The sequence below is a fragment of the Peromyscus californicus genome, unplaced genomic scaffold (assembly GCF_007827085.1).
Source record: "Peromyscus californicus insignis strain IS unplaced genomic scaffold, ASM782708v3 Scaffold_4__1_contigs__length_199733344, whole genome shotgun sequence".
Lineage (NCBI taxonomy): Eukaryota > Metazoa > Chordata > Mammalia > Rodentia > Cricetidae > Peromyscus > Peromyscus californicus.
Genome location: NW_026294562.1, coordinates 121,559,979 through 121,666,271, shown reverse-complemented (window position 1 = coordinate 121,666,271; position 106,293 = coordinate 121,559,979). Strand labels below are relative to the sequence as shown.

Here is a 106,293-nt window from a genome sequence, read left to right as displayed (position 1 = left end):
TATTGTCTGGCACTTGTGCATGCACACACCTGTAGGTGGAAGTGTCTCTCCTGCCTGCCTGTTCCCAAATTCCTGACAGCTGCTTCCTAAATAATTGACTCTGAGGCTTAATATTACGTATAAATGCTTAGCTGGTAGCTCAGGCTTATTACTAACTAGCTCTTATACTTAAATTAACCCATAATTCTTATCTATGTTTAGTCACATGGCTTGGTACCTTTTCTCAAAACAACATCCTCATCTTGCTTCCTCTGTGCCTGGCTGTCGACCCCTTCTCTCTGCCCTTCCTTCTCCCAGCATTCTCAGTTTGGCTTTCCCGCCTAACTTCCTGCCCAGCTACCGGCCAATCACTGTTTTTTTTTTTTTAATTTCTTTTTTTTTGGTTTGATTTGGGTTTTTTTTTAAGATTTATTTATTTATTATGTATATGGAAGAGGGTGCCAGATCTCATTACAGATGGTTGTGAGCCACCATATGGGTGCTGGGAATTGAACTCAGGACCTCTGGAAGAGCAGTTGGTGCTCTTAACCTCTGAGCCATCTCTCCAGCCCAATCACTGTTTTATTAAACCAATTCAAGTGACAAATCTTTATATAATATCTTAGATAGAACATATTAAGTATTAGATTCAGGTTCTTTAGGATAGGACACCTTTTGGAATGATCTTTGTAACATGCCATTTACCTATGCTCTATACTTCTCTGGACTTTAGTATGTGTTTCTTGCTTGATATTGTTCGCATTGGTTGTAGTTCCATCTTATCTAGGTCATTATCCCTCATTATTCCTGGACAATATTTGATAACCATTCCTTTGTATATAGTCTTGTATTAGGTTAGAACCTTCTTACTTAGACAAAAAGGGGGAGATGTAGTGGGTAGCCATTCCAGCTTTGATCTGGCAGTTCCAACCCCCATTGAGGCTTCGGCAACTGTCATGCCTACAGGGCGGGGCCAAGGGAGGCGCCGAGAGACCCGAGATCTGGATGAGCCAGTGCTCTCTCTGTTCCGGGACCATGGACGGTGGAGGTGGACCGAGCAGAGCTCCAGAGAACACCACTGGACTGTGATACACTTTCCCCAGACCCTGCGACCTACCTATCCCTTCATTTGTAAGTTACCCACTAAATAAATCTTCCTTTTAACTACGTGGAGTGGCCTTAATAATTTCGCCAATAAATTGGTCAATTTTGTCATTAGTCATTAGTTAGCTTCTTTACTGACTCTAATTAATAAATTAAACTTTATTCTAGCTATGCATGCATAGGACAAATTCCAGTATATAGAGGATTCTGTAGGAGTTTGAGAATGAGAACCCTTCGGTAAGGGGCACCCTGCACATGCTTCCTGTGTACACATGGGGATTGAATGGGATGGTATGGCTGAGGCCTTTACCAAAGGCTGCTTACTGAGGTCATAACTAATATCTAGCCAGGAAATCAAATGTGCTGAAGAGTGATTTTGTTTAGAGAAGTGTTTCTTTCTTTATTTTTTAGTTTTTCGAGACAAGGTTTCTCTGTGTAACAGTCCTAGCTGTCCTGGAACTCACTCTGTAGACCAGATTGTCCTTGAACTCAGAGATCTGCCTGCCTCTGCCTCCTGAGTACTGGGATTAAAGGTGTGCGCCACTATGCTAGGCTAGAGAAGTGTTTCTTAATTTTTCCCACTCATGACTCTTTCACCTGAGACATTTTAATATGTCTCAATTATTTAGGTCTCTGGCATGTGTTATGTAACATAGACAGCACATGCTGGCTCCAGAGAAAGGTCTTACACCCATATACATACAGAAGGCACTAACTGAACTCAGGGAATTATAAAAGAAAAAAATTTAAAAAGACATGAAGTTGGGAGAGGGACAAGGTAGGAGGGTCTAAGAGGAGCTGGGGGGCGTGGTGTCTAGAAATGATCACAATACACTGCATGGCGCTGGAGAGAAGGTTACTCTCGAAGAGGATGCAGGTTGGGTACTCAGAACCATATGGTGGCTCAGAACCAACCAAAACTCCAGTTCTAGGGAATTAATGCCCTCTTCCTACCTCCACAGGCACATGCATGATGCGCACACAGGTACAGGCAAAACACTCATACACACATATACACATATATTAAATATACATGTATTTGCACACACAGATAAGGCAAAACACTCATACACACATATACATATATATTAAATATACATGTATTTGCACACACAGATACAGGCAAAACACTCATACACACATATACATATATATTAAATATGCGTGTATTTGTTTTTTGTAATAACACATTATTTTTCTATAAGAGCAGAAAACTTTCCATGCACTGTAAAAATACCACAAATCACATCACACAATAATCTTCAATCTGAGCCGGCGTGTTTCAAGAGTTTGTAAGTTCAGAACCAAGGCTCTAGTGAAGTCACATGATGCTACAGGTGTAAGTGAGCCATCAGAAACAGCTCAGACTCATGACATGGCAGAATTTGAGTTAAGTTTGTTGTTGTTTAAGAGGAACCATTGATACACACACACACACACACACACACACACACACACACACACACATCTCCCTGGCTGTCCTGGAACTCACTATAGACCAGGCTGGCCTCTAACTCAGAGATTCCCCTGCCTCTGCTTCTGAAGTTTAACCCCCCCCCCACTGGGTGAGAATAAGACCACCACCACAATTTTTGAGACAAATTTGAAGCAAGCTTTATTAAATATTGACCAGGATGATGGACACTGGCCAGGTCCATACCCAGGATTCTCAGAGAACAGCAGTGAATTACATTAGTCAGGTGCTTATAAAGGCAAAATCCATAATGCTTTGTACTTCTCATCTTCGCCCAGTCAGGGGCAAGCATACATCCTGACATACTTCCTGCCTACGTACCTCCTGCCTGTGTGTGATCAAGCACATCCTGTGCAGTTGGGGCAACCAAGCTTGTTTACAGACGTGAAAACACGTGGCTTGTTATCTTACATGAGCAACAGGCCCCAGCATTCCAGGAAGTTATCTGTCCTTGGGCAAGTGGGGCTTATACATTAGAGGCATTTTTGTTTTTATAGATCTCTTAAGCACAGTAATTTAAATGTAAAACATAACTTTAGCCATTACATTGCCTTGCCCAAAGTCACATGCCACACAAACCGGGTCCCAGGCTCCCAGTCTTTCAGGTCCTGTCGCCTCTGAGAGCAGAGTCTCTTAAGCTTTGATAGAAAATAGTACCTGAATCCCAGCAGTCAGGGGGCAGAGGTGGTTGGATCTCTGTGAGTTCTAGGCCAGTCTCGTTAACATAGTGGGCTGCAGGCCAGCCAGGACTACATAGTGAGACCCTGCCTCAAAACAAAAACAAAAAAGGAAAGGAAGTAACTTAAGACAAAGGACAAGTGAAGCAGACTTTGTTTTTGTTACTTATCACGTGCACTACAAAAACCTAAAAACTAAGAAACTGTGGAAAGCGCCGGAATAGAATCTATCTTCCCAACGGGCGGTGGTGGCCCACGCCTTAATCCCAGCACTCGAGAGGCAGAGGCAGAGGCAGGTGGATCTCTGTAGTTCCAGGCCAGCCTGGTCTACAGAGGGAGTTCCAGGACAGCCAGGACTACACAGAGAAACCTTGTCTCAAAAAACAAAACAGAGGAAACTAAAGATGTCTGTTAGTTCGCTTTCTCTGCGGCAGGGTTTCTCTAACAGCAGATGACCCGGGACTCCTCCTGGCCCTCCTGTCTTCACCTCTGGGACACTGAGACCACAGGTAAGGTGGTTGGGTCTTTGTTTTGTTTTTCTTCTTTTGCATGTGTGGGGAGATGGGGACGGAGAATCAAACCCAGGGACAATGTACTCTATTTCTGAGCTATGCCCCAGAGCCCACCTCCTCTTCTTTTCAAAGTCCACACTTAGGTACTTTTAAGAGCAATGAGTCAGAAAACACAAATGCTTTCACAAATGCTTTTTACATTTCTGTTTAATGCTTTCAGCAGATTTGCATGCTTTCGTGTTTCTCTGTAGTTAGATAAATAATTGTTTGGTCCTCTAAAGCCGAACATTTTGCTCGAGGTGGACAAGATGGCTCAGCGGGGAAAGGTGCTTTCCACAGGAGCTGGGTTCCATTCTGGAGGAAACCTTGGGAAAGGGGAGAGCTGATTCCTACAAGCTGTGCTCTGACCTCACTCACGCAGACCAGTGGAAACGGCCCATTGCCCCCCAGAATCCCACAGTCCTTTGTTCTAGGCTGGATTTGGAGCTGGGCTTGCATACTCTGGGTCCGGATTTTTCTGCAGGCGGCAGAGCCACCCCACTCTGAGCCTCATCTTTAAAATGACAACCCCAGAGTACAGTCCCTTCCAGCTGAAAACGTTCAGGGTCTACAAGAAGTTGCCACCCCCAGGATTCCCAGGCTCAGAGAGCTGTGTGTGCCCTGTTTGTGGGGTTCCAGCCTTGCCTGGGCTGAAACTTAGAAAACTGCAGTCTGGCTGTCAGGAGGGTGAGGGTGGTGGGTTGCTCTTGTCCTGGCATCTGGCCTGGTGTCTGCCGAACCAGGCAAAGGCTGCCCACGAGGGCTGGCTGGGTGCCGGGAACTCGTCATCTTTCTATGTAAACAGACACAGGCTGTCTGTTGAGGTCCTGGAAACATCTGACCTTTTACAGAACATCTCTAGAGCTCTCAAGTGTGGAGGGAGCCTCCTGCCTTCTGTAAATGATTTAACCCTTTCCAGGGAAACCCTGAGCAAGGTTGAGAGGGGTAGGGGAAGAGAGGGGGTGAGGAACCTGTTTTTCCACGAGCTACACAAGTTCCTTTGACCTTTTTGGTTAGCAGGCAGCAAGGCAGCAACATTCTACCCAGGGACGTCTAGGTAATCTCCTCAGCTCCCCTTCTTAGGGCAGGGGGCTCCAGGAGAGCAGATAGGAGGCTCAGAGCAGGGTGGCTGTGAGGAGTATCGGGGGAACAGGGGAGGACAGGAGAGTCGGCCACACACAGAAGCAGGGGCCACCCCTCCCACTGAAGGAGTAACACACAGAACTCCTTCACCCTGGGATGTTTGCTTGTTTTGTCATTATGTTTCGACTCGAGACAGGCACCGATCTTGGCGCGTTGCCCAAGCTGACCTGCAAACCATTAACCTTTTGCCTCCTGAGTCGCATCTTGCAAGTATTTACTGGGCACCTCCCATATTCCAAGCACTGTGCATGACGTTGAGGGTCGGTGCTGAGCAAACGCAGAGAGATATGACTGGTTCCTTCCGGTATGGGAGAGTGGACCGGGGTAGAGTCACAGAAAGGAAAAGGATCGTCTCAGGACCCCCAGGACCACGTTCTCAGCACAAAGGAGGTTTATTGGACTCAGAGGGCAGGGAATAAGAGACAAAGACAGGAGATGAAGGACAAGGGAGAAGGGGAAGGGAAGAAGGGAAAGAGGAAAGGGTACTGGGGGGCAAAGGACAGCTGCTGGACAGGGAGGAGACAGACGTGGATCGTAGGCAAATGGCGGCTTATAAAGATAAAGGGGGAAACAGCATGTCAGGATGAGGTGTTTAATTTTAATTGGGCGTGTTTATTAGATGAGCCAAAGGGGGCTTTTGATTTCTAGACTTCAATACTTCAATAGCTGGACCTTGGTGGTCAGCCTCAGAAGGAGGAAGTGGCCAAATAAGGGAATAAACCTTGGTGCCTAGCTGTAGGAATGTAATCTAACGTTTTTTAGCAAGGCAGAGGGAACCTGGAAGAAGGGCGAGACCTGCCAGAACCATGCCACCATGCTCGAGCTGGTCCGAGTCCTTCATTCTGACCTTTTTCTTTTATTATTGGGTCGTTGAGTGTTGGGTGAGTGGGCATCGTTCTGTGTCTGCTTCCGGCTGATGCTGAGGGGTCCTTATTAAGGGACGGTCCTTATTAGGGGACGGTCCTTATTAGGGGACCCAAGGAAGCCGGGTTGTTGGTCAAGGTTGGGAAGAGCAGGCTGTGTCAGTCGAAGTTCAGGTTCTGTGGGACCATCTGAGGTTAGGGAATTGAGGTCTGTGAGGCCGGACCAGGGTGCAGATTTCAAGGAGCTGGAGCAGTCTATAGTTGATTTGAAATCTGTTGGAACAGATAAACTAGGGACAGAGGAAAAAAAATTTTTTTTCTTGGATATACATTTGAAACTTTTAGGTCCATGGTCCTGGTAGCTGGGAAGAGGAGTCTCAAGACAGGGAAGGGGAGCAATCCCAGGGAGAGATCCCATGGAGAGATCCCAGGGAACGGGGAGAGATCCCACCCTTAGGAATAGGCAGTGGGCAGGAAAACAGACTGTTGGTCGGCAGGAGTACTTACCTGGAGTCTGCTTGAGAGTTCTTGAGAAGAACCAGGAAATCTTAGATTGGCGACTTAAGGTTAATTGGGGAGCAACTGCAGGTTGGTCTATCTGAAAGCAGGGTCTTGCTGTGTTGGGAGAATACAATTGGAAAGGCTTCTGTTATATCAGAATTGTCTTTCCTGGGGTGTTCAGGTGGGTTCTGAAATTGAAATATTTTAGGAACATGGATGACTGGGGAGGCTTTGACAAATGGTGAGAGGGACAGCCTGTAACAAGGTTTCGGGTTGGTGTGGAAAGGTTGAGAGAACTCGGCTTTGGTTCCCAAAGGGGCACTGGGATGGTCAAGGGGACAAGTGGTCAGTAGTGGGGGTGAGGCACTGGCCCCTGGGTATGGGCAGCAAGAGGGATTGTGACTAACAGAGGACATGGAATAGCGGCGCCAAGAAAGCAGTAGGAGGTGTTGAAGGAGGTATTCTGGACAGTTCATGAATTTAGGGGAGTCGGTGGTGGTGGGTGTTTGGCGATCATTCGGGCAGAAGAAAAGTAGGAGCGCGAGAAGAGAGAGGAGCTATGTGGAGAATGGGTGATTCTCCACAGGGAGGGAATGAGGGAGGAGGAACCGGAGGTGAGCATGAATATGCCGAGGAGGGACCTAGGAGAGCCTGCAAACGTAATAGCAAATGATCATATGCAGGGGAGCAAAAATGGCTCCCCTCCACCCTTGTAGGGTGACTGAGCTTTAAATTAAATCATATGACCCATATGTTCAAAGAGGTGCAAGGGTAGCTCAGGGGAGCACCCTTGTTATCATGACCAAGGGCCCTGGGTTCGGTTCCCAGCACAACAGGCAAATAGGTGAGGGGTGGCAGTGTAGTTTAGTGATAGAGTGCTTACCTCCAAAGCACTGAGCCCTGGGTTGTACCCCCAGTATTTGGGGACAGTACGAGGAACCCTTCTTTTTTTCTTTTTCTTTCTTTCTTTCTTTCTTTCTTTCTTTCTTTCTTTCTTTCTTTCTTTCTTTCTTTCTTTCTTTCTTTTTTTTTTTTTGATATGTGGTTATGCTATGTAGCCGTAGCTGGCCTAGAATTCATTATGTAGCCCATTCTCAGCAATTCTCCTGCCTCCGTCATCCAAGTTCCAGGATTGCAGGTGTAAGCCACCATGCAAAACTTTAAAACCATATCTAACTCGCAGTGTGTGCACAAGAATTCTACAGAATGAACTGGTCAGGGTTGGGTTATTGAAGCTTCTATAGCATCCTGAGCTACACATAGGAAGGAACAAGGCTTGGAGCTTTGGAAGTCAGTGGGGACCTGGTTAGAGAGCGTGGAGGAGAGCGTACAAGACTGTAAAGTAAGGAAAGCTTTCCGGGTAATGTGTTTAAGAGAGAAGCCCACGACAGGGCATCGTGGCGCACGCCTTTAATCCCAGCACTCCAGAGACAGGCAGAGACAGGCAGGTCTTTGGGAGTTTCGAGGCCAGCCTGGTCTACAGAAGGAGTTCCAGGACAGCCAGGGCTACACAGAGAAACCCTGTGTCGAAAAACAGAGAGAGAGAGAGAGAGAGAACCTCAGCAGAACAGGGTATGGACTACCTGGTTGTTGTCTGGGTGTGGTGTCCACTAAGTCTTCCTGGTTGATATGATGTCTGGGAGAGCTAGGTGTGGTAGTGGTGGTAGTGTACACCCATAGTTGCATCATGTGGGAGGTTGAGACAGGGGGATTACAGTGAGTTTGAGGTTAGCCTCGGCTGCATCACAATCCTTGGCTCAGAAAGATCAAAGTCATTTTTAAAATGAAATAATCACTTCTTGGCCTTTTGACTATAATCTAGTATAAAAGGAAATAAATAAAAACCCTGGGATGGGGGCAGCGGGATGCTCTTCCTCCTGTAAGCAGGAGTTATGGGTTTGCTATCTGCAGACAGAACTCTGTGCAGTGACTAGATCTGAAGTCAGTTCAAATGCAGCCTTCAACCTCACCCCAAGCCTACAGTATCTACATCTAAATTTACGTGTGCGTGTGTGTGTGTGTGTGTGTGTGTGTGGGTAACTGCACACTATATTCCCAGCATTCAAGAAGCAGAAGCAGCCAGCGGAGCTCTGTGAGGCCAGCATGATCTACAGAGTGAGTTCCAGGACAGCCAGAGCTGTCAGAGAGACCCTGTCCCGAAAACAAACAAAAACAAAGCACGAAGAAAGTGAGGAAGGAAGGAGCAAATGAAAGGAAGAGAGACAGGAAGAACCCTGACATTAGACAGAAGGAAAGACACATTTATTACACACGTGGAAACATTGTGAGAAAGCAAGTGCTCAACAGCCCAGTGGAGACTGGCTGCTCATATCCTACTCTCTGGGTAGTGCAGAGAAGAGGGGATCCAGGCAGTTTAGGGGAGAGTGGTCTTGGGGAGAGAATGAACAGACCGGAACAGTCTGTGACAACATCCAGTCTCCCCCAGGGATGAGTAAGCTGTCAGCTTTTTGTTGCTGTGACTAGTGCCTCAGAGAAACCATTTCATGAAAGAAAAGGTTTCTTTTGGCTCCTGTTTTAATGTGTTTTGTTTTGTTGTTGTTTTGAGATGTGCCTGCCTCTGCCTCCCGAGTGCTGGTATTAAAGGAGTGTGCCACTCTGCCTGACTGTTTTATTGGTTTTGCTAAGGTATAGTAGAAACAGACGGAGGTACTTCTATATCCTATATTATAAGGACACATTTGTACTCCATATTGCAGAAAGGAATCAGTATTGAAGTGTAACAATTACATACAGTAAATGGCTTGTTTATTCTGAGTCAACCTCCACCCAGCCCAGGTGTTCCTGGAAGTTAGTACTGCCGGATAGTAACTATACTCAAAAGTGCCTGACCTTGACCTCACTTCAAAATATTGTCCAGTTAAGCATGTACATGTTTGGGTTTTCAAGATAGTGTTTCTCTGTGTAGCCCTGGCAGTCCCAGAACTTGCTCTATAGACCAGGCTGGCCTCGAACCCAGAGATCGGCCTGCCTCTGCCTCCTAAGTGCTGGTATTAAAGGTGTGCACCACCACATGTGTACGTATTTTTGTTTGTTTTTTAAAGATTATTTATTATGTATACAATGTTCTGTCTGCATGTACGTCTGCACACCAGAAGAGGTCACCAGATCTCATTACAGATGGTTGTGAGCCATCATGTGAGTGCTGGGAATTGAACTCAGGACCTCTGGAAGAGCAGCCAGTGCTCTTAACCTCTGAGCCATCTCTTCAGACTGCATGTACATGTTTTAAGTAAAAATAAAATAGTTTGATATGTCAGGAGGAGGAGGAGGAGGAGGAGCCTGAGCCTAGACACTCCGACAATGAAGAGCTAGCCCAAGAGATACTAATGAGAGAGAAACAGGCGAGAGTAAAGGCTGAAGTGATTGATTCCCGTTGTTCCCTTCCCACCCCCTTAAAGCCTGCTGGCTGGAAATGAGACGGGAAGTGGGGTGCACCAGGGACGGTCAGGGGACACTTGTTATTGTTTGGTTGGTTTTTCAGGTATTAATTTGCTGTCATTTTGTCTGCCAACTCTTGAATAAATGACAACTTAGGCTTTGGGTCCTGTCTTTGAGCATTGGTGTTTCTGGAGGCAGGCTGGCTGTTGCACAGGCTTAGCATTCTGTTGCTTCTTTGTTTTTGGAGACAGGGTCTTACTATGTAGCCCAGGCTGGCCTCAAACTAATAGAGATCTGCTGTCTCTTCCTCTGCCTCTGGAGTGCTGGGATTAAAGGCTGTGCCACCGTGTCCAACCTTCGTGGTTGGCTGGCTCCATTTGCTTTGCTTTGTTTTAATAACTGATTAAGTCAACTTATTAAAACAGCTGACTTAGGCTTCTGCAATAGTGACGTCCACCTCCTGGCCTGGCTCAATATTGATGCAAGTAATGTATTTATCAATCTCAGCAGGATCACCTAAGCCATTCAGTAGCCTGTGGCTTCTTATTAGGAATCCCGTGTTTTGGAATCTTTACCAGGTAATTTTCTTTCACGGTTCTCAGTGTCTTGGTAGCTTGTGAACTGGTCAGATTCCCTTTCTCTGCACCTCGGATCAAGTCAGCACACACACTCTACAGAGACCTCACATAGCTGCTGATGAGGGTAATTTAAAGTCAGCGAACCCCGCCTCTGGTTCCACGGTGGTCTTTCCAGTATCTTTTTTTTTTTTTTTTTTTTTTTTTGGTTTTTCGAGACAGGGTTTCTCTGTGTAGCTTTGCACTTGGCAGTCCAGGCTGGCCTCGAACTCACAGAGATCCACCTGCCTCTGCCTCCCGAGTGCTGGGATTAAAGGCGTGCGCCACCACCGCCCGGCTCTTTCCAGTATCTTTAAAAGTCACTGTGACTGGAAGACGACCTGTAGAACCAGAGGTTCTGAGCGACTTTCTCTTTGGAAGAAGCAGAGGTGTGAGTGAAGACAGCAACAAACAGAACAGAGCTCGTCAGCACCCACAGCAAACAGAACAGCTCGTCAGCTCCCACAACGGCACTGAGAGGGCCCTTGCTGTTAGGCCTGTGGTAAGACAGAAACATGGAAGAAAGCTGCTCATCTCACACCCGTCAGGAAAAAGAGAAAGAGGCCTAAGACTGGAGATAGCCCCCAAGAACACACCCCCAGTGGCTGTTTCCTCCAATTTGCCCCCTCCCCGCCCCGCCCCACCCCGGGAGTTTCCACCATCTGCTAATAATGCTAACAAATTATGAATCCCTATCTAGATTGATCCGTTGACTCAGGCAGAGCCATTAGGATCCAATCATCTCTCAATGATTAATGCATCCATCAAGGACTGAGCCTTCAGCACAAGAGCCTGGGGCGGGGTGAGGTAATGAGATTTGGGGGAAGGGACCCAGAACAACTGGATTCTTTCTGAGAAGCCAATCACAAGACAGATAAGGGAAGTTCAGAAAATGCCTCTCCCTGCCCTTTGAGAGAGAAACAGAGGGGACAGACAGGGAAAGACTCTCCTTCAGTCCCAAGCACTTAGCGAGCGAACGTGACATGCTTTGCGGTATCCCTCTCTATGTGTGTGCAAATGAGTAGCAGCTCGAGCATTGCATTTGCTGTGTTAATGTTCATAAAGGGTTCTGGTTTGCAGCTAACGCGTACCTTGGCAACAGAGCACATGCTTAGTGCACACAGGGTAGTCAGACTTTCTCTGGACCACCAGCTCCCAAATAATGGCACAGAGACTTCTTATTAAGTATGAAAGCTCAGCCTTAGTTTAGGCTTGTTCCTAAGTAGCTCTTATATCTTAAATTAACCCATTTATATTAATTTACACTCTGCCATTTGGCTCATTATCTCTCCTCAGTACCGTACACCCGACTTGCTCCATGTCTCACTGGTGAATTCCGCCTCTCTTCTTCCCAGAGTTCCTGTCCCTGCCCGGAAGTCCCACCTATCCTCTCCTGCCTAGCTATTGGCCTTTCAGTTCTTTATTAAACCAATCAGAAGGTGCCTTGGCAGAGACACATCTTCACAGTATACATAAAGATTATCCCACAACACACAAGGCCCTGGGTTCGGTTCCCCCCACCACTCCCCTGCCCACACACAAAGCACTAAACGGGGTGTTGTGTGTAGAGAGGTCAAATAACTACATTTGGGTTTTTGTTTGTGTTTGTCGAGGCAGGGTCTCATTCTATAACCTTAGCTGGCCTGGAACTCGATCTATCTGCCTCTGTCCCCTGAGTGCTGGGACATGGCCACCATGCCAGGCCTACATTTGTTTTGTAACCTGCGACAGTTAATCCACATAGCCTAAGACAACCTGCCTGTTCCTGATAACCTTAGTGCAAGCAGGAAAACCGAAGAGGACCCTTCTCCCCCTTCCCCACACAATGACTTTTTCATGGAATGTGAGGTAAAGGGAGGTCATAGGACACTTGGGCAGGGGGAGAAGGTTGAAAAGAGTTTTGTGAGGCCTGGAAAGATAGCACAGTGGTTAAGAGCACTGGCTGTTCTTCCAGGGGACTCAGGTTCGATTCCCAGTACCCATATGGCAGCTCACATCATCAGTCTATGACCCAATTTCTATGGTATCCAATGCTCTTTTCTGGCTCCCACAGACATCAGGCATCACACATGGTACATAAACATACATGCAGGCCAAACATTCGTACACATAAAATACTAAAGAAAGAAAGCGGGTGTCCAGAAAGTGAAGAAGTGGCCATGAAGAGGACAGCCCAGTGCTGTCCACGGCGTCCCAGCCCCACTCAGTGTTTGCCAAGCAGTGGTGGCAGTGGCATGGGAGTGAGGGAATGAGGGCCCAGGGGTTGTGGGGAGAGTGACTCTCCATTGAGTTGGGAAGAAAATGACTAATGTGGCCAGGAAATCTGTTGCTTACACCATCTTTCTGATAAATATCCAAATTTGAGAATTGTTGGAATATTACTACCAGAAAAGGTGGTTCATCTCATTAAAAAAAAAAAAAAAAAAAAAAAAAAAAAACCTGAATGCCACATGGGAAATGGACTTCATACAGAATTGAAATCTAAATGTGTCAGAAAACTATGATGATAATAGTATAATAGTATAAGATTTTGCAACCTCTGGCCAGAGATGGGCTTCTTGTGTTTATTCTGTGTTCGGTTTTGTTTTTTGACGCAGAGTCCTGCATTATAGTCCAGGAAGTTTCCACCATCTGCTAATAATGCCAACCGATCATGTGGGTTCAGACCTACCATGTAACCAATACAGCCTCAAGCTCACGTCCATCCTATTTCTTGAGCCTCCCAAGTGCTGGGATTGTGGCAGGGATGGATTTCTTAAACACATTTCAAAGCAGAAACTGTAAAAAAAAAACAAAACACATCAACGTTTGATTCCTCGGGACTGAAGATCTCTGCTCAACCTCATGTATTTGGGACATCTAAGTCCAGCAAGGTGCTGGTACAGGAGGTAAGGAAGCCTTTGGGACATGGGTCTCAGTGGCAGACATGGGCCACTGTGGATGGGCCTTTGAGGGTTTAACCTGGTGTCTAAAACAGCACAGGCTACTACCTCTGTTCTTGGTTGCCCACCAGAACTTGATGGTAATGGCTAATCATGCAGACACCATACACTTTGATCATAGGACCTATGAAAATCAAGCTGGTTCTAACTGGAAGCTTCCTCCCCAATGGTTAGTTAGGTTTCCTAGTACCAGAAGGTGGTATAAAGGCTGTTGAGGGAAAAAAAAGTCACCAACAGTATTACCCAGCTATGAACCCTAAAATTACAATAATGACCAGCTTGACAATATATGCCCATCTGTATAACAGTGGCATGGATGTTTTGGGGTAACCAATGGCTTTCTCATTGAAGACCCGCTTCATAGGATTGGGACCATGACTTGGTAGGTCCTATTACTGTTATTATCTTGTCTGTCATATTCCAAGCTGCCCCAGACACCATGCCTTCCATGACATGATGGATCCGTATCTCCCTAGAATGTGAACCCAAATAAACCCTTCCTCCCTTTATGTGTTTATATGAGGTATAGTGCCGCAGCAATGGGACAGTAAGGAATGCAGTTTACTTCCTTGTTTCCAAAGGGCTTCTGAGTATGTATGCCATACACTGAAGATAGAATACAGACTAAAGGTGTGACCTAAGACAATTAAGCAGCCACCAGTTCCTCCCCTGGGTCAGTCCTGCCACCACACCTGGCTTATTGGGGGCAGCGGCCGGGGGGGGGGCGGGGGGGGGGGGCCGGGGCGTGGTATGTTGTCATGGTCTCATTCTGTGGCCCAGGAATTTACGTCACTCAGATGGCAATCCTACTGCCTCAGCTTCTTAAATGCTGGGATTATAAGCATGAGCCACCATACTTGGCAGATTTATCTATTTATTTATTTATTGAAATTTTGTGAGATGTAAGGGTCCTATCAGGGCCTCATGAACGCTGAGCAAGCATTCTATTACCACTGATCTCAGCTTTTGTTGGATTAGGTTTATTTCCACGTGTAAAGCTTATTTACTGTGGAATGTATCTTACTCAATAGCAGATGCTACAGGCCATGGGTCTGGCCCTGGGAAGGCCTTAACCTGGCCTTGGTGTCAGGGTCACTGTTAGTCCCTGTGCTGACGAATTTCCTGGTTCCTCTGGGCAAAATGAGTCAGCCTTATGCTGAGCTAGGACTAACTCCATGATCACTCCCGTTTAGGACTGAGTCTCTCGTGTGTACTCTCTAAAGAGGGGCTGGGATATGTAGCAGGTTTTCTTGGACAATCAGCCCCATTTTTAATTATGAATGCTTAGCCTTAGCTTGTTTCTAGCTAGCTTTTTTTTTTTTTTTAACTTAAGTTAACCCATTTTTATTAATCTACGTGTGGCCCCGAGGCTTGTTTACCTCATCTAAGTACTGTCCACCGCTTTCCTGCTTCCTCTGCATCTGGCTGACTGGTCACCAGCCGGCTGGCCCCTGGCTCTGGCTAGCCCCTGGCTCTGGCTGGCCCCCTTTTCTCTCAGCCTGCCAACCCCTCCCAGCCTTCTTCTGCCTCGCTATTGACCATTTAGCTTTTTATTAGACCAATCAGGTGCCTTAGGCAGGCAAGGTGAAACAGCAACACATCTTTACATAGTTAAACAAATGCAGCATAAACAAAAGCAACACATCTTTACATAGTTAAACAAATATTCTATTCCACAACAGGGATGTACCCCATAGGCACTGGCAGGAAGGCAGGCAGCTCCAACCGTTAGCTGCAGACTCTAAGACAAGCTGTCAACCCTGATAGTGATGTCACTTTGCAGAAACAAGGACCCTGTCTCATGATGTGTTTACTAGCTGAGGTGTCAGATGCCGCCGAGGATGAGTTGTGGGTGAGCTGGGGACATGGCAACACCCACCTGGCTGTCAAGAGGGATCACTCAGAGTTAAGAGCTGCCATCGTGCCAACCTCAACCAGGCCTCCTAGAGGCAGGACATGTCTACCAATGTGCAAACTGCTGCAAGGGGCACTGGAGGCTCATGAGTTTTCTTGGGTCATAGTTAGTCTGCCTGTGTGGTCTTCTTCTCCATCCTCACTGTATGACATACAGTCTCGTAAGCCTTCCAAGCCCCTTTGAAACAAGGAGGTAGACAAAAACAAAAACAAAACAAAACAACAACAACAAGAAAGGCAAACATCTGATGGTGGGATCTACAGTCTAACAGAATTGAACCAATGTCATTTTCTTGATTCTGCAACATCTTATATAATGTCATCATTGGAAGAATTTGTCGATGAGCTTTTAGGGTAAATTTGTTCTGATTTTACAACCTCTTGGGAGTCTGTAATTATTTCAAAATAAAATAGTTAACAGAAGGGTTGGGGATGTATTTCAGTGGTGGAGGCTTGTCTAATGTGCCAAGATCCATTATATATATTAAAAAGAACAGTGATATGCATGATTCTACAATATATATTTTATAGGAACACATAAGAATATAAGCATGGCCTGGTATGGTGGTGCACATCTGGTCTACATAGAGAGTTTGAGGCCACCCAAAGCTATATAGTGAGATCCTGTCTCAAAAAGAAAAGATTAAAAAGAAGAAGAAGAAGAAGAAGAAGAAGAAGAAGAAGAAGAAGAAGAAGAAGAAGAAGAAGAAGAAGGAGAAGAAGAGGAAGAAGAAGAGGAAGAGAAAAGCATGTATGCAAGTATCCTGACTAGTTTTATGTCAATTTGACACAACCTAGAATCCTCAGAGAAGAGGGAGCCTCAATTGAGAAAATGCCTCCATAAGATCAGGCTGTAGGCAAGCCTGTAGGGCGTTTTCTTAGTGACTGATGGGTAAGGACCCAGCCCATTGTGGGTGGGGCCATCCCTGGGCTGGTGATCCTGGGTTCCATAAGAAAGCAGGCTGAGCAAGCCATGGGGAGCAAGCCAGTAAGCAGCTCGCTCCTGTGGCCTCTGCATCAGCTCCTTCCTCCAGGATTCTGCCCTGTTTGAGTTCCTGTCCTGACTTCCTTCAATGATGGGCTAAGATGTGGAAGTGTAAGCCAAATAAACCCTTTCCTCTCCAACTTGCTTTTGGTCATGGTGTTTCATCACAGCAATGGTAACCCCTAACTAAGACAGCATATTAAACCCCTTAAAATGGGAGTCTGTGGGGGAAGGGAGAAGGAAAGAATGAAGGATCCACAGTGCTCCATCAGTGAAGGAGTGTTTGCAGTCCAGCCAATGGGGATTATATGTGGCGAACTGAAATGACATTAACTCCAACCTCCTCACACCTGAGGTCATGTAGTAGAAAGGGTGGGTATTGACAGAATGTTGTGTGTGTGTGTGGGGGGGATCAGTAATGGTAAAGACCCGGCCCTTTCTAATGGAGCCTTGTCCAATGATGTGAAATAATTTCCTCTTTACCCAACAAAAAGAAGGTTGGAAGAGAAGCAGGAGAAAGGATGATGGAGAGCAAAGAGGCTGTGGAGGAAGTTTTAAGGGTACATTCTCTTGAGGGCCGTGGGTTAATGAAGGAACCAAGGGCCACACAGAAACCAGATGAGTCCACAGGCCTGGAAGGGGCCTGGATTCCTGGTGTTTTTCCGAGCAGCTGGTGCTCACAGGGTGCTCAGGAAATTGAAAGTAGTAATTCTTTTGCATAGCCTCCAGGGCCACGATGACCTTTGATGGACCTCTAATTTAGCTGGGCTTGCAGCCTCCTTTCCGACTTCTCCGGCAGTGCCGGGAAGTCAGTGATAACGGAAAGGGTGGGACGATTTCCAAAGCTATTTGCCTAAGTGCGCTCACTACCTGGGCTAGAAGCACAGTCTGTTTTATTTTACTGTGAAGTTGCCTGCTCACGAGGAGGAAGCAAAAGGAAATAATTGAGGAAGTATCTAAAGGTTTATTGACAAGGATGCTAATCTCAACATTTCTCAAGAACCTTAATGTTTCATAGTAGAGACTTAGTTAAAAATTTATGTTGCAGCCGCCGTGTGGGGTTGTATACATGCTTAACCTCCAGAGGCAGGGGGATCCCAAGGAGCTCCAGGCTCCTTGGCCAGCAGGACCTCCATAGCAGACCCTGCCTCAAACAAACAAACAAAAAACCCCCAAAACAAACAAACAAAAACCCCCGAACAAGTGTATATATATATATGTGTGTGTGTGTGTGTGTGTATCTCAGTTGGTAGAGTGATTGTCTATCGTGCATAAAACCTTGGTTTCCACCTTCAGTATCCTATAATTCAGTTGTGATTTTCTGCCATCCCCTTATCCCAGGGATTGGAGGCAGGGGAATCAGAAATTCAAGGTCCTTTTCTCTTTTCCTCCTTCAAAATTCACACTAGTATCCCCCACCCCCGGGTGGCATTACTTTCCACGCTTCCTGCGGTAAACATTTGTTAAGTAACACGTTTTGTAGCTGTGTCAAAATAACCACTGTGTTCTTTTTCTGCTGGAGCTCTTCCTGAGAAGGTAGAAGGACCATGTACTTAGGACTCATCTGGCCCCGGAAGCGCTGGCCCTTGGCCCGTTAGCGTCTCCAGCCTCTTAACCAGCCAGCTCTGGCCAGCTCAGCCACTTACATGCCCAGAACTGGTTATTTCAGGAACGGTCCAGAAAGCTGCTGTCCCTTTCTGGAAGATAGGAGAACCCGGACTCAAGGGCTGAAGAGAGCCGGGCCAAGGTCACTTGATAAGCGCTGTTTATATTTATACTCCTATCTCTTCGCTTACCTCTCCCAACGCTGTGGGTCGCAGGTTATGGGCGGGGCCGTGAGTGGTTTCAGAGGCCACTCTGCATTATGCTCTCTTCCCTTGCCTCCACTGTAAACAATACTTCCATTATTGAGAGTTGACCAAGTGCCAGGTGTGTGCTTCTCACCACGACGCTGAGGCCTCTTTGGTTTCACGCCCACTTTGCAGGTGGACGAAGGCTCAGAGGGGTTAAGACACTGGCCCTAGCTAACACAGCCAGTTAAGTGTTAGTGGATCTGGGTTCCAGTTCTATAGACAGGAGCACATTCCAGCTGGGAAGACCACCAGCGAGGCCGAGCAAGCCAAGGTCAGAGAGAGGGTGCAACCCAGTGGACTTGGGCCTATGTGGGCGGCACAGCCATGGTGGGGGGCTCTGGCCCGACGTGGGTAGCATCGTGTCCAGAACAGCTGGATCAGGCTAGGGGACCGCCGTGCAGCGGCAGCGGAGCCAAGCAGGGCGCCTCCGGACAATTCCCGAAAACGCGAGCGGGCGGGCGGGGCGGGGTGGGGGCGGGGCTTGGCTGCAGTCCAGCATTTCCGGGGACACCGCGCAGGACGCAGGGTTTTCACGATACACTCCGGGTCCCCAGGGACGGCGACCGGACGGCCTGGCAGTGGGAGTGCGTCAGTGGAACTTCGCGGCCACGCGGAAGTAGCCTTGTCGTGGGAGGTAACTCCTTCCAGGTAAGGGGACCGGACGAGGTGGGAACCGAGATCTGGGGGTGACAGGACAAGCCCAGGCCTTCGTCGTCGCCCCCCACCTTCCTCCCGCCCCTCTCTCCCAAGAGGGCGCCACCTGCGCGCTCTGATGGGCACCAGCCGGGGCCAGTGGGGGAGCCTGTTGCCATGGCAGCGCAGGAGGTTGGGCCCACGTTCCCATGGCCACCGGGGGCCTCTGCGCGAATCCTTTAACAGTGTCTTTCAACACCGCCCCCTACTCCTGAGCCCCGAGGAAAATCACTAGGAAAAAGGCCTTGGGCTCCTCCTCCGAACGTTTGTGGTTGTGACCTCTGAGTTAGGGCCTTTGTCATGGCTTCTTTCTTCTTTGAACAACAAGGTGGATTAAGAGGGAGGAAGATGGGGTCCTGGGAATGAGGCCTTCGCCTCTTCTTAGCTGTTCTAGTCTCGCACAGAGGCTCAGGGGGCCTGGGTCACGTCGGGAAGGTCGTCAAACCTCTGTTCACATCCCCTCACCTGTCATGTGAATATGTTATTTAAGAATCACAGGAAGGGCTGGTGAGATGGCTCAGCAAGATCGGCGCTTGCTGCCAAGCCCAAGGACCGGAGTTCTGTTTCCAGGACACACACAGTAGAAAGAGAGCACCTCGTCCTCTGACCACCCGTGCCGTGCAGCTTGGCACGTGCTATGGCCATCACACACGCAAACACACGTAAAGTAAGGTAGTAAATAATTTGAAAGAAAGAAAAAAGAGTCTGGAAGCATTCTAAGGGTCGACTGCAGTAAGAACTGGATGCTTTGGAACTGGAGATTTAGGAATCACCCTTTCCCTTCCCTTCATTTTCACAGGGGAAACTGGGACCAGAAAACTGAGATACTCAGTTATCCCCAGGTGACTCAGTAAATTGATGGAAAGGTCAGGATTTGAACTCAGTCTCTTGATTCCTAGGCTGTGGCTGAGAGTGATTTTTTTTTTTCTGAAGTTCATAGAAATAAGAGTTACATCTTTTTGCACTTAAGGTCTTGAGCTCTTAATGACAGGTGATCTGAAAATGGCGTGGGGTGTGTGTGGTGGAAAGGCTGGTAAGATAAAGGTGCCTGACCTCAAGCCTGATGACCTGAATCTGACCCCAGCTCACGCCTGGTGGAAGGAGAGCGTGGCCTCCTGAAAGTGCCCTCCGACCTCTGCATACATGATACACATGCTCCTCCCTCCTATATAAATAAATAATGCCATTTAAACAATGATGGCGGGCTGGAGAGAGGGCTCAGCGGTTAAGAACACTGACTGCTCTTCCAGAGGACCCAGGTTCAATTTCCAGCACCCACATGGCAGCTCACAACTGTCATAACTCCAAGATCTGACACTCTCACACAGACAGACAGACAGACATGCAGGCAAAACACCAATGTACATAAAACAAGAATAAATTATTATTTTTTAAAAAAGAGAGAGAAATGGTGGAGATGGGGCCAGTGAAGCTTCGTGGTAGAGCACAATGTTTAGTAGCTTGTGTGGGGCCCTAGATTTAATCCACGGGATGAAAGTGAAATGATGGAGAGGGTGATAACAGGTGAGGGCTGGGGATGGTGGTACACGTCTTTCCTAGCACTTGAGAGGTGGAGGCAAGAAGATTAAGAGTTCAACGTTATCCTCAGACACATGAAGTTGGAGGCCAGCCTGGGATACATGAGATCCTGTCTCAAACAAAAACCAAGCAACCAAATGAAAAAAACCCGAGAACCCCAGAGCACAAGACCTATGCACCAGGAAGACTTTCAGCTCTGCCTGGGGCAAAACCCACCATGTCCTGCCATTTTCCGGTCATCTGCAATGTCCCCATCGTAGTTTATTGTATATGTCTTATTATGTACATTGTAAACCGTGACATCCATTTTGGTATCATGTAATCCAGGCTGGCCTTGAACTCTATGTCACCAAGGGTGACCTTAAACTTCTGGCTCTCCTGCCTCCACTTCCTGGGTGCTGGGATTGCAGGCGTGCTCTACCTGTTCCATGCAGTGCTGGGACTCCAGCCTGAGCTTTGTGCATGTCAAGCAAGCATTCTACCAAGCGAGCTACATCCCCAGGCTCTGGGACCCTCAGTTTACTGTGGTATCTGACAGGAGCCAAACGTTCAACCACCCTCCAGCCTAGCATCTCTTGTGAAGCCACCAGAGCTGATGAGAAGCAGAGCAAGAAAACCCTGGGCTGCCCTAAGGCAAGGAAATGGAGCCATGGCCTCCCTTCCCCCCCTCCCCTCCCCCTTGGGGTGGTGCCTTTTCTTATTCACACTCTTTGAGAAGAATAAGAGAAAGGTAGGTAAAAAGGGATCCGGGGAATGAATAGAATGAATCACTTGGAAATGATTTGAGACAGTCACTGAGAGCAGAAAATGCGTTTGTTCCTTTAGTCAACATTTACTGGCTGCCTGCTAGTTCCAAGCTCTGCCCTGAGGCTGGACATTTAAAAACCCAAGGTAGGCTGGTCTGCTGTCTGCACTCAAGGAGCTTGTGGAAAGGATGGGAAGAGAGGGATGAGGTGTGTAAATGAGTGCTTTACTGCAGCATAATGAGTGCCTTGATGGAAACCTGAGCCCAGGGCAGAAGGAGCCCAGAGGAGCGGAGCTCCGGAAGTCCGTTGAAAACAGCAGGACCTAGTCTGTGCTGCCTGGGAGTCCTTCTGGAGCTCACCAGGCTTGCCCTGGCGACTGCCCTTGTCAGAGACAAAGGAATGAGTGAGTGAAAGTGTCTAAAGATATGGAGTCCAGGATGGGCAGGCAGTCTCTTCAAAGAAGCATTTAATGAATGGTGATGAATTATGAAGTCCTTGCCTGCAGCAACTCTGGTCATTTCATCAGTTTGAGCCATGCGTAGAAGGCAGCCAGCCAATGAGAAACAGTGTTGGATGAATGGAAGGAGGGAGGGAGGGAGGGAGGGACAAAAGACAGCTGCTTGTATCATCACAAGCAGGAATGGTTTGCGAGTGGAGACAAAACCAGGTTGAAACTTTGTTTCTAGGTATAGTGTCCACGTGAGTTCTGGAGACCGCAGATCCCTGGCCCCAAGTCTTCACCTGGCACACGTGTGGCCCTAGCAAGCCCCCGCAGCTTGTCATCTGTGTAGTGGGAACATAACACAATAACTCTGATTTCCCTCTGCTTTGAGGATTAAAAATTAATAAGTGTGGAAAGACCCGCAGAATGTCTCACAGTCAGTGCGCAGGAAGATACTACCTGTATAACTGTCACGTGTGATTTAGGTGGGGGGAGTTTGCCAAGTACTTCCTGTGGAGGTCACATAGCTATTCCAAAAGAAGGGAGAGTTCTCTTTTTACCGGATAAAGGCTGATTTCGTAAATTCCCTGTTTCTGCAGATGAACGCACTTTAAAGAAGTGGTTACAGCTGGGTGTGGTGCTACACACCTGTAATTCCAGCACTTAGGAGCCTGAGGCAGGCGGGTAGTAAAGTTTGTGGTCTGTCTGGGTCAAGTTCAAGGTCAGTCTAGGCTTTATAGTAAGACCCTGTCTCAAAACCAAAACCAAGCCAGGTGGTGGCACACTCCTGTAATCCCAGCAGAGGCAGGTGGATCTCTGCGAGTTCAAGACCAGCCTGGTCTACAAAGCAAGTTCCAGGACAGCCAAAGCTGTTTCATAGAGAAACCCTGTCTGGAAAAACAAAAAACAAAACAGACAACAAAACTCCAAAAACCCAGACCGACAACAACAGAAAGAAAAAAAAGAGAGAGAGAAAAAACAAGGCTCCTCACCGTGTCCTAGAGGAGGGTGCCTATCTGGGGCACATCAGGCAAGCGTTCTAACAGCTAAGCTGTATCCCCAGGCCTTGACAAGGATTTTTTTTAATTGTATGTTGTATGTGTGTGTCGCCACATGTATGTGAACCACATTTGTGCCTTCTGCCTGTGGAGTTCAGAAAGTATTGGACCCCCTGGAAGTGGAGTTAGGGGTTGCTGTGAGCCTCTGCATGGGTGCTGGGAACAGAACCTGGATCCTCTGCAAGAGCAGCAAGTGCTCTTAACCAGCGAGCGCTCTCTCCAGCCTTGACGAGGATCTTTTTGAAAGTAGAAGAAAGCTCTGCTTCCTGTTCCCCCGGCAGCAGCACATCATCCTTAGGGATCCCAGCGCCCGGAATCCCACTGTGGAGGAAGGGCCTCTGCTCTGCCGCACTGGCTGCAGGCTGTGGTGAAAGGCTTACGGTAGGTGAGGTGCCGCCGCATCGTGATGGAAATCTGTGGTTGCTCTTTCAGGGGGTTCTGAAAGCCACGGAGAGTGGCACATAGCCTACTAAGAGCTCCTTCTTCTGGGGTGTCTCATGGTATACATCTGGCAATAAGAATCCCTGGGGTTTTCTAGTATTGCCAGAGGACCCATCCAGGTAGGAGTCTACCTCATACCATCTCTGAGTGTGTCACCTGATATCACTTCTTTTTTTTTTTTGGGGGGGGGGTTTCAAGACAGGGTTTCCTCTGTGTAGCACTGGCTGTCCTAGAACTCACTCTGTAGACCAGGCTGGCCTCAAACTCAGAGACTTGTCCACCTCTGCCTTCCAAGTGCTGAGATTAAAGGCATGTACCACCACCACCACCGGGCCTGATACCATTTCTTTAGGGTGGCAAATTTGCATATTGCCATGGTGGAACATTCCTAGAAATGGCCACCCTGTCAAGACACTGTTGGAGTTGAAGGAGATCAGGGGCAAAACTCATCTTCCAGCTCCACCACTCTCCTAAGACACACTTGTCCCTGTTGACTCTCTCAGTTCAGTATGACAGCCAAGAGCAAGACTGTGGGAGATGTGTCAGCCAGGGCGATTTAAGATGACAGAAACTTGGGAGCTAAAGAGCTCCTCCTCTGGGAAGGAAGACGGAAGGGAGAGACCCTGGGATAGAAGCTTGGTTTCCCGAGGTTAGAGGCATGGCCTTCAAAAGGTGTCTCAGGGCTTGGAGTAGATTGAAGAGGGAAGGAACTTGACGGCAAATTGGGAGATAGGTTTTTAAAATCTTTGAAACCTAGCAGGGTGGTAGTGACGCACGCCTTTATTCCCAGCACTCAAGAGGCAGAAGCAGGCGGACTTCTGTGAGTTCGAGGCCAGCCTGGGCTAGAGAGTAAGTGCAGAGCTATACAAAGAAATCCTCTCTCCAAAAACAAAAAGTTTAAATTTTTTACTCTTTTGAGACAGGGTCTTTCTAAGCAGCCCTGGTTGGCTTTGAACTCAATCTGTGACTTAGGCTGGCCTTGGAATTTACAGTGATCCTCCTGCCTCAGCCTCTCAAGGATTACAAGTGTGATCCTATCCCCGGCTTCTTGACTTGAGATCTTGAGAAGAGAACAAGGTTGCATAAGCTGGACTGGAAGCTGAGACTCTGCTATGAGGCCCTTACCTTCTGACCCCAGCCTGTCCTGGCCCAGGATACCTGCCTTCCACCTGTTAGTGGCTGTAGTTGGAGAGCAGCAGAGTCAATGATCAGTCACCACTTCAGGAGCAACCAGGCTAGTCCCCCTGACTGGGCAGCCCTGTAGGCTCAGATGGCACCTCTTGAACTTCTGTAGGGGAGCAAAGGAGTGACAGGGTAACTTCATGTTCCACCCTGCCTGGGCAGGGACAGGCTGAGCCCTGCTGCTTACACCACAGCCCTGTAGGGTGGGGGATCCCCTCCCAGGGAGTGGCCAGCTCAGGCCCTAACAGGCCCAGTGGGGGCGGTGCCCTGTGGTGGGCTGCTTGCCACAGTAGGCACACCCAAGGCTTCGGCTGGGCAGGCTTTTTCCTTCTGCCCAGAAGAGCTGCAGCCTCAGCACAGTTTGCAGGAGGCAGCTGAACCCGAGGGAGCGCTAGGAAGGGGCTTCTATGATTCGACACTTGGCTGAGGCCATGGGGCAACTTTCAGATAGGGAGGCGATAACAATCAGGGACATAGGGCATTCACTGTGTGCCATGTTGCTGGTGGCTTTATAGGTGCTATCTCATCATGTCCCCTAGTCATGCCATAAAGTACTGTAGTATTTCTACCACGGGAGAAGCGGCTGACAGCTAGAGGGTCCTCTTAAGGCCCATACATAATGGGTCCTGATGAATTCTCTACTCTACGCTCAACCGCTGAACTCTTCCACTTAAACGGGGTATGTGGGGGCGGGAAGCGCAGCAAAGGGCCGGTGGAGGGACGCTGGTCTGGGTAGGAGATGAGGCTGTTTGATTATATTTGTTTCCAGACTCTGTGGAAAGCTACCCGAGAGAACCGAAGGCCGTGTCAGTGCCGACCCCGGGGGTAGATGCCCTCTGCTGTAGAGGGTGCTGCCTGCCCCAGGGAAGTGCCCAGCTCCCGGGATCTGGCAGTCATTGGACGATTTAAAAGCACACACACGGACTGGGTCAGCGGCTCTGACTTCCTCATCCAAATGTATGGCTGCTGCAGCTGAGTTGCTGCCCAGCCCCGGGGGAGGAGACACAGCCTCGTGCCTAACCAGGGCAGGGTGCGGAGCTGCAGCTGCAGGTTGGCATAAGAGGAGAGCTTGGGGCTACGAGGGGATGGTGGCACGGAGCCAGGTCCTAGGGAGCTGGGCCACAGCCAGTTCGTCTGCGAGACCTTGCTAGGCAGCCTGCCAGTCAGCACCCAGGGGTGGGGGGAGGGGGTGGGAGGAGCCTGAATGCTGCCCAAGGAGGGGTGGGTGGGACCTTTGGGTTCAAGCTCCACTGGGCTTGGCAGGAGGCCCCTCCCCCGCAAGCCAACAACCTCCAACTCCAGAGTAGAACTGTAGGAGTATGGAGCCCTGCTCCCCTGGGTGGGAGTCAGAGGGGGCAGACCTGGCAAGAGCCCTTTGGCATGTTTCATGCATGCCCAAGGACATCCTCCTGCCTGCACCTGGGCAGAGGCTGCACCAGAGGCGGAAGGATGAGTGTGTGTGATAGGCTGGCTGTGAGGAGCAGAGAAGCTAGGCCGCAGGCAGATGTGTCTGCTCCTTTTCTGTTCCCGTTCTTCCTTCCCTTCTTTCCTCTCCTCAGTCCCTCTCTCCTGTCGTTCTGTCAGTTTGTCCTTCTTCCATTTGGTTCTACATTCCCCACTCCCTCATCTCTTTTCTCCCTTTGCTAATGGATATAAAATATAAGCTTATAACAGGGCACAGGGGCACACTCCTGCATTCCCAGCACTGGGAAGGGAGAGGCAGGAGATCAGAGTACAAGGCCAGTGTGGGCTACAGAGCAAGTTTTAGGCCACCTTGGGCTATGTAAGTGAGACGCTATCTAAAAACAAAAGGCTTAAATATAGCCAAAGACATAGATCTTAAGATCGTAAAGCTCAGTACATTCTAACATTTGTACACACTTGAAAATTCAACACCAGATCAAGATATAGAATCTGTCCGTCATCTCTAAAGTTTCTTCATCTGCCTAGGAGGCATGTGCCCACTGGTCTCTGACATCTCTGACCACACGGCAAGTCTGTCTGGGCAGCAGCTCCTTCTTTTAGTTTTTCGAAACAGGGTTCTCTCTGTAGCCCGGGCTGTCCTGGAACTCTCTCTGTAGACCAGGCTGGCCTCAAACTCAAGAGATTCTCCTGCCTCTGCCCCCAAGTACTGGGATCAAAGGTGTGCGCCTCCACCACCTAGCTTGTCTGGTGTCTTTTTTTTTTTTTCTTCGAGACAGAGTTTCTGTGTGTAGCTTTGGAGCCTGTCCTGGAACTCACTCTGTAGCTCAGGCTGGCCTCGAACTCACAGAGATCCCCCTGCCTCTGCCTCCCGAGTGCTGGGATCAAAGGTGTCATCCTTGCACTGGTGAGCTTGTGCGTGGCAGTGGGGAGGGGAAAGACAGACAGACAGACAGGATGGGAGGAAGAATGAAGGTCGACAGTGGACCAGACTTAACAACTTGTGGATGACTTCATCTAGCAGCCCGGGGCATGGAGGAAGCGTTGCTTTTTTCCTTGTTCTGTTTTTTTTTTTTTTTTTTTTTTTGTACTCTCTTTCCAAGCTACCCCCCTGAGTTCTTTGTAAACACTGACATCTGGCTGAAAAACACTTGCCTACATCCAAGAGTGGCAGAGGGGAACAGGAGACACATCGTTGGCTTGGGAACCACTCTTTAGCCTACAGGAAGTTAATTCAAAGGCAGTTCTCTGTCAGTCACCCTTCTGTTCTTTGCAGTCTGGGAGAGCGCATCAGAAACCACATTAGCACACTAACAGAAGACAGTGGAGCCCACCAGGAACAAGGCTGCCATGTACATGGATTGGAGGGCACGCGCTTCCCCAGGCCAAGAGTCAGGGACCCTCCCGTAGATAGCGCTGTGTGGTTCCTACTGGAGTGCCTTGCTAGGCATGGGGGAGGGGTCAGAAGACAGAAGACCTGTCACTGTTCTCTAGGGGCTTGCTGCCCAGTTGGCGGAAGACATACTTTCAAAGCACATGAGCAGGATATAATTAACAGCCATGAGAGGCTGCATCAGCTCCTGCCTCCTCAGGGATGAGCACAGCCGTCAGACAAGGCTTTGTTGCCAAGACACGAGAGCAGACCAATCCCTGCAGCTTTAGGAGCTACTGAGGCCCAGATTCAGGCGCTCAATAAATGCTAATGGAGGAGGTAGCCATAGATCAGGCCCTGCTATAGAGCGGGGTGGGAAGCAGGTGCGTAGCTAGCAAAAAAAGGTTTTTGATGAGGCTTTTGTGTGCAAGTGTATGTACATGTATGGATATGTATGTGCACATAATGAGATTCAGATGCATGGGTATGTGTATGCACATATGAGACTCAGATGCACATGTGTATGGAGGCCAGAGGAGCCTTTTTTTTTTTTTTTTGCAACAGGGTCTCTCACTGGCCTCGAACTTGCCAAGTAAGTTAGGCTGGCCAATAGGGAGCGGCAGGGATCTGCATGCTCCCACCTCAGTGTTGGGATTGCAAATGTGTTTTTACCAAGCTTGGCTTTTTCTTTTCTCTCTCTCTCTCTCTCTCTCTCTCTCTCTCTCTCTCTCTCTCACACACACACACACACACACACACACACAGTTCTGAGCTCAAACTCAGGTATTCATGCTTGCATGACAAGCATTTTTTTAAATTTATTTTTATTTTATATTTATTGGTGTTTTGCCTGAATGCATGTCTGTGTGAGGGTGTCAGATCCCCTGGAACTGGAGTTACAGACAGGTGTGAGTCATCATGTGGTTGCTGGAAATTGAACCCAGGAAGAGCAGCCTGTGCTCTTAACCGCTGAGCCATCTCTCCAGCCTACATGACAAGCATTTTATCTACTGAACTATCTCCTCAGTCCTAGTGAAGGTTTTTAAATTTTTTTTCTGTAATATTACTATGGATATGGTGAAAACTGTGGGTGGAACTATGTAGTGAGGAGGACAAATAGTCAATTGCTCAACCTACAAGGAGTACTCAGGAGGCAGAGGCAGGCGGATCTCTGTGAGTTCAAGGCCAGCCTGGTCTACAGAGCGAGTTCTAGACAGGCTCCAAAGCTACAGAGAAACCCTGTCTCAAAAAAACAAAAAAAAAAAAAAAAACAAAAAAAAGAATATTGGTCACTATAACCTTTGTGGAAGTTTCTTCTGGCCTGTCATTGGACACTGTTTTGACGAGTCTTATTTTTTTCTTTCCCTAAATGAACTAAAAGATTGGCCCAAGACATCCACAAATCTTTACATTGTTTAACCAAATTTTTGCCAACTATGCTCATACACACACACACACACACACACACACACACACACACACGTTTTGCTGGATTGTTGAAAGATAGTTTCTGACATCATAGTGCATCACCTCTGAAAACAACAATGTATCTCCCAAATCTGAGACTTTGTCATACCCAAGAAATGTCATGCTCTTAAGTAACAAAATCAACATTAAAATAGCCGTTAAATAGTATGTTTTCATCCTAGCACGGGACTTCAACATTATCTCTAATGTACGATGCACATTAAAAATGGTCTAGTTGCTCCAACACTTTTTTCCCTCTAAAACTGAGCCAAAGTTCACATATCTTTATCTTTCGTCTTTTAACCACAAGCTGCCCCTATTTTTACTATTTATTATTTATTTATTTATTTATTTATTTTACTTTCACCTGATTGACCTTTTTGACGAGCCCAGACTCGTCATTGTAGAATGCTTTCCACGCTGGATGTATCCGCTTTCATTCTCATTGTTAGCTGTGGGTTAAACCCTTTGGTAGGAACATAGCAGAGATTGAGAATGTGAATCTCTCGTGGCCCCGGAGGGGAGGGGGCCATAGATTACACTCCTATTGCAGATGATGTTTTCTCCTGACCCCTTGGCTAAGATGGTGACCGCCAGATCTCTTTGGCTGAGATACATTTCCCTTTGCAGACTTTCGACATTGTTTCCTCACAGTCTTTACAAATCCAGCCACGATCTTTACTAAATTTGCTTCCATCTCTACTCTCACCAGGCAGCGTTTTTCCGTGAAGAAAAGTTTCCTTCCCTACCTTTCTCTTTCCCTTTCTCTCTGAGTCACACGATGAACTAGTGGGTTATATTTTAATTTGATGCATTAGAAGCCATTACTTATTATGCCATTGACGACCAAAGTGTCATCCAGCTGGCTTCTATCGAAGGTCACCAAGCTGTCTCTGCATCCTTTAGGCACAGCCGCGTCGTTGGTCAGCCCAACAAAACGTCCTCTTTGCCTTGTACTTTCCCTTTCTCCCTCCACGGAGACCACTTTCCTCCTTCTCCAGGGGAGTGGTATGCAGAAACCGAGATCTGGAGGCTAAGTCTGCACACCCATTATTTTTATCAGTGACTTGATTAAAGGTCTAAGGAATACTTAGCCAAATTTACGATGACTCAAAAAGAGGGAGGCACCAAATGTGTGATAATAGAATCGATATTCAAAATGACCCGTGGGATGAAATCTGGGCCAAAACCAATAGATTCAAGAGAGATAATTTTGAAGTCTTCTGTTCAGCTGAAAAAGCTTATTGCATAATTTCAGGTTTGGGGCACTCTTCACTAGGTAGAAATTGGTGTCAAGAGATTGTTCTGGGTTGTTGATATGACCGAGTAGTATTCTGTGGCTCTTGTATGTTCATTCACTTGGTCACTCCCTTCAACCAGTGTCCATTGAAGGCCTGCCTACATGAAATATGGGTGCCGCTCCAGGTGTGGGGGCGGGGTTTGAGCAGAGGAAAGCTGTGCCCTGGCTTCTTTCATTTTATCTATTTATTTAAGGTTTCATTCATTCATTCGTTCATTCATTTGTTCATTTATTGAGCCTCATGTAGCACTGGTTGGCCTCCAACTTGTTTTGTATCCAAGGTTGCCCTCAAATTCCTGGTCCGCCTGTCTCCACCTGCCAACTGCTAGAATTATAGGCATATACCACCATTTCTAGCTGACTTTAAAAAATTATTTTTAGAGCGGTGGTGGTGCATGCCTTTAATCCCAGACTCAGGAGGCAGAGCCAGGTGGATCTCTGTGAGTTCGAGGCCAGCCTGGGCTACAGAGTGAGTTCCAGGAAAGGCGCAAAACTACACAGAGAAACCCTGTCTTGAAACCCCCCCCAACAAAAAAATTATTTTTAAGCCAGGCCTGTGGCATGTGCCTTTAATTCCAGCACCTGGGAGGCAGAGGCAGGCCGATCTCTGTTTTACAGAGCCAGTTCCAGGACAGCCAGAGCTACACAGAGAAACCCTGTCTCAAAACAAACAAACAAAAAAATGTGTTTACCTGCATCTATTTTGTGTGTCTCAGGTACATACAGCTCAGAGGATACTACTCGTGGGAGTGCATTCTCTCCTACCATATGAATTCTGGGATCGAATTTAGGCCATCAAGTTTGGCAGCAAGAATCTACCCACTGAACCATGTCACTAGCCCCTGACTTTCATTTTCAAGAACTCTGGCTACCGTGTTGAGAAGAGATTATAGGAGTAAGGGAAGAAGCAAGAAGAGGACCCTTAGTGTAGCCAGGAGAGCAATGGTGGGATGTAGGGAAGCAGTAACTTTAAGATTTGGGGTTTGCTAGTGGGTTCGGACATGAGGAATACGAGAAAAGACATGAGACTATAAAAGGATGTCAGGGTGGTGATGGTACAGACATTGTGGGACATGAAGAAATCTGGAACCAACAAGCTGTTGTGTACCCTGACTGTCCTCTACCTGTTGGAGAGAGGGTGGGGAACGCTGAGGGTGGGCATGGGAGGACAAAGGCGTTGCTTTGAGACTGCTGATATTGGCAGCAGGTGCAGAGTGACTGTTCGACAATTGCAGAAAATTCTGCGTGAAATGGTCTCATTGCCACAAGAACAATGATCACAGATTTTCAAGTTTTTAATCCTATTCATGCACCCAGGAAAAGCTTAACCGGGTTCCCAAATCCTTGCTCTCTCTTTGTTGATTTTCCTTCCTGTCTCCCACCTCCTTATTTCCCTTTCTCCCTCTCTTAAGATCCACCAAATTGACCTCAGGTCGGGGTACCTGCGGGTATGAATACCTCTGGCGTCTTATTCCATCCTTAGGGAATCCTTTCCTATGCTCAGCCACGTGCTGGTTGTGGGGAAGGTCTAGCCTCTTTGGCAGCGCAGCCCATGAAATCCTATTATCCCACTTGAACTATTTCTGCGCCGCCCCCGGGGTTCGCGTGGACAGAATTCTAAGCATGGACAACCCAGCAGAGTATCTAGATTCTAGACCATGCATAGACCTCCCGCGGAACTAAGACTGGAAAGCCACCAGTCCCAGTGTATGCACAGCTCCGGGAGCAGGGGGTGGGGATGTGTAGGCAGCGAGTCGGGCAGGGTCCCCGGGAGCCGGAAGGAGGGCGGGTCCGAGTGGCCCCGAGCGGCCTTGCGCGCCCCTCAGTCTCCGAGCTCAGTTCCCAAGGCTCTGCTCCGCCCCATGCGCCCCAGCTCGGTGACCCGATCCGGCGCCCCTTGTACTCCAGCGCCCAGGAAGGAGGAAGGGGGAAGAGCTGGGTGAGAAGCAGCCAGGAGGCTGGCCTAGCTGCCGACTTCCTGCTCCGCGCCCTCCTCCCTGCGGCGGGGCGCGGGACTCCCACTCCGCAGCAATCTGGGCAGAGGATCCTGCGGTGCAGCCGCCCACGTGACCGTCTTCTCTGCTGCCCCCCTAGGTCCGGAGGCGGAGGCCGAGGGAAGGACTCGGGGGCCGAGCCGCGGGGCGGGGCTGCAGCTAGCGACTTCAGTTAAGCAACCTGAGCCTCAGCCGAAGGACGCTGCTGGCTGCCGCGGTCCGAGCTCCACGCGCCGGGATGGGCCGGGCGAGCTGCTCCGCCACCCTGCTGTGCGCGCGGCTGCTGCTGCTGCCACTGCTGCTGCTGCTGCGGACGACGAGGACGCGGGCGCTTGGCCCCCGGATCAGTGTGCCGCTGGGTGAGTGCTGTGGGGCGCAGCCGAGGGAGGGGAGCTCGGGCCGCGAGGTGGATGGTGCGGGTGGCCACGACAAAGGAGGGATCCAGTAGGACTCCTTCCCTTTTCAAAACGCTGTGGTCAAGTGGGAGAGGGAAAGGAAGCTAGGGAGCCGAGCGCCCCTTTCTTCCATTTTCTACGTGGACCTGGAGAGGGCCACTCGCTCGCTCTGTTGCTGCTGCTCGTCTCCTAGGAGGGGGCACGCTCGGCACTGTCTGGGGGCCTCAGGTGCTGGCCCTCCCGCCTACTCATCTACTTGTCTTTGAGGCTGACCAGAGCCAACCACAGAGTCACCCACGGCACAGGGCTGAGGGTACTGCTGCTGACCGTGCTATAAACTCTCTGCTTCTGGTATTCTCAGACGGTCACTGCAGAGCCTGAAGCGGGGCGGGTGGGCGCCAGGTCTTTCTCCTCCCTGCCATCTCTGACTGACGGACCTGGAGAGCACCCCCCTCCCCTCAAACACCCGGACTTGGAAACTGACATTCCAAAGACCCTAACTAGAGGGACCTGAGAGTACCATCCTGGTTGGCCGGATTCCTTTCCTGTCGCTTTACAGTGGCCTCTTGGCTGCCTGTGTTTCCAGCCCTCCGCTCTTTCTCTTTTTACTTTCCTGTAATCTTCTGATTGTCCCAGAACCTTCTCCTAGGGCCCTCAAGTTTTGGAATTCTAGGGACTTGGGTCTTTCTTTTGGTTTTTTGAGACTTTGAGACAGGGTTTCTCTGCATAACTTTGGCTGTCCTGGAGCACACTCTGTAGACCAGGCTGGCCTCCAACTTGCAGAGATCTACCTGCCTCTGTCTCCTGAGTGCTGGGATTAAAAGGTGTGCGCCACCACCTCCTGGCTGGGCTTGGGTCTTAAGCCCATCAAGTACCTCCTATTCGCTGCACTCCAGTTTACTTCTCTTGGAAGGTGGCTCAGGCCACCTTGCAATGCCATCTTGGGAAATTAATGAAACTTGGTGCATTAGGTGGGCATCAGGCACATAGGTGCCAACAGACTGTTTGGCCAAACCCCACTAAACTTGCAAGTTGTCACGTGTGAGTTAGAACAGAATGTGCATAAATTAGAGGTTACAGACTGAAACTCTACCAGACTTCTTTCTCCTTATAGCATCCCCACCCCTAAAAACATCCCATTTGCAAAAGGGTAGAACCAGCTCTTCAATTAAGGCTCCTAACAGGATCTGAATTTCTTATCGGAAACATTACTGGTGGTCCAAGTTCAAGTTCTGCCGCTGCCATTTAGTTCCCCTGTGACCTTGAGTAAACAACTTCTCTGTGCCTTGATTTCCTCATCTGTAAAATAGGGATATTAGCACCTTGCTCAAGGCTCAACCCATTAGCCTTGCAAAGTCCTTAGGATAGGGCTTGGTACAGAAACCTCTCAGCAGGTGTTTGCTGTCATGCTTGTTATGTTAAACTTGGACCACTCCTGCATGGAACTGGGTGGTTCTCCTGGGGTGGAGATGGTTCCAGAGTGTTAGTTTGACTGCCGCTCCTTGGGAGTTCTGTTCTTGAGGTAAGGACTGAGATCTGAAACCAAGGAGTGTTGCTCTGCTACTTTTAAGTTTTCATTTAGCTTGTGTGTGGGTGTGTGGGCACGCGCAACCCATGTGGAGGTCAGCGAGGTCAGAGGGCAGCTGGCAAAGTTCCCCTTCAGCCATGTGGAGCTCAGCTGTTCAACTCAGGCCATCAGGCTTGGTGGTGAATGCCTTTCCCTGAGGAGCCCTCTGGCCATACCCCTCTGTCCCCTGCTTCCCTCTGAGCTAGGCACGGAACCCAGCTTGCCTTAGACAAGTTACCTCTGAGCCATACCAATTGCTGCTGCTGTCGTTATGTGTCTCCCTAGAGCGGGGGTTCTCAACCTTCCTAATGCTGCAGCCCTTAATACAGGTCCTTATGGTGTGCTGACCCCCAACCATACAGTTATTTTCCTTGCCATTTCATAACTGTAATTTTGCTACTGTTATGAATCATGATATATGTATTTTCTGATGGTCTTAGATGACCTTGAGAACCATTGCCCTAGACCCTTAGACTCTCTCAGCTTTAGGGAAAAAATGCAGGGCCTGCAAGGTGGGGAGAGACGCACCTATGGACTCCACTTACACCCTGGGACGGCAGTACTGCTTTTACATATAGCTGGCTTTGTGTCTGGGGAGTGGTGGGAAGACTTGAAAGGGTAGGAAAGAGGCCCTGCTTCCTGGGAGAACATCACTCCTTGGTTCACTGTACAGTTCCAGGACCTGGCCAGCTTCCACAATTTTGTGACCATTTAGGGCTGCCGCAGGTGGGCAAGGGGTGTCTTGTGCACTTACGAAGATCCAGCTGAAGGGTTGAAAGGGCCTGCAGGCCAAGAATATAATTCTGCTGTGTTTTGGGGGCTGATCCTGCCAGGGGAGCGGGGACCTTTTCTAAGTAATCCTCACCACGGTGTGCAATGTTTCAGCCACACCCAGCCTCCTGAACCCCATATGTGCATCCACATTTGATGGGGCCACCATGCTACCCCGGTGCTTCATCTTCCTGGGCTTCCACAGGATCCTTCATACCTCTTCCGCTCCCTTTCCTCCGTGTACAGGCAGGTCCTGTGGCTGGAGTCCCCAAGGGGGAATGCCCTGGTGACTGAACAGGCTCACCCTTTGAGTCTGGCCTAAGACAGTTTCCTGTCTCATCCCTGGGGGCTCGTTAGATGTTCCTGGCACTGTGCCCATTCTTGGCAGGCTCATGGTGACCACGGGTGCCTGGCCCAGGGCCCTTCAGCCTTCTGACACAGGCCTGGAAGGGACGACACAGAACTGAGACCACACCCCTCTTCCCACCACCTGAACTGAATTCACACCCAAGTATCCCCCAAGGGCCTGACACTTAGGGATATGGGCTCTGTCTGTGATCAAAAAGTCCCTTGAAGTGGAAAGTTCAGTTTATTCTCTGTCTAGGGTCTCCCATAGAGAATTCCCATCCCTGTTGATGGTTCTTGGGAGTCCTCAGGTTGGAGGGGGTACTTAAGACCTCACCTGATGGTTACTGAGGGAGGGAAGACCCAGAACATTTTAAGTGGGAGTGGGGAGCGTTCATGTGGATTCCTGAAATCAGCTGGAAGTCTGTGAAAGCGTGTTTCAGAGAAGAGCATGAAATCTGGGTTCTTTTGCCCTGAAAACTCCAGGGCCATATTGTGGGCCAAAAGCAGGAGTTAGGCCTTGCAGTCTGGCCTGTTTGAAGAAACAAAACAAAACTGCTCCCACAGCCTACTGAAGTCAGGCAGAGCCCCGTTGTTTGGGCCAATTAAAAGAGCTATTAATGCCCCCCACCCCCAGAAGCATCCTGCTAAAAAGCTCTGGAAACAGTGTATGAACCAGATTGCAATTAAATCTGTAGGCCTGCAAAATGCAGTCAACAAAACCCCATTGAATGCAGAGAACAAGGCCCTTGGCACGAATCAGCTGCCCGTCCTCCGACCTGAAGCAGGCATTCAGAGTCAAGGCTGCCTGAGTGGCCCCTGTGCTGGCCGCTGCTTTGGGTCCCTCTTGTCGGCCTATTGACCTCCCTTCTTGATGTGACCTCAGCCCAGCATGAGACTTTGTAGTTCTGTCCCGTAGGCTGGTCTATTCATGATTCTTCAGAGGCAGTTGAGAGCCCTAAGGATGGGTGCTGAGAGCCAGGCTGGGAAAACTGGCTTGCTACCCTTATCAAGGACACATCAGAGGGCAAGCTATGGCCTTCTTAAGCCTGTATCCATGTCTACACGGCAGGAAGAATAACGGGCCCATCTCCAAGACTCCAGAGAGGATTATTGAAATAATGTGTGTAAAGTGCTTGGCACGGGTCCTGCCCCGTGCAGCCTGCCCCGTGGAAGGTCGCAGCTTCTGCTGCATGCTCCTCTGCTCGAACCTCCTACAGGCCTCACTCCAGGAGGTGCGTGCTGAGCACTGCCAGTGTCCCAGACGCTGGGAGATGCACGCTAAACACTGCATCTGCCATGGGAGTTGAGCCGAGTGGTGTGGCCCTGCTCTGCTCTGGGGGGGAGATGAGGCCAGACCCCCAGGGTTGATGGGAAGGTTTGCCACATCAGGAATGTAGACAACTCCCACAGGGGACAGCATCTTGGCACAGGGACCTCTCCTCTTGCTGTTCTGAAGACCACACTCATCTCCTCTGCTGCTCACTTGTCCTCTGGGATCTCCCTGGTCACATGTTAGCTGGTTCTTGTGTGTCTCTGTCACGGGGCTGCCTTCAGCCCTCCAGGTGTTCCAGCCTTGGGAACCTAGAAGAAGATAGCTGGTGAGGGGACGGATGAGGCTGAGGGTCATAGAGGGGAGTGATTTATCCACGTCAGGGTCCTCCCAAGCCTGTGGGTCCATCTCTTCTTGGGCCCATCTGAAAATCCTTCCTCTAGCCTGGAAGGCTAGCAGAGATGCTTCGGGAAGGGCTTGTGGTAGGTGTGAGAGGTGGGAGACAGCCCTCGTTCCTTCTTTCTCCTGAAGAGTGTCCTCGATGCTAGAGTGGAACCCAGGAACACAGGACCTCGTGGCTGCTAAGGAAACCCTCTCCGATTGAGCTACATCCCAGCCCTGGCTCCTTGTTACTCACCCTCCGTGAGCGGCTACCTGCCCACAGAGGAGGAAGAACACCATCCACATGCAGTTACCCACTGGGCGAGGCTCCCTCTTGCCTGTGGAACTGTATCGTTTCATCCAGTGTAGAAAAGAATGCTGAACCCCAGCAGAGCCACCTGAGCCTCTCAGGGTCATGCCTCAGTAAAGATAAGAGCCTGCGTGGGTCAGTTTCTTCCCTGACTCAGGAGCCTCATTCTTTCCCAGAGAGAGGCTGCCTCTCCCTTCACCTGCCAGTTCCACAAAAGCAGCAGAGTGGTCCAGCTCAGCCCTGTCGTAACTGGTCAGCTGTGCGATTCTGTCTGGTAAAAGCCAGCTGAGGCCCCCAGGGCACTGTCAAATTGGATGTCGGTGGTCTTGCCCAGGAAAATAGGGGTGCATATATCAGGTTTGCACATGGGGGGGGGGTGGCCAAAGCCAGTCTGGGGATGTATTTTGCTTGGCTTTCAAGAGACTTAAAAATTTTTAATTAGTGGCTGATATTTAAAACTTAGGAAATTTTATATAAAAGTCCAGATTTCCGGCTGCAGGGGTATCTGGCAAGGCAGGGCCCCCTTCCCATTTAGCTGTAAGCAACTCGGCGTAAGCAGCCACCTCCTATTTCGAGGGCCTCCTGCCTCCAGATGGTTCCTCTCATCCCAATTCTGTCTCTCTTGCCTGGCACCAGGGTGCCAGATGTTACACAGAGAAGACTGTCTGGTGTGTGAAAAGGTGAGAGGAGGGGGGGGAGGGCGGTAGGCAGGAAGGGAGCACTGCGCGCTGCATTCTGTTAGTCATCCGAGCCCTTCTGCAGGCCTTCCACGGAGGAGGCCGGTGACTTGTCCACGGTTCCACAGTGATGAAGTCAGGATGCATGGGGACTTTAGGACTTCCTTCCCATCCCCCACATCTCTGTGGCCCATTTCCTATTTCCTGCAGCATTTTTAGCTGCCACATGTCTCTTTGTGGCCTTTGGGATGCTACGACTGACTGAGCTGCCCGTGTGCTAGAAGGGTTCAGACACTGTGTGGAGCGGGAGGCTTCAGGACCCCCTGCTGTCCCCTTTCAATCTAGGGCTTCTTTCTGGACTATAGTACTTCAAAATGAGGGACTCTGACCTTCGTTCAGTCAACAAACATTCATAACACACTTCCTTGGCAGTCACCTGACCAGGTGATAGGTGCATGGGTGATAGGTGATAGGTGCATGGGTTTGGAAAAGACAAACCCAGAAACCTCATCCTAAAACAGGGTTACTCAAGCCTGTGACAGGTGTGAAGAGTATGGCAAGCCCTTATCTGGCTGGAGATTCTGGAAGGTCCATAGAAGAGCTGATAAGTTTAGTCACAGGGAGAATTGTACCACAGAGCTGGCTGTGACCAAAGCACCCTTGAACTGAACTTCTGTGTCACTCACGAAACGGGTGGGGAGCCTGGAGATCGGGTGATGTTTCACCACGCAGGCTTTGTGAGGTGTGGTGACAGTTCTTGGAGAACCTTCCAGCTGTAGCACGGGGCCTCTAGGAGGCTACAGTAGCCTGGGTAGGAGCAGGTAGTAACCTGGCTCAGGACTGTGGTCGGTCGTGGAATAGTGAGGTGGGGCAGAGTCGGAAAGAACAGCGGAGGGAAAATTGGCAGAATCTGATGGTAGATTGCATGTGCGTGGCTGAGGGAAGAAGAGCTGGGTGGTAGAAAGACACCGGACATCAAGGAGTGAGAGGTGGAGGGGGGCCCATGAGGGTATCCTTAGATAGAGTAAATCATTGTGCTTGTGTGGGCCACCAGAATCTATATCATTGACGTGGTAGGTGTGGACACATGACCCCTCACAGAGTGAGAAGAGCAAGAGCAACCAACACAGGAGAAACTGCTTGAGGGGCCGAAGAGCAACTCACACCAGAGCAGGACAGCACGAGTTCACATCCCACCTCCTCCTCATATCCTGAACGGAGATCAGTCCTACCCACGGCCACCTGGAGGGGATTGTGGGACTGAATCTACAGGGGCCAGGGTGTGTGAGGAAGACACGAGCTGGCCCTTGAGAGCTTTGGGGCCCAACACCTGGAGGACAAGCAGTGTGACGGGGTCTGGGGCTATCAGTGAGACACTCCCTGGGCCTTGGAGGTCTTACCCACCAAGTGTTGGGCTGGGTGAGGCCAGTTCCCTGGAAGTGGGAGTGGGAGACAAAAGGAAGGTGAAAGTGGGCTAGAGCTCTCTTCGGGAGTTTGCCCGTGTTTCTAGACAAAAGTGCCGTCTGAAGGGGAGAGCCTGTGTGTGATGAAGCGAAAAGCAGGGGTCATTCATATTCAATGGCCCATGTTTCTTCAGAGAAAAACTTGGAGATATCTGTGAGGAAGAAGGTGGGTAGGAGGGCAGAGTCCATAGGAGATGGAGGGTTAGAGTGGCCGGCCACTGAGCAGGGGACACAGGAGCTGACCATGGTCCCGGGTGGGCCTTAGAGGGGGTGAGCAGAGGTCAGGCTCTGAAGGTGTTGGAACAGCTTGCGGAGAAGAGGCACAGGTCCCGTGGCTTTGGGGTTCTAATAGGAGCAGGCCAGCTCACACAGGGACAGTTGGGAGGGAGGTTTTCCAGAGTCAACCTACCCACGAACATACATGCTGTCTTCTTTTATTTATTTTATTTTATTTCTTGTTTTTTTTTTTGTTTTTTTTTTTTGTTTTTTTTTTTTGTTTTTTTTTTTTGTTTTTCGAGACAGGGTTTCTCTGTGTAGCTTTGCGCCTTTCCTGGGACTCACTTGGTAGCCCAGGCTGGCCTCGAACTCACAGAGATCCTCCTGGCTCTGCCTCCCGAGTGCTGGGATTAAAGGCGTGCGCCACCACCGCCCGGCTATTTCTTGTTTTTTTTAAGACAGGGTTTCTCTGTGTAATAGTCCTGGCTGTCCTGGAACTCACTTTGTAGACCAGGCTGGCTTCGAACTCACTGAGATCCACCTGCCTCTGCCTCCCAAGTGCCGGGATTAAAAGATGTATACCACTACTGCCCGGCATTGATGTATTGTTATCATTATTATTATTGGTTTTGTTTTTGAGTCAGGGTCTTGCTGTATAATCTAGACTTTCCTTGAACTTCCAGTAAATTCTTCCTCAGTCTCCCAAATGCTGTAAATACTTTACTTTTTGTAGGGTGAAAGGGTGAGTTGAAACAAAGTCTTGTGTGGTCCAGGCTGGGTCCAAACTTGCTTGAGAGCCGAGGATGTCCTCGAACTTCTGAGCCTTCATACTTTTACCCAATCCCAAGTGCTAGGATTACTGACCACCATACGTAGCTGACAAATGGATTCTTGACCACTTGAGCCCAGGGGAGGCTTTGGCACATAGTCCTTGACAGTGGGACTCTGCTCTGGCCTTAGTCCAATGATGTTGACCTTGGTCCCCTGCTCATGTAGCCTGAGGACAAGGTGGCTGCTTCCTGCCCAGCTCTGGGGGGTGTGGAGAGAGGAAGTACATCCAGGCCAGTTTGCTGCTGACTGTAGCGAGTGGGTTCAAGGTTCTGGTGACTTGGCATGACGTCCTTGAGACATAGCCGTCCAGGAGGCCTTTCACACCCCTGCAGAAGGCCCTTTCTGTGCTCTGACTTTGCAGGGAGGCTGGTGTTTCCTGGCTGCATCCTGCTGGGACCTGTGGAGGGCAAGAAGTTAGAGCCAGGTCAGCATCTCCCTGTGGTGGCTCAGGAGTCATAGATTAGAGGAAAGTGGGGTGGGACTCTTGAGTCAGCACTACTACCCAGGGTGGGGCTAAGCCCTATTCCTGTCTTAACCCAGAAAGCTCCACACTTCCGGCTGAGTCACAGGGAAGGGAGAATCTTGGTGAGGCTGGGGGCTGAGGAGTTCCCACATCACTTCCTGCTAGGATGGGGTGTGGGGCCCTGAAGGTGGCAGCCCTGGGGTTAAAAAACTATCTTTTTGAAGGATGGAGCACTCTTGGGGAGCATAGACTATTGGGCAGCCACTGGCTCAAGTTGCCCAGGACCCATGGAAAAGTTCCATCCTGATTGAGACAGCAGCCAGAGCCTCTAGTTAGGGGCTAAACCCCAGGCAAGGGGACAGGGAGGGTATGTGAACCATACTTACAGCCAGGAGACTAGGTGGGACGTGGTCTTTGGCACAAGAGGTACAACAAAACAACACACACACACACACACACACACACACACACACACCTACACCTCTCTAGTCACCTCTGCACACACACACAGCACCAGGAACTCATGCACAAGCCTGGACAAGCCCCAGGTTTCCGTGCACATCGGCACACAGACGTGGGCAGGCTCAGGCAGGGCCTTTTGCACAGACGTCCACACAGCCGCTCTGTCACTCTGGAGGTGGTCCCAGACACATGGGAACTTGGGCAGTCACAGCGCTTGTGACTTGTAACACACATCCTGTTTCTGAGTTGATCTGACCATGAGACCCTTGTGGACCACGCTCAAGCTCAGGTGGAATGGGCAGGCACTGTAGCCTCCCGGGAGGGAAGCCACACCCCCTCTCCTGCCCTCTGTGGCTTGCTGGGCTGGATTTTCCTGCAGGGCTTTTGGATTTTGTTTTTGAGCCACTCGAGTGTTGATCGTGTGCCAGGCACCATGCCAGCACAGGGAAAACGTGTGCAAAGTTGTTTTGAGTAAAGCTCTCAGTAAGTGTGGGTCATTATGTACATTATTATTTACATACGTAATCTCGTTTCTTCTCATAACAACTCCGTAAGGCAGAGGGCTATTATTGTTCCTACTTTACAGATAAGGAAAGTGGGGGCTCTGAAAGGTTAAGTGGCTTGTCCTTATTGAGTGGTAGAGGCTGGATTTGAACCTGGTCTTTGATGCTAGTATATGCTCTCAATCTGTCCTGTGAGATAACCAGTGGGGAAGACCTAGCGAAGTCCATCCACAGGGCTGGAAGGATCATTGGTAGCCAGGTTCATCAGCACACCATGCATGACTCTTAAGTTTGAGGAACAGGGGAAGGGAGGAGGGAGGGGGGCAAGCTTGGAGAGCGGCCCCAGCATGAGAAAGCGTGTTGTGAAGGCACTGTGCTCACTTTCCAGCCCTTGGTCATTTTGTTCCGTGTGTTTCCAGCAGCCGGGAGGAGTCTGGACCACTGGCACCCAGGCTTCCCCTCCAAGCTTGCTGGCCTTTGTCTGAGGGACCCTGGGCAGCTTGCCATCCACCAGGCTAGAGTGGAGGGGGTGTTGAGCTGCCACCTGGAACTTGTGCTTATCTCGGACTCCTGGCATTTCTGTATCTGGACAGAATCCAAGGGTGGCTTCCCGCTTAGGTCCCACCCAGGTGGAAATGCCCTCCGGTGCAGGCAGATAAGCCTTGGCAAAGCAGAGGTAGCCTGTCCTTCCAGAAAACTTTGAGGGGTGCAAGAGATAAAGGGGTACAGGAGCTGTGTGCCTTGATCTCGCTGAATCTCATGAGGCTCCTGTGAGCTGTACTTTTTGTTAACCGTGGAGTGAGCGGGTGTCATAGGGAAGGGCCTACTTGGTGCTCCTCAGAGTGTTGTTCTTGGGCCACCTCCTCCCGAGTCGCCGGAGCTGGTCCAGTGGCTGTCTTTCAGACCAGCAGTTTCAGAAGTTCTAGGGGAGGCCTGGAGTCCAGGTGCTGCTGTTTAGGGATGTCGGGGTTGGTGCTGGATCTTGCCTTGGCCTCCCAGTGTGTAGAAGCTCTAAGGGTTGGAGTCTCGGATGCTAAGGAGTTAAGAGTTGGAGAAGAGGATCTTGGTAGTTTGAAGAGAGGACATCTTTGGGCTGTGACTGCCTCTGGTGTCAGTGGCAGAATTCAAGCGCTGGCCTCAAGCAGGACCTTTCCTTATGAATTCTAGTGCAGCCCTGTGTCTAACTCTGGGTTATGGGTGTGTGACAGAAGCGGAGCTACAGAGCTCATATTTCCCTCAAACTCCGGGTTGCTCTCTGTACTACCTTCCTCCCTGGAGACCGTCTGGGAAGCAGCTATGGGCTCCTGTCCGTCATCCTATTGAGTGGAGATGTTACCCATCCCACGTGTCTCAGCAGGCTTTTTGGAAAGCCCCACCTGAGAGCTTCCCATGCCATGTGGTAAAAGGCTGAGCTTCCGTCAAAGGACTGGTGTGTTTTCCTGTTCTTGAACAGAGAGAACCGAGTTACCGCATTTCCCTTTTCTCCGTGGCCACCAGGAGTCTTGTGAAGATCCTACTACCTGCTCGTGAGATAGATCTCTTTCCTCTCTAGTTGAGACGTTTTCAGATCGGCTTTTCTCTGCTCCTGATTTTAATGCTTCTCTTTTGCCACTTTCTTGTCTTTGTGTTTCCTTACCTCTTTCTGGAACCAGGCTGAGGGTATGTAAAAACATCGGACATACAAACACACATGAAGTCATCCTCACATTGCTCGGCTGGCATGCTGCCGCATGGCTTCCCGGCTCTGTGAGTCTGTTTGTTTGCATGGTCCCGACCCACTGGTCAGTTGGGACATGCCTGAGGCTGCTCCCTGCTTGTCTTTGTGTCCTGTCTTCAGCTGTTTAGAATTTTTTAAATAATTTCTCTCTGAACCCATTAGTTATTCAAAGCATAAACAGCACACTGATGGGTCAGTGGGCGTTGACTTGTTTCTTTTTCTTCTCTTAAATTTATATCTTTTTTGTTTTTTTTTTCGAGACAGGGTTTCTCTGTGTTGTTTTGATGCCTTTCCTGGAACTCACTCTGTAGCCCAGGCTGGCCTCGAACTCACAGAGATCAGCCTGGCTCTGCCTCCCAAGTGCTGGGATTAAAGGCGTGCGCCACCACCACCCCGGGCAATGTTATATATCTTTTACATTATGCAAGTATGAGTTGCTTACTGTAAAACCCCCAAATCATAAGTTTAAGGAGAAAGCACCTGTGGCCCTTCTAGTGATCACTCAGTATTTTGTGCTTCATTTTTTTCTTCGGTCTGGATTTTTTTCTCGTTTATATTTTTTCCCACAAAGTGCAATAATCTGGCCAGACATATTTTATAGCCTTCATTTTTACTTAGTGATAGATAATTAGTATCTCCCAATTATTACATCTTCTGCAACAATGAATAGGTCCTAAAATTTTCTCAGCGGTACTATGTATTTGTATGTATGTATGTATGTATGTATGTATGTATGTGTGTATGTATATAAATGCATGAGAGCTGGCCAGATGGCTCAGTGGGTAAAGACACTGTTGTTGCCAGGTTTGACAATCTAAGTTCAACGTGGTGGAAGAGAGAACCAATTCCCAGAATTGCCCTCTGATACACGCACACACATACACCCCCACACATCCCCACCCCATTTTAAATGTTAAACAGGAAAGGCTTTGCTGTAAGACCAGCACTATCTCAGTCTTTGCGCTCTGTGCCTGATTCACAGGGCCACCTCTGAGTTTTTGAGAGTTCCCACGCTACTGAGGTTCCCTCTGGATGCTGACATGAAATGCTCACACCATTTCTCTTCCATTGCTAACCTTTTGGTGTGCTGCTGAGAAAAATGAGGCTTTCCGTCATCATCCTCGCCCCTCCCTACATGCTCTGCACCTTCCCACCTGCACTGTGTGATTGCCTTAAAGGCGTGCGCCGCCACCGCCCGGCTAACATGCATGTGTGCTGTATGTGGGATCAAACCCAGGCCCTTACACTTAGACAAGCGTGTACTGAGCCACACCCTGAGCCCTGTCAGCCTAGCACGGCATATTGTGACCCTCTTTGCTCCTGAGAGGGACAGCAGAGTCTCATTCCCCCGACCCCTAGTCATGCTGTCTGTCTGTGGCACATTCATGTTTCTGAGCTCAAGGCTAAGAACATTCATACTCTGTCTAGTAACTCTGAGTCTCCGAATGCTGAGGACTCTGGCTTGAGACAGAGGGTTAAATCATATCCCTGCAGGGCCAGGGAAGGAGAGGGCTACCCTTGCCTTTCCTTCTCTTTTGGTCAGATGCTAAGATGATGTTGATGCAGAGGAGGATGTTAAATGGACCAGCGTTTCTTCTCTTTATTACAGTTATTTATTTGTGTGTGTGTGTGTGTGTGCGTGCACACTACCATAGCATTCACGAGGGCCTCAGAAGACAGCTTATGGAAGTTCACTCTCTCCTCCTACCATGTGGGTCCCGGGTACTGAACTCAGGTAGTCAGGCTTGGCGGAAGTTACCATTACCCACCAAGTCACCTGCTGTCCTTTCTTATATTCTATTATGTAAAGACACCCCATGACTTTAAATTGTAATTTGCTTCATATTTTGACCCTTTCTCTCTCTCTCTCTTAAAATGGGGTCCCACTTAAGTAAACTCAGATTGTCCTCCAACTTCTAATTCTTCTGCCTCCCTCCCGTGTGCTGGGATTACAGGCATGTACCATCACACCTAGCTAGATTATGTATTTCTTTTCTTTTTTTTTTTTTTTTTTTTTTGGTTTTTCGAGACAGGGTTTCTCTGTGTAGCTTTGCGCCTTTCCTGGAACTCACTTGGTAGCCCAGGCTGGCCTCGAACTCACAGAGATCCGCCGGCCTCTGCCTCCCGAGTGCTGGGATTAAAGGCGTGCACCACCACCGCCCGGCGATTATGTATTTCTTACACAGCTTCATTTGCTTATTTTCTGGAGTTTCTGATTGGTGTTTTGCCAGCTGTATAATATTCCACTGGATGGAGTTTCATAATGATTTTTGTCCAGTTGCTGTCTTTGGACTCTTAGGTTTCCGCTTTCTCAGTGCCATGAATGGAGCTGTAATTAATGTTCTTCTCCATGTATCTCAGTGCATTCCCTTCGTGCGTTTGCGTGTCCGACATGCTACTCTTCTTTATGACTGGCCTGTTGTCCCAGGGTCTTGCCACTGACTGCCCTGCAGACCTGCCTTTTACTAAATTTATCTTTCTTGAGATGAATGGAAAAGGCGATTCTCAGGCAATGCCCGACTTCCTCCCCCTAGGCTCTGAAGAAAGGCTGATCCGAAAATTTGAAGCGGAAAACATCTCCAACTACACAGCCCTTCTGCTAAGCCAAGACGGCAAGACGCTGTACGTGGGGGCCCAAGAGGCACTCTTTGCACTTAATAGCAACATCAGCTTCCTGCCAGGCGGGGAGTACCAACAGGTGAGAGGGTCCGAGGGTGGTCAAGTGGGTGGAGAGGGTGGCCAGGTGGGTGGAGAGGGTGGTCAGGTGGGTGGAGAGTGTGGTCAGGTGGGTAGAGAGTGTGGCCAGGTGGGTGGAGAGGGTGGTCAGGTGGGTGGAGAGGGTGGCCAGGTGGGTGGAGAGGGTGGCCAGGTGGGTGGAGAGGGTGGCCAGGTAGGTGGAGAGGGTGGTCAGGTGGGTGGAGAGGGGTGGTCTGGAAGAACGTCCTGCTGGTCAGAGGATGCTTTGGACAGGAGAGGAGCATGGCTCTGCACTCCTCCATACTCTCACACCTATTTCCCTTCTTCCTTAGCTGCTTTGGCGTGCAGATGCTGACAGGAAGCAGCAGTGCAGCTTTAAGGGCAAGGACCTTAAGGTGAGACTGAAGTAGAGGAGGGGTCTGGGCAGAACACTGAGCAGATACAGCCAAGTGTTAGGGACAGAGCGTAGCCTAGAGATAGCCAGCACTGGGCTTGAATCCCAACCCCAGCCCCAGCCTCTCTGTGATCTTGAACAAGCAGATTCATCTAGCCTTCCTTACTGTTCCCATCTGTAAAATGGGGATCCTGTGTCCCTGGATAAACCAGTGGGTCCAGGGTCCCTGACACATAAACAATGCCAAATTAGCCTTAGCACCAGCAGGAGCTGAGTGAGATGGTGACTGTGTCTGTAACGTGTCTCTAGTGGAGAGACAAGTCCGGCACATTCTAGTTTGATTTTTGGCAAAGCCATTAGATGGGGGCCAGCCCAATACAGGATTCTCCTGCAGGGCTTCTCGCCATTCCCAGAGGCTCCAGGTCCCACATGGATCGAGTGGCATCCAAGGCAGCCTTCAGGTCAAGTCCTGGCTGCCCCCACCCAGTCATGCTTCATTCTGCAAACAGTTAGCAAGTACTCGTTGGCAGTGTGGGGGTAAAACGAAGCGCCTCCCACGCCAGACGGGTGTGCTGGCCGTGAGCCGCGCCTCAGCCCCTCTTCAGAACTTCTTCTGTAGTGTTAGCTGCTAGAGACATTATGAAAAAGTAAAACCATGCCTGTAATCCCAGAATTTGGGCAGAAGGATTCGAAGTTCAAGGTCATCCCTGACGACATTGCAGAGTGGCAGACTGAACTTCATGACACCATTTCCAAAAGCTAAAAATGAAAAAAAAAAAATCAATGAAAAATCAGTTTATAAGGTGGTCATGAAAAAATAAAAAATAGGGCTGGAGAGATGCCTCAGCAGTTAGAGCATGGGCTGCTCTTGCAGAGGACCAGCCTATTTCCCAGCATCCACAATGACAGCTCACAACCTTCTGTAATTCCAGCTCCAGGGGACCCAGTACCCTCTTCTGGCCTCCACAAAAGTGGTCCACACATAGATGCAAACAAAACATGTGTACACATAAAGTGAAAATAAATAAATCTTGAAAAAGAAAGAAGGGGGGCTGGAGAGATGGCTCAGAGGTTAAGAGCACTGACTGCTCTTCCAGAGGTCCTGAGTTCAATTCCCAGCAACCACATGGTGGCTCACAACCATCTGTAATGAGATCTGGTGCCCTCTTCTGGCCTGCAGACATACATGCTGTATACATAATAAATAAATAAATCTTTAAAAAAAAAAAAAAAAGAAAGAAAGAAGGGGTTGGGGATTTAGCTCCGTGGTAGAGCACTTGCCTAGCAAGCGCAAGGCCCTGGGTTCAGTCCTCAGCTCTGGAAAAGAAAGAGAGAGAGAGAGAGAGAGAGAGAGAAAGAAAGAAAGAAAAAAGGGTGCCCAGGTTTACATGATGTAAAGACATTTGAGCCTTTGAGACTTAGAGGAAGGTAAGGACCTTGACTCTGTAATACCCAGGGAGTGAGCAGGACTTCCTGTTTCCATCTGAGCGAATCACTTTAGACGCCAGTGGAAGGCTAAGCAGAGAAGTGGCGTGGCCTTGCCTGTGTTTTTTGCTTCGTTTTACAGAACTGGGATCAAGCCCAGGGCCTCATACATGTTAGGCAGGTGCTCTACTACTGAGCTACATCCCTGACCTGAGGCAGGGTCTCCCGCTGTAGCCTAGGCTGGTCTTGAACTTGTGATCTTCCCGTCTCAGCCTCCTGAGTGGCTGGAATTACTGACTTGTGCCACCAGGCCTGTCTTGCCTGTGTTTTAAATGGATTGCTTTGCACTGGGCATGCTTGTGCCTGCTTGTGATTCTAGTGATTGTAAGACAGAGAATTAGTAATTCCAGGCCAACCTGGGCTACATAGTGAGACTCTGCCGTAAACAGAAATAACTAGGTCCCATTGTGTATAGGATAGAATGTTCTCTCTGGGACTGGACACAAGGGAGGCCACTGAGGGTTAAGTGATGACAGTGCCCCATCCAGGGTACGATCCATAGAGGGGTGAGAAATGGTCAGATTCTGGGTTTTTGTTTCTTGATTGTTTAGCATCCAGGAAGATGTGGGCCTTGAGAGACACTGAGGCCAGGACTTCCCACTGTAAAGATGGAAAGAATTCAGTGGGTCTTTGGGGAATCGGCCGCACCACTTTGGAAATTCCTGTTAGACACCTTGTGGAGGTGACATTGTGCCAGGAGTGGAGGGCTGAGCTGCTTTGCTGCCTTCTGTTTCCCCACTGGGTTGGAGAAGACTCTCAGGAGGGCGGCGATACTCCAAAAGGTGGAATCCCCGCTCCAGGGCGCCCTTCACCAGAGTGAGGGAGCATTTGCCAGTCTAGAAACGAGCTGAGCCCCAGGATCCTGCATAGGCTGCCGGCCAGCCACAACTCCTGGCTTCTCTATTCTCTATTGTTCCCCTTCTGTTACCTCTCTGGTCCCCAGCAAAGGCCCTGCCCCCAGGCCTGGCCCTGGGGTCTGGGGAGGAGGCCTCTGCAGTGCCCCCTGGCGGCATGTGTGGACCTGACGTTCTCTCCTTCCCCACAGCGAGACTGTCAAAACTACATCAAGATCCTTCTGCCGCTCAACAGCAGCCACCTGCTCACCTGTGGCACAGCAGCCTTCAGCCCCCTGTGTGCTTACATTGTGAGTTCCCTCCACTACCCTGGGGCTTGGCTGCAGCTGCCGGGGGCACAGCCCTTCTTCCTGCCAGGGGAGCTCTTCTCTAGCCCTGACTCCTGGCGAAAGGAGGCTCCGCAGGGCAGGCTTCTAGGTAGCAGCGGGCTCTTGAGACCCCTGAGCCCATCATCCTGACCGCTGCCCAGCCCCCTACTGGGTCTCCCTGCCGGGGCAGAGAGGGGTGCACGGGGCAGAGGGGGGTGCACGCAGCCACCTTGTCCAGAGATCCTGTCTGACTCCCAACTGGCCGCCCTGCCCCGCCCTCCACATTCTTTTCCTCGCTGTACTTGATCCTCTCGCGTCATCTTGTGCCCCTCAGCATATGCCCTCCCTGTGTTCCTCCTTCTCACCCTAACACACTCTAGCAGAGGGTGGCATTGAGGCTGTGTTTTGGAACACAGGCCTTGGAGCCAGAAATTCCTGGGTTTGCATCACGTTGCTCTCTTTCCCTGGCTCCAGGACTACGTTCCAAGCCTCGTCCCGTCCCCGCTCACTGGGGATTAGTGCCCACTGCACACATGCCTTCACGTAGATTCGGGGGAAGGAGGGCACACACTTGGGCACCTGCACACTTCCCGCTGGGCCTTGTTCCCGAGCCACTTTTCTCCTCCCCCACAGAACATAGCGAGCTTCACTTTAGCGCGAGATGAGGCCGGCAATGTCCTCCTGGAGGATGGCAAGGGCCGTTGTCCCTTTGACCCCAACTTCAAGTCCACTGCCCTGGTGGTTGGTAAGTAGTGGCAGAGGCTGAGTGCTTTGGGGCTTCGTGGAGTCCGAAGATGCACAGGGATGCACAGGGCAGGGGGACTGAATCTGGGATGTGGTCTGTGCTCTGGGCAATGTGTGTCCCAGGGCTGAGCTGGTATCTCCATGCTGTGCTGGTTCCCAGGGGGCACGGAGTGACCCTGGGCTGCCCTCCCGTTTAACTCTTCCAAGTTCCTGCTTCCGCCTAAGCAGGATGGATGGGGCTGTGGTCACTGTGGGCCCTGAGCAGGGCACAGGGCCTGGGCCAAGGGAGCCATTCCCATGGGAACATTCTCTTGGCAGATGGTGAGCTGTACACTGGAACAGTCAGTAGCTTCCAGGGAAACGACCCAGCCATTTCCCGGAGCCAGAGTTCCCGCCCCACCAAGACTGAGAGCTCCCTCAACTGGCTACAAGGTGGAGTTCTGCCTCGGCCCCCTGAGCAGTCAGCCCTTGGGAGGGGACAGTGGCCCAGAGGTTCCTGGACTGACTGTGTACCCTCCGCTGGCCTCTGCAGATCCTGCCTTTGTGGCCTCAGCCTACATTCCTGAAAGTCTGGGCAGCCCAGAAGGTGATGACGATAAGATCTACTTCTTCTTCAGTGAGACGGGCCAGGAGTTCGAGTTCTTTGAGAACACCATTGTGTCCCGAGTTGCCCGAGTCTGCAAGGTCAGTGGGGGTGGGGAGGGGAGGCATCCACCCAAAGGGCAACCCACATCTGTGACCTTCCAGAATCATCCTCTGGGGAGCAACAGCTCAACCAGCTACCTGTCTCTCTTCTTCCTCCTCCTCCTCCTCCTCCTCTTGTTTTTTTGAGGCGAGGGCTCACTATATAGTTCTAACTGTCCTAGAACTCACTATGTAGACCAGGCTGGCCTTGAACTTACAGAGATCCGCCTCTCTCTGCCTCCCAAGTACTGGGATAAAGGAGAGCACCACCATGCCTGGCTGGCCTCCCTTTTCTTAATTGAGAAAATCTCATATTGAAGGTAGGTGTGACAGTGCACACCCAAAATCCTGACACTTGGGGAGCTGAGGGGCAGGGATCGCAAGGTTAAGGCCATCCTGGACCACATAACAAGATCCTATTTTAAAAACTTCTCTTTTTTTAAAATTTTTTGGTTTTTTGAGACAGACTTTTTCTGTGTAGCCTTGGCTATCCTGAAACTCACTCTGTAGACCAGACTGGCCTTGAACTCAGAGATCCACTTGCCCCTGACCAAGTACTGGGACTAAAGGCGTGCGCCACCACTGCCCTGCTTTAAAAACATTCTTAATAGTAGTAGCTCCTCTCTTAGATAGGGTCTCATGTATCCCAGGCTGGTCTCAAACTTACTGTATAACTCAGGATGCTTGTGTTAGCCCCCCTGGTTTCCATACTAGGCGGACACTCTACCAACTGTGCTACATCCCTTTGGAAAAGAAGTCTGGCTTTCTCTTGGAAACTGAAAATCCAGGTTCCTGGTTCAAACTCCACTCCTCATCTGTGGAATGGCAGTAGTAACACCACCGCCACCGCCAGAGCTGTCGCATGGGTTGAATTCTGCCATGTAAACCCTCAGGGTCCCTAAATGTGATAACCTACCACCCCACAAGAAGGACCTGTGTCAACATTAAAGTCCTCTTTACCGAGCTGTTAAAGCTGAAGTATGTGTGGTAACTTAGTTACAAACTTGAGTTGTGCTAGTTCACGGTGCTCTGGGCTCCTTGTTTGCTCCGTGGTCAGTCCCAGACTCCTTTCCGTAGTGTTTACTTATTCATTTATGTGTTTATTGAGTTGAAGTCCAACTGCACTCCCTGGCCGGCTGTGAACTCCGAGACTCGAGTGATCCTCCTGAGTGACCTGAAGCTTCCGGTTACTGGCATGGCCAATGATGCTGGCATGCTGGGTGGCCTTGTGCCCCTGAACTCTCTCCTGTGCCTTCCCTGTGTAGACCGTTTCCCCTTGGTCCTTGTTTGCTCATCCTCCACAGTACGGAATGCGCTTTCACGATGGGAAACACACTCCGTAAATTTTCTCAATTTTAGTTGCATATCTGTCCTGGCTTTTTTCTCATGCTTCATTTATTCATTTTTCCTGTGTGTGTCTTAGCTGCTGCTGAAGAGGGTTGGCAACACAGTGCTTCCACCTGTGTGTGGCCCTTGGCTTGTGACTCAGGCAGCACCCCTCTTCTCCTCCAGGGCGATGAGGGTGGAGAGCGGGTGCTACAGCAGCGCTGGACCTCCTTCCTCAAGGCTCAGCTCCTGTGCTCCCGGCCCGATGATGGCTTTCCCTTTAACGTGCTACAAGATGTCTTCACCCTGAGCCCCAACCCCCAGGATTGGCGCAAGACCCTGTTCTATGGGGTCTTCACCTCCCAGTGGTGAGTGAAATGCTAGGATTTAGCTGGGGACAGGAGGGTAAAGAATGGCTAGGCCCCGCTGACCCAGTCTTCAGCCCTGACTCCTCCTAACTCAGCATGGACTTGGCTGTTTCTTTGGCAGGCACAGAGGGACCACAGAGGGCTCCGCCATCTGTGTCTTCACCATGAATGATGTGCAGAGGGCCTTTGATGGCCTGTACAAGAAAGTGAACAGAGAGACACAGCAGTGGTACACTGAGACGCACCCGGTGCCTGCACCCCGGCCTGGAGCGGTGGGTATCAGTGGTTGACCGTGATACTCCACAGTACTGTTACTGTCCCTTTACTCTGTCCACCCCAGACTCCTTATTTAGTCATCACATGACTGGATGACCGGATCCTAGGCAATGGTCCTTTCTTAATTGCTTGTCACATAGCGGACCACAAGGGAAACTTGACACCAGGCTGAGTGCCTGCAGTTTGATTGGGAGGTGATGCTGAGAAGCAGGGTGATGGAATGGACAGGGGCAGGCGGAAGGCTGTGTGTGTCACTTAGCTTTGACTCCGGACTGCCGAGTCTGGACCTTTCCAGATACCACGCGAAGGTGTGGAGCCCGTCTCAGACCCTCACACTGACCGGGCTGAAGCTGTTGTAGTGTATGTACTCCATTAGTCGCAGGTCACTGGGCGTGTTATCTCACGGGCAGAGACACTCTTGGGCCGGGAGAAACAGGACCCAGGTGGGTGTGGGAATCCGCTGTGGCTGGCTGTACTGAGATATTGATCAGCCCCAGCTTCTTGAGGACCCCAGGGTAAGAGGATAGAGGCAAGAGGAGGCCTATGTACAAATTGGGTAAGGAGCAGTGGGCAAGGGGCCAGCAGGCCACCAAGCCCTTGGTTTCCTCACATGCCAGGTTTGCGTTTGGACCAGCACTGTGCAGAAAGGCATATGTGCCGTGGTTTCCGGAGCTCGGCGGGTAGAACGGGCCGCTGCTGTCCCTGGTGGAGGCATGCCTCCTCTGATTCCTGTTGCCCATGCTTCTGTTTTCTGCAGTGCATCACCAACAGTGCCCGGGAACGGAAGATCAGCTCGTCCCTGCAGCTTCCAGACCGAGTGCTAAACTTCCTCAAGGACCACTTCCTGATGGATGGGCAGGTCCGCAGCCGCCTGCTGCTGCTGCAGCCACAAGCCCGCTACCAGCGTGTGGCTGTGCACCGAGTGCCTGGCTTGCACAGCACTTACGATGTCCTCTTTCTGGGCACTGGTGAGTGCTTGCAGCCCAGCAGGATTGAGTTAAGGAGGGGAATTCATGCATGGTTAGTGGATCCTGGGCAATGGGTCCCACCAGGGCCTGAGTGGTGTCCGTGTTCCCAGGTGATGGCCGCCTACACAAGGCAGTGACCCTGGGCTCCAGAGTGCACATCATTGAGGAGCTGCAGGTCTTCCCTCAAGGACAGCCTGTGCAGAACCTGCTCTTGGACAGCCGTGGGGTGAGTGGGCCATAGAATGAGCTTGGCAACAAGCCAGCTCTTCCTTCCCTGCCCAAGCAAGATGGGAAGTTTAAGGAGCCCTGACTAATGGCTATCAAAAGGATGTGGGGCAGAACTTGTCAGAGGCTCCCTGGGATGGCTGTGGTGAGCATATGAGGCTAGTGGGACTGAGTGATGGGGTGCCCAGGCCTCCCTCTCACTCTCCATGTTTGGCTGTGTAGGGACTGTTGTATGCCTCCTCCCATTCTGGCGTAGTACAAGTGCCAGTAGCCAACTGCAGCCTGTACCCAACCTGTGGAGACTGCCTCCTCGCTCGAGACCCCTACTGTGCCTGGAGTGGCTCTAGCTGCAGGCTCGTCAGCCTCCACCAGCCTGATCTGGCCTCCAGGTGAGAACTCCCGAAGTCCCTGAATGCCTATCACCTCTGAGCACCCAAGTCTTCTCTGGGACCCCTGCGAGGTCTCCTGTCTACCCTCATCTCCACATGGTTCTCCGTTCCCTACTTCCCTCAAAACCAGTATGGGCTGGATAGTGAGTGTTTGCTGTACCTACCTGGAAAGGGCAACAGGATTTGGTAGAAGATGAAACATCTAGTGAAAGCCTTCCAGGAGAAAGTGGATTGCCATGTGAACATAGCTTAGTGAAGACTACAGCAGTTTACTAAACCATTAAAAAGTAGTCAGAGTAACATGTGGATTAGAGGTGTCTATTTAGAAAATAGGGATTTGGCATAGTGGCACATTAGGCCTTTAATCCCAGCATCCAGGAGGCAGAGGAAGAAAGATCTCTGTGAGTTCAAGGCCATCTTGGTCTATATAGATGCAGGCCAGCCAGGGCTATATAATGAGGTCCTGTCTCAATTTAAAAAAAAAAAAAATAGGGATGAGTCAGTTGTGGTAGGGGCATGGCTGTAATCCCAGTACCTGTTTTTGTTGTTGCTGTTATTGTTTGTTTTTTGTTTTAGTGAGACAGGGTCTCATGTAGCCTAGGCTGGCCTGGATGGAACTCAGTATGTGGTTGTGGAGGCTCTAAAGAAAACAGGGTGGCCAGAACATGGTGGCGCTTGTCTGTGGTCCTAGCACTCAGAAGGCAGAGGCAGGAGATTCAGAAATTCAAGGGCGTTCTCTGCAACATAGTGAGTTTCCAAGGCTAGCCTGGGTCATGTGAGACCTGGGCTCACAAAAAAGGTGGTGCTGGAGAGGTGGCTCAGAGGTTAAGAGCACTTACTCCTCTTGTAGAGGACCCAGGTTCCATCCCCAGCACCCCTATCAGGCAGTTCACAACCAACTGCCTGTAACTTCAGTTCCAGGGGATCCCACCCTCTGGCCTCCTGCACACACCTGTACATATAAACTCACTTAGGCACAGATAGATACACATACATAAAAGTAATAATTCAATCTTTTTTTTTAAGAAGAAAATGGGGATGTACAGAAAGTAAAGCACCACAGTGCCACCACTGGCTTGCATTTTAACATACCGCCCTCGTATTTTTCTACAGATGTGTAAAGCAAACAGTCTAATTGTTTTAGACACGACTGTCTCATTTGTAGCGTTCCTCTGTTTACAGGAGAAGGGACATAAATGAACACATGCCTAGAGCATGGACGTGTTACCTTCCCGTGAGTTGTGCCCCTGTTTCACACTTGGGGTCTGTAGAGTGTTTCAGGAACTTCGGTATTTGGGAATGGTGGTGCATGGTCTGCAACTGTCCCATTACTAGGCAGGTAGAGGCAGGAAAATCTGCAGTTCATAGCTATCCTTGGCTGCATAACAAGTTTGAGGCTAGCCTAGGCTACATAAGACCCTGTTTCAGCCAGGTGCTATGGCTCACGCCTTTAATTCCAGCACCCAGGAGGCAGAGGCAGGCGGATCTCTGTGAGTTTTGAGGCGTCTGGTTTATAGAGCAAGTTCCAGGACAGTCAGGGCTATGTAGAGACACACTGTCTCAAAAAACACCCTGTTTCAACTTCCCTGCCCTGCCCCCTGTTCCTACCCTCCAACAAAAATAAAAACAACCCAACCTTTTTAGGAGCTGATAACCTGGAAGGATATACCCAGAAGTCTGTCTTCGCTGTTTCATAGTAGATTGTGGGGACTTCTGTAGTGGTTTGGTTTTGTTTTGTTTTTCTTTATGCTTGGTTGTGTTTTCTTTTTTCTTTTCTTTTCCTTTGAGACAGTCTTAGTATAGCCCTGGCTGGCCTGGAACTCACCATGTAGACCAGGCTGACCTCAAGCTCATAGAGATCTGTTTCTGCTGGGATTAAATCCCAAGTGCTGGGATTAAAGATGTGTACCACACTGCCTCGCTGAGTTTTCTAATTTTTTCAAATGCCTTTACTGGCTTTTTTTTTTTTCTGTATTTTAACTTTATTTTATGTGCATTGGTATGAAGGTGTCAGAATCCCTGGAACTGGAGTTACAGACAGTTGTGAACTGCCATGTGGTTGCTGGGAATTGAACCAGGGTCTTCTGGAAGAAAGCCAGTGCTGTTAACCACTGAGCCATCTCTCCAGCCCCCTCTAATTTTTTAGGCATGAAAAATCATCTTTTTTTTTTTCACGGGTACATACCTATAATCTCAACACTATAGAAGCTAAAGTAGAAGCTTGGGAGTTGGAGGCTAGCCTGGGCTACATTGAATATCCTAGCAATATAAAATATTATAATAGTTAAAAAAAAAAGAATGAAAGAAAGTTTTTTTTTTTCTTTTTTTTTTTTTAGACAAGGTCTTGCTCTGGGGCTGGGGCTGGTCTATTAACTCATGACAATCCTCCTGCCTCAGCCTCTTGGGTTTTTAATGGGGGGGGGGGTGTTTGATACAGGGTCTCATGTAGCGTAGACTGGCTTCCAGTTCACTCTGTAGTCAAAGATGACCTTGGATTTCTGTACCTCCTGTCTACCTCCCATGTGCCAGGCACATTATGCTTTTGTGGTGAAAGGAGATTGTGACTTTTATTTGTAATAATGTGTCGACGGGGCTGAGAAGATAGCTCAGTCTGACGTACTTGCCTCAAATGCGTGAGAATCTGAGTTTGATTTCCAGAGCACACAGAGCCAGGCATGGCGGTGGCATGAGAGTGACAGACAGATCCCTGGGGCTCACTGGGCACCCAGTCCATCCTGGTTGGTAAACTCCAGGCCAATGAGACACTCTGCCTTAAAGGAGGTGGATGGTGTTCCTAAGGACGATACCAAGGTTGTCCTCAAACCTCCACACAATGTGCACATACATAACTGTAACTGGAGATGCCCACTCAAGCCCTGTGGTGGTGGAGAGTCTGCTCAGGAAAGTGTTAACTGCTGCTTTGGACCTGACGGTCCTTTCACACCAGGTCCCCTGCCCAGGTCCAAGATGGGGGAGGGAACACTGGCCCATGGGGTTCTACCCAAGATTTTCTCGTACCCAGGCCATGGATCCAGGACATTGAGGGAGCCAATGCGAAAGATCTCTGCAACGCTTCCTCGGCCAGGCCCCGGACTTTAGTGCCAGCAGGTAAGATGCCCTAGAAAAGGTGGGCCGTATTTGCTTGGAAAAGGAGTCGAGGTATTTATAGGTATAGATTTTTCTTCTAGTCTTATAAAAAGGGGTCCAGATAGTGAGTCTCACTCAGTCCCAAGAATTGCCCAAGTTAACATCTGTCTTAGTTAGGGTTTTATTGCTGTGATGAGATACTGTGATCATGGCAACTCTTATAAAGGAAAACATTTAATTGGGCTGGCTTATAGTTCAGAGATGTGGTCCATTATTGTCATGGCACACAGGCAGACATGGTGCTGGGGAGGTAGCTGAGAGTTCTACATCTGGATCAGTGGGCCTGGCTTGGGCTTCTGAAACCTCAAAGCCCACCCCCCAATGACAGACTTCCTCCAACAAGGCCCCATGTCCCAATAGTGCCATTGTCTGTGAGCCTATGGGGGCCGTTTTCATTCAAACCACCACACCATCATAGCACAAGATCATAGCCAGGAGGGTGGGACTAAGCCTGGGGCTACTCTAGCCATTGGCTCCTTCTACCCCTGCATATTCTGCCCACAGGCAAGCCATGTAAACAAGTCCAGATCCAACCGAACACAGTGAACACCCTGGCCTGCCCACTCCTCTCGAACCTGGCCACTCGGCTCTGGTTGTACAATGGGGCCCCTGTCAATGCCTCTGCCTCTTGCCGCGTGTTGCCCACCGGTGACCTGCTGTTGGTGGGCAGCCAGCAGGGGTTCGGGATCTTCCAGTGTTGGTCAGTAGAAGAAGGATTCCGGCAGCTGGTGGCCAGCTACTGCCCAGAGGTGATGGAGGATGGGGTGATGGGCCAAAAGGAGCAGCGTGATGGTATTCCAGTCATCATCAACACATCCCGAGTGAGTGCACCCGCTGGCGGCAGGGCCAGCTGGGGTGCAGACAAGTCTTACTGGAACGAATTCCTGGTGATGTGTACTCTGTTCGGCCTTGCTGTGGTGCTTCTGGTTTTGTTCTTTCTCTACCGACATCGGGATGGCATGAAACTTTTCCTAAAGCAGGGCGAATGTGCCACGGTGCACCCCAAGACTCGTCCTGTGGTGCTCCCACCTGAGACCCGACCACTCAATGGTGTCGGCCCTCCTAGCACCCCGCTTGACCACCGAGGCTACCAAGCCCTGTCAGATAGCTCCCCAGGGCCCCGAGTCTTTACTGAGTCAGAGAAGAGGCCACTGAGTATCCAGGACAGCTTTGTGGAGGTGTCTCCTGTGTGTCCCCGGCCCCGGGTTCGACTGGGCTCTGAGATCCGAGACTCTGTGGTATGAGAGCTGACTTGAGATGTGGCCACCAGGCCTCAGGCCGTGACTGTTCAGCGGAGGTCAGCTAGACCTGTGCTTCTCACAACCCAACCATGATAGCCTGCCAGGGAGGCAGCTGGTATCAGCCCCGACAGCCAGCCAGCTGGTTCCAGTGCCTGGCCGAAGACGGCTCTGCCTCCAGGGGCCAGAGGGCCCTTGTCGGGTGGCAGAATTCTGCTACTTAAACTGAGCCCTGCGTTTAAAAAAATGTGAAGCCAGAGCGAGAGGGGAGAGACGAGAGACAAGGATACGACACGCCACTCCAGTTCAGCCTGGGCTCCTGGGGACTTATCCAGAGTGGCTTTGTGAGACAGAGTTGGAAATCCCTCCCCCACTGGTCTATTCTACCTTCCGCCTTACTCTGCTGCCTTGAGCTACCCTTTCTCAATGCAGAGCAGGGGCCCTGCTCCAGCTCCAGCCAACCGAGGACATATCTGTGGCCGCTGACACCCCAGCACCTCAGGGACCAGAGGGCTAGGCTGGCTCTGCAGCCCTCCTCACCAGACCTGGGCCCAGTCCCAGTTCCTGGACTTACCAGGCCTGTATCAGGCTGTGGCCTCGAGAGAGCAAGCAAGGGACTGACCCCAGGGGAGTTGGCGACAGAAGACTGTTGCCTGCTGCCCCTTTCCCAGTCAGAGAACCGTGCCCCCCGCCACCTCCCCAGCCCTATCTTCCAGTTCCGACAGGGGACTTCGGAACCCTACCTTCTCCGGCTCCTAGTTCACCCCGCCCTTGCCCTACACTCTAAGGGATACTGACACTGCCCATCACAAGGACCCTGAATTTACATGGGTTTTATATTTTTTTTTAATAAGATGCACTTTACTTTCTTTTTTAAATAAAATCGGACAAATGATAGTTAATTGTGGCCCCAATTCTTGAAGGACTTTGCTTTGTGTGTATGTGTGATTTGAATTCCTGTGTGTGTACATGTGGCGACCAGAGGCTAGCCTTAAGTGTCATCCTTAAGAACTGCACACCCCTCTTTAGATGGGGTCTCATTAGCTTGGAGTTCACCGTTAGGCTAGGCCGCAGTGAACCCTAGGGATCCTCCTGTCTCTGCCTCCCCAGGGCTGAGGCTTAAGGACTGAGGTCCTCATGCTCTGAAGCAGATACTTGAACAAGTGAGCTATCTCCCCAGCCTGGCTCTGCTTTTTAAGTTTTATCTTTTCGGGGCTTCCAAGCCTTTTTCTAAAGGCTGACTGATGTCACCTGGTGGAGTGTGGTTCTTAGCAGGGTGAATCCCTGTCCTCTACACCCAGTTCAGGGCACAGGAAGGACTTTTTTTACTCCTTAGCATTTAAAGCTTTCAGATGATGATGTGGTAAAATTGACTTTTCTTTGGCATGCCATTCTGTAAGCTCCCACACGTGTGGAAATGTACTTGAGTGTCTCCAAAGGGGTGGTGATCAGCGGCTCGTACAAGTCTGCTAGTGTCACACAGGGAAGTCGAACATTTCTAAACCTTTATTACCGATTAGTAAAAACCGTGATGAGAATAGCAGTGAGAAGGGGGGGGGAGGGCCCTCCCCCTCCCCCTCCCCGCCGGTGGGCCAGACTCTGCAGTGACCTCTCCAGGCTGGGCCGCCACCGGGCCTGACACCACAGGCCTACCCTTGGCCACATCTCAGCAGTGGAAAGGTCTTGGACAGGATGTTGGTGCTCAGAAGCCATCACAGGACAATCTTAAAGGAGCTGCATGGGGAAGGAGTGAGTTGGCTTTAGTGCTGGGGATCAAACCCAGGGCCTGACACAGGGTTAAACATGTATGTATACTCTACCACTGAGCTACACTCTAGCCCACAGTGGGTTTTCTGAGAGAAGGTGGTGCAGACCTTACCAATCACACCCACTTCTCTCCTGTGACTTTTTTTCCCTTTTGGTCCTCCTGAACCAAGTTCTAGCTGACCTTGTGCAGACCAAGCGGGCCTTGGATTGCAGCCGTTCTGTCTTGTACGTGCTGGGGTCACAGACCTGCACCACCACAGTTTTAAGGTTCTCATATGAGGGGCTGGAGATGTAGCTCAGTAGACTGCTTGCCTAACATGTTTGAAACTCTGGGTTCAATCCTTGGCACCACATAAATGAGGCATTCCAGCACTCAGGAGGTAGAGGAAGGGAGACCACAAGTTCAACCTTTAGGCTAGGCGTGGTGGGGTGCAACGGCAACACTAGCACCAGGGAGGCAGGCAGCTGGAGTTTAAGGTCAGTCTCAGCTACACGAGACCTGTAGCTCAAAATCACAAAAATAGAGTGGGCTCGGTCCCCAGTGTGTCCCGTCTGGAAGAACAACCTAAAACACCCCTGTAATAATATCCCAGAGTAGATGGGTACTCAGAATGCAGGGGCGCTCCGGTCACACCTGGCAAAGTCTGGTGAACGAGAAATGACGTGCTGGAACTCGGAAAGATTGATGGTTCCATCCCTGTCAATGTCCGACTCTTCCAGGATCTGGAGAGGGGCGGGTGTTAGGCTTCAGCCCCAACCCTCCCCGCCAGCACCCTCAGGCCCAGCCAGGAGAGTCAGCTCACATTGTCGATAAGCTGCTTCATCTCAGAAGCACTGAGCCGTGTGTCCTCGCCCTCTCCTGTGAGGCAGTTCACAAGCCGACTCAGGTCTTCTCTGTCCAGGGTTCCATCATCATCAAAGTCTAGGCAGCAGACACAGGGAGCAATACAGACATGCGCAAGAGGTGTTTCACACGCACACCCCCAACCCCCATTGCCTAGGTAAGAAGGAGCGGGCTCCAGCAGTTCTTTGGGTGCTTACCAAAGATGCGGAAGGCATAGTGTGACTTGATGTCTGGGGTTGCTGTGTCACTGAAGACACTCAGGAGGTCCAGGAAGTCCTCGAAGCTCAGGCTGTCTCTGGTAGGGGACGTGGAGAAGACCATGCAGATTCGCTCCTTGAAGGGGTTGGCCTAGGTAAGAAAGCCTTCTGTGAATGTCACAGGGCACTGCCTGGGTTACATACTCAGCCAACTCAATCGGAAACTTGAGGGAGGGTCTCATAACTGAGGCTGGCCTCAGTCTCTTGATTCTCCTGTCTCTACCTCCCAACTGATGGATTACGGGCATGTGCTACCATAACTGATTCCCTTGAGGCAGCTGGTTACAGTAGTGGCACTAAATGGAGTTCAGGCTCCATGGAGGGCTCAGGAGGGACCACTAAGCCAGCCAGGGAAGGGGCAGAGATGCTCCCTGGGAGTCTAACTCAGGCTCATCACAACTGGAGTCACAGCAGGAAAAGGAAGGTATCCTAAGCAAAGCAACAAGATGAGCCGATGATTATTGTAAGTGTGTGTGTGTGTGTGTGCACATGAGCACATGCCACCACACACGGAAGTCGAAGGATAACTTTCCATAGTCAACTCTCCTCTACCATAGGTTCCAGAGGTCAAACTTAGGTCCTCAGGCTTACCAGGCAAGTGTTTTTATCCTCTAAGCTACTTGGCTGGACCAAGCTGGTCATTTTTAAATATATTTAATTGAACAATTACTTTGTTATAGAGACAGGCTCTTTGAACAGGAATTTCATAACAGACAGGCGTTATGGTCTTTTAATTCCAGCACCAAGGAGGCAAAGTCTAAGAGTTCAAGGATAGCCTGGTTTACATAGTGAATTCCAGCCAGGCTAGCTGGGACTCCACAATAAGATCCTGTCTCAAAATAATAATAATAATAATAATAATAATAATAATAATAATAGCTATTATTCTTATTCACAGTAAGCTGGACATGGGGATGCATGCCTATAATCCCAGTGCTCAGAAGGCAGGGAAAGGAGGGTTGAATCAAGTTCAAGGCCAGTCAAGGCTGTGTAGTAAAACCTGGATTAGAAAAAAGAAGTGGTGGGGTGCTTGCCATGTCAACATAAAGACCTGCATTTAATCCCCAGAGCTGCTGTTTTTAAAAAGAGGAGAGGGCTGGAGAGATGGTTTAGAGGTTAAGAGTACTGGCTGCTCTTCCACAGGCCCTGGGTTCAGTTCCCAGCACCCACATGGTGGCTCACAACATCTCTAGTGGATCTGTTACCCTCTTCTGGTGTAAAGGTATACATGCAGATAGAACACTCATATACATAAAATAAATACATAAATCTCAAAAAGCAAGATGACTCGGTGATTAAGAGCCTGCTCTGTTCTTGCAGAGGACCCTAATTCTGTTCCTAGCACCCATGACAGGCAGGCAGCTCACAACTGCCTTACTGTAACTCCAGCACTAGGGGATCCAACGCCTTCTGTACTCCACAGGCACTGGCACTTACATGTGTACAGATCCACACACAAACAATTACGCATCGTCATCAAAACAAACCCAGGGTGTGGTGGCATGTGCTTCCAACCAATCAGAATGGCAGGAAGAGTTAGGGACTGTAGCAGAGACAGGGTGGATAGAGGGGGTAGAGGATGGAGGGGACGGAGGACTGAACCTTGAGCTCTGGAAGGCTGAGCATCTGCTCGGATGACACTCGGGTGTGCAGTGACTCCTCCACGCTCCGATGCTCCGGGGGAAGCAACTCACAAAACCGCCTGTGGGCTCTGGCAGAGAGAGGGGAACTTACTGGTGCCTTGGAGCACTCAGTCTCCCTGTGTTCCCTGCATTCCCATTCTGCATTTTGAACGCCATGTAACCTGGGTACATGACTAAGTCACATAACCAGGACTTCAGTCACTGGGCAACCTTCAGTCAGAGAGGGAAGTCACAGCGTAGCAGAGGCTTGGACTCCCATCTAAAGGTGAGTATTTATGGAGGGGGGAATGCATGGAATGTATGTGTGTCAGACACTCTCTGAAACTGTTCTGGCAGGAAAAAAGATACTCTACAGATATCTGTGCCTCTCCCTTGGGCTGTCAGACTATAGAATCCGTGGTCCTCAAGATATTAGAATTCCCCATAATCTCACATTGTGAGAAGGATGAAGCCTGGTATCAGCCAAGGAGGAAATGTCTACCAGGAAGAGATTTCACACAGTTCCAGCAACTTGTCAGATCATCTTTCCTAAGACAATGGAGCTGAAACAATGATGGAGAGACCACATCTTGAGCAGACTGTTTAGTTACACATACCTCCTGCCCTATATTTAAATACAAACCTCACCTCAGCTCGACATGAAGACTGACTTGGAAGGAGGGGCTTGTCACTGGACTTCTTGGTTCTTTTTCCCAGTGTGGCCACATTGGATACGTTTAATTTCTCTGCTTTTCAATACTGTCCCTTTAACTGGCCTACTGAGGGCAGGTAGCCCAGCCTAGCTAGTTAGGGCTACCTGTGGCCCAAGTTCCTGGACCCTAACAATTACAGTAACAATTTCAAAGATTCCTGAAGAACGGAGAGGTTAGGGAAGGAGCTATAAGTGACCCTAAACATCAGGGAGAAAAGAGCAAAACTACGATGTCACTTTCACTCCAGGGACCCCCTTCTCTCACCTACCACCTCTTTCCCAGTGGAATCTCATTGAAGAGACCAGGAACCTCCCTAGGTCAAGCGTCCTGGCCATCAGATCACTTACAGTGTGCTTTATACGCAAGTTACCAGAGCCCTCTGAACCTGTTTTCCTGTTCTGTAACCTCCTCCTGAAGATTTAAGTAATGTGGGAATCACTCCGTTGCTCCTGGGCAGAGTAAGGGCTCAGTAAACGTTAACGGTTACTGTATTAAACAAGTAAAGTTGGGAAAAGAGCGAGCTAGGCTCCTCAAGACTTCTTGTTTTTACCGGAGGGCAAAGTCCGCATAGAGCCACAGCTGTTCCAGAAGACAGCAGGAAGCTCCGCAAAGAGGAGGCTAGCAGGGCTCAAACAGCCCAACTTTTCCTGGATACACAGAGGTATGCGTGGTGCAAAGCTAAGGCCCGCGCGCGGGCGAGACCTGCACTTCGAGCCTCCGGATCCCGCTGATCTTGATTTCCGTGAAACTCGGCCCCACCCTCGGAAGAGAGGTGTCCAGTCCGATCCCCACCAGAACAGCACCCCCAAACCCCCCTTGGCAATCCCGCGGTGGAGGGCGGGGGTCGGGAGAGCACTCACAGGAGGATCTCCTGCTTGGTCAGGAACGTCAGGTCCTGAAAGGCAAATCCAGACAAGGGTCGGCAAGCCGCCGGCAAGCCCCCGCCGCCCCGCCGCCGGCTCCCGAACCCTACTCCCCGGCGCGGGCCCGCACGCGAGCTCCGCGAGAACTGGCGCCCCGCGCACCTGGTACTCGGCCAGCAGCTCCTTGGACAGGCGACTGCCCGAGCCTCCCATCGCCGCGGTGCGCGCACAGCTCCGCCAACTCTCCCCGGGACTCCGGCAACTTTCTCACTTCCGTCCTCGGGGCCCCGTCCCCGCCCCGTCCCCACAGCAACCGCTGCCCGGACTCCGCCCCCGGGCCCGCCCCTGCGTACAGTGCCCTGGCACCCTTGGCACGGCTCAGCGGGCCAGCTCCCGGCTCCCCGCGGGCCCAGGAGAGCTGGAGGCAGGGCCCGGGGAGGAGCCGGACGCGCAGGGGCGGGGCCCAGGCCTCATGGCCCCGCCTCCTGGTGGGCGGGGCGGGGCGCGCCGCGCGCACGTGGTGCAGACTGCGCCTGCGTCCGGAATACCACGCCCCTCGCTGTGTTTCGGGATGCGTCTGCGCGCAGAGCCTTGAGATGCCTCCGCCTCGTCTGAAGCAGGTGTTGGACACCTCAGTCCTGGGAGGAGGTGAGTAACTTCCACATTTGCTCCCGGGCTGGAGGAGATCCGGTGCCCCTCTGCCGAGAGGGACAGTCCCAGACTCTTCCTGAACACGAGCTGCAGCCCCCGCCACCTTGCCGACTCTTCTAGAAGTAGCTTAGCCTTTATGTGCCTTGGGTTTTACCTCTTGAAGCTGTTTACTCGGACTCACTGGTTGTGCAGTTATTCCCCATTCGTGGAACAGTTGACAAGGTAGGCTTCCATTTTACAAACATAGATCCAGTTTCAGTGATGTTTCCGGACTCGGGCGTTTAGAGGTCGGTCCTGTCCACCGATCCCCACTGCTGTTTTATCGTCACAGCCGACATGCCTCCTTTGACCCAAAGTGCAAGCTTCCAGCTGTAGAGCCCGCGGTTGGTCTACCTATTTGCTCTTTTCTCCTCTTAACCTCTAGGACATTCAAATAATTATCAGATGCATGTACGAATGAACAAATTTGCACGCGTGAAAAAGTGAGGATTCTAAGCTGCTGGGAGGAGGAATTAATGCCAGTGGTCAGCTTGATTGGGTCTGGAGTCAAGTAGAAGGCAACACCGCTGGGCACTCCTGTGAGGGATTTTCGGTCAGATTCTTTGAAGTGGGCATGCGCACAGTGCCTTCGGGTGGTAGCCCATACAAAAGGAAGTGGAAGAAGGAAACTGCTTTGGGCCTGTTTGCCTTCGCTTGCTGATAAGTTCGTCCCTCCTGTTATTGCCACTGTGGAATTCATTTGCTGACGTAAGAATCAGCCTCTTCAGCTTCCCACTGAGACTAAATAAAGACCAGCAGCTCTCCAGGAACCGTCCAGATTGGGATTGCTGAGACACCCATCCTTGTGGACTGAGCAACTAGCATTGTTTGTCTGCCCAGGCCGTATCGAGTAAACCAATCTAATAAATCCCCGTTTAGTATATAGTCATCAGTTCTGTTCCTCTAGTGCAGTGGTTCTCAGTCTTCCTAATGCTTTGACCCTTTAATACAGTTCCTCATGTTGTAACCCTCAACTATAAAATTATTTTTGCTACTTCATAACTGTAATTTTGCTACTGTTATGAATTGTAATGTAAATATTGGTGTTTTCCGATGGTCTTAAGGGACCCCTACAAAGGGGGTCGAGACCCACAGGTTGAGAATCACTACTCTAGAGTAACCTAATACAGATTCACACACACACACACACACACAACTATAGTATATAAGAAAAAGACCGCCGGGCGGTGGTGGCGCACGCCTTTAATCCCAGCACTCGGGAGGCAGAGCCAGGCGGATCTCTGTGAGTTCGAGGCCAGCCTGGTCTCCAAAGCGAGTTCCAGGAAAGGCGCAAAGCTACACAGAGAAACCCTGTTTCGAAAAACCAAAAAAAAAAAAGAAAAGACCAATAAAGTTTTATAAAAAAAAAAAAAAAAGCCCAAACAAAGCATTATGAGACAAAAGGAATTTTCCCAAAATACTATTGAGTTTGTTTTGAGTTGGCCATCTACTGCTGGGCATGGGCCCTGCCATTGAGTATGGTTTGTATCCCCAGCGAGACTCCAGTGTATAAATTCATTCTTTTTAATGATTTATTTTTATTTTATGTGCATTGGTGTTTTGCCTGCATGTATGTCTGTGTGAGGGTGTCAGATCTTGGAGTTGCAGACAGTTGTTAGCTGCCATGTGGGCACTGGGAATTGAACCCGGGTCCTCCGGAAGAGCAGCCACTGCTCTCAACCGCTGAGCCATCTTTCCATTCCCCAAATTCATTCTTGATTGTACTCACTCATTCTAATTTCTGAGCTTTATTAAACCTGAGTATATATGTCTTAGTTTAAAGTTACTAAATAAGTTGGACTGGGTGGCACAGATCTATAAGCTCAGCTACTTAGGAGGCTTGACTGGGTGGCACAGATCTATAAGCTCAGCTGCTTAGGAGGCTTGAAGCAGAAGGATCACAAGTTCAAGGCTAGCCTGGGAAACCTAGTGAAACCCTAGCTCAAGATTTAAAAAAACAAAACAAAACAAAAACCACTAATAATGAAAAAGGGGATAGTGATGTGTCTTAGGGTTTCTGTTGCTGTGATAAGACACCATGACCACAGCAACTTGGGCAGGGAAGGGTCTGTTTCATCTTACAACTCTCAGGTTCACTTCATCACTGAGTATATAGTCCAGGAATCACCCTGGAATCAGGAACTTAAGTGGAAGCCATGAAGAAACACTGCTTACTGGCTTGCTCCAACTGCTTTCTTAGTCAACCCAGGACCACTTGCCCAGGACTAGTATCACCCACAATGGGCTGGCCCTCCCACATCCATCATTAGTCAAGAAAATGCTGCACAGACTTTCCTCCAGGCCAGTCTGATAAAGGCAATTCCTCAGCTGAGATTTCCTCTTCCCAGATATGCCTAGGTCTGTGTCAAGTTGACAATAAATGAATGAATGAATGAATAAGTAACCAGAACAGGCTGTAACTCAGTCTAACATGTTTAAGGCCCTAGCTTCGATCCCCCAGTACCACAAAAATAAATAAATAGGAAGGAAGGAAGGAAGCATTACTTTTTGGTAAGAGGAGAGAAGGGAAACAGACTCAGGAATAAAAAACAGCAGTCTTTTATTCATGACATAAACCTGCAAGAGATGGAGTCTCTAGTCTAAGAATCCAGCCCATTGTCTGGGGGTGGTCATGGGGCAGAAAAAGTTGGGATGGGGGTTGGTTGGAAGGCTTCCTCTTTTGGCCTGCAGTTGGCCATTGCCTGGAGGATCAGATGAATCAGGTGTCAGGCGATCAATCAGTATTTCTCACGACAGCCATTACTGGAGGACCATAGGGCACAGGAGGCAAGAATCTAGAAAAGCAAGTTACTTTAGTTCTGGAAACCAAATTACTTTCGTTTTGGAATTTGTCACTGCACAGCCCAAATGGGGATGGATTACAAAACGGACATGGCTAACAGTTTGAAGCCCCTGTCCTGGCCCTCTCTAACCAGACTTCCTCCTCTTGGCTCTCCATATTTCAGCCACTGTGCACAAGCCTCCTAGGATCTGCACACACAGTGTCTCGTATTCTCCCACACATTGTCTCCTGTTCGCAATTTACGTTAACTCTAGTTAGGGTTGGGTTAATGTCTTTCTCCTCCACTCTGTAAACCTCGTAAGGAGCTCTGAGACCCATGATCTCCTGTACCTGAGCGATAGCGCTTGCTCGGTAAATGTCTACCAAGTGACCAGTTTTCCCTGCATAGTAAGGTGTTCATCTGCATATGACTGTTACCACTACTTCCATGTGTGATTTCCACTGTGTACAAATACTTCACAAAGGGCAGACCACGCTATGGGAATGCCAAAAGCAATCATTTTTGTATGAGGACAGGCCATTTGTTTTGACTTGTTAAGATAGGTTCCTATAATTCATGCTGGCCTGGAACTGGCCATTGTAGCTATAGCTATTTTTAATTTTTTAAAAAAAATTTATAGTTTTATTCTATGTGTGTCTGTGAGAGTTTGCACATGTGTCTGCATACATGTGCCTGCAGGTGCCATGGAAGCCAGAGGATGTTGGATCTCTTCGAGCTTGAGTTATAAGCAGTTGTGAGCCATTTGATCTAGGATTGGAACTCCAATTCTCACAATTAAGGAACAAGCACTCTTTTTTTTTTCCTTTTTAAAAGATTTATTCATTTTTACGTGCATTGGTGTTTTGCTTGCATGTCTTTGAGGGTGCCAGACCCCCTGGAACTGGAGTTACAGGCAGTGTGAGCAGCCATGTGGTTGCTGGGAATCAAACCCAGAAGGTCCCCTGGAAGAGCAGCCAGTGCTCTTAACCACTAAACCGTCTCTCCAGCCCCAGCAACGAACATTCTTAATTATAGAGCTTTCTCTCCAGCCCTTAGCCTGGAATCGTTCATTCTCCTACTTTTACCTCTCACGTCCTGGGCTTGCGAATGTGCACCACTGTACTCAGCTTCTGGTGCACTCTGTTTAAATTTCAATTTTATGTGAACGGGTGTTTCACCTGCGTGTGTGTCTGTGCATCACCTTTGTGCTCGGTGCCCTCAAAGGCCAGAAGAGTGTGCCAAATCCCCACGTAGGTGCTCGGGATTGACCTCTGGAAGAGCAGCAAGGGTTCTTAGCCATTGAACCATCTCTTCAGCCCCCTGAGTATTTTAATTTGTGTTTCCATGATGGCTAAAGATAATGAACACTTTAAAATATTGGCCATTTGTATTTTAATTTAGAAAAACTGGACTTTATACTTATTAAACTGTAGTGTTGTTGGATTTTCTTTTACTCTTTTGGGGTGCCTGCCACCCAGGTCCCAAATAAATAAATCACACACAGAGGCTTATTCTTAATTATGAATGCCTGACTTTAGCTTGCCTTGTTTCTTGCCATCTTTTCTTAAATTAACCTGTCTGTCTTGTGCCTCTGGGCTTTTACGTTTCTCTATTTCTGTGTATCTTTCCTTCTGACTCCATTGCTGGTTGTGTGGCTGGGTGGCTGGCCCCTTGCCCTCTTCCTTCTCTTGCTCCTTCCTCTTTCCTCCTAAATTTCTCCTTATATATTCTCTCTGCCTGCCAGCCCCGCCTATCCTTTCTCCTGCCTTGCTATTGGCCATTCAGCTTTTTATTAGATCACCAGTTGTTTAGACAGGCACAGTAACACAGCTTCACAGAGTTAAACAAATGCAACATAAACAAAGTAACACACCTTAAAATAATATTCTACATTTCCTTTTTGTCTAAATAAGAAAGGTTTTAACTTTAAGGTAGTAAAACTATACACAACAAAAACAGTTATCAAGTTAGAATTTACAATAGTCTGTCCATTTATAGTTAGCATATTCAGAGAAAATAATGCATTATCTACTCTATCTTAGTGAATCCAAAGTTTTTTGGTTTTTTTTTTAATAATTTATTCAAATTTACTTTATGTGCATTGGTGTGAAGGTGTCAGATCCCCTGGAACTGGAGTTACAGACAGTTTGAGCTGCTATGTCGGTGCTGGGAATTAAATCGGGGTCCTCTGGAGGAGCAGCCAGTGCTCTTAACTGCTGAGCCATCTCTCCAGCTCGTGAATCCAAAGTTTTTTATACCTAACTTACTTTCTATCATAATTAAGGAAGAACTGCAACTGTATCTAGTCTTCATCTCCATCAAAGACCCAGAAGGATGTAATATTACCTAACAACAGAGACATTTTTCTGCCTGGACAGTCACCCAAAGTTCCTCTGCAACATTGAGGCATCCATCTTCAGTCTACAGGCCTAGAGTATCAGGCAAACTTCTCAATGAAGCAGGAAATTTGAAGGACTGACCTGCCTTGTTTTGGCAAAGTTCATCAGTCTTTTTCCTGTATGTCTTGCATGTCCAGTCTGCACAGCACATTGTCAGCAGTCAAAGGCAAGTCCGGTTTCTTTACCCAGTGGCTAATCTTGCCATAATGAAAGTAAACTCCATAAGGGGTTTCTTCAATGCCCATCCTCTTCTCCGGTGCTGCCAGGAGTAGATGTGTCTCTTTGTCATAAAAAAAAACTTTAACAAAACATTTTAAATGCCATATTCTATAGGTCTTTGAAGTATTTGAAGACCATCTATCTAAAATATATCTATTTAACCTAAAAAACATACCTAACATATCTACAAATTTGATTGTTATAAATGACTACTGACCTATGTTTCTTGATTGTCCTATGTAGGTTTATAATAATAGCTTTCAAAAACTAGAACTTCACCCTACATTTTCAAATGAACTGTATAGATACAATACCTTAAACAAGAGGAAAAACATATATACAATATGTTGTAATAAAAATGACCTTAAATTTGTATCAATATACAAAAGTCCTTTAAACAAAAGTAGAAACATATATACAGTATAACAAAATAACTTTAAATTTGTATCAATATACTATATTCTCCTAAATGATAACAAACATCCATAACCTACCAAATAACCAAAAGCCCCCCACACCCTCTTGGAAATGTGGACGTCATGTTCTCCAAACTGCTTTGTGCTGTCTGTGGGTAAAGGTGTCTTTTTTAGGGGTCTCTGAGAAAATTTAAGATAATGGCCAAGTCCTGGGAAGACCAGCAGTAACCTTTGCTGATAGATATCACCTGTTGAGGTGATATTTTGTTTGTGCTTTAACAAATAAAGCTTGCCTGGAGATCAGAATGCAGAGCTAAACCACTAGTTAGCCATAGAGGCCAAGCAGTGGTGGCACATACCTTTAATCCCAGCACTTGGAATCTCATACTTTTGTTCCCAGTACTTGGGAGGCACACATGCCTTTAATCCCAGCACTAGGGAGGCTGAGATAAGAAGTGATATGGCTGGGTTGAAAAAGGACTGTAAGGTGGGAGGAGACAGGAGTCAGTCTTTTTCGACTGAGGAGTCGGTGAGGTGAGAGATGGCTGTGGCTTGTTCCTTTGTCTCTGATCTTTCAGCATTTACCCCAACATCTGGCTCCAGGTTTTGTTTAAGACCAATTAGGATTCGTGCTTCAACCTGTCAAGATTCAGGAGGTCTCACCTGATCAGACCTGATCCCTATTAACCCTGAAGGAATCCACAACCTCTCATCTCCTGTGGGAACAAAACTCCAAAGCGTTTTTACTTCCATTTGACAAATATATTTTTTTACTTTTTTAAAGTTAAGGCAGTCCTAAAGTATCTAGATTTGTTCAATTTAGCAGTCCGGTTCACAATTCCATGTCTCCTAGCAACTGTCTTTTGCTTCTCAACAATCAAAAAATTCAAAATCAACACAGTAACATACAGGGTCCAGGCTTCCTGTGTATTTCCTGTTTCTACATGGTTTATTCTTTTTTGTATTACTTTACTTCTCTCTTTAAAGACCTTAATCGAGATGGTGATGGTACTGGGGACCAGCCACCCAGCTCCCAGATAAATCACACATGGAGGCTTATTCTTTATTATAAATGCTCGACCTTAGCTTGGCTGGTTTCTAGCCAGCTTTCCTTAACTTTAAATTATCCCCATCTGTCTTTTGCCTTGGGGCTTTTACCTTTCTCTATTTCTGTATACCTTTTCTGTCCTTCTTTCTCCACGTCTGGCTGGGTGGCTGGCTCCTGAAGTCCTCCTCCGTCTTTGGCTACTTCTTTTTTCATTTATCCTCTCTGCCTGCCAGCCCCACCTATTTCTCTTTCCTATTGGTGGTTCTGTTCTTTATTAGACAGTCAGGTGTTTTACACAGGCACAGTAACACAGCTTCACAGAGTTAAACAAATGTAACATAACAAAAGTAACACACAAAATAATGTTCTACACCACCTTAGGTTGACTTCTATGTATCATTTTGTTTGTGTACTTTCTTCTGGTTTGCCAGTGTGAATGTGTGGACCAGCAAAGATGAGGGAGAACAGACTTAGACTGAAGCAGTCTCTCTCTGTCTCCCTCCCTCCCTCCCTCTCTATCTTCCGCTCTTTCTTTCTCTCCTGCAAGAGGAACCTGCCTGACTCCGTTTTGAAGGCAGGAGCCATTATGCTGTATTTTCTTTTTTTTTTTTTTAAGATTCATTTATTTATTATGTATACAGTGTTCTGCCTACATGCATGCTTGCAGGCCAGAAGAGGGCACCAGAACTCATTAGGAAAGGTTGTGAGCCACCATGTGGGTGCTGGGAATTGAACTCAGGACCTCTGGAAGAACAGCCAGTGCTCTTAACCGCTGAGCCATCTCTCCAGCCCTATGCTGTATTTTCAAAAACGAGTTTCTATTTACTGTGTGAGTTGAGTAGCTCGTTTCCTGGAACCTGACCTTCCCCAACCCATGACCTTGATTCATTAGACCCTGACCCTGACCCTCCCTAACTCTCTGACCCCTCCTAATCACACGGTAAGTGATCATCTGATGGTTTTGTTTTTGTTTTTTTGGTTTTTTTGTTTTTGGTTTTTCGAGACAGGGTTTCTCTGTGTAGCTTTGCGCCTTTCCTGGAGCTCACTTGGTAGCCCAGGCTGGCCTCGAACTCACAGAGATCTGCCTGCCTCTGCCTCCCGAGTGCTGGGATTAAAGGCGTGTGCCACCACCGCCCAGCATGATGGTTTTTTAAAGTTTTCTTTTCTTTTCTTTTTTTTTTTTAATTTCCTTATTGCCCCATTGTCTCCTTTCTGTAAAACTACTACTAGTGATTTTTTTTTTTTTTTTTTTTTTTTTTTTTTTTTTTGGTTTTTCGAGACAGGGTTTCTCTGTGTAGCTTTGCGCCTTTCCTGGAACTTACTTGGTAGCCCAGGCTGGCCTCGAACTCACAGAGATCCGCCTGGCTCTGCCTCCCGAGTGCTGGGATTAAAGGCGTGCGCCACCACAGCCCGGCTTAGTGATTTTACTCCTTAAAAGGGGCCCATGAGGTGGATTCAGGGCTGCTCTATTTAAACCAACTTGGGAAGCAGTCGCTGGTCAGCTCTCGGGTGCACCCCAATAAAAATCAAGCTTGCTTCAAATTTGGTTCAAATTATGGTAGTGGTTTTATTCTTGCCGTTGGGATTAGCATGCAGATTCTCACTGTGTAGGCTTTTTTGGACATAGAGTTGGTCCTGACAGCCTCACAAATGCTGGGGTCACAGGTGTGCATCACCACAAATGTAACTCAGGCTGGCCTCAGATTTACTGTGAGGTCAATGCTGAACTTCTGATCTGCCTGTCTTCACCTCCCATCACAGGCATGAGCTATCACACCCAGATTATTCAGTCCCAGGGATCAAACCCAAGGCTAGGCAGATAGTCTACCACCTGAGTGAGCTATGTTGTGGGATATTTGTACACTGTGTGAAAATAAATTGCTGTGATTGGTGTCATAAAAGCTGACGACCAATAGCTAGGCAGGAGGGATAGGCATTTGCCTTCAAGGCAAAGAGAGAACTGAGAAGAGGTGGAAGCACCAGCCAGACTTGGAGGAAGCACCAAGAGCAGTATGGAGAGATGAGGTAACAAGCCACCCGACAGAACAAAGATTAAAATAAATGGGTTAATTTATGTTATAAGAGCTGGGGGGGGGGGGGGGCTGGAGAGATGGCTCAGAGGTTAAGAGCACCGGCTGTTCTTCCAGAGGTTCTGAGTTCAATTCCCAGCACCCATATGGTGGCTCACAACCGTCTGTAATGAAGTCTGGCTCCCTCTCTGGCCTGCAGGCATACATGCAAAGAGAACACTGTATACATAATAAATAAATGAATCTTAAAAAAAAAAAAAAAGAGCTAGGGGGACAAACCTAAACTACGGCCAATCTTTCATAATTATGTCTCCATGTCATTATTTGTGAGCTGGTAGCCCAAAGAAAAATGCAACTACAGGGCTACACCCCTAGCCCTCAAAAAATTTAAATTATGTGTGTGTATACATATATACACATACACACACACCGAGTGTTGAGTTTATTTGGTGTTTGTGTACAGTGTGTGTGTGTGTGTGTGTGTATGTGTATGTGTGTGTGTGTGTGTGTGCGTGCACCTGCCACACATGTAGAGGTCATAGGACAACTTTGGGTGTTGGTCTCCACCTTCTGTCTCAGGGCAGGAACACTAGAATTACAGCCATGTAGCACGCTCAACTATACTTGGCTGCTGGGGATTCAAACTCAGTTCTTCACATTTGCAAGGCTGGTGCTTTACCAGTGGGGGGGGGGGGGGGGGGGGCTGTTCACAGATCCGCCTCTGCCTCCCAAGGGCTGGGATTGAAGGCGTGCACCACTATGCCTGGCTATGTTTTTAATTCAGTAAAAACACCCTCATTTGCAGATGATGGAATTATGAACAATGTCTATGTTTTCTAAATATTTTATCAAGGGCACATATTATCTCTTACTTTTATTTTTTATTTTCTTTGTTTTTTTCAGGATTTTTTTTTTTTTTTTTTTTTTTTTTTTTTTTTTGGTTTTTCGAGACAGGGTTTCTCTGTGTAGCTTTGCGCCTTTCCTGGGACTCACTTGGTAGCCCAGGCTGGCCTCGAACTCACAGAGATCCACCTGGCTCTGCCTCCCGAGTGCTGGGATTAAAGGCGTGCGCCACCACCGCCCGGCTTTTTCAGGATTTTTAATGCAGTCCAAATGAGGGGTTCGGTTCATTTTAGCTCCTTTGCTTCCAAACCAGGGGGAAGGGACAGCTTCAGCCCCTCTGTCTTCTCCTTGTCTATGATGACCAGGCTGGAATCCTGCAGCATCAAACCTTGAACTGCACCTTTCCCTCTTCCTGAGCTGACTGACTTGGCATCCTTTTGCCTGTGAGCAGCAAATCCTTGACTTCTTCAGTTTTCTGAGGCATGTCAACAGATTCCTATCAGTTTTATAACTAGAAGAAAAAGATGATTCAAAAATAATCTCTGGCTGGGCTATGGTGCTGCGCCTTTGATCCCAACACTCGGGAGGCAGAGGCAGATGGATCTGCAAGTTCCAGGCCAGCCTAGGTTACAGAGAGAGTTCCAGGACAGCCAGGGCTACACAGAGAAACCGTCTCAAAAACCCAATAAATCATCATCATCATCATCATCATCATCATCATCATCATCATCTCTGGGCTGCGCGGTGATTGTGCAGACCTCTGGAAATGGGCTGCTCTCTGTACTTATGCACTCTTCATCTCTGATTGTTTCAGGTGGCCTTCATGGCTGTTCCACATGATTCACAGGAAACTTCCTATCTGCTCCCTCCAAACCCTGAGGACTGGGAGGGACGAGACATCCCAGACTTTGTTTATGGACAGAAGGACCTCGTAGGGAAGGGAATTCAGTGGCCAAGGAATGCACCCAGCACCCTGGACAAACTGCCACGGTCCCGCTTCGACTCTGCCCTCTGCTCTGCGTGGATACAGCGAGTGGAACTGGGCCTGTTTCGATACCGCCTAGAAGACCTGCAGACCCAAATCCTCCCTGGTTCCGTGGGGTTTGTAGCTCAGCTGAATATAGAGCGAGGAGTACAGAGGAGGCGCCCTCAGAAAATCAGAAGTGTAAGGCAGGAGTTTGACCCTCAACAGTTTAACTTCAATAAAATCCGACCCGGAGAAGTCCTTTTCCGTTTGCAACGGGAGCCTAACGGCCCAGCTGCCCCAAAGCAAGAGGACATCCTTGTGGTGATCAACGTCAGCCCCCTGGAGTGGGGCCATGTGCTGCTGGTGCCTGAGCCTGCTCGTGGGCTCCCCCAGCGCCTGCTGCCCGGGGTGCTGCGGGCCGGACTTGAAGCTGTGTTCCTGAGCTTTCACCCAGGCTTCAGAGTAGGCTTCAACAGCCTGGGGGCTTTGGCCTCTGTGAACCACCTGCACCTGCATGGCTACTACCTGGCCCACCCACTGCCTGTGGAGGGCGCCCCAAGCACACCTCTGGATCCAAAGGGCTGTATACATCTGCTGCAGTCGCTCCCAGCTCCTGGCTTCCTCTTTTACGCTAATGGGCCAGGGCCTGACTTGGAAGCCTTGATTAGCAGGGTATGCCGGGCCACTGACTATCTGAGTGACCACGAGATTGCACATAACTTATTTGTGACCCGGGGAGCTCCGCCTGGGCAGGCATCCTCTTCCTCGGGCCTCACTGGGATCCGAGTCATTCTGTGGGCCCGGAAGTCCAGCTTCGGAATTAAGGAAAGCGGGGCTTTCAACGTTGCGCTCTGTGAGCTGGCTGGCCACCTGCCGGTTAAAACATCCCAGGACTTCGACAGCTTGACCGAGGCAGCTGCGGTGGCCCTCATTCAGGACTGTCTGCTGCCCCAAACTCAGGCAGAGGAGGTGCAGGCAGCGCTGGTGGCCCTGGTGGCCCAGGAAGAGCCGTGATTCTTCAGTTCTTTCTTTAATGATGCGAGACCCTTTCCAAAGACTCAATCACCGGCATCTGGGCATTTCATGACTACCTCCCACCTCTCAGCTTGAGGAGTATAGAGAAAGCACTGAATGAATGTATTCTCCTGAAGGTTTCAATTGCTTCTCATCTCTCTTCTTAGACAAGCCCCAGGGGTAACAGATCTGCCATTAAGGGCCAGCGAGGTCACTCAGTAGGGGGATGAGTGCTTGCTGCCAAGCCTGTCAACCTGGGTTCACCCTCCAGAACCCACATGGTAAAGGTTGTCCTCTGAGTCTCACATACACACCCATATGTGTACACATAAATGAAAGTGAATGTATCTCAAATAAAGTAAATGTACCAGGGGGTGGTGGCACACACCTTCAATCCCAGCACTGAGGGGGGCAGGGGGAGTGGGCGGCAGAGGCAGGGAGATCTCTGAATTCCAGGTCAAATTCCAGGACAGTGAAGGCTGCACGAAGAACCCCTGTCTGGGGCTGGGGGTCGTGGGGGAGAGGAAATCAGTGAGTGTGGGAGCTCACACTCCTGTTCTGTCTGGCTTTGCCTTTGGTGAGAATCCTTGCCTCTGCTTTGCTGGGTTATGGATGCATCCAGCTACCATTTCCTTGATTTTCCTTTGCTCTTGTCCCTTTCCCAACCACTGCCTTCTTCTTCTCCTTCTTCTTCTTCTTCTCCTTCTTCTTCTTCTTCTTCTTCTTCTTCTTCTTCTTCTTCTTCTCCTCCTCCTCCTCCTCCTCCTCCTCCTCCTCCTCCTCCTCCTCCTTCTTCTTCTTCTTTTTTTTAATAGATGGAGTCTGCTCTGTTGCCCAAGCTAGCCTCAAACCTCTCAAATCAAAGAACTAACCCCCACCCCACCCCCACCCCCCGTCTTAGTTCCCTGAATCTCCGGGTCTCCAGCTTTGTCTGTGACTGGTTTTGCCTCTCCCTTGTACTTGGCACTGTTTCATCCTGGGGCTCAACCTCCTGTCTCTCTGAAACTCCATCCTAAATGTTCTTCTAGCCCCCAATAACAGAGCTGACTAGTGAGTTCAAAGCCGTCTTAGGTTACGTACCAAGTCTACCTCTTTGTTTGTTTTCGAGACAGAGTTTCTCTGTGTAGCTTTGGAGCCTGTCCTGGAACTCACTCTCTAAACCAGGCTGGCCTCGAACTCTCAGAGATCTGCCTGCCTCAAGTGCTGGGACTAAAAGCGTGCGCCACCACTGCCTGACCAAAAAAATTTTTTAAATGCTAGTCATAGACTAGAGAGAGTGCTCAGGGGGCAAAGGTACTTGTCACCAAGCACAATGACAGGAGTTTAATCCCTAGGACTAATATTCCTGCACAAGATTTGAACAAGATCAAGCCAAGCCAACCAACATTCCAATACAGATGGGGAGTCTTTTTTTTTTTCTTTTGGTTTTTCGAGACAGGGTTTCTTTGTGTAGCTTTGTGCCTTTCCTGGAACTCAATATTGTAACCCAGACTGGCCTCGAACTCACAGAGATACGCCTGGCTCTGCCTCCCAAGTGCTGGGATTAAAGGCTTGTGCCACCACTGCCCGGCTAGATGGGGAGTCTTTGAAGACACAGTTTATTTAAGTAGATTTCAGGGAATCTATTTTTTTTGTTTGTTTGTTTTTTGAGACAGGATTTGTCTACATAGCCCTGGCTGTCCTGGAACTTACTGTGTAGACCAGGCAAGCCTTGAATGCTGAATGAGATCTGCCTGTAATGCTAGGATTAAACATGAGCACCCAACACACAGCCTTTTTAGGAATTCTAGTTCACACCTAGAACTCTCTGTAGCTCAGGATGACCTTGAACTTCTGACTCTCCTGCCACCCCCTCCCACATGCTGGGGTCACAGATGAATGCCACTATGTCTGTTTCCTGGGATGTTGGAGATCAAACCCAGGGCTTTGTGAGCATTAGGCCATCAGTCTACCCAACTGATCTACATCCCAACCCCATGTCTTTACGTTCATTAATTTACTTAGTGTGTGTGAGTGTGTGTCTAGATTAGGGGATAAATTTGGGGAAGTCTGTTTTCTCCTACCTTAGGAATCCTGAGGTGTTTCTAACTTAGTCCCTCAGCCTTGGCTTCCTTTATCTGCTGAGCCCTCTTGAAGCCCCTGCCCTTATTTATTTTATGCAAATGCCTTGATTTAAATTATGAGGTTACTACCAGATTACATCACTTTTCAGAGTCAGTAACCTAATGATCTTGAGAAGTATAGAAAAGAACTTGGCAAGGGATATCAAGTCCTAAATACACACTTTTTGTTCTCTTGTTATAGGTATGAAATTTAAATTTAAAAGATTGGACACTTAGCATGCGTATCTTACAGAATTCCATCTACGTTATGAACTCACTCTCCTGAAGAAATGTCATACTCAACAACACCTTAAATTTAAGGGAGAGTTTGATGGTGCAGGCTTCAAAGTAAATAAGTACATAGTATTGACCCGTTGAGGACCAAATGTTTCATTTGTTTACAGCTCAGATGTCAGGGTGACGTAACCTTAGGGTACGTTTTTCCTGCACTTAGAATGTTGGCTTATTTACTTACTTGAAACCCCTTTAAGGAGTAACAAGGTCAGCATATTTGTTATATATATATATATATATATATATATATATATATATATATATATATATATATATATATATATATTTGTCTTTGTTTTTCAAGACAGGGTTTCTCTAACAGCTCTGGCTGGTTGTTCTGGAACCCACTCTGTAGACCAGGCTGGCCTCAAACTCAGAGATCCACCTGTCTACCTCCCAAGTGCTGGGATTAAAGGTGTGTACCACCACCACCTGGCTAGAATAATACTTTCTTAAATCACATAGAATGCTGTTTTTTTTTTTTTTTTTAGTTTTTCGAGACAAGGTTTCTCTGTGTAGCTTTGGAGCCTGTCCTGGAACTCACTCTGTAGCCCAGGATGGCCTGGAACTCACAGAGATCCACCTGCCTCTGCCTCCTGAGTGCTGGGACTAAAGGCATGCGCCACCACCGCCCGGCAGAATGCTGATTTTAAGACTAAAAGAATGAGTGTCTGGAGAGGTGGCTCAGCAGTGAAGAGCACTTACTCCTCTTATAGAGAACCAGGGTTTACTGTGGAAATTAGTATGGCAGTTTCTCAGAAAATTGGGAATCGATCTACCTCAAGACCCAGCCATACCACTGTTGAGCATATACCCAAGGAATGCTCAATCATACCACAAAGATACATGCTCAACTATGTTCATAGCAGCATTATTCGTAATAGCCAGAACCTGGGAACAACCTAGATGCCCGTCAACTGAAGAATGGATTAAGAAAATGTGGTACATCTACACAATGGAATACTACTCAGCAGAGAAAAACAATGACAGCATGAAATTTGTAGGCAAATGGATGGAACTAGAAAATATCACCCTGAGTGAGGTAAACCAGACCCAGAAGGACAAACATGGTATGTGCTCACTTATAAGTGGACACTAGACATAAAGCAAAGAACAATCAGACTGCAACCCACAGAACCAGGGTGGCTACATAGCAGGGGGGACCCTAGGATGACTGTGGCTTATAAGTTTTGGTTTCACTCAATCACTGGGCAAGCATCAGTGAAACATTTCACTATTGGGATAAGAATGTGTACTGTATCAAGCTGATGACAGAAAAAAAAATTAAAAAAAAAAAAAGAAAACCAGGGTTTGGTTCCTTGCACCCACATGGCAGCTAACAACCATATGTGACTCCAGTTCCAGAGAACCGACAACCTCTTCTGGCCTCAGGGCATTTGCACACATGTGGTACACATACATAAATGCATGCAAAACACCCATACACATAAAATAATAAGTAAATACTTAAAAGAATAAAAGAGGGGGCTGGTTAAGAACACTGGCTGCTCTTCCAGAGGACCTGGGTATGATTCCCAGCACCCACATGAAAGCTCACAACCATCTGTAACCCCAGTTACAGCAGATCCAATCCCCTCCTCTGGCCTCCTCTAGCTCTGTGCATACATGGAGCACAGGCACTCAGGCACAAAGAAACACACATACATAACTTTTTAACAATTAAAAAATGCTGGAGAAATGGCTCACTGGTTCAGAGGACCCAGGTTCAGTTCCCATGGCCCACATGATGGCTCACAACCATCTGTAACTCCAGTTCCAAGGGATTTGATGTCCTTTTCTGACTTGCACCGCCTCCAAGCAAGAATGTGGTCCACATACATACGTGCAGGCAAAAGCTCATACACATAAATTAGTATTTTTAAAAATTAATGACATAAGCTTCCATTACCGCACAACTACTTACTTAAGCACATTTTCAATATTACAGGGTAAGCAGAAAATACTCATATTCATGTAACTTCTGGAATGTTTGTCGTTTTATGAACAAAAATTGTTCGATTCTTCTCTGGGTTTTGCCACACAAAATAATCTGAATTTTAACAAGTTGGGTTGGGTTTGGTGGAGGAAGCGAGTGGAATTCAAAGTGGGAGAATGTCAAGTATAGGAAGGCGACAATTGCATGAGGTAACATTTCCTTTTCTTTCAGTTAAAAAATTATTTCTTGATGGTGGTGGGCACCATGCCAAGGCGTGGGTATAGAGGTCAGAGGACAACTTACTGTTGTCCTGGCTCTCATCTTCCACCACGTGGTTTCAGGGAGTCGAATTCAAGTCCTCTGGCTTGTCAGCAAGCACTTTTAACCGCTGAACCACCTCTCTGGCCCTATTCTGTAATTAGTTAATGGAACTGTTTCAGCTTATCAGGGTGAAAACCTTGGAAGGCATGTGTCCTAATCGCTGCTGTCCCTGTCAAGGGCGGGGACTTTTCTCATGGCACCATTTCTAAAATGCAGAAGAAACACAAGCGGCTATTTCTCTCAAATACATACTTCCTTGCCTCGGCAATGGGAATCCAGGAAAGTCACCAATGCGGGAGGACTACAAGTCCCATAATGCATTGGAAGAATCCCACTTAGCTGAACACGGGCTCTTATACACTTTGACCTCCAGCCCCACCCGGCAAAACCCGACAGTCGGGGGCCAAGATGGCATCGCTGGCACCAAAAGGGGTGTGGTTCCCGGGAAGGCCACGCCCCCAGAACGCTACTCCAATAGGGGCCGCCTTCGTGTCCATAGCGACGGCGGCGGCGGCGGCCGTCGGCTTGCTTAAGGAGGCGCCGCCGCCGCCAGGATCTCGGAGCTAGGAGTTAACCCCGAGGGGGAGCGGGCTCCCCCTCGCGACGGCGGGGACAGACAGTCCTGTGGAACGAAGAGACGGTCCTCGACGTCCAGCAACGCCCAGGAAGAGCTGCAGCGGGCGAGGGGCGGCCATGAGCGACCAGCTGAGGCCAGCCCCGGGCTGCTAGGGGCAACTCCAGCAGCCCCTGAGCTCTCCTCGAAACCTCGGGTGGGCAGTGTCTGCCGTGGGTTTCCTTTCCTCTATCCGAGCCCAAAGGGTATCAGCCATCAGATGCCCGACCCCGACGTGTTCACATAGGGAAACTGAATCCTGGCTCGGGGAAAGGGCCGGCCCGAGAACCTTTGATCACCTGTATTTTAAAGCAAAGAATCATCTAGTTCCGTCAGCCACCTCTCTTCCCATTCAGGAAACAAAACAGCTGCGATCATGGCTTCTGCCAGCTCTGTTCTGCATGCACTGCAGTGTTTTGAATGATCCAGGGTAATCCTGGATGATGATGGGGTCTTTTAGTTAAGGACTTTACATCCTATCAACATCCCATGCTCTCCCCATAGCCCTCTACTTGGAAACAACCTAGTCTACAGTAGAATTGGTCTGAAAGGGCAACATTTCCTTATAGCTCCATAAAAGGTCTCTGGGTGAATTCCTGCAGGACTTCCTGGGCCTGGAAGGAGGTCTGATACTTCATTCCCATCCTTTTCCCCTTAGAATCTAAGAGGATGGAGCCTAGTACCTGTAAGACCAGTGAATCTGAGGAAGACTATGTTGAGGAAGAAGAATCTGAGGAAGAGTGTGTTAGAGAGGAAGCGACCACCCCCAACTCTTCCCAGCAGGCACTTGCAAAGGCTGACTATAAAGAGTTTGAGAATGGGGTTACCTTATCTGTTGTGGCCAAGAAAATCCCAAAGAAAATCCTAAGTGTAACAGACACAGATGATTTGGAAGCTGGGAGGAGAAAGAGGAAGCGGAAACGGAGGTAACTTTTCCCTAGATCCCCACAGATCTGGCTCTAGAGAGTCAGCCCTTCGGCCTCACATCGCCATTTGGTAGAGGAGAACGATGAGATCTAAGCTTTTCACATTAGCCTTTGGGAGAGGAGAGGAGAGCCAGGTTGTGGTGCACGTCCATCAATAATCCCAGCAATAGGAAGGCTGAGACAAAAGAATTACTATGTATTCCAGGCCAGTTTGGGACCCTGATTCAAAAACCATATAACAATGGGATGATGGGATGGCTCAATTGGGGAAGAGAGTTTGGTGCACAGCACGAAGGCTTGAGTTTGAATCCCCAATGCTCACACACACACACAAACCAGTCATGGTGGCATATGCCTTTGATCCCAGCACTCAGGGGCAGGCTGATCGCTGAGTTCCAGGCCAGCCAGGGCTACACAGAGAAACCCCCTCTTGAAAATCCAAAAAGAAAGAAAGGCTGCTGCGACAGAAAAAAAAGATCAGAGCCATTGGGTCTGCCCAGCTTGGAATTGTAGCATGTTGGTTTGGTATGTAAGATACTTCTAGAGAAAATGAATTTGATTATAAATTCCTTAGCTATTTCTTTACCTGGGCTCCTGGCTGCCTGGAGCCTGTCCTTCCCTCCTGCTCTGCCTGATTTCTGTTCTTCCTTCATTTCAGACCCCTGGCCATCAATCTGACCAACTGCAAGTATGAGAGTGGTAAGCACTGGGCTCATCACTCACAGACGTGTGTGCAAGAGGGACTATTGTTGTTCTTCCTGGGACAGAACCACAGCCATTCTCCCAGCCCCTGGCTCCTGCCTAGGTTACCTACTGCCTACACTGAGGTCCCCAGGCTGAGCTCCTGGCAGCGGAGATGTCCATATTTCAGCTAGTCTCACTGGTAGGGAAGGCATCTCCAGTTAGCTGGCAAAAAGAAACAAACAAAAAAAACCACAAGCCAGGCACTTGGGAGGCAGAGGCAGGCAGATCTCTATGAGTTCCAGCTAGCCTGGCCTACATAGTGAGTTGACAGCCAAGGCTACATAGTGAGACCCTGGGGGGGAAAAAAACTAAAAAATAAATAATGATAATCATTTAAAGGGGGGGCTAATATAACTCATTGATAGAATACTTGTCTAACATGCATGAAGCCTTGGGTTTGATCCTCAGCACCCCATTAAACTGGTCCTGGTAGCTTCTGCCAGCATTTAGAAGATGGAGTCAAAAGGATCAGAAGTTCAAGGTAATCCTTAGTTACATAGCCAGACAAGACAAAGAGTCTGTGGGAGTGTCACCATTGCCCTACCCTTCGAATGAGGAACAGAAGGAAAAGTTAAAACTGCTTTTGGGACTGGAGAGATAGCTCATTATATACATGCACTTGTCAACAAGGCTGAGAACCCAAGTTCAATTTTGGGGACCCACATGGCAGAGGGAGACCCCTGCAAATTATCTTCTGACCTCCACATGCATGATCTGACACACATGTGCCCACCTACACATACATGATTAAAAATAATGAAAATCTTTTTTTTTGCTTTTTGTTTTTGTTTTTTTCTAGATAGGGTTTTCTTTGTGTAACCCTGGCTGTCCTGGAACTCACTCTGTAGACCAAGCTTGTCTTGAACTCCCAGAGATCCACCTGCCTCTACATCCTGAGCGATAGGATTAAAGGTGTGCACCACCACTGCCCAGCAAAATAATGAATATCTTAAAGAGCAAACAAACAAAATCCCAGCTATTTTTTGAAAGGTTGAGAATTTAGCTCAATGGGTAGGTTTAATCTCCAACACCACAAAAACCAAAAAACCATGTTTTTCCTGAGAGGCTCTCAATGGGCGTAACAATGAAAAGTCATAGCCCAGCTAGGTCAAGGTTTTCATCTGTCTCCTCCTCTCCCTACTGACATCTGTACAAAGAGCCACTCAGAGTCTTAGATGCCAGTGTGCTCCGACTGAGGGTTAGCTGTATATCCAAACAGTCCTGACCCAGAGCAGCAGAGTCTAGCTCTTGTTTTCTCCGCTAGCCTCATGAACTTGAGATTGCAGCCTGGTCACTATGAGGCTGAGCTAAGAACCACATGCCTTTACAATCTGCTCTCTGGTCAGGCCCGCTCCTTCCTCGGCCCAGCTAGAGTCCCGGGGCTCGTGGCTGGTGCCCAGGCTGGCAGCATTACTCTTCCTGTCTCTGCAGTGCGCCGGGCAGCCCAAATGTGTGGCCTGAAGGAAGTGGGGGAGGATGAAGAGTGGACTGTGTACTGGACAGACTGCTCTGTCTCACTGGAACGAGTCATGGACATGAAGAGGTTTCAGGTACCAATGTCCTGGCCCAACATCCAAAATGAGCATTCCCACCCTGGCTGCCCTGACACGGGGACATTGCCTCTTTCCATTGCTGTGCCTTATACAGACAGGGAGGCCACCCCCAGGTCTTCTGCTCCAATAAAAATATTCTCCTCTTGGCTCTCTGGAGCTTCTGTTACCTGAAGTAAGTGTTGGGTGGGGACGTCCCTGTCACATTATTTGTTCTGACTGGTGGCTTCTGACTAGCCCGCCTGCCTCATTGAGAGCAGGTGTGCCCGTCTTGGGGCGAGGCCTAGAAAGCTGCTTCAGGGCTAATAGCAGAAGGCTAGGGATTTGGCTCAGTGCTCTGTGGTAGAATGCTTGCCTAGTATGCAAAAGGCACCGAGTTCAATTGCCAGGATCTAAAAAAAAAAGGGGGGGGGGCGCTAATGATAGGCCAGATGGATGGTTTATTATCTAAGCAGCTTAGCATCACACATCTACCAAGAGAGTGTGGAAGAGCCAAGTGTGCTGAGAGGTAGCGTGGAAGAGCCAAAGGTGGTAATATACACAGTGATCCCAGCACTTGGGGGTGGAGACGAGGAACAGGAGGAGCTCAAGGCCATCCTACATAAGACCCAGCCTCAAAAAAGAAACACACACACACACACACACACACACACACACACACACACACACCCACACCCGACAGAGAAGGGGGGCAGGAGAGAGAGCCAGCCAACAATCGTATGCATGGGGCTGGGCATGGTATGGTGGTACAGGACAGTAATCCCAGCAGTCAGCAAGCTGAGTCAAGAGGATGAGGTATTTGAGGCTATCTATCCTGGGCTGTCTATCAAGACCCTGGCTCAAAACAACAAAAAGCAAGACAGTGTGTCATCGTGTCTGGTGAAGTCATGTGTGGCTTAATGATGAGGATACGCGTGTAAAGAGTGGGTTGGTAGGCGATTTCCTCGAGGGAACACCGGAAGTGCAGTAAACACTTGTCTGTCGCTAGGTGATGAGGTTTTTCTAGGACCGCCATTTGGTCTGTGCTTTGTCCTTACCTGAAATGTTGCTATGCAGTACGTGACTAATTAAAAAGGGTTTGTAGGCTTCTCTAGGGGAATCGAGAAAGGGAGCCCAGGACACTGTAACTTGTCCTAACCTAGTCTTAAGGGGGAAGCTTGGAGGGAGTAACGGCTCTAAATGCTGGAGAAGCTGCAAAGAAGGGCTATTATGCATGGAGCAGCTGTCAGATGGGGATCACTAGTTACCAGCTTTACCAAGGGATTCCTATGTATCAGCCAGATACTGTTAGGTGTTTTTATATTGCTTCTTCATTAAAACCTTAGCATGCCCGAGTGGCAGAGAGCGGTATGTTAAAAAGAGGACAGGAAGGCTCCGAACACAGAGTTCACACAGCTAGTGACTATGGGAGGCAGCTGGATGCGCTCTGCTGTCTCATGCTTCTGCCTTCCATCCCTGCAGGGTAGACCAGCTAAGGGCCCCAGCAGACCCCCTCTCGTGCCGTGTGGTCTCTGGATGCTGTGGCATGCGTTCCCTACAGTCCTTTTGGTTTCCTTTTCTCCTCTGTGTCTTCATGGAAATGCGTTTCTTATTATTTCTTTGTGTTATTGTGTATCATTCTTCTTTTAAAAGTGTGTGTGTGTGTGTGTGTGTGTGTGTGTGTGTGTGTGTGTGTGTGTGTGTTGCTGAGAACTGAACCTAGGACCTCATGCCCACTGGTCAAACACTCCATCACTGAGCCTTATCTTGGTGGACCAAGGATGTGAGACCGGTGGCTGGAGAGCACAAGGTCCTGGCTAATCTCCCCTTTTCTAGCTGTCCTCTCCTTTCTCAGCCTCACTGTAAATGTGTACTGGGGAGAGGCCATGGAGTGACTTCCCACCTGCCTTATGGAAGCTTCCTGTTTCACCCTTGCTGACTAGATACAGCACCATCCTCCCCTGGGACTTCCTTTCCTTTCCAGTCCCTTTCTATGGCTCCGTGGGATGCCCAGTTCCTAGGAACTGCCACGTGCTACGGGGGGCAGTATAACCAACTGACTCTGTTTCAGAAAATCAACCACTTCCCTGGCATGACAGAAATCTGCCGCAAAGATCTGCTGGCTCGGAACCTCAACCGCATGCAGAAGCTCTACCCTACCGAGTACAACATCTTCCCACGAACCTGGTGTCTCCCTGCAGAGTGAGTGAGCCGAGATCCTGGGGGCAGGGTAAGGAGTCACTCTCTGTGCTCTTGTGACCCAGACGTGTTTAAGAGGGTTGGAACTGGACCAAGAAAGATTCAGCTGACCGGGCGGTGGTGGCGCTCGCCTTTAATCCCAGTACTCGGGAGGCAAAGGCAGGTGGATTTCTGTAAGTTTGAGGCCAGCCTGGTCTACATAGCAAGTACAGGCTAGCCAGGGCTACAGAGAGAGACTGTCTCAAAAAAAGAAAAAAATTCAGCTGGCCAAAGCAGAAGTGGGTCCAAGGCTAAGTGCTCCAAGAAGAGCCTGGAAATAGATAACAAGAAGATGGCCATGGGGGTCCCAGGACAGTCAGGATGCACAGAAACCCTTTGACCAGCCTCTCTCTGCATGTAGCTATGGGGACTTCCAGGCCTACGGTCGTCAGCGGAAAACCCGCACTTATATCTGCAAGCCAGATAGCGGCTGTCAGGGGCGTGGCATCTTTATCACCAGAACCCCTAAGGAAATCAAGCCAGGAGAGCATATGATCTGCCAGCAGTACATCACCAAGGTGAAGGCCACCTCGGAACCCCCAGGCCTCTCCCCACACTGGGATGCCTTATCCCTTGTACATCAGGGCAGAAGTCAATTATAGGCTCGTGCCCTCTCTGCTGTCCTTATTATCTTACAGACTATAGCCATTGTTCAGAGCTAGCTAGCCTTGGTTTGACTCACAGCTTTCCCGTATCCCAGACATATGATCTTGGGCAGTTATCTGGCCCTTTCCTTGGCAATATTTCCTCACTGTTAAATAAGAATAACAACAGTTACTGCTTTATATGATTATTGTGAGGATTCAATGTGTTATATAGTGGAAGCACCTGTAATAACCATATATTGCATGTAATAAGCACTTTAGAAGTTCATTAGTATTCCCTCTGGGTTTGCGTGCTCTTAGCCCTTCCTCATTGATGGCTTCAAGTTTGACATGCGAATCTATGTTCTGATCACTTCCTGTGACCCTCTCCGGATCTTCATGTATGAGGAAGGCCTGGCCCGTTTTGCCACCATGCCGTATGTGGAACCTAGCCATAACAACCTGGTGAGGAGGCAGGGTGGCCCCCTCTTCTCCTTCATTGCTATGAGTGCCTTGGTTCTAGGGACAAGCGTGGTAGGAAAAATTGCCATTGCCAGCCATGACCAAGGAAGGGAGCCAGTGAGAGTCATAGCACCTGGGGGAGCCCTTGCTGGGTGGTGACCAAGGAAAGGTTCTGTCTGAAGTTACCCAGCCCAGCCTCTTTCCCAGGATCATACAGGACAGTCCCTGGTGAAGAGGGCCAGGTGATGAGCAATTTTGAGGCAGAGCAGCGGGTAATAAGAAGGCACCCCAGGGCTGGAGAGGCCACACAGAGGCAGTGTGAGCCGATATAGGGCCATTCACTTCACAGGAGGATGTGTGTATGCACCTGACCAACTATGCGATCAATAAACACAATGAGAACTTTGTCCGGGATGATGCTGTGGGCAGTAAGAGGTATCCCCTATTCTGTTTTCCCTTGCTTCCTCTGCCTTTAGTCCCACAGTCTCAGGGGCCCATGAAACCCAACTGGCTCTTGGGAAGCTGATTTCTCAGGAGTCTCTGATTTTTGAAGACCCTAGTCCTGTGTCTGAGCTCCAAGTGCAGACTCAACCACCTAGGGCCCTAGTAACTAATCCCAGCCCCCAGCTGCTAGCAGTCCTTTGAAGCCCAGGGTCCCAAACACGGAATTGGGGTTAACGTCAGGGAGCCTCCTGCCTGCAGCCAGGCCCTGCTGGCATGGAAATCGGTCTTCCTCTGAGCACTGGGCCTCATAGGAAGCTGTCGACACTCAATGCCTGGCTGCGAGAGCACAGCTATGACCCCCGAGAGCTGTGGGGGGACATCGAGGACATCATCATCAAAACCATCATCTCAGCCCACTCTGTTCTTCGCCACAACTACCGAACCTGTTTCCCCCAATATCTGTGTGGAGGTACATGTGCCTGCTTTGAGATCCTGGGTTTTGACATCTTACTGGACCACAAGCTCAAACCCTGGCTTCTAGAGGTAAGACTTCTCTCCTCAACTTGCCAAGGCCAAAGTCAGAGGCCTTACCCTGGGAGGAGTGTACTTACATGGTAGAATAGGGAGGATGGGGAGGTAGAAGTCTCAGGGTGGGCAAGAGCCAGGTGAAAGCATAAGATTTTCTCATTTGCCAAGACAAACACTGGTGGTCTTTGCCCTCTACAATAGTAATTCAGACTGGGCATGTCTGTAATCTCAGTGCTGGGGAAGCGGAAGAAGGAGGATTATGATTTCAGAATGAGCCTCAGCTACATAGTGAATCTGTGGCTAGCCTGGATTCTATGAAACCCAGTCTCCAAAACCCAGGGAAAGCAAGCAAGCAAGCAACATAGCAATCCATGTTCAGGACTCCCCAGTGCTCCTTGAGTGAGTCTAGCCCTTCAGGATCCTGTATAGGCAGTCAAGTTGTCTGGTTTTCTCTCACTAGCCCGTAGATGGATCAGATCTCTCCTCAGGTGTTGGCTCAGGCCACAGGAGGGAGCTGTTTCTCCCCAGACTAGACCTGCAACAGACCAACCCCTGCTCAGGTGGTCTAGGAAAGAGACAATAAGGACTCCTCTTGGCAGGTAAACCACTCCCCAAGCTTCACCACAGACTCTCGCCTGGATCGAGAGGTGAAAGATGCACTTCTCTGTGATGCCATGAACCTTGTCAACCTCCGGGGCTGTGACAAAAAGAAGGTGATCGAAGAGGACAAGCGTCGAGTCAAGGAGCGGCTTTTCCCATGCCACCAACAGCCACGAGAAGCCAGGTGTGTCCGGTATCTAATAGATATTTGTTTACTTGAAACAGGTCTCTGCCTGGCCTGGGACTAGATATGTAGACCAGGTTGGTCTCAAACTCACAGAGATCTACCGGCCTCTGCCTCCCAGTTGCTGGGATTAAAGGTGTGCATCACTATGTCCAGTTTATTTATTTTTAAGTTAAGATAGCACATGTTTAGTGTGTGTGTGTGTGTGTGTGTGTGTGTGTGTGTGTGTGTGTGTGTGTGTGTTTCTGTACTGGGCCATGCCAGACCTGTGGTCAGAGGACAACATGTGGTAGTTGGTTCTCTCCTTCTACCATGTTGGAGCATGGGAATTGAACTCAGGTCCTTAGGCTTGGCAGCAAGTATCATTATCCACTGACCCACCCTGCAGGTCCTGGTAGGTGTTTAGTTGTGCAACTTAACTTCTTTGTTATTACTTTCCTGAGAGAAGGAGCTGATTAGCTGAAAAAAATTTTTTGCATAGATAATACACTACATATTGTAGAGACATATTTTTAAAAAATACATTGAGTAGTCTTTTTCATGCCCCTCTCCTGCAGTGAATCAGTTTTCAGCTGACTCATGTTACTATTGTATATTTATATTTGTACAAGCATTTAAAAGTCTAGATGAGCCGGGCGGTGGTGGTGCACGCCTTTAATCCCAGCACTCAGGAGGCGGATCTTTGTGAGTTCGAGGCCAGCCTGGTCTATAGAGCGAGATGCAGGACAAGAACCAAAACTACATGGAGAAACCTTGTCTCAAAAAACAAAAAAATAAAAAATAAAATAAAATAAAAATAAAAGTCTAGATGTGGGGCTGGAGAGATGCCTGAGCGGTTAAGAGCACTGGCTGCCATTCCAAAGGACCTAGGTTCAATTCCCAGCACCCACATGGTGGCTTGAAATCATCTGTAACTCCAGTCCTAGGGGGTCTGACCCCCTCCTTTGTGGGCACTGCACATACATGGTGCACAGTCATACAGGCAGGCAAAACATCCTCACGTGTAAAAATAAATATTAAGAAAGTCTGAATGTATTTATACAAAATCCTTTCTCCTGGTATCCCCAGACTGTTAAATAAGTCACACTCTGTAGCTTTCTTCACTAGGCACATAAGGAACTGTATGTTGTGTGATCAGCTGGTTGGGGCTGTTTAGTTCTGACACTTATTATTATTATTATTATTATTATTATTATTATTATTATTATTATTATTATTTGGTTTTTTGAGACAGGGTTTCTCTGTGTAGCTTTGCGCCTTTCCTGGATCTCGCTCTGTAGACCAAGCTGGCCTCGAACTCACAGAGATCCGCCTGGCTCTGCCTCCCGAGTGCTGGGATTAAAGGCGTATGCCACCACCGCCCGGCCTGACACTTATTTTTTGACACATGTTCTTGCTATATAAAGTAGCCCAGTAGCCCAGGCAGGCCTTGAACTAGTGATATACCATAACTCCCAGTTTTGTTTTTTACTATTTTTATTTATTTTCAGAATTTCATAGATGCATATGGTGTATTTTGGTCAAATTCACCGCCCCCCCCCCAACCTGTAACTTCTCCAGATCCGACATCGTCACTTTTTGTCTTGTTTTGTTTTTAATAACCCACTGAGTAGTCTGGTTTGTGTTGTCTGTGTACTCAGTGGAGTGGGGCTGTCCACCGGAGTGTGGTCTGCACACCAGGAGGCACACTCTCACAGAAAACCAACTATCTCTCCTCCTGGAAGACATCAGCTGTCAATAGTTCCTCCTCCAGAGATGGGGCTCCTGAGCCCCTCCCCCTGCACTGGAATGTTGACTGTATTGACTTGGTGCGGATACTATGCAGGTACCCACAGCCGCTGCGAGCTCCTGAGAGCGAGCATCTGTTCCGTTAGGTCCAGAAGATACTTCATTTGCTCCAGTCCTCTCTGTCCTCTGGCTCTATGATCTTTCCATCCCCTCTTCCACAAAGGTGCCTGAGCCTTGCAGGGTGGGCAGGCTGCTCTGCTTTGTATCAAAGCTTATCTAGAAACCAATTCCTGAAAATCCTTGTAATAATGACATCCAGGAAACAGCTCAGTTGTATATTAAATTGAGTTATTCTTTATCACCCACTATTTTCACTATAAAATAGTTTACAATAGGTTATAATAGGTTGCTAATACTCAAATTATAATTTGTTAATGAGACATAAAATTGAATTGAATTAATCTGGAGAATAACATTGTTTTTCTCTGTTTGCATTTTGATATACAGAGGCAAAGTGTATTCGATTCCTCGAAATAGCATTAGGGACTGGCACATAGCAGCCACTCAGATATTTGTGTGGTGAATGGGGGTGAAGGATAATTTGTAAGCACCCTGAATAATCCCAAGAGATGGGGTGGCACATCTGAATGACTCATGTCTGTCAGTGGGAAAATGTGTGGAAAATACTGGACTAAAGAAACAAAGGAATCCTGGTATCATGGTGTAGGACTGGAATTCCAGCACTTAGGAGGTAGAAGCAGGAGGGTCATAAGATCAAGACCAGCTTGAGCCACTTAGCAAGCTCTTGTCTCAGGCAAATGGACAAACAAATGTTAAAACTACAAGAGTTTTTTCTTTTTTTACAGTCTAGGAATGAATTGTGTGCCTCACAGCAGTGAGCATGAGGCTGGCTGCCTGGCCTTGATCTCACTAAGAAGCTGAGGCTGGATTTGCACTCTAGCTCCTCTGCCTTCCCACTGTTAGGATTATAAGCCTGTGGCACATCTACTTTAATCTTTTTCATATATATATATATATATATATTATATATACACTCGTATATATATGAAATATATATATATGTGTATATATATATATATATATACATATATATATATATATTTGGTTTTTCAAGACAGAGTTTCTCTGTGTAGTTTTGGTGCCTGTCCTGGATCGTGCTCTGTAGACCAGGCTGGCCTCAAACTCACAGAGATCTGCCTGCCCCTGTCTCCCGAGTGCTGGGATTAAAGGCGTTGCCACCACCGCCTGGCTTTCTTTTACATTTTCTATATCGAATTGGTATTACTCTTTTTCTTTTTCTTTTTTTTTTGTTTTTTTTTTTTTGAGACAGAGTTTCTCTCTGTAGTCTTGGTGCCTGTCCTGGATCTCGCTCTGTAGATCAGGCTAGCCTCAAACTCACAGAGATCTGCCTGGCTCTGCCTCCAGAGTGCTGGGATTAAAGGCGTGCGCCATCACCTCCCGGCCTGGTATTACTCTTATAATCAGGAGCCCAAAAGACTGTGGTAACTAGATTGGTTGTTTATGAATAGATCACTCTGAACTTAGGATGAGATCAAAATTCTGGAAACCACACCTAATTTGATGATTGCATGGTGGGGCTAGCCATGAGCTTGGATGCTTCCCTACAGAGGCAGGGGTCAGGGAGACCTGGCAGCCCGTGGGAGGTTCTGAAAGCCTTAGCCAGTATTCTTTTCCCTCCGGAACATTCTCACAGCCTTCCTCTGACTTCCCTAAGCTTGGTTTCTATAGGCGAGAACAGATCGAGTCATCCCAGGCTGCCATGCAGGACCAGGAACGATATGAAGATTCCCACCTAGGGGGCTACCGGCGGATCTACCCTGGGCCTGACTCAGAGAAATATGCACCCTTCTTCAAGCACAACGGCTCCCTCTTCCAGGAGACTGCTGCCTCCAAGGCCAGAGAGGAGTGTGCCAGGTACCTTGGCTGCATTTTCCTCTGTCCAGGTGGGTTCGGGGCAAATCCTGAAGTTGAATTGCTCCCTAGCAGGGGAAGAGGAAGACGCCACCTACTTGAGAAAGGAGAAATAGAGAAAAAATTCTAACAGGTTCTCCTCTGTGTCCAGGCACACGCAAGCATGCCTTCACTTGAACGTATGATGTGTATGTATGCAATGTATGTGTGCACATTATGCATGTGGAAGCCAGAGGACAGCCTTGGGTGTTGTTCCCGAGCTGCTCACCTTGTTTGTGCATTTTGTTTGTTTGTTTGCAGGGGTTGGATTTTTGTTTTTTTGAGACAGGGTTTCTCTGTGTAATGTTGGTGCCTGTCCTGGATCTTGCTCTGTAGACCAGGTAGACTAGGCTGGCCTTGAACTCACAGAGATCTGCCTGGCTCTGCCTCCTGAGTGCTGGGATTAAAGGCGTGCATGACTACTGCCCGGCTTGCGTTTGTGCATTTTTAAATATGTAAGAATTACATTGACTTATTTTCCTGTGTGTGTATACACAGCGCACATGTGGAAGTCAGGAGTCATTGTCTCTTTCCGCCATGTGGGTTCCAGTGATGAACTCCGCTTGGTGGTAAGCACCTCTACCAACCAGCTGAGCCATCTTGCCAGCTCCACTTTGTTTTTATTCTGTATTGTGATTATTATTTTTTAGAGTCTTGTATTTTTGAAATGGGTCTCAATATACAGCTTTGGCTGGCCGGGAACTTGCTGTATAGATGAGGCTGGCCTCAAATGCGTAGAGATCTGCCTGCCTGTGCTTCCCAAATGCTGGGACTGAGAGTGTGTACCACTATGTCTGGGCCACTTGATTTTTTGAGTCTCTCATTGGCCTAAAACTCACCAAGTAGGCTAGGCTAGCTGGCCAGCAGGAGTCCCAGGGACCTGCCTATTTTTGCCTTCCCGGTACTGAGATACAAGCATGTGCTACCATATCTGGCCTTTTTTTAAAAAAACAAAAAACAAAAAACAAAAACCACAGGTTCTGACGCTTGAACTCAGGTCATGCTTTCAGGTCAAGGACTTTACTGCCTGAGCTATCATCCCAGTCCACTAACAGATTCTTTTTTTTTTTTTCTTTTTCTTTTTTTTGAGACAGGGTTTCTCTCTATAGCTTTGGAGCCTGTCCTAGAACTCACTCTGTAGCCCAGGCTGGTCTCGAACTCACAGAGATCCGCCTGCCTCTGCCTCCTGAGTGCTGGGATTAAAGGCGTGCGCCACCACCGCCCGGCACAGATTCTGGATGAGTCTTTCCTTTAGTGTGTTTGCTGTGCTCTCCCTCGTTCCTTCTCCTCAGCTCCAACACTGCATCATGATTTCCTTTGATTAGCCCATCCTGTTTCCCCTCGCCCCTTCTCCCCGCACAGTCTCTCCCGTGTCTGAAACGGCTGTGTCTTGTCAGGCAGCAACTGGAAGAGATTCGCCTCAAGCAGGAACAGCAGGAGAACCCAGGCACCAAGAAGCGAAGGGAGAACAAGGACCAGAACCAGGGTGAATCAGCTGGGGAGAAAAGCCGATCCCGAGCAGGAACACGGGGCCTTGTCACCAGCTTGGCTTATAGAAACCGGAACCGGGAGAAAGAGGTGTCAGGGGCTGCGGCTCTTCTCATTTCACATGAAACTAAATGGGGACCAGTAGAGAAGGGACTCCCTGCTGTCCTGTCCTCTCCTTGCTCGAGAGAGACGAGTCTCTAACTAGTAAATTGAATCTGACCTTCTGGACCAGAAGGTGAGAGAACAGACAGCTGAGGGAACCTCACAGTGAGATCCGGGGAGGGAAGGCAGTAGAGTGGAGCAGGGGGCCTGAAGCCATCCTTGCTGATGGTTCGAGCCTCATCTTGGACATCCTTTATCTCTCCTGTGCCTTGTAGCTGCTACCAGCACACCTGGACACCATGCAGCCTCAGGACATTGTGGAAGAGGAAGAGCTTGAGCGGATGAAGCTCCTGTTACAAAGAGAGAATCTCATCCGAAGCCTGGGTATTGTAGAGCAGCTCACTCGCATGCTGTACCCCAGCCACCGGGGCCACAGAAAGCTTCATGAGTATCGGGTGAGGGTCCCTGAGAAGCCTCTCACAAAGCCAGGGAACAAGGGCTGTGATGCCAGCACATGGTGGTGGTTACACCAAAGGAGGTTTATGTGATGGTATCTGTCACTGGAGCCTGGGAGAGGGTCTGTTGCTTCCATGATGTCTGTTCCCAGGATCCCTTGGGTTTGGTATTGCAAGCCAGCAAAGTGCAGCTCCCAACTTTCTCAATGGCAAGAGACTTGCTCTCTCTATTCCTGTTTCACAGCAACTCACAACTCATGACTGACAAATAACAAGGCCACCACCATGCTCAGTGGCTTCTGTGTAATCGCCCTAGCATTGCCAATAACCTGGCTCTAATGGGAGCTAAGTAAACAGTCTTGGGCCAACAAAACAGCTGCCGTTTTCACTATTCCCTGGGCTAGTAATGAACCTGTTGGGCCCTCTGTTTTTGTTGAACCCCCAAAGAATAACTAGTTAAACAGTGGCTATGGCCTAGAAGAGATTGTTCTATTTTTCAGTTGCATATTTCTTCCAACACTCTATCCAGCCTCACAAGAAATATGATAAGGGGCTGCTCTTCTCCTCTAGCCTAGATTTCACCAGGACGGGCTGGGCAGTCAAGAACTGCAACCTGTGAACTTGGTCCCACTGGTGTTCCTGAGAGGGGCTGCCTCAGAACAGGTCCCTCCTCATTTCCTGCAACCACTTCGGCCCCACGAATTGATCCCCAGGATCTTAGGGCCACTATCAAGCATGAATCCCGAAATTGCACAGCATTCTCGGTGCCATCTGCAGCCCAAGAACTTCAACTGGATAGGAGATCCAGCAGCCATTGGCCACTGTTCATTGTCAATGAAGAAATCTGGGAAGCACTATTTTTCCAGCTCTAGAGTCAGGCTCACTGGCCGTAAGTATACAAAACTAGCTTTGGTCACTTTTGACTGGTGTAAATTCCCAGTGGCAAATATTACAGCTGGGATGATCCCAAGATATAAAGTGGCACTCCTGATAGTGTAGTAATGGGGGAAGGCAGTGGACCCATTTATTTACTTCCTTCTGTCTAGTGACCCTGGTGATAGACATGGCAGAAACAGTCCCAGCCCTCAATAAAGGTTAACAGGGAAATGGACATATAAACAGACTAATAAAATACGTGTGGTAAAGATGCTGGAGGGAAGCATGGGATGCCATTCTTCTGTGTAATTGGACCACAGTTGGGAAAGAGGTGAGAACATCTCTTCCATGAGTACCACAACTTAGTGGGAATCCATGTTTCTACTGCAGAAGGTCAAGCCAGCAGAAGGCTAGAAGCCATAAACCGAGCCCTGTCAGGATCAGTGCCACCCACTTTAACCCCAAAGCAGGGCTATCTTCTGCAGCCCGAAAGACAGGGAAGTGACTCATGGACTGAATGCTGCACCTTGCCCTCCATGGTAAACTCTGAACACAGAGGAGCAAAGGCTGGGAATCTCACACTATGCCCTGCCTCTGCACCAGTGCTGCATCATTCCAGCCCACTCCTCAACGTCATCCAACACAGGTAAAAGAAGGGAAGCCCAGCACTCAAGTAAAAGAGCAAATGGCCTTCAATCATTGCTAATTGAAAGACTGCCACCAAGTTCCAGTTTGAAAAGCTCTGGCCAGGACCTTTGTTTGCAAAAGGCAAAACACAGACACCAAGAATTCTTCACCATTCTAAGATTCTTTGGTAAAGATCAAAAAGATCGGTAAAGACTAGAAGATGAAGAGCTAAGGCCAGCATGTATGCATCTCTGCTCATCAAGCCTTAGGCTGGGTTTACCGCTAAGCGATGGGTCTGAACCCTGGTTGTGGCCTGTGGCTGGAGGTCATTGGGCAACAAGGAGTTCCTTTCCGAGTGGAGTCAAATGCCCAAGGTACGGTGTAGTCGCCATCAGAAGATTGCTGAGGGTTCGCCCTTCCTGCCACAGTGGCAGAATCAGGCAGGCCTGGGCAGCCTGTGCCAGAGGGGCGGCTCTGGGCAATGAACCCGTCTTTTTATTAAAGTTTATGTCATTTTCCAGGCGCGTCCTGTGCCTCCTTTCGATCCTCGCGTCTGAGGCAAGCTCTTCTCACTCACAGTTACAATAGGGAAGCCCAGCGTGGTGGTTCAGGCCTGTCATCCCAGTTACTTGGGAAGCTGAGACAAGAAGATGAACTCAAGGCTAGGACAAGTCAGACAGTCAGAAAAAACGCTTGTTTTTTTTTTTTTTTTTTTTTTTTTTTTAATGGCTACGGAGATAGCTCAGTGGCAGAAGCTTGCCTAGCATGTACGAGGACCCGGCTTGGCTCCCCAGCACCGCAAAAACAAAATAAGCAGAAAAGGATGGGTAACGAGACAGTGGAAGGGCAGCCTCCGCCTATTTGGTAAACTGAAGGCTCATGATCCCGCCCCACTTCCGGCTCCCATTCTGCTTCCGGGTCCGCCCTCCCGCTTCCGGTGCTTTCCGGCTGCGAGCTGCGGAGGGCCGTCTCGGGTCGCCATGGCACTCACCCTGAGCCTCTTGTTCGGCCGTCGTGTCCGCGCCGCTGCTGCTCGCTGTGGGTTCGCGACCCAGGGCGTGGCGGGCCTGGGCCCCGTGAGCCGCGAGCCGGACCCCGATTCCGACTGGGAGCCGGAGGAGCGGGCGCTCCAGGAGGTGGAGAGGTACCGGCTCCTTGGCGGGCCCTCAGCCTGCAGCTAGGCCTCCCGCCCCCCAGCCTCGGGCGTCCTGCCGCCGCGTCCGCAGAGGCTCTAGTGTCTTCTCGCCCGTGGCCGAGGGCGCAGGGGCAAGGGGTCAGCTCCCTGGGGACCCCAGGTCCCCTCGCTAGTGACGTGTGTCATCACCCGTCTGAAGAGTTCGGCATGCTCACGGTCAGGTGTTGTAGGGGTGAGGTTTCCGGGGCGGTGTACAGAGTGCTTTAAGCCTGGCACGCATGGCCGGGCTGCCTTTGTGAGCACACAAGAGGGCTGGGCTCTCCGTGAATTAGTCCGAGACTCTTTAAACACCCATCTTGCTTCCACGCATGGCCTCTGCCATTGGTTCTTTCCCCTAGCGCTCTGAAACGACAGAAAAAGGCAATGCGATTCCAGAAAATTCGAAGGCAGATGGAGGCTCCAGGTGCCCCACCCAGAACATTGACGTGGGAAGCCATTGAGCAGATACGGTAAGACATTGTTTTCACAATGGGGTTTACTTTTTGAGCGTTTTGATTTTGTCGCCTTAATAGAAAACGCCATAAGGACCTTCCTAAACCTGTCCAGATTTTTGTTTGTTTGTTTTTGTTTTGCGGTGCTGGGATCAACACAGGACCTCGCTTATGGTCCGCCAACGGCATTACCTCGGAACCATATCCCCAGCTTGGGGTTAGTATGTTACCATTACGAACAATTGGTGGTTTTGGGGTTTTGTTTTTTTTTTTGTAAAAATATTAATATTTATAGAGGCCCTTAACATCTGAATAGGACGTGATGTTCTCCTGAGATCATGAAATGGAATTTTCTGTGGTTGTGTGCATTGTTTCTGGAAGAGAACTGTAACTTAGAATTATTGGAAGGAACATGCAGCCCAGGCTGGCCTCCAGTACACTGTAGCCAAGGACAGTCTTGAACTCCTTGTCCTCCTGAGTGCTATATGTGAGACTGAGATTACAGGTATGTGCCAACTCATCTGGATTTTTTTTTGGACAGGACTACTATTAGACCGGGGTAGCCTGGAATTCTCGGCAGTCCACCTGCCTCAGCCTCCCAAGTGCTGGGATTACATTGTGTGTGAGCCACCATTGTTGCTTGAAAGGGGTCTTAAAAGTATATATTTTTTCTTTTTTTTTTAAGTGTTAAGGTCTGTTTTCTCTTTTAGGAGCTGGGGGAGATCAGTTGGTAACTTGTCTAGCAAGTGTTTTGGGGACTTGAATTTGGTTCCCCATACTCATGGAAAAAGCATGATGTGGTGGCATGTGCTCGTAATTGTAATTCCAGCAGTGGTGAAATGGGAAGCAGAGACAAGGCATACCCCTGGGCTGGAAGGCCAGTTAGTCTAGCCTCCATGGGAAAGTTGCGGGCCAGTGAGAGACCCTGTCTCATAAGGATAGAAGGTGTCAGAGGACCAACATTAGAGATTGTCCTCTGAACTCTGTACACCCTCTACCCATGGCCACACACTCAATATTTTTCTTAAATCCTATTAGCTGGGTTTGGCCTATGTACAGCTGTGTAGGCAGAGTTTTCCTGTCCTGTCCACCTGCTCCAAAATAACTGGCAGCTGCTTCCCAAATAACTGACTTGGAGACTTAATATAAATTATAAATGCTCAGCCAATAGTTCGGGCTTGTTACAAACTAGCTCTCACAACATAACCCATTTCTATTAATCTGTATGTTGCCTTGAGGTTCGTGGCTTTTACCTCTATCCAATTTTGTGTGTCTGACTTGTTCTCCTGGCTGATGGCTCCTCTGACTCTGCCCTTACTCATTCTCAGTTTGGCTTTCCCACCTAAAAACTATCCTGTTCAGCTATTGGCCAGTCAGCTTGTTTATTAAACCAATCATGACATATAGTCACACAGTGTACAGAAGGATTATTTCACAGCACAACTGTAATCCCACTATTGAGGAGTGGGACAGAGGCAGGTGGATCTCTGAAAGCCCCTGTGATGTACATACTGAGTTTGAGGGCAGCCAGGGCCACATAATGAGTCAAAACCAAACATATTTTGAGAAAGACCCAGGCTGGTCTCGAATGTGTTATGTAATTGAGAATGACCTTTTTTTTTTTCGAGACAGGGTTTCTCTGTGTAGCTTTGCGCCTTTCCTGGAACTCACTCTGTAGTCCAGGCTGGCCTCGAACTCACAGAAATCTGCCTGCCTCTGCCTCCTGAGTGCTGGGAATAAAGGCGTGCACCACCACCGCCCGGCTGACTTTTACTTTCTGATTCTTGTGCCTACACTTCCTGAGTTCTGGGATGACAGATGTCCACGACCACATCTGGTTTATGAAGTGCTCAGGATTGAATTTGGGGCTTCATGTATGCTAACCAAACCTCTGCCAACTGAATTATGTCTTAAAATCCCCCTTTTTTGCTTTTTGTAAGGTTTTTGTTTTTTCATCTGTTTGGTTTTGCTTTTCTTTTTGAGATAGTCTTCAGATTCACTATGTAGTTCAGGCTAGCTTGAAACTCAGGATCCTCCTGCCTTGCCCTCTCTTCAATCCTGGGATTACAGATGGGTGCTGTTATCCCTACCTCTACTCCACCTGTAATATGGTGTGCATATTGAGAATTATTTCTACTTATTTGTTTGTTTTTTGTTGTTTTGGTTTTTTTCCCCCAGAAACAGGGTTTCTCTGTGTAACAATCCTGGCTGTTCTGGAACTCACTCTGTAGACCAGGCTGGCCTAGAACTCAGAGATCCACCTGCCTCTGCCTCCTGAGTGCTGGGACTAAAGATGTGTGCCACCACCATCTGGCAGTTTTTAATTTTTTTTTAAGATTTATTTATTATGTATACAGCATGTATGACTGCAGGTCAGAAGAGGGCACCAGATCTCATTACAGATGGTTGTGAGCCACTATGTGGTTGCTGGGAATTGAACTCAGGACCTCTGGAAGAGCAGGCAGTGCTCTTAACCTCTGAGCCATCTCTCCAGCCCCCAGTTTTTAGTTTCTTAAATCACAAGCTGCATACTATAAATTCTGTTCCAATCTTTTCTTTTTACACTGTGTACTTTTGCTTTTTCCGTTTTAGGAGTGAGCTCCTGGGCTGAGGTGGAGCTCAGAGCATTTACCTAGTAAGCATGAGGCCCTGGGTCAGTCCCAAGAACCACCACCTTCCCCTCCTGTCCTGGAAAAAAAGCACCGCTTAATTCTTTATAGGTCCTCAGTGGGCCATAGTTTATCTTCCCTGTCTTCTGTGATAGGTGTTCAAATGCTTTCTGTTCTTCCCTTACAAAGAGTTCTCCATGTTGGGGGGGAGGGAAGAAGTGGGGTGGTGGCTGTTCTCTGTGAGTTCCAGGACCGCCTGGTCTACAGAACAAGTTCAAGGATAGCCAGGGCTATACAGAGAAACCCTGTCTCCAAAAAAATTAAAAGTGTTCTCTTTGTATATGTAGTGTGCAGCATATCTACTGGAAATAAGGCATTTGCATTATGATAAATATTGCTAAGTAGCCCTATATTGACTATATACCCTTTTCCATTTCTGTGAGAAAGACTCAAATTAATTAACAAAGAGAATTCTGTAGAGCTGGTCAAGACTTTGTACTTTCTCCTGGATACCCAGGAAACTGTACTATTCCCCGTCCCCAAGGTTCTGGGAATCCTATTCAGAGCCTCAAACATGCTGGGTAAGTACTCTGCCACTGAGGTATAGATAGACAGCCCTCTACACTTTGTCTCTCTCTCTCTCTTTTTCCTTTGGAGACAAGGTCTGACTATGTAGCCCTTGTTGGCCTCAGACTCACAGAGAGCTGCTTGCTTCTGCTTCCTGAGCACTGGGATTAAAGATAAGTGCCACCATTCCTGGCCTTTCTACCACTTTGGATGATAGCCTTTTTTTTTTTTTTTTTTTTTTTTAAATATCTATTATGTATACAGTGCTCTCTCTGCATGTATCCCTACAGACCAGAAGAGGGCACAAGATCTCATTACAGATGGTTGTGTGCTACCATGTGGTTGCTGGGATTTGAACTCAGGACCTCTGGAAGAACAGCCAGTGCTTCTAACCTCTGAGCCGTCTCTCCAGCCCTGGATAATAGCTTTAACCAACCTTCCAGCTTTCTCCGTGTATGCTCCTCCTTGCCTGTAGTCAGTAAATGTCCTTTAGCTTCAACAGAAAGCCAGGTTATGAAGTGAAATCTGGCAGCCTCCGGTTCTTGCCCTTTCCTGCCCATTATCTTGCTGATGACAGTACGCTGTCAGTTTTCCTGATGCAGAGTTTCAGGTTTCCCATGCTGCCCGCTTCACAGGCAGTATCTTGTTTGCCCTTGTGTTTTTCCCAGCTTATTCTTCCTTACCCTTTTAGATCATCTCTATCTTGGACTCCTCAGGCATTCCTGGGTCAGACTGCCAAGTGGTGGAATTGCCTATCCCACTCTCCCTCTGGGTGCACTAACTGCATCTTTTGCATTATTATTTTGCATTATTGTTACGTTGTGGTATATTGTAGATGTAACGGTTTTATTAAATAAGAAACACAGAGCCAAATGCAGAGTTAAAAGCCCAAGAGGTCAGAGCAGTAGCTAAGAGCTGAGACTTAAAACTACATTCTTACCCTTCGCTGCTGTCCTTCCCCTCAGAAAGAGACCTACTTCCTGTGTATCTGTCATTTTATTGACTTTCTGTTCTGCCTTCTCATTGGTTGTAAACCCAATCACACGACCTCCTCACTGCCTGTCTATACAGACCTCCAGGTCTTCTGTGGTTGGTATTGAGATTAAAGGCATGTGTCTCCATGTTGGTGGTGTCCTTGAACACACAGAGATCTGCCTGTCATGTGATCAGGATTTAGGGCATGTGCTACAACTGCCAGACTTATGCTATGGCTTGCTATTAGCTCTGACCCCCAGGTAACTTTATTTATTAACATACAAATAAAATCACATTTCAGCACAAATAAAATATCACCGTATCTACCACTAACCTGTATAATCTTGGAAGTGAAGGCCAGTCCTACATTATCAGGACCTAACTAACATCTCTATCAGTAGATAGCAGTTGGTAGCTATTGGTTGATGTGAGCTGTCCTGTGGCCAGGCGTTGCTGTTTGTACACAGGTACAGAATTAATCGGCACAGTCTAAGGACCGAATTGGAGTTTTTCCCAAGCTCTCTTTTTACTTGTCATTAGCATTATCACTTTAGCTCTTCTCATAGAGACTTACTCTCAATTTGAAAAACTGCTGTTTTTCTCCATAGGTATTTACATAAGGAGTTTGCAGAGTCCTGGTCAGTTCCCAGGTTAGCAGAAGGCTTTGATGTCAGCACCGATGTTATCAGAAGGGTTTTAAAAAGTAAGTTTGTATCCACTTTGGAGCAGAAGCGGAAACAGGATCAGAAGGTCTTGAAAAAAGCTGGTTTTCCCCGTGTGGTTTCTGGAGACGCCTTGAAGCCGCTCAGTGCAGGCCATTCTCCATCTGGCCCGCTGCTGCTGCCAGGGGATAAAGGCTCTTCTAAAAGTCAGCCTCACAGCACAGCTTTGCAAGTGGGAGGGTCAGACACTCACAACACAGGTGCACAGAGGAGACAGGAAGAGAGGAATAAAAGAGTCCAAGGCTTGGAAGAAAGCTTGGTGCCCACCACTGCAGCCGTGGAGCATCACAGAGAGCTTCAGAAAGACACCACCAGAAGAGCTGACAACGACAGATGGCCAGGTGTTGAGAAGCTGGAGGAGGTGAAGGCTGGGGAGCCAGGTGACCAGAACTTCAGCAGCAGAGTAGTACAGAGGGGGCGCGAGTTCTTTGACAGCAATGGGAACTTCCTCTACAGAATTTGAACTTGACCTGGCCTTTGGAGAGTCTTTGACACAGCTGGGCAAGTAGATTTGAACTTGCCAGCATTTCTGCATGAGGGGCCACTTTGGAAGAAGAATTGAGGCTAGGATGTGGGTGGAGGAGCTATTTGACTAGAGTCAGATTTCCTGGAGTAAGCCTCACTGAATCCCTGTGGATCTAAATACTCATTCATCCTTTTTGCTTGGTCTCTGTTGAGAACAAGTGTGACCATGTGATGTGTCATGACTTTCTTTGTGTGTTATTGTGTTGGGAGGAAATAGAAAGCTTGCCTCCTGACCTCATTTCCTTGATCACAACACTGACTGTTCTTGAACTGCTTAATCATTTGGGTTCCTTATGTGAAATAAAGTAAAACGGAACAGTTTGTTGCTTGGTGCTCTCTGGGGTAGGATTTAAAATTTGAAGATTAGATTTTTGTATGTGTGCCACAGTGTACATGCAAATGTCATAAGACAGCTTGTAGTAACTGGTTTTCTCTTTCCACCGTGTCTGTCCTGGAAATGTAACTTAGGTTGGCAGCAAGAACCTGTACCTGCTAAGCCATGCTACCAGCTCCCACAGCAACCAAACCTTGGACATCTTTGAATTGCTGGGATTCTGAAAACGATTTGGGAATGGGAACCAACAGAGCAGTTTTGAAACAAAGCTGTTAAACTTTTAATGGTTAGAGGCTTTGAGTCCCTAACATAGTCTCCCCAACTATCTGCTAAACTGGATTTGATATCCCAGTTGATGCTAGCTTTTCCTAAAGATGTTGTGGGTATGTATCCAGGAACTCAGCCCCTGTACAATTGAACAGACCCTAATATGGCTGCTGATAAATGGCAGTTTTGGGGCTTGAACCCAAGCCTCCTTTAAAATTCTAGTAATACAGTGCTATGTGGGGCAATTCCTGGTGGTTTTAGGAGTTAACACTAAAAAAAATTATAATAGAAAAATGAGAACGTCCGCAACAATCCAGTGCCATTTTTCACCTCTGCCTCATTTTAACCCCTTGTCAGTAACATTGGTACTCCCAATTATGTTGTCACAACATGGACATCCCAACTTGACACTTCTATTAGTCTAGCTATCTGAAATGTTGATAACAGTCATTATAATATTGACTGCTGTCTTTTGTTGTCTGAAATAGGGTCTTACTAGCCCAGGCTGCCCTAAAACGGTAATCCTTTTTTTCTCAGCCTTGGAAGTGCTGGGACTACAGGCTTCTGATGTCACTTCCCTGGAGGCCTCCCCAGCCACCGGATCTTAAGCAGCTCTGTTAGGTGTTCTATGTTGCATCAGCCAGTCAAAGGAGAGGCACCCTGGAATGTAATTTAGGCTCTCTGGCAACGGGGAGAAACAGTTTCTGAGAACCCGAACCTCTGTTCAGAAGCATATTTATTGGCTGTACACAAAAGTGTTTAGGATAACAAGAAGTTCCTCGTGTCAAAAGCCCCTTTGATTCATTCTATATGTTACCTGAAGAAAATCATCACCCCTCACAACCTTTAGTCCTATTGTGTGCTGTTTGCAGTACCCAATAATACCAGACCTCCAAGTGTGCCTGGATAGTCTTGTGACCAAAGATAGGCAACAGATGGATCACCCCTTCAGAAAAATAACTAAATCATAGAAAACAATCACTGTTCTTTACATGATTTCTTCAAGGTCCAGATACCTTCAACAAACACTAATACATGAAACTGTCACTCTAGATACAGTGAGAAACAACTATTAGATTTTATGTTTATGCTAGATACAGTGACTGCCAGATTCCCACTACATCGCTCTCTTCAAGTTCTGACCCTACCCTTACTTTCTGTAGTTCAAGAAATTCTGTCATCCTTCACCTTCCCTCATTTTGAATGAAGACCCCACAAAGGCAAGAGACCCCATGTGTTTATCACTGTTCCCAACTACTACTAGATTGGTTAAGTAGAGGTAACTGAA

At 48.7% G+C, this 106,293-nt stretch overlaps 5 protein-coding genes and 1 long non-coding RNA gene across 12 annotated transcripts; 4 read left to right on the top strand and 2 right to left on the bottom strand.

Moving 5' to 3' along the window:
* Positions 1-2,736: 2,736 nt before the first annotated feature.
* LOC128125323 (uncharacterized) lies at positions 2,737-18,398 on the bottom strand. 2 transcript variants are annotated; one of them, XR_008223136.1, is made up of 4 exons: positions 17,943-18,398; positions 12,977-13,083; positions 6,299-6,406; positions 2,737-6,064 (listed from the first exon to the last, which is right to left on the bottom strand). It is a non-coding gene; the product is annotated as an uncharacterized LOC128125323 (long non-coding RNA). The 2 variants fall into 2 exon arrangements; XR_008223135.1 differs by having other exon boundaries at positions 2,737-6,406.
* Positions 18,399-18,533: 135 nt separating this feature from the next.
* On the top strand, positions 18,534-59,034 carry Sema4b (semaphorin 4B). 2 transcript variants are annotated; one of them, XM_052762615.1, is made up of 15 exons: positions 18,534-18,647; positions 31,756-32,014; positions 45,564-45,727; positions 46,059-46,121; positions 48,651-48,749; positions 49,401-49,512; positions 49,830-49,943; positions 50,044-50,195; positions 51,708-51,889; positions 52,011-52,161; positions 52,923-53,133; positions 53,244-53,359; positions 53,581-53,747; positions 56,770-56,855; positions 57,399-59,034. In XM_052762615.1, the coding sequence occupies exons 2-15, from the start codon at positions 31,894-31,896 to the stop codon at positions 58,136-58,138; spliced, it is 2,478 nt and encodes an 825-aa protein (XP_052618575.1). In that variant the 5' UTR covers positions 18,534-18,647; positions 31,756-31,893; the 3' UTR covers positions 58,139-59,034. The 2 variants fall into 2 exon arrangements, with proteins under 2 accessions (XP_052618575.1, XP_052618577.1); XM_052762617.1 differs by lacking the exon at positions 18,534-18,647 and adding an exon at positions 31,473-31,600.
* A 586-nt stretch (positions 59,035-59,620) lies between these two features.
* On the bottom strand, positions 59,621-64,493 carry Cib1 (calcium and integrin binding 1). The gene is made up of 7 exons (XM_052714555.1): positions 64,361-64,493; positions 64,196-64,230; positions 62,603-62,711; positions 60,941-61,091; positions 60,703-60,821; positions 60,534-60,622; positions 59,621-59,866 (listed from the first exon to the last, which is right to left on the bottom strand). The coding sequence occupies exons 1-7, from the start codon at positions 64,409-64,411 to the stop codon at positions 59,845-59,847; spliced, it is 576 nt and encodes a 191-aa protein (XP_052570515.1). The 5' UTR covers positions 64,412-64,493; the 3' UTR covers positions 59,621-59,844.
* A 216-nt stretch (positions 64,494-64,709) lies between these two features.
* On the top strand, positions 64,710-97,898 carry Ttll13 (tubulin tyrosine ligase like 13). The gene is made up of 15 exons (XM_052714558.1): positions 64,710-64,846; positions 82,532-82,799; positions 83,458-83,498; positions 84,975-85,093; positions 87,144-87,274; positions 87,672-87,828; positions 88,216-88,359; positions 88,706-88,791; positions 89,112-89,343; positions 89,928-90,112; positions 93,611-93,796; positions 95,230-95,410; positions 95,698-95,877; positions 96,448-96,766; positions 97,144-97,898. The coding sequence occupies exons 1-15, from the start codon at positions 64,795-64,797 to the stop codon at positions 97,401-97,403; spliced, it is 2,541 nt and encodes an 846-aa protein (XP_052570518.1). The 5' UTR covers positions 64,710-64,794; the 3' UTR covers positions 97,404-97,898.
* On the top strand, positions 64,726-79,966 carry Gdpgp1 (GDP-D-glucose phosphorylase 1). 5 transcript variants are annotated; one of them, XM_052714541.1, is made up of 2 exons: positions 64,726-64,846; positions 75,441-79,966. In XM_052714541.1, exon 2 carries the CDS (start codon positions 75,450-75,452, stop codon positions 76,605-76,607), a length of 1,158 nt encoding a protein of 385 aa, XP_052570501.1. In that variant the 5' UTR covers positions 64,726-64,846; positions 75,441-75,449; the 3' UTR covers positions 76,608-79,966. The 5 variants fall into 5 exon arrangements, with proteins under 5 accessions (XP_052570501.1, XP_052570502.1, XP_052570506.1 ...); XM_052714542.1 differs by having other exon boundaries at positions 64,757-64,846; positions 74,878-79,966; XM_052714546.1 differs by lacking the exon at positions 64,726-64,846 and adding an exon at positions 64,854-65,071.
* A 406-nt stretch (positions 97,899-98,304) lies between the features above and the next one.
* Ngrn (neugrin, neurite outgrowth associated) lies at positions 98,305-104,725 on the top strand. The gene is made up of 3 exons (XM_052714554.1): positions 98,305-98,524; positions 98,914-99,024; positions 103,766-104,725. The coding sequence occupies exons 1-3, from the start codon at positions 98,361-98,363 to the stop codon at positions 104,340-104,342; spliced, it is 852 nt and encodes a 283-aa protein (XP_052570514.1). The 5' UTR covers positions 98,305-98,360; the 3' UTR covers positions 104,343-104,725.
* The last annotated feature ends 1,568 nt before the right edge of the window (positions 104,726-106,293 follow it).

Coding starts and splice junctions, on each gene's coding strand:
- Sema4b (XM_052762615.1), top strand. CDS start 31,894: ATGGGCCGGGCGAGCTGCTCCGCCACCCTGCTGTGCGCGCGGCTGCTG. Junction 32,015..45,563: donor CCGGATCAGTGTGCCGCTGG/GTGAGTGCTGTG, acceptor TCCTCCCCCTAG/GCTCTGAAGAAAGGCTGATC. Junction 53,134..53,243: donor TGTCCTCTTTCTGGGCACTG/GTGAGTGCTTGC, acceptor CCGTGTTCCCAG/GTGATGGCCGCCTACACAAG.
- Cib1 (XM_052714555.1), bottom strand. CDS start 64,411: ATGGGAGGCTCGGGCAGTCGCCTGTCCAAGGAGCTGCTGGCCGAGTAC. Junction 60,822..60,940: donor CTATGCCTTCCGCATCTTTG/GTAAGCACCCAA, acceptor TCTGCTGCCTAG/ACTTTGATGATGATGGAACC. Junction 60,623..60,702: donor TGAAGCAGCTTATCGACAAT/GTGAGCTGACTC, acceptor GCCCCTCTCCAG/ATCCTGGAAGAGTCGGACAT.
- Ttll13 (XM_052714558.1), top strand. CDS start 64,795: ATGCCTCCGCCTCGTCTGAAGCAGGTGTTGGACACCTCAGTCCTGGGA. Junction 64,847..82,531: donor CACCTCAGTCCTGGGAGGAG/GTGAGTAACTTC, acceptor TTTTCCCCTTAG/AATCTAAGAGGATGGAGCCT. Junction 87,275..87,671: donor ACCTGGTGTCTCCCTGCAGA/GTGAGTGAGCCG, acceptor CTCTGCATGTAG/CTATGGGGACTTCCAGGCCT.
- Gdpgp1 (XM_052714541.1), top strand. CDS start 75,450: ATGGCTGTTCCACATGATTCACAGGAAACTTCCTATCTGCTCCCTCCA.
- Ngrn (XM_052714554.1), top strand. CDS start 98,361: ATGGCACTCACCCTGAGCCTCTTGTTCGGCCGTCGTGTCCGCGCCGCT. Junction 98,525..98,913: donor GCGCTCCAGGAGGTGGAGAG/GTACCGGCTCCT, acceptor TCTTTCCCCTAG/CGCTCTGAAACGACAGAAAA. Junction 99,025..103,765: donor GAAGCCATTGAGCAGATACG/GTAAGACATTGT, acceptor TTTTCTCCATAG/GTATTTACATAAGGAGTTTG.